This window comes from Ruditapes philippinarum, unplaced genomic scaffold (assembly GCF_026571515.1).
Source record: "Ruditapes philippinarum isolate M1 unplaced genomic scaffold, ASM2657151v2 ctg6110_1_1_1_1, whole genome shotgun sequence".
Taxonomy (NCBI): Eukaryota; Metazoa; Mollusca; class Bivalvia; order Venerida; family Veneridae; genus Ruditapes; species Ruditapes philippinarum.
The window spans coordinates 8,002-152,180 of record NW_026861882.1 but is presented as its reverse complement, the minus strand read 5'-3'; the positions used below and the strand labels follow the sequence as shown (position 1 = coordinate 152,180).

The 144,179-nt window shown below is 31.7% G+C and overlaps 4 protein-coding genes and 1 long non-coding RNA gene across 6 annotated transcripts in view; all 5 read right to left on the bottom strand.

Moving 5' to 3' along the window:
• The window catches only part of LOC132717232 (zinc finger protein 221-like), a 2,287-nt gene extending 1,277 nt beyond the window's left edge, over positions 1-1,010 (bottom strand). Inside the window, exon 1 of the mRNA XM_060700664.1 lies at positions 966-1,010. Coding sequence (XP_060556647.1) covers positions 966-1,010 — 45 coding nt within the window. The remainder of the gene's footprint in view (positions 1-965) is intronic.
• A 13,017-nt stretch (positions 1,011-14,027) lies between these two features.
• On the bottom strand, positions 14,028-16,964 carry LOC132717235 (uncharacterized). Its single transcript, XR_009623931.1, has 3 exons — positions 15,658-16,964; positions 15,129-15,306; positions 14,028-14,777 (listed from the first exon to the last, which is right to left on the bottom strand). It is a non-coding gene; the product is annotated as an uncharacterized LOC132717235 (long non-coding RNA).
• Positions 16,965-17,465: 501 nt separating this feature from the next.
• LOC132717234 (major surface trophozoite antigen 11-like) lies at positions 17,466-22,612 on the bottom strand. Of its 2 annotated transcripts, XR_009623930.1 has the most exons (4): positions 22,455-22,612; positions 20,013-20,067; positions 18,625-19,850; positions 17,466-18,016 (listed from the first exon to the last, which is right to left on the bottom strand). XR_009623930.1 is itself a non-coding variant. In XM_060700666.1 (3 exons), the coding sequence occupies exons 1-3, from the start codon at positions 22,473-22,475 to the stop codon at positions 19,486-19,488; spliced, it is 441 nt and encodes a 146-aa protein (XP_060556649.1). In that variant the 5' UTR covers positions 22,476-22,612; the 3' UTR covers positions 18,416-19,485. The 2 variants fall into 2 exon arrangements, 1 of the variants encoding a protein (XP_060556649.1); XM_060700666.1 differs by lacking the exon at positions 17,466-18,016 and having other exon boundaries at positions 18,416-19,850.
• Positions 22,613-39,139: 16,527 nt separating this feature from the next.
• On the bottom strand, positions 39,140-55,567 carry LOC132717233 (multiple epidermal growth factor-like domains protein 10). Its single transcript, XM_060700665.1, has 8 exons — positions 55,432-55,567; positions 45,547-45,601; positions 43,736-45,397; positions 43,195-43,318; positions 42,205-42,251; positions 40,820-40,885; positions 40,296-40,355; positions 39,140-40,140 (listed from the first exon to the last, which is right to left on the bottom strand). Exons 3-8 carry the CDS (start codon positions 44,964-44,966, stop codon positions 40,091-40,093), a joined length of 1,578 nt encoding a protein of 525 aa, XP_060556648.1. The 5' UTR covers positions 44,967-45,397; positions 45,547-45,601; positions 55,432-55,567; the 3' UTR covers positions 39,140-40,090.
• Positions 55,568-67,948: 12,381 nt separating this feature from the next.
• On the bottom strand, positions 67,949-108,591 carry LOC132717231 (multiple epidermal growth factor-like domains protein 10). The gene is made up of 6 exons (XM_060700663.1): positions 108,392-108,591; positions 71,707-71,761; positions 69,895-71,553; positions 69,353-69,476; positions 68,490-68,536; positions 67,949-68,046 (listed from the first exon to the last, which is right to left on the bottom strand). The coding sequence occupies exons 1-6, from the start codon at positions 108,410-108,412 to the stop codon at positions 67,949-67,951; spliced, it is 2,004 nt and encodes a 667-aa protein (XP_060556646.1). The 5' UTR covers positions 108,413-108,591.
• Between the last annotated feature and the right edge of the window lie 35,588 nt (positions 108,592-144,179).

Sequence of the window (144,179 nt, the reverse complement as noted above, 5' to 3'; positions counted from 1 at the left end):
AGATATTCTACACACTGAACAAATAAAAATATTATTTGAAAGCAAATTATAGTAAAAATGATAACAACAAAAGGGATAAAAGGATTTAGATAAAACATGGCCTTGAGGGCAAAATGCAAGTTTACGGACTGGTTGGTTAGACCTCGAAAGGTATATGGTCATCAGCGCATATACCTTCCTCAGTCTGACCAAGCAGTCCGTAAACTTGCATATTGCCCTCAATGCATGTGTTTTTTGATATATTATACCGAATCCAAATCCTTTCAACCCTTTTGTTTTATTTGTTAAATAAATTCTGAAAAGGTTGATTCTCCTATAGCAACGATTACTTTGTTAACACAGAAAATTGCTGACTTTGTTCGATGTCTGAGTCTTTAAGAGTTTTGAGCAGGAATGAAAATCTCACTCCCTATGAATTATTAGAAGATGTTTCCAGTAATGTACCTCCGAACTCTGCATATTTTGCACATATAGTGTCTATAAGTATACACAATAAGAAATATTTAAGATTGAATGTGGTAAATTCTCTATGTTTACTTCTCGCATTTACTCGAAATTAATAACCAATACTCCTTACACTAAAAGCAATACTCGTGACACCGGCCAGCATTTCCAAAGCAATACTCGGTACACTGACATGTGTATTTATTCTCAAAATGCGCTGTCATATGCGATTCGTTTGCTAATTGAACATTTACAACATTATATTTATCATCGTTATCACATTTCATTCGATTCAAGTTTTTCTTTTAAGGTAGTATAGGCACAAAAACATCGAATTTGACTGATCCGAGCTCATTTATCACGTGAGCAAAGAGACGAATTTTACCTCCTAATTACATTTCAAAACTATTTCTCAACATTTATGGGTTTTCGTGGACTAGAGAAATTGTCGAAGTATTTGTTTTTCTATAAAATTTATATCAAACACATTCAAAATGACTAAATATCGTTGCTGAACTTACCTGTGTTCCCCGTTTAAAGTCGCGAAATATAATGAAAGTCCTCATTATATCGAGCAATATCCGGGGTACGGTATACCGCAGTGGTACTGGTAACCTTTATAATACCCATCCTTACACGATCCACAATTAGAATTCGACGAACACGTGACACATCTACCTGGGCATAAGCTAGAACAATTAAAACTGGTATCGTGATAGCCATCCTTGCACAAAATACACTGACCATTATCACAATTACAATTTTCAGGACAGTAACGATTACTACAATCTTTTCGACCATTGTCGTTATTATATTCCTCCCTGCATGATGTACACGTGGTTCCTGACGTGCATGTTTTACATCCGGGTAAACATTGTGATTTGCAATCTTTAGCTGGGCCGGGGTAATAGCCATGAAAACAGGCAGTACACGTATCTGCATCATAGTCGCATTTTGTACAATTGTGTGTACATCGTACCGTACACCGAGCACCTCTATGACCATCAATACAGCCGAGAGTACAATCTGTTGAAGTCCATAGTCCTGGTCCACATTTTCTATCTATACAGCATGCACACTCTACTTTACATTGCTCATTAACCTCTGTAATGGGAAAAATAAAATTATTTCATTTTATTTACACTACCACCACCTTATTGGCTTCATTTTAAACGTTTTGAATTAGAAAAAAAGATAAATATCACATTATTATCTGTTATTAAGCCTTATGTAAATTTAATTACCTCCTTCTACCTTGTTGTTGCTAAAATCTAACCATAAACACCATACAAACAATATCTGAAATATATGTAATGCAACTAATACTAATACAATTACTATTTTTCTAAGCTTACTTAAACAATGAATATTTATAATATATAACGGTATTATTTGAATTTAAACAAGTGCAGATCTTTTAAACATTTACCAAAATTAAAAAGTTCTGCAAATGATTTTACACAAAATTTGAAGCTAGCCATAATGGTTTTTGATTTGACCCTCTTCAATGCGGACAACATTTAATAATAAAATATGGTAAATAGCTTCAACCTATTCTCAACATTTATAACATTTTTTTTCTTTCAGTTTTAACCTTATTCTATTATGTATTACATAATTTTGAATCTTGTAGCATATTTGAACTTATCTACAACTAGCCGGTAAACGTGTAGGAAGTGAAAACATAATTATGACCTTAGTAGGGTTTGTACCTTCGACTTCTCGGTTGAGAGGCAGTCACCTTAACCACTTAGCACACTGTAGTTTATATGTTTTTAACCTTGGTATTTATTATTGTATTTTGCGAATTAAGTATTTGTAATGAAAGGCTTATAAACTAATGAAAGACCTGTGTAATGAAAATATTAACTTGTAAACGTTATTGTTAAAATTTCTAGATTTTTGATATCAGTTTATCATCGGTACAAATGAATAAATAATTTGAAGAAAAAAAAATAATTAAAAATTGTACATCATCAATTTAATTCAATGAAATGAAAACAACAATTTTGATCAAGAAAAATAACCATCAAATTATTGGTATTATGAACTCTAAACGTGTAGGGATAAATGTGATAGGCGATGTTATAGTATGTACATTTCCACAGGAATTATTCCGGTGACATTGAAAATATAATGACAGCATGGTGCACCCATTTAAGACAAAAAGAAATTATATGGGATCAATAATTACAATAATTATATTTATTGTTGCTATATTACAAAAATGTATAATTAATTTTTATCTGACTTTAGCTGACTTGTTTAAGACCTCTTTTCTAAAAATATCATCCGATCATCTGCATGCATTTGTAGATTTATTCAATTCAATTTTGCCGTTTTAGACTTTCTTTATGGATTCTATCACTCTCTAACTTCTTTGTGAAACAACTTCTCACCCTTTTCTTCCATTTAAAGACATAATGATACTACCAGACTTTCTTTGATAAACGCCATCAATACTTTGATTTAAAATTCTTTCTCTAAGCAAAATTTTGGAACTCTTTCCCATGATAACTCTCAAAAATAAATTTCATATCAAATTAATATTAAATAATGTAACATTTTTTACTATTTGTATCGCCAAAATCTGAAACGACATCTAGTTAGAAGTGAATACAATTTAAATAAGTTTACAACTGAATACACGAATCAAAGTATTGTATGCTGTATGATTTTCTTAAGAAATGTCATGTCATGATGAAAACACGTTTTTTTTCATGTAGATAAGGTTTTTAATTTAGCAAAATTACCTTTTAATTATAGTAATTTTCATGTTTGTCTTTTGTCCTTTTGTTACGGGTGATTGAACTGGTTTTGCAAGTTGAGTGATGGTTGATTGATTTTGGTATGCAAGTTATTTTTAAACGATTTGGTTCTGGAATGTAACATTTCTAAATAACTCAGACGACTCCGTGTTTGACTCTCAAAGTGAAAACATCTATATTAGATTACTGTCAGTTATTTCTTTATAGAAAAACTTGCTTGTATTTAATTAATTTATTTTGAAGAATCTATTCTATCAAGCCTGGTATGTAAATATTCATTTATTTGTGAAATTGTTTTTATTGTAATTTGAATTGTTGTATAATATTTTGTATTATGTATTTTGTGAAATGCATTTGTCTCGTTATATATTTGTTTTGTAATGTGGTGTCTTATTGTTGTTTTATTTTTTTTACATGTTTTATTCTTGATAGATTAAAAATATTAACCTCATTGAGTGTTTATCTTATAAACCCCACCACTACAAATTGGCACGAACCAGGCGAGCTGTTTTCTGGTTTTGGCCACCTGAGATCCAATGGCAATAAAAGGACCAGGAAGATCGCAGAGACCATACCGGTGCAACCAAGGCAGCAAAAGAAGAGATCGTCATTCTTTCATCTCATAGGTATACGTCTCACCCCCATCGATTTTGTTTTTCATCAGAGCTCTTTGCGCCACAACAAACAGACTGAGACTGTACATTTGGATTTACTTGCGCAATTTTTTATTTGTGTGACCTATTTCTCGGACAATTTAATAACAATGTAAATTTTGTTATACTTTAACATATAATAAGTAAATTTGTGGTTTAATTCAGTTTCTTTAATTCTTTCATAAAATGGTACTTGTCATTTCGTTTATTTTATGTAAACACCGATAATTTAAATTTGTCACACAATTTTGCGATCTTTCAAATTTCTTAATGTAATTTCGGATAAGCCGTAAATTTCGGATAGTATAATAATCTTTATTCTATTTCTCTATATTTTATATAGATCTTTCTGGTTATACCGCTACTGTTTATTTGTTATGTGTGTGTGAAAATCTTTGTGTTTATATAATTTTTGTGTGTGTAAATACATGTAAATTCTATTTATCTTACTGAATTGATATACACTGATTTACATTTAGCTATCTGGGTCAACACAATAAAATTAATTGTATAGATACACTTAAATAGATGTTTAAGAAAACTTCAGGGTCTTTCAATTATTTTGTTGACATTGAAATAGATATTATATACTTAAGGATCTCTATTACTGTGTTTATTGTTTACATTGTGTATTAAATTCATATTATAATATACACTCTATTTCTTATCTTTCTATCTGTACTTTACAACTTAACTAACAAATTAACACCCAGAACCAATTCGCGAGAAAGTGTTTTTTATTTAAAGTATGTGCTGTCGTGTGATTTATCGGTTTGTTTTGTTGATGCCGTTGGTTTGATTAGTAAGTTATTTGGTTGGACGGCGTAGCAGTGTCAAGTCATCTGGTGGAATAATTAGTAATTGACTGAGGGAATGAATTGTTGTTTTTTGTGTTTTGTTATTGATAAATAAAATTCCTAAGATTTTTCCCCCAAACATTTTAACTTGAACTGCCAATTTTAAGTTTTTTTATGAAAAAAAAAGAGATATTATTAAAGTCCTGGTGGCGTTGCCGTTGACGTCCGCAAACTTGTATGTGTATCATAACCTGTTTAGTTCTTGGTATATTTTCTTCATACTTGACCACAACAACCCTTGGGACAAGACTTTTCAGTAGACTGCACTTACCTTGACCTATATCCATAAATGACCTTGACCTTCAAGGTCAAAAGTCCAGATTTTGCTTGTTCTTGCTATTATTGGTTTAAACTTTGTAATTTTTCAATGGATTGTCTTCAAACTTGAACATAATAATCTTCAAGGATAGCCTTTTAAAATAACCAGACAGACATGGACCTTTATTTATAAATGACATTGAATTTGAAGGTCAGATTATTGATATTTTCATATTTTTGGCTATTATTGGCTTTAACATTGCTATTTGTGAATGGATTATCTTCCAGCTTGAACATAGTAATTTTCAAGGATAACTTTTTAAAATAACCAGAGAGACATTGACCTTAATCATAAATGACCTTGACTTTGAAGGTCAAATTATTGAAACTTTCATTTTTATGGCTATTTTCGGCTACAACTTTATTATTTTTGAATGGATTGTCTTAAAACTTGAACATAAAAATCTTCAAGGATAACCCTTTAAAATAATTAGACAGACCTCGACCTTGACTCATAAATGACCATGACTTTGAAGATCAAATTATTGAATTTTTCATTTTCTTGGCTGTTACTTCTGAAACTTTGCTTTTATTGGATTGATTGACCTAATATTATAAAAGAATATTCTTAAGGTCAATACCTTCATGTTTATCAAACTCAAATTGAACTTGGCACTTTTAATGACATTGACCTTGTAGGCTAAATTATTGAATTTTAACTGATTTGTGCATTAAATGACCATATATATTTATTGGTATTTATGTATAAATGCGCATATATTTTTTTTCTTTGGTATACCTTTAAGTCATCTAAGTACTGGTCATTGTAATTATTATTCTACATTTTTTGTGAATATATCGTAAGTACTAGTTACAACCAGGAAATATTTAAGAGATAAATACTGATATTTACCAGGAATTATTTAAGAGATATCTGCCCAAATATAACTTGTATATTTATTATGTATGTGTGATTATTATCCTGTTTAAGTATTAAAGTGTATTAGTGCCGGTAAACCACATGAATTTGTAATGTCCTGGTTACACTCCAGTGTACTGACAAGTAAGCACTGGACTGTATAAGTTGGTGTTGATTTTTATTGGACAGTACTGGTTCAAACCATAAATTTGCGAATAAAGGTTCTTAAATATGTAAAGTTAGTACTGGGTAAAAAACAAAGTTACCTTTTAGTATTTGTTTAAAGGTGTATTGAAATAAAATCAATTCTGGTAAGAGCTATCAGGGAAATAAAAGCATTTATACTTGCTTTTCATATTGTGTTTGAATGCATCAATAAATTTGATTATTGAGTGTCATTTAAAATAAACTAATTAGTTTTTCACCATGAGTAAGGTGTATTTCCCTGGTCTATCTTACCCCAGATTTCCGCTTCAGTGTCTTATTCTTTCCATATTAATTCCTTTGTTTTTAATTTTAATTTTCTGTTTATTTTATTTATTGACTTTATTTTCATCTATCCCAGGGTCTATTTATTTCTCCACTTTCATTTTTATTCAAAGATGGCAGATTGAGACGGTGAGAAGAAATATTCTTTTTCTGAGCAAGAGATGATTATTTTTTGTAATCAATGTACCATATCTCTATGTAGGATGGAATACCTGCTAGGACACCCTCACATGGTTATGGTAGAGGTATAAAGCCGAGTTCCTTCAGTTTTTCTCCTTCTGCTCCCCCATCGTCACCTTCCCCAATTTAATCACGTACTCCTAAGATTCCACCATTTTCTGGAGATGACCCTACCCCTAAAGGTGAAATTTCTTATTATGAGTGTCACTATGAAATACAGTTTCTAAAAAAAGATTCATCTTTACTTGACTACCAAGTTCGTCAAGCTGTGAGATCTTTAAGGGGCACAGCTAGACGTTTGGTAGTTTTGTTAGGTGAATCTGTGTCCATAGATGATATTTTACGTAAGTTGTCTGTAAATTATGCTGAACCTTCAAGGCAAGGTGTCACTTTGAAGTAATTCTTCCATTCATCTCAGGGCGTTGATGAATCGGTGGCAGCTTTTGGGTGTGATAAAAAAAATCTGAGTTTAAATTTTGTTTCCTACTTGTGATTTTAATGTTTTTTATGGAACGCCGCTTTTAATGGAATGGCACTACTGTGTCACATTGAAGGCGTGTGCTAGGGGGCGTGGACGGTAAAATATGATAAACAAATTGCACTTTCCAGTACCGTCCATGAACAGGCTCAATCAAACCGAGCCTGAAACATTTTCAGTTTTGTTGTGCTGGACTTTCTTTAGGGATTCTGTTTTTCTCTATTTTATTTTGTTCGACAATTCCTTTTCCTTTTTTTCTTAGGCGATTTCAGTGCTCATAATCCTATGTGGGGCAGTATATCTACAAACAACAATGGTAATATAACTGAGAAATTGATAGATAACTTTCAGCTTTGTTTATTAAACAATCGGTCACATACACATTTACATATAGGTACGTTTTCTTGCATCGACCTTTCGATTGTCCACTCTGCTATATACTTTGACATCCATTTGAAAGTTTTAGATGACCAGTACGGCAGTGAACATTATCCATTGTTACTTACATCAAAATAATCTATACCAGATAAAAGACGTCAAATTTTTAAATTAAGAAAGGAGATGTGAAAACGTTTTCTAGGCTCTGTTCTATTGATCTAACAAAAAATAAATTTAGGGCACACGCATTCTTTTAACTTGGGGACCATACGCCGCTTTTCATGGAATGACACTTATATGTCACATTGAAGGTTCCATGATAACCGCCGTATGAACACATCTGTGGATGTTTCTAAATTCAAAATTTCGCCATTTTAGTGTTTAAATATTGAATTCTGCTTAAGCCGGTGTTTCGGGGCGTGGACGGTCACTTGCATTTTCCATTACCGTCCATGAACAGGCTCAATCAAACCGAGCCTGCAACATTTTATCATTTTGCCGTTTTGGGCTTTCGTTAGGGATTCCGTTTTTCACTATTTCATTTTTTTTTTAAATTTTACCTCTGCTGATATAGCTGAAACGTTCTCTTCAGCATTGCATACGATTGCCTGCAAAGGTATTCCATCAACAAAAAATAATTAAAGTAACAAAGTAAAAATAAACAAACAAAAAAACATGGTTTAACGATGAATGTAAAAAAGCCGTTCGTATACGTAAAGCTTCACTTAAAAAGTTTGAACATCGCCCTACAACACGAAACCTTGAAAATTATAGAATATTTAGAGCCAAAGCTGGAACATCAAATCAATCTAAACGCCCATCATGGCAATCATATGTTTCAAATATTAATTCAAGTACTGCTATTAGATAAGTCTGGGATGCAGTACGAAAAATAAGTCCTAAGTAATAAAGAGTCCACTTAAAGACTGGTGATGACAAATATGCCAAAACAAAAAACGGATATTGCAGAAACTTTGGTCAAAACTTTTGGAAAGAATTCTTCTTCAAACAATTATTCAAATGAATTTCGACAACATAAATGTAAAGCTGAGACAGAGCATATTAATTTCACAAACGATGAAGACTATAATTCCATTTTCTCTATTGATGACTTACTTTATTCAATCAAAACTGCAAAAGATAGTGCTGCATGCCCGGCATGTCTGATAAATTTACGTTCACTTGGATAAAATGCGTTGGTTATTCATATCCCTTAACCTGGAAATGATTCAACTGACCCTACAAATTATCGTTTAATTTAACTAACAATTTGCCTCTGCAAAAAACATTCGAGAGAATGATATAAAAATTATAATAATATAATAATATAATAATAATAATATCCTTTAGATCTTATATGATACCATATTTGCAAATAGTTACGTAAGCCTTCTCAAGATCAAAGAAAATTGATACCATGTGTTGTTTATTTACAAAGGCTTTTCTAATAAAGATTCAAGTCGTACAAGATGATCGTTTGTTCTTCGCTGTTTACGAAAACCGGACTGAAAATTAGTGATGATTCCATTATTTTCTAGATACCAAACTAACCGATTATATATCATTCTCTCGAATGCTAATAAAAGATTCAAGTCGTACAAGATGATCGTTTGTTCTTCGCTGTTTACGAAAACCTGACTGAAAATTAGTGATAATTCCATTTTTTTCTAGATACCAAACTAACCGATTATATACCAAATTTCTTAAGCACTTTTTTCAAGAACTTTGACACGTTCAAAAGTACTGTACAGTATAACCAAATAAATGATACAATATTTAAAATAAAAAAAAATAAAAACATTAATATTGCTCAAGTCAAAAATTCAAATCAAGTGTAGTTTAAAAAAGTTAAAAAGACACATATAAATAATAAAATTCAGGTAAGAACCTAAATAAAAATCAGCCCAAATAAAACCTCTTAATTAAGTGCTCTCTTAAACACTGTTTGAGAGTCACAACTTTTATGTGTTCTAGGTAGGGCATTCCAGAGTTTAGGGGCTGCCGTCATAAAAGCATGATCATCATAAGTCACAGTCCTACCAGGCGGTACAACAAGTGCTAAGCATTCAGGGATCTTAGTTGTCTGGATGGGGTATAAATGTCTAGCATGTTTCGTATGTACGTAGGTGCATGACCATGAAGCGTCTTAAACACATATGTAAGGAGTTTGTACTCGACTCTGATGTGCACAGGAAGCCAATGTAGTTCCTTTAAAACTGGGGTTATATGGCAGTTTCGAGATGTCCTTGTAATAACACGAGCAGCTGTATTTTGAACATCTTGGAGCTTGTTGAGAACGTCCTTTGGAGATTCATATAGCAACGTATTACAGTAATCTAATTTTGATGTCACTAACGAGTTTATCAAGGCTCTGGTTGAATCAACAGTCAAGGATTTCCGAATTTGACCTATTTGTCGTATTTTCATGAAGCATGAACGAGAAACTGAATTCACATGTTGTTCAATGTCTAAATGAGAGTCCAATACGGCGCCAAGGTTTGTAACTGTTGTTGATGGTTTTATTACAGAATCACCGACTCTTACAGTAAGATCTTCAACATCACTTCGTTTTGGTACAAATACGATCACCTCTGTTTTGTCCGCATTGAGTTTCAAAAAGTTATTATTCATCCATAGTATGATGTAATTCAAGCATGCTTCAATCCATCGCAAGGTCTCATTGCGTGAAATGGCTTCCTTTGGTTTAAATGCCATGTACAATTGCGAATCGTCAGCATAGAAATGATGTTGAAGTTAATGCTTCCGACAGATCGCCCCCACAGGTTTGGTGTACATGGCGTAATTCTTCGGACCAAGAACGGACACTTGTGGCACAGAAAATGTCATACGTACAGGTTTTGACAGTTCACCATTGACGCAGACAGTTTAATGACGCTCACAGAGATATGATTTTATCCATTGTAAAGGTTTGCCTACTATTCCGAAGTGTTGTTCGAACCGGCAAAGGAGTGTACTATGGTCGATCATATCAAAAGCAGGAGATAAGTCCAACATAACTAAAACAGTAGCTTCATTCTGATCAAGAGAACGGAAGTGTCATTTTGTACACATAATAGACCAGATTCTGTTGAATGAAACTGCCTATAAGCAGACTGACGCTCTTCATGAAGTTTATGTGCAGATAGGTGTCTTTCAAGTTGGGAATCGACAACTTCCTCGAGAATTTTGGAGACAAACGGTAAACTAGATACAGGCCGGTAGTTTTTCATAACCTCTTGATCCAACCCTGACTTTTTGATCATAGGTCTGACTCAAGAACTTTTAAAAGCGGATGGTACATAGACGCTTTCAAGTGAAGTGTTTATGATTTTTGTGATCAATGGTAATAGTTTATTTAAACCATCTTTCATCAGCCATGTTGGAATGGTGTCAAGTTCACAGGATTTGTTTGGCGAATTGCGAATAATTTTTGAATTTTCCTATTTTAGAGACTACTGAAAAGTTTGAAAATTGCTCTCCATTGAAAGGTGCTTCAGGGACAACATTGTCTGTTTGTTGGTGATACTTGGTCCTGGCTATACCATTACGTATGCCTTCAACCTTATCCACAAAGAAATCACTAAAGTCTTGTGCTAGAACGTTTGCAAGTTTACCAGATTGCAGCACAACATCTGTTTTTGCACCCATCAAATGCCGGGTCACTTTGGTAAGATTTTTTCATATCACGACCACATGACTCTACTTTCGCAGTGTAGAATTTGACTTTGGACATTATTTAGAAGCTTATTTGTAACAGCGTATTGGTTTCTATAAATTAAGTGATCAATTTTCAATCCAGTCAAGCGCCACTATCGCTCTAACTGACGCCATAAATGTTTAGCATCATGTAGTTCTTGGGAATACCACGTATTCATTGGTCTTAGAACAATGCTCTTGGACTTTAAAAGTCACAGTGTTTCGTTGTGGTGGTGGTTTTGATACACTAGCATTAAACACAACAGCGAAGTGATCACGAGACGTGTTTCCATTATTGACTGGGAGTCCAGGATCAGATATTTCTACATTTGATACCGTTGAGTCTGTATCTCTGGTAATGAACTGGACTTAAAGGCAGACTTCCTCTCTTCCTTTCTGTTTTTTCAAACGATAGGCACTTAAAATAAGACTAGGTTCAACTTTTGCTGAGGACAACAAACAAGAACAAGGTGTTCCTCAAGGAAGCATACTTTCTGTTACACTTTTTTTGCCTTAAAATGAACAATGTTGTTAGCGCTCTTACAGCAGGCATAGATTGTTCTCCATATGTGGACGTTTTTCGTATCTGCTATCGACCGAAAAGTATGAGAACAATTGAAAGGCAACTTTAACAAAATTTAGATAAAATTCAAAAGTGGGCAATAGAAAATGGTTTTAAATGTTCAAAGTCAAAAACTCAATGTGTTCATTTTTGTTGATTGCGGAAACACCATAATGACCCTGAACTTTACATATCTGGTTCTAAAATTCCAGTAGTTGATGAAGCTAAGTTTTTAGGAATTATTTTTGATAAAAAAACTTTCTGAGAAATGTAAATTCTAGACGATTGTCTTCTAAATAATTGTATTGTCATGTAGCCGATGATTCTGACGATAAGCAGAATAATGCTGATTGAGTTGATAAGGATGGTGATGTAAATGATAATTATAGTGATAATTCCGAGGTTAAGGAGAAGAAAATTTATTGCTATGCCAACGATAATGATGATTACATGATATTCTTTGAATGATTTTTAACATTTAAAGGGTTTTTTTTAAATACAGAGACATTTCAATTTTCTACAGTTAAATGAGCTGAAAACAAATTCTAAATATAGTACGATGTAATTTAAGAGATTAAATATTCTTAAAATAGAGTGAAATGAAAACTCAACACGGCAAAACTGAAAATGTTGCAGGCTTGGTTTGATTGAGTCTGTTCATTGACGGTACTGGTAAGTGCAAATACGTCCACGCCTCCTAGCACCGGTTTAAGCAGTATTCAACATTAAACGTGACTGGTAAAAATTGGTATTTCCGTACCCCTATCGCCTCGGTCAATATATCATCTGCCGGTGAATATCACATGATATTCAATGTGTAACTATGTGTAACTAGTCAATTATCGTATAATGTTGAATTCAATGCAAACTTATCATTTAATAAAATAATCTATTGATATTAATATATCTACTTACCAAATTTAAACTCCAGTTCATTGTTCAAGATAAAAGAAAAGAATAAGTATTATTTATCCCACAAAAATCCCAACAACGATGTTCGCAAACTTGACATGAATGGAACATTCAATTTTACCTCAATCGTTGAAAAAACTTATTTTCCGAAGCAGGAAGTTTAAAGATCTGTTCAAGTGTGCGTGGTATACATACAATAAGTGGTACAAATCATGACTTATTATCATATCCTAACGGCTGAACAATTTTCTATAGTATTATGTTTAAAACAATGAATAAATAAAGACAGGTTTTATACTTGACGAACTAATATTTATTGAAAAAAATCTTACTTAAAGTGTATAAATACCACATTTAATTTTGAAAAAGAAATACTTATATACTTGTTTATCTCATCACGAGCCAACAGTTAAAACCGTAATAATAGCACCAAAATATTTTGTAATTTGTTATTTCATTAAAAAAATATTCAGATGATATGTCTGGACACCCTATTAACTTAGAGTATACTGTAATTGCATGAAGGTTTTATTAATGTCAATGGCGCGAAATGCAAATATATATATATATATTTATGTAATACATCAATGCAACGTTACCGAATTAAAATTTTTCAAAGCACGCTTTGTTACTCTAGTTATCTTTTAAACATCAACAACAAACAAACAAAAACCAACAACAACAACAAAAACAACAACAACAACATAATACAAAACTTACACTTGCAGCAGTGCAGTGTTCGCACATTTAGCTTGCATTTTTGCTTAAAAGACTTGCAAACAGTTTTGTAATGCAAACGCTTGATGAAAGATATTTGATGATGATGACCACAGCTATGCAAAAAAGCACGAATTGAAATATTTAAATAAAAAAAAAATGTTAGTAATATATGTGACAAGCTCAGCGATTTTTGGCCCAAATGTGATATTTGGGCGAAAATGAGTTATGACTAGTTTGTGGTAGAACAACATCTGCTGAATAGCTGGAAACAATTATTTTTAAAAAAATACTTGATATTTTATGAAATATTCTAATTTGTATGACATCACCATAACAACAAAAAATACATTTTTAACTTTTATTGGTATATACAAATTAGAAATAATTCCATAGTTATACACAATAAAATAAAAAATAATAAAGTGATCATTCATCTTAGTGTAATATATGTAATATCTTGATATAAAAACTATCGTTTGTTTTCAAAAATCGGTTGCCATGGCAACAAAAATATTTAAAAAAAACATCAAATGCAATATTTTTGCATTTAACATGATTAATTCATCACCGAATTAATGCATATATTATATTAAAAGACAACAATATTAAAGACTTTTCAGGAAAAAAAAAGGATTTTTCATTTTTTCCTTTAATAGTTATTGATAATAACTTTAAACATAAGAATTAAATTCTCAGAATGTCAGTAACATGATTAAGGTGAATATCATATCTTAAGTTAGTCAACTTTAAAATGCACATCTATAACATGATAGCATATAAAATATGAATCCAATCCAAAACAAATATTCTTTAATGCACTGATTGCAAAAATGGTGTATTTTGGTTGCCATGGTAACAAAACAATGCAAAAATAACTGAATGATTTAAAATAATTGCATTTTATAAAAAAATATTCCATTTCACAATAACTTTGAACAAAGGTCTTTCAGAAATTTACCAAAAAAAAAAAATAGAAAGAGCTTGCACTAGTTATGTTCCTGACTAAATTTTCAGTTACAGATATTGACAGTGTAATCATATTCTGATCAGTGTATTTTAAATTGTATAATATGAATAACATATTAGTATATTTTTAAATTGAAATAATTTCAATGAATAAAATGACAGAATTTAAAACAATTACAATAGCAGAGTCTTGCAATCACATGGGAAGTCACAAATGACAGCTCACTTATGTCCTTGAATAATAGTCTTGCAACCCCATGTTGAGGGTTTGACCCAAACAGGGTAATAGCAACTATGTCTCCTCATATGCCTTCAGGTTTTGTAAGCAAAAAGTGATTCATATATAAAACTTGCAAAAACTTGTTTCACAATTACGTAAAAATACTGCAGTATTCAGCTTTTTCAGGGATACTTCTAAAGACAATTTTTTTGAGAATGTAATTCACTTTTGGTATACTGTCAAACATAGACAAGTCATTGACTTCTCACATGCCATCCTGAAATAACAAAAACCTGAATAAGTATAAATGAAACAATATAGTGTATATGATGATTTGACTACAATATAGTGTATATGATATTTGACTGAACAGAAATGAACTATAAGTAAATTGTTGTATATTGTTGCACAGCTATTGGTTTCATATAAGGTCTTGTTCATCATGTAAGTTCTTGTGTAATATAATACAGTCTATATATCATGTACAAGTGGCAGTAATAATAATCTTGAACATGTCTAAAATAATCTGAATCTACATTATGTGCATGTATTGTGCTGGGAACACCGCACTCTTTATTTCAAAAGTAAAGAGAATGTGGAATATTGCATAAATATACATGGCGCATACCCAATTGAAGTGTTTTTTATCTTGACCAATACAGTACAGTTGATACAAGTGATTGTCTTTTTTACTCCATAACCCTGGTGCTCAATAGGGCATAGAACTATGTCACACATTGTGCCTCATTTCCAACAATAGTTTAGTATATTAATCTGACAGCAAATAGGTGAACTATCTATGTCTTCTGAAAATTATGTATATATACTTTAAGAGCTTAACATTATTGACAGAGTATTTGCATAAAACAATACAGCATTATTTCTAAATATAAACTTAAAATTAAGTTCATGTTACTGTACAGAGTTATCTAATTTTAAAACAATATTTTTAAGATCTCATCTGACATCATATATAAAATGCTAAATTGCAAATAAGTTACATTACTTTCAACTGCAATTCAGGAAAATTTTATCATTATCATTATTTGATAAAAAGGGTGAGAATGGTCAGGTTATGATGATTATTTACATATGTATACAATGATTATAAATCATAGTAAATCATTGATCTTTAAACCAAGTATCAAAACACTTACCAGTACGTTTCCTTGAAGAAATATGGCTCCAACATGCTGGATAATCATATTATCTACTTCAAAACTCTGATGAACTAAGTTGAAGATCTTAAATGTATGTTCTTATTGTTGGCTGTCAGACCTAAAACAACAACACAAAATATTTCTTCAGCAAAAAGTGCTTGCTCATAAATGTTAAAATATCTGGTAGCAGGGCTTCTGTTAGTTAAAGTTTGGGAGTCATTTACTCATTGATTTTGGCTTCCAAAATGTAATGCTTTTCCTCCTTTACCTACAAAGTGACTTCCAATTACAGACATTTTGCAGTCTTTGACTGCCAATGTTTGGAACTTAATGGAAGCCCTGCTGGTAGAATATGCCATGTGGTATAAGTAATGTGAATATAATATGATTTATTGTAGATAGATCTACTACCAAAGGCAAAGGGCTAATGATAATAAATGCATTTTAGTATTTATCTATGGTGACATCTTCAATCACAGTTCTAGATCTATTTATTGTTTTTCAAAAGCAGCATGCAGTACAGGGATAACATTTCCTTTACTAAATTGATCTTGAATTGTAATAGAAATTCATTTGTCAATTATTACAGTAGATCTACTGTAGCCTTGTCATATATTTCCTTTTTTATAAATATTTTATACAGTATAAATCTACTTGATGTAGATCTATATCAAGCTCATTCATTGTAAACAAATTGCGAAATATATTGTTATGTGTCCAGTTACATTTTTTGTCATAGTGATGTAGAAAAAATACTGTAATTGTGGCAACTTTTGTTTTACTTTTTTTCCTTCATTGCAGCCTGGACTTCAATTTATTTTGTAATGTAATCAATGTCTAATTTAGAAAAAAGTTAACAATAACTTTCTATAAAGACCATGACAAATACAAATCGAGTGCAATAAACAATGTATCCCAAAAAATGTGTCTGTCATGACCTGACCCAGATGCCTGCCATGTTTTTTTATATAAACCAGTTCAAGTGTCATGGTCCCATTTATTTAATTGTTTAAAGTAAAAATACGATGGTTATTCATATTCAACATATCAGAAAAAAATAATGTACAATAACAGCATAAATAATAAAAAATGCACTTACCTTAATATTTATTTAAGGTATTAGCACCCTAATGCATTATCTCCGCTTTGAAGAGTATTTAAATAGGCTAGAATTACTGTTAACTACATTGAAAATAAGGGCCATGGGTTCAATCCCCAGAAGGGTCAACTTTTTTTTTCTTTCTTTTTTTCTTTTAACATTATTTATGTATCTCTCATGTCCCATATGGAAAGAAAAAAGTGTTTAATTTTTGAATTTTTAATTTATATAGGTATTTATTGGCTAAATTATGCTAAAATCTAGTAATAAATATGGTACCTGATATTTTCAAAGTGTAATATAATCAAACTAGACGGTAAAAGTATTTCATATTTTACAAGATCAACCAATATATTTTTTTAAAAATTTAGGGAAAACTTTGAAAACAGGCACTCATTTGGGTAAATTTTAAGAATTTTTTGAAATTAGGCTCCCTAAAGTAGAAAAATGGTCTGACATGTGGTAAAAATGGGTGGGGTAGGGTAACATTTTTATACAGATTTCATAAATTTTTAAGTAGAAACCATAATTTTTTGCTTATGTGGATTGTTAGCTGAATGGTACTATTTGTTTTATTACCAAAAAATTCATGGAAAACATTTTCATTAGAAATGTTGTTGGCAGATTATTTAAAGGTTACTCATTTTTCTAAAAAAGGGCCTCATAACACCCTAGCTTGAGTTCAGAAAAAGTGGCCATAAACTTTATTTCCGTACGGTAAACTTTGTTTAAATTTTGCATACAGGTGTACTTTAAGGTATACATCTGACCTATGATGTCAATTCTTTAGTTCCTGATAGTGCCCATTAGGGTCCTACTACCTTAAACCTGCAAATATATGCAGTAACATGACGTAAAAGGTAGTGTACTCGCTGACCCTACTCCTGACAGTGTATTTATTCTAAATATAGATTTTTGGGAAATGTTTATCGTGGAAGCTGAGAAGGGCTTTTCAAAAGTAATTTTTTTTATTTCTTTCTAGTTTATTTTATTCTTTAAACTTTCAAAGATACTATGTTTTGAAGGGAAACCCTAAAAATTAAGACATGAACACTCGCGTGACTTTGCAAGCGTTTTTCTCACAATTATTAAAAACTTCAATTGGGCCAAAAATCGCTGAGCGCGTCACATATATTTTAAATGAAATGCAAAGAAAAATCAAGAAAGACGTCAATTAAAAGTGTAGAAAACATTGTACAATTCCATGCTTGCTGATAGCGCCAACATTTCCTGAATTGCCACATTCCAGTTCAATGCCTGAAAATATTTGAATAATTCTGTTTAAAATTAAAAATTAAAATCAAATTAGAAATTTAATGATGTGTTGCTTTTGTTGACATTCTTTTAGTTTTTAGTAAAAGGAGGAAGGGGCATTACAAAGAAACACATAGAGTTACATTTCCTTTAGAAATGCATTTCAATTTAAAAATAAAAGAAGTTTTATAATTTTGAAGTGACAACTTCTGACAGTTTTTTTTAGAAAGTAAACTTAAAAAAGAAAGAGTAAGAAAGGGCATAACTTTGAAAAAATCGATTCTATGAAGTTAAAAGTGAAACGTTTTTACATTTTCGGAGAAAATAGACCTTCGCTGAATGATCAATAAAGTCTGAAAATGAAAGCTGAAAAAGGAGCTTGAATTGCGAATAAATTTTGAAAATGGCTTTTGAAAAGTCGTCCTTTCATAACCATAAACATGTATAATACCATCATAACAATTAACACGTATAATACCACGTTTGAAGTGTTTTTATTGTAAGATCTGACATACTTCATATTTTATATAAGATTTTCAATTCTCATATTAATATTTAAGTTCTTTCATGAAATTGCTTTTAATTCAGTTGGATACATGAACAATCTTTACCTTTTCCGATTTCCAGAGAATCACTGTAACCACAAGTATGATGTTAACAATTGCTGACACAGCAGAAAAATGTCCAAGGGATATATCAGCTATATCTACTGACTTTTCTGAGGTACTTGAGTCTAAAAATCATCGATAAACAACACAATTATCTTGGCGGCGTAGAAATAAAAGCGTTCCGCTTTTTATGGAAGACATTAACGTGTCACTTTGAAGGGTCCATGATAATCGCCGTATAAACGCATCTGCGGATGTTTCAAAATTACGTATTTACTATTTCAATTTAAACGTCGAAAACTACTTAAGCCAGTCTTAGGGGACGTGGACGGTAACTTGCACATTCTAATACCGTCCATGAACAGGTTCAATCAAACCAAGCCTGCAACAATTTCAATTTTGTCGTTTTGTGCGTTCTTTAATTTTTTTTATAATTTATCTCTTTTTCTCATATTCGTACTTTAATTCTGTACATAAACACGTATAATTATTTTTACAGTCACTTTAATTGACACTTTCTCGACATAAAGGAACATTGTTGGACTAAGTGTGAGGCGAACCTAACACCGGTTAAAACACTCCAGTGGTGTTATTACTACTGGCCGTTCCAAGGCGGTCACCCTCTGTGTTCGTGTGTGTTTTGCGATTTGATAAATGTTATGAATGTTTGCACGTTCTGTGAAGTCTTATCTTGTTAATTTGACATTAACGGTATATTTCCCTATTACCCCTCTTAATCCTACCACTCCCCCTTATTTCCCCTTATATCCATTTTCCCTTTATATCCCGTATTGGCCCTTTTACTTTTTATCATTTACCTAATACATATCCCTCCCTTCCTTTCACCGCTTTTATGTTTTCTCCCTAGTCCTTACATGATTCGCATTGACTATTATTACATTGATTACTACAATCATTTTGACCAACGGCGTTATCATATCCATCCTTGCATGATGTACACGTGGTTCCTGACGTGCATGTTTTACATCCGGGTAAACATTCTGATGTACAATCTCTAGCAGGGCCGGGGTAATAGCCATCATAACACGAACTACACTCATCTGCACGATAAGGGCATTCTGTACAATTGTATGTACATAGTTCATAACATCGAGCACCTCTATGGCCATTAATACAGCCGAAAGTGCATTCGTCAGGAAAGTTATGCCCAGGTCCACATTTTCTATCTATACAGCATCCACAATCTTCTAAACATTGTTCATTAATCTCTATAATAGAAAGAAAAACAATATTTCAGTAATGTTATCAACACCTTTTCGTGCTTTATGTATGTTTATTTATTTTTTCTTGAATTTTATTACGTTTTCAATTAACAAAGATGAATATCACATTATTATCTTCTATAACTTTACTGCTGTAAATTAAGTTACCTCCTTCTACCTGATTCTTGCTAACATTTAACCATATACACCAAACAAACAATGTCTGAAATATATATAACGCAACTTCAAAAATAATACATGTACGTCTTTTCTAAACTTAGGTAAAATAGAGAGAAATAAACAATTCTAGATGAATGCACATAACGGCAAAATTAAAAATGTTGCATGCTCCATTCGATTTAGCCTATTTATGAATTGTAATTGAACGTGCAATATACTCTCTACACCGCTACACACCGGTTAAGCGGTATTTAACATTTAATTGTGAAATGGTAAATTTTGGAACTTTGAAACATCTGTAGTTGTCGTGGAACGTCCAATGTGAAACGATACATATTCATAATTGATAGCGGTATTGTTTGTTTTTAAACAAGTGTGGCATTGTCACACCATTTTAAAATTACAAATAAAAATTGAAAAGGTTCCATCGTGTATATCCAGTAATGCAGGAATTTACAAATAAAGCAGCAATTGTACAAACGTAGCAAAGAATTGTGCAATTTAGAGGCTAAAAGAGCACCGCGATAAGTAAATGGACAAAAATGTTTTTTAGTACACCAATCTGGAAGAAATGAATTAAGGCATACGGTTGCTGAGTTATTATTCCTTAAACCTCATCAAAAATATTTCCATGCAAATGTTTATTTTTCAATATTATTCGTGAAAATGACGACCTGACTAGCGTATATAGGACGTGTTTTTAGTTTCGTTGATATACATAAATACAATAATGTACATATAACTTCGTGATATTTTATATTTGGTGTACCTGGGGCATTTTCCAATCTACTCGTTTCTTATCACATTTGATTTAGCAAATAACACGTAATTGAGACGATATTTACGTGGTAACGCCGAATTTGTGAATAAAGCACTGAAGCAGTGGCGGTTATCTCATTAAAAGTAGCTAATCTTATTTTACCAGCTTCCTTCTATTGTTATACGACACTTGTAGTTTGACAAATGTCTTAGGTATACAGAATATGAAAAAAATATTTTTTTAAATGTGTTAAATGACGAAATACAAAGGCCACCATTAAAACGGTAATCAGGGTGTCTTTCTCATGAATGATACAAAGAAGCAAACATATTCCTGAAAATAATGGTAATGCTAGTTAAAGTATAATGTCGTAGCAGCCGTATGCGCTTATTCATTTCTTTGAATTTGATTTAGAATAAAATATTTTGGTTCGTTTACTTACTGTGTTATTCGTTTTGGCAATAGCATTGCATATATTCGGGATTACTTTCACGTTATTTGCAAATTCCTGCATTACTGGATATACACGTTAGGTTCAGTAATTGCTTTTATATTGAAAAATTGAAACTATCTATATTGACCCTTGATTTGATAATTCCTCAATGCACACACTATTCTATAATAAAATGGAAAAAGCGTCAATTTTTTGTCATGATAATATTTTCTTTCATTCCTTTTAAACATAATGTTATGTGTTAAACTATTCAGAATTTTGTAACGTATTTGAACTAAAATCCAGTTCGCTTCCTTGAGCTAAACATAACTGTAATAGCAAGACAAATAATAATAGTGCCTCCCGTATGTATGGTTTGTTCCTACGACCCGTGAGTTTACAGGCAGTCGCCTAATCAACTTAGCATCCGTCTTATTTAATTAAGATGTCTTTAAACTTAATGTATAACATTGTATTTTGCTAATTGTGAATTTGAAATAAAGTCTTATATTGATTCTAAATGAAAATAATATGTACGTCAAAAATAAATATACAGTTTAAACAACCGAGAGATGGGCGATGTTGTAAAATGTACATTTCCAGAATTTGCTAGGGAAGATTTATCTAGTACGTTGTAAACGAATTCAGTCTACCACGATGCACCGAAGGAGATAAGAAACTCATGTTTTGTCGTATCTTTTTTCATCTGATATTTATTTAGCAAATAATGAATATTTCACTCTTATAAAAACAGGTGTACCGATCATAAATTAAACATGTGGTACATTTTTACCTGTGTAGAAGTTAGAGATGACGATAATTTAAATAGCAAGCTTTCAGCTAAATACAATATTCAGGTTTTTGTATGCTGTATAAATCTCAAAACGCTAGAACAATTTTGATTCTTTAACAGAAATATGCGAGAGCTCTTTTTGCAAATATGGAAGTGGAAAGTGTTTAATTGTTCAAATGGCGATAAAGTAAAAAAATCTTATTCTGTGCACAATAGCAACTATCGGCTGTTTGGATCAGATTTAAATCAGTATTATGAGATTTTGTGGAGGAAACAATACTAACTTGTCATATCTCTGTCTCTACAAATACCTTCAAACAACTATATCATTTTATGCGCCTATGAAATCATGTCATTTACGGCAGAAAAACGTATGTGGTACTCAATGCTAACTAATCATTTAAAAAATATATGAAAAGTTATTTTCTAATCTTTTCTACGTACCAAATTTAAACTCCACTTCATTTTTCCAAAAAAGAATAAGTAATTTTTATCCCATAATATCCAAACACCGTTACACGTAAACTCCACATGAAAAGAACATTCGATGTAACATCAATGGTTAAAATAAAACTTATCTCAAAGCAGGAAGTTTAGATCTGTTCAAGTGTGCTTGTTATATATACAATAACAGATACAAGAATGTTAACTATCCTCTTTCATTATCATATCTTAACGGTTGAACGATTATTAATCGTATTATATATGTACAGGTCATAATTTGAACGGTAATGATGGAGACTTTGGAGGAAGCAATTTCGCTGAAACCACAGTAATGGTGCGGAATATTTAAACAGTAACTTAAACAATGAAAAATGATACACAGTTGATCTGTTTTATTATATCTTATTTATACATTTAAAACGTTTAAAAGATATTTTGTTCACTCCTATTATCAAATTCTATACAATGATCGTGCATTGATTTATATTGATATGTTATTACCTAATACATTTAACAAAGAACGCTTAACTTTAAATAATAATATCATACAGTTACTGTACATGATAATTACCAACGTCTTTGTTAACCCGATATTTATCAAAGTAAATAAAAAGTACATTGCTTGAACTTATTTTTTGTATGGTTTTTGTAAAGTTCAATAAGAAAAGTTTCAGAAAATTTATAATTAAGTATCAATCTAATATAACTATATAACTGTTACAATATTTAGGTAATGCGCACCCGCTTATCAATTCCCTACCGGTTGAACCGGATGTGACTAGGTTTACCCTTTGTCTTTCCGTCCACAAAACTGGATCCCTTGATAACACAAATGGTACTAAAATAGTAACATGAAACATGATATATGGGTAAATGTTAGTCAGTCTGGATATTATGCACGTCTTCATTTTCTGTATTAAAAATTTGTTGCTATGGAAACAAATAGACTTAAAATATGACAAAAGTTATAACTCCAAACGTAAAAATATGTTTCTGATTATCAACCACATACTTAATGACAAGGTTCACGTCTCTTGCACCAGAATTATTATCCTGCCCCCTTGAACTTATAATTCTTTGCAGAATTTATCAAATTGTTCTTAATGTATCTACTTTGGACTTCTTTTATATCCTTTTTTTTATCATCATCCACACCGTATGTGGCCATGCTCATAATTCTAGCTCCTATATTATTAGAATTATCATCTTTGAACTTAAGGATTTTTATGAAGCTAGAATCAATTTTAAAAAACTTTGTACAATGTATAACTGTTTTATGGGCAATGCTCCGGTTTATCTAACAGAACTGTTACACAAGCCTGTCATAAAAAGACCAAATTTCATATATGTTGATAATATGGATTATTGTTTTTCTGTCCCCTTTAACAAAAGGAAAACATTTAACGACAGAAGTTTTAGTACCGTTGGTCCAACTGTCTGGAATAAATTGCCTCTGTATATAAGAAATTCTTCGACTTTGGACATGTTCAAGAAAAATGTCAAAACCTACTATTTTAGAGATTTTTACGCATTGTTTTAAGATTGTGATTGGGCAGTAAACTGATCGAGATGTGGAAATGTGTTTACAATTTTACTGTAATAACCATTAATTTTTATTTTCATTATTTTTTAAAACTATTCTTTTTTTTAAGTTTTTAATACTTTATATTTTACACGGCTGTTATCTTTAACTTATTTTTTTTGTAGTTCATTTGTCATGCATATGTGTTTTTTTATCTATATGTACATACTTTTATTATCCTTTTGTACAACGCCATTGAATATGTATATAGAAATAGGCGTTTAATTGAATAAAACAGTTTCAGTGTTTATGAAAAAAATGTTATTTGTTTCTGCAACTTCTTTTTATTTCTTAATAAAAATAACTTAATAACTTTTGAATCAATTTATTTGAAAATTGTTATATCTTTTTATTTATATTTTTTTTATTTTTTATCTTAATTTGATCTGAAAGCGTCATTTTTCATGTCATCAGTGTTTTATATAATATTTCCTTTATTTAACAAGCATTATCAGACTTAATACATGTATAGTATTAGCAACAACAGTTACAACACATTGAATTCTAAGCTGGAACAACAAATCGAGGCTATAAAATTGTAAGAGTTGTAAATACGTCATTTAAAAGTTCATTTTAATATTTGTATGAATCCTTTATAGGCTACATATTTTCTGAAGGAAATTTGACATTAAAATGTGTAGGAAATATTCAATAGAGAAGAACCACAATTTAATTCCAAAAGCTATTAGCTATGTTACGTTAAAAATGGAACACCTGTTTATGTGTAATACATAATTGTAATATGTGATAGAAATAAAGTTATTTCTGAAGGATGTAAAGAATTACTTAATTTTTTTTTGAAAGAAAAGTCAGTATTTCTGTGAGAATGAGTATAATTTGCAATTGTTAATAATCTAAGCTTTCGTAAAAAGTATTACATGTAAACGCATTATATGTTACTGTTACCTGGCTTAAATGATGCCACTTTAAGATATATAGTTATACATTATGAACGAGTTCAATAACTTTAAATTGACATTTCCATCAGTTATTGTCCTCAATATTAAAAATAAATTGATTTTAAGCTATGGTGTTAAAGTCAAGTTTTGTTCCCTGTGAAATAAGCTCTAATCAGTTATGAAAATGTCAATCTCGAATGTAAAAAAATAGATATATCAAGGCCTGAAATAAATAAATATGGAAATACTAAATTCCTGTACATACTGCGATCATTAACACATCACAATATATACAGTTTAGTCATAACTTGACGTGAAATAGCAAAGATGTCAGTCATTTAACCATTTTACATGTTATATCATTTAATTAATTCTAAATGAATGAGCATTCCAAGTACAGTTTTTTCTGCATTATTGTCAAACTGAAGTAATTCAATATAGTGGCTTATTAAATGAATAAAGTAGAGAAAATAAGAATCCCTAAAGAGGGTCCAACACGGCAAAACTTACCTTTTTTAAGTAAATCTTACAAAATAATAAAATGATGAATGTCAGTAATTTATATTTTTATCACTGCAAACAGATATGCTGCCATCATTGGATGCCTTGTTATCAAATTATGTACAATTTAAATGAATATCTTTTTTAAAAGGGTATAAAGCTACAGTACAATTTTATTTTTTATTGTGTGATAGCCGAATGTCAAAAAAGTTGCAATATAGCATGTCTCTATTTATTTCATCCAAGCATCTTTGAAGCATTCTATTTAAAATAAAAAATAATTTTCGCAGATGATATATAGTTTTTTAATTCATGCTTTCCAGTATTTTACATGTATTATTTTATACCATTTTAACACAACAATGTAAATCAATTCAATTCCAAAAGTTATAAGTAATGTTACATAAAATATGAAAAATCTGTTTATGAGTAATACAAATGTTATATGTGAAAAAAGTCGAACAAACCTTATTTCTGTAGGATGTAAAGATTTGAAATTCTTTAATAATAAAGTTTTTTAAAAGAAGAGTGATTATTTTCGTAAGAATGACTTTAATTTGCAAATGTTAATGATCTAAGCTTTTGATAAAAGTATTACATGTAAACATAGTATATGTAAAAGTTACCTGGCTTAAAGTATGCCCTGAAAGATATAAAGGAGTGTACTTTCCGACACCTAGAAAAAAGCGTTGCGCTGTGTTGTGAAACGCATTTATACACGAATAAGACCAAGAACCCCATAGAGGTGCACTTTAACTTATTACACACCAAACAACAGAATCGTACAATTTAGGATGAACTTCAAATGGCACACCACCTGACCCTTTGCATTTTGCGATTAAAAATCCAATGTGCGACTAGCATTTTAAGCAACAGCTTTAGCAGTTATTGTTTGATCGAAATGCTCGAGTAATATGACACCTAAATAAGTATACCTATCAACTATGTTTAATACATTTTCATCACATTTAAGGGCAACAGTCATACGTTGAACAGCTTTCGGACGGAATTTCCATAGGGTAAACATTCATATCATTCAACGAACAGCAGCCATTTTAAGACATTTAACAATATCTGTAGATCTTTAGTATTATCAGCTAAAATAACGATATCATCAGCGTATAACATGATACAAATTTTTTTCATTACCAAAATTTATACCCAGATCAAAAGATAATATAAATTTAAAGCAAGGAAGATAATATGCATCCTTGACGCAAACCACATTTAACGTCAAACCAATTTGGTTTTAACGAATTACCTCTAACACATGACACAACAGATATATATATATATATATATATATAATTATGTAACATAGAACAGCAGATAACATCTTATCAAATCGTATTTTTCTATTTATAATAGCGTTCTTAAAATCTAAGTCTCATTGCTAAATGTATATGGTTATAAACATGATCACCATGTAATCTAATTTTATAATACCGATTATGACATACTCTATCAATTCGCATTACTTCTTACAAAGTGTGCTGTTTAGTGCACAAGTTAGTAACACCAGTGACTAAAACTTCTTATCCTAATAGGTGTATTCATATGCTCCGCAAAGACCAAACAAATTATACCTGAAATATCACAATGCCAAAATTATATCATTTATAGTTTTCATTGTGTCTGATGTTCACTCGAATGTGAATGAGACAATATACCACAATAAGGTCATTTTTTAGGAAATAGTGTTACATTACAAGTAGTACATAAAAATGGATATTATTTTTAACAAAATTTAGGTAAATTCAGATATTTAGATAATATACATATAATGACAATGTTTCTTTATAATCTAATGTAATATTTTCAAACACTTGACATTACATGGCAAAGATCAGTCTCTCGGACCTAAAACACAAGCATAAAAGCAGTAAAAATCTTGTTTGTCATACATGCAAGACAAAAACACATTGTGCCCGCCCGCACCAGCTATTATATTTTTACTCTTGCCTAGACAACTCGTGTAAATATCGCATCTGGTGCTACCGCACATAACCTTCCCGAATCCAACAAATAAGACATGCACATATCTTTATGTATTATCATAACAAGAACAGGATAATACGCCTGTTTCAGACAAGTTTTATAAATGCTATTACTAATTGAAATAACTATATAACATAAGAAGTATGCATATTGATATTGCTCTAGAGAATATATTTGATTAACAACCATTTTTGTATGTCCATTTCTTTAATATATATGTTGTACACATCACTTGTATAGAGTAAGACGAACAAATATCCTATATCAGGTTAATGCATCAACATTAATATAGTGCCTGTTTCGGAGGGGTTTAAAAACAGCGCTCTTGATGAGCTGTTAAGTCTACTATTCCAGTTTTGCGTGAAATTATCAGACAATCTTTGCTCAAAATAGTGCAAAAATATTACCTTATCACCTACACCTTGAAAAAGCCACACATCATAAAAACCAAGTGCACATAAAAGATGCCTCAATAATGAACACCAACTTTTCTTGTTAGGATACCTTTCACAGTCATTTAATAAAGTAATATAGATTTTCTTGTTAAACTTATTATCTTTTGTCGGTAAAACTTAACCCAATATTAAACAATCTTTAAATATATCAAAGTTTGAAAATACGCCCAAGTTCACCATCAACATTATCATTTTGTGAAAATCTATTAACACATAGAAGTTGCTTTAAAACTACATATGAACTCTTTCAATTAAACAACCTTTTGCGAACCCCCACACTCCACTACCATAATTTTAGATAGGTGTAATCAGATTATCAAAAAGTTCAAGCCTATGTTTCACTGTAATATAAGTGAACTTATAGAGGAATTTATTCATCATAAAATAGCTTTTGAAGCCTGGCCAGCTGAGGTATTTAATACATCAGAAAAAAAAACTACAGTAGAGAAAACAAGTCTTTCATAATTGAAATTTATTTACAATTTCAATAGAGTTGCCACTGTAATGAAAATTTATGTTAACTGGTAAACGACCACCTTTTCTAAATATCATTTTTTTTGTTTTATCTGTGTTTACAACAAGTTTCCACCTTTCACAATATTCATACAAATATATCCAAATTAGTTTGCAACACAGTTGCTGAGTTAGCAAAAAGGATGATATCATTTGCATACAAAATCAAAAATACTTTTGAAGTGTCAATATTCATACTAATTACTCCTTTTACATAAAATTCTGATTCCAAGTCATTAAGAAACATTAAAAATAAAAAGGTGATAAGCACCCGTCTTGCCTTACTTCAAGAGTACATTGATAGATATTCCTAAATTTATTTAATTTAGAATATTTAATTCTAGATTCAACAGATAAATACAAAAATTTAACTGTATCAAAAATATGTCAACACTTAGCGTTCCATTTTTAACGTAACTTAGCAAAATGAATGAGATATTAAATTATGTAAGAATGCACATCCGTTATATGAACTGTTTGCCTTCAAAAGTGCAAACATCAAAATATTAACATGCAGTCAAATGTTTTAAATGTTTTTTTTTTATTTCAGAAAATATTTACAATAGTGTTAAACACATAAAAAATGTTAGACAGATTTTAAGCACTATGCACTTAATAATGATTTTGTGTTTGATATAATGTCGTCCATTATTTATACTTTAAAATGTTACTCTGTTCTCTGACACTCTTATTGGTGATCTTCCTGTGTGCTTACTGTTTTAAGTCCATCAATGATATCAAGTGTCTGAAAGAATTTCATCATATTCATACTCAGATACTGTTAAAAACGAAAAGAAAAGAAAAAAATATTTCAAAACATAAAACCAACTTAAATGTAGACGAAAGGTTAATAGAAACAGTTTATATATTAATGCTTAATTACTTTGGTGTTAACAATACGATGATCCGAACAAGTAATTCACAATTACCTTGAACTCTTCCAAGATCCTCATAGTCCGGTGACTTTAACACAGTGTCGCTGTTTGATGCTGACATATAAACCTTTCTTTATACTGACATTCTTAACTTTACCGAGTTAATGACTACATAACGAATTATAAAATATGGTTGAAATATAAGTTACGCTTTGAATACATGCTACTAATTGCCTTTTAATCAATAACAAAATCAACAACAACAACAAAAACAACTTACAATACCAGTACATTTATATAGTGTGTATAATTAAAAGACTTGCAAAACAGTTTAACGTTGATATAATGCAACGGCTAGATAAAAGATATTTGATGATGCCATAAGAATCTATTATCTACAAAATGCATGAATTTACATCTTCATTAAATATTCAAATGGAATAAGGGTCAAATGCCTAAATCGGCATATAAACAAATTAAACCAATAATGTTCTTGAAATATACAGTACTCAAAAACTGTTGTATTATATTCATGTTGCCAAGATAATATATTTGATAAAAGTAATTTTAAATGCTTGGAAGTACAAAGCTAATGTTGTGTTTAAATGTTGTATTCTGCTATAGCCGGTGCTAGGGGCTTGGACGGTAACTTGTACTTGCAGTGTGGCGCCTGTAAAAGGTTTTTCCGTACATTTAATGATGTTATATTTTCGTACCTTGAAGCTTCTTTTTTTGAAAACGTTATTCACTAGAACTGTGTAGGTGTGCCGTAAAACGAACCCAACAATGAAGCATTTTTCATAGTTTCATAGCAGTTTGAACTTTCAACAGGATGCGAATTACAATATAAGTTTAAATGTATTCAATCATAGAAATAAATGTCTATCAAGCTTAAAAAAAAACAGAACCGAAGTTTTACTACTTAGTTTAAGCATAACAAACTCATCACCAAATTACATATACAAATACCACATATAATGCATAAGTGACACATGACCTAAACATATATAACTGAAAAATAATGGTTTATGAAACATGATAATGTTTAATGAGAAAAGAAAGTACTTGAAAGGAATTTGAATACATATATGATATGTATTCTGAAGAATTTTGTCTATCTTTACCTAACATTTTCAAATTTAACTACAATACATTTTGTTTTATATTTGAGAAATTCGGTAATGCATTTCAATATAATCAACAAAAAAGTTTGGATGAAAAATAGTGATTGTGACAAGTGAAGGGAGATAACTTATGTAACTTTATATAACAAATACGTTAGCATTTACTTCTTTTGATAATTCGTGATAAATTATAATAATTGATTTCATTTCTGCATGAAATATAAAATAAGTAAGGAAGCTTAGTTAACGGATTTTCGACTGTTTTAATTAAAAAAAAGAATTTGCAACAACAACAACAAAAAAGAAAAAGAAAAGAAAAAAGATTACACCCTCCCATAATTTGACTTTAAAACATGCCCAAAATGTATTGGAGAAGTCTCCCTTTGATTAAAAGTCGTCTGCAATTGTTCAGATCTTCAGAAAAAAATAAAGAAAACAACACTGAGCAATATCTTAAAATACAAATATTATTTTTTATTTTCGAAATTAAGCTTTAATTGTCTTTATAGATATTTATATTAGATTTAAAGTTTATTTCAAAACGACCTGTTTTAATACCTTTGTAGATGTGATATCAAGGAATGGGTGAGGCTACAGAAGAGTGCAGACAGAAATTGATGAGCCCAGTTTCTTACATGGTAATGGTATGTTTTGGACAGGATGTGTGAGCAAGCAAGGCTATTTACAGTTTCGTGTCAGAGATCCTTGAGACGTAGGGGGCCGTAGACATAGGACTGAACAATTTATATTTTTGCTCTTATGGTTCATTACATGAACTTTAATAAACTTGCTAGTTAAATTTTCTCGGAGATTTTTTTTTCTATTTATTTATTTATTTTTTTGAAGCCCAACAGGTAACTTCGTTTATTGTCCCCGTCATGGGTAAAATAGGGTCGGGGATCCATCCGCTATTTCACCTTACAAGTTTACTAACAAACAATATATATATATATATATATATATATATATATATATATATATATATATATATATATATATATATATATATATATATATATATATATATATATATATATATATATACACATATGACAAGGACAAACATAATTATGTAAATTATAAATTATAAGACTTCATGGGCTATGAAATTATGACATGCTACATAATAATGCAACAAGTTTAGTAGATATAATATAGATAATCAAGTACACACAAGTATTGTTTCTTACTTATACAATGTATATGATAAAAATATATATATTAATATATTGATATAAAGTCACATTTATTGAAAAAAAAAAACAACAACAAAAAACAAAAAACAAATAGAAAAAAATCAACGTTGTTCGTATAGAGGCCTGTATGTATGTTTCTTATTTAGGTTGTCTGATTATATTTTAAAAATCTTTTATGTTGTTATAATTTCCTTATCGGTATTCTGATATAAAATATAAGGTTACTCATCATCAAGGGATAATTTCTGAATAAAATTTTGCAACAATTTATTAAAAGAAATCACATCTCCATTTAAAAAAGCTATATATTCTTGATTTTTTAATTTTCTTTTTAAGTATATTAAAAACATATTTATATTCAAGTAATTTTGACAATTTTCTCTAAATTTTGTTTTATAAACATAGTATTTTGCTAATAATGTTACAAAAATCAAAATAGAATGTTTTCCATTATACGAGAACAGTATGCCTTTCATGTCTGAAATATCACATTCGACAAAACACTTATCTCTAAGCCAGTCTTTCAATTCTAAAAGAAACGTATTGGTATACGGGAATTGATAGAATAAATGTTCAATCGTTTCTCTATCAATGTTACAATATGAACATAAATTTTTATCTCTAATATCTATTCGATGTAAAAATGTATTTGTCACAAGAATTTTTTGATAAATCTTATACTGAAAATCTTTCAATTTTATCTCTTTCACAGTATTTAAACTTGTACAATAATCTAAAAAAACTCCTTCTGTGATATAGGTCCTACAGAATTAACCCATTTGTTAGAAACAACTAGATTGTCAGCGTCAATAAGGATATCATAAAATAATCTGCAACTTTTTCGGAGATTTATTAATTCTCTAGTGAATAGCTTATTCAATATAAAAATTTATCGAATGAGTTATAAATGACATTCTATAAGTTTTGCACAAAACATCTGTAAATTATGTTCAGTGCTCATGATATATCTTATGATTATTGATGTGTCCAATGAATATAAATTTCAAGGTTTCGATATATTTTTGCACATTAATAAAGTGTAATCTAATTACATGGTACTTGTAAGTGTAAGGTACACTCACAGAATCACGTCATCATATCTTTCAGTGTTTACTAGATCTTAAAATTAAAAGCTGTGTCAAAACTCCGAATTAACCTGAAAGCAGTTTTATTTCGTCCGTGTATCTTTTTTAAAGATACTTCTTGTTTGTATTCTTCAGTGTACTGTTCTAACTTGTACATCTAGCAAGATGAAAACCTGAACCCTTCAATGAATTGTGTCTGTGGCAAGATAGTCAGCAAATTTTCTTACCAAATTTATTTTTTTAGGCAAGGTAGATAACACTGTTCTGTTGAATCCGTCACGCTTCTGTGTTGAGAAAGATATTTTTAGGCGCAGATCTAAAATAATGGCGCTGCTTCTCGCTTTGGTTTAACCATATTTCATTTAAAATATTTGTACATGTTTAAATAACAGCAACAACACAATAATTATATTTTAGCCGAAAACAGAAGCTTATAGAAACATCTAGCTTTAATATCCTTTACTAAAGTTACAGTACCTTGCTGTCTTGCATTGCTAGATAGTATATCTCCTTAAAACAATAATGGATTATTATTTGAAGCTCGAACCCTTCTAGCATGGCGACAGCCTGAATGATTTGGCCGCATGTATGACACTGTTGCTATACAATCGGAATGGCTAGACAACTTTCCTGGTTTGGCATATATGCACAAGTCTAGCAAAGCATATTTTGCACTGCGAGTTCAGCTATATAGTTATAACTGTTATGATTTTAATGGCAACACCATAAGCCTGCCAAGCAGCCTGTACAGGTTGAATGATGAAACCACTCTGATATCATTGAATGTATCTTAAAACGACAAATTCAGATGGTTCTGATGGGCGTCTTGATTTTCCGTGATATGTTGGATAACACGTTTCCTGTTCTCCTCCATATCTTCATTGTTGAGCTGTACTGTGTTTAGACTTGCAGTATTCACTAAATTCTGCATATAACTCCTGCTAAGGGCTGGTCTATTGATTGATGTTTAATAACAAGTTTACTTTCTCAATCACAACAGATGTTTTCTGGAGTTCCGAATCAATTAGCATGGCGATAACCCTCGCGTTACTTCCAGGCCACTTAGTAAATGTCTCCATCTTGCTTGTAATTAATTTGCAGGATGTACACGGGAATTGTTATCTAGAGCAAAGTCCAAGTTTTTGCTCAGAGAGTAATGTGATGTAAAACTTATCACATTTCTGATTCTTGAATAATATGTTTCATAATTGCAATTTGTTTGTTAAAATTAAGCGATATATTTTCTAGCAGTGTTTCAGAGCTATTGTTTATCTGCAGACATGTCTGTGACCAAAGAACTAGTTAATTAGTTCAATGTAACATTGACCCTTTTTTTTTCCTCTTGAAAATTCAAGTATTAGCGTGTCTCTTTCCCATATTGTTTATCAACATTTTACGAGAATAATGGTTTCATTTGTTAAGTACATGATTATACAAAACATTGTATTATACGAGTATTTAGATGAATGGCTATCCCATGATAATTAACTGTCATTCATTTTTTTCCAATACGTAAATTATGAATTGTGCTGCAAAATCCTGTTTCAATATTCTTAAAAGTAGAACTAACTGGTTGTTTTCTCTTATGAGGTTACTTTAAATTATTAAACATTTTATCCAACAAACTGAGGGTCTTACCTTATATTATTGAGAAATTGTACTAATCAGTGTATTTATAAGCCTGATTATTTGGTTGGTTGGTAACATTTTAATACTTTTAATCATTAGACAAGGATATTTGTACAAAACTCTCTAGGTCTCTTGACAGGGTGAATATACACATAGTTAAATAGTTAATGATTATAGTAACTGGTTCCTCAATCTTCTTTTATTTTATTTTTGAGCAAAGACGTTATATGTACAGTCACTTAATTTGAATGGTGTTTTATTTTTATCTTTACAATTATGCGAAATAATTTTATCCAAATTATGATTTTATAGTTTAAGAATATATTGCTGTCTATTTTTATGGTTTTAAGGAAGAGAAGATGACTAGGGTTTTCACTGTAGAGGAATAGTACCAGAAATTCTTTAAGTCTTTTAGAACAAGATTAGCAATAGTTTTCTATATTAAGTTGTAATATGCATATGAATAGGGAATGAGAAGAGAGGTAACTCTGTAAGTTATATTGGAAATTCTTGCAGAGTTGTCTCCCTTCCATTAGATGTGTTTACAGTTTTATGTAAATTGGCTAACTTGTTATCCAGTTGCTACACTGAGTAAATACATAGTTACTCAGTCTGGTTGACCTGGTGTGCACAAAAGAACATGTGGTTATGAGTGTGATACTGTTTGTGAGCATTTGACCTAGCAATTAATGGAAAAGGTCTGGCTAAATGTTCCGCTACGAATAACCGGAAAGGTCCAATAGAATGGCCGTACATAAATAACTTTTATTTTATAATTGAATTGTTTTATGTTGTAATGTATGGACGAGACTCAAATTAAGAATATATATTTTCAATTGTATACGGTCGAAAGTAGTTAAGTATATATTAAAGCAATGTGCTGTAACATTTCAAAAGGGGCTATAAATATAATGTAATTCTAAAACGCAGCGAGGGTAAAAAATATAATTATGTGCTAATAGAGGGTACTTAAATAACAAATATGATTATGAGATACATAAGTGTTATAAAAATAGACTGTAGATAATGATTAACGAAGGATGTATTTGTGCGTAAAGAAAAATCGCGCTCGTATGTTTTGCTGTTCAAAAACTTTTAATATCATGGAGTACGGATGTATTGCTTGACGAAAATTTAATGAGCCGAAATTTAAAATACATATAATATTATGTAAAATAATATTATAAATAACTTAATTTAAAAACAATGATATGAAAAGAAATTAAGACTTTACACTGACAACACTGCAAGATATTTCAAAATAACGTTAATTTCCCGAAATATTATTATATGTTTGATGAGAAAATAATGTTATGGTTTTTATGACAGTCGAGCAATGCTGTGTGAATTTATTGTACAGCTATTTCATAACTGTCAAATATTACAGACTATTGTATGTTTTAGTAGTAGTAGTAGTGATGCGCTGCTGCTGCTTTAACTGCTTCTGGTACTACTACTACTGCTACTACTACTGCTGCTATAACACTACTGCTACTAATACTACTGCTACAACTGCTACTACTGATACAACTACTACTGCTGCTACTGCTACTGCTACTACTACTTCTACTACTACTGCTGCTACCGCTACTACTACTTGTACTACTACTGCTGCTCCTTCTACTGCTACTGCTACTAATACTGCTACTGTTACTGCTACTACTTCTACTACTACTACTGCTCCTGCTACTACTACCGCTACTACTATTACTACTGCTACTACTACTACTGCTACTACTCCTGCTACTGCTACTGCTTCTACTACTACTACTACTGCTTCTACTGCTACTGCTACTACTACTACTACTACTACTACTACTACTGCTTCTACTGCTACTGCTACTACTACTACTACTACTACTACTACTGCTGCTACTACTACTACTACTACTACTACTACTTCTACTACTACTACTACTACTACTACTACTACTACTACTACTACTACTGCTACTGCTACTACTACTACTACTACTACTACTACTACTGCTGCTACTGCTACTGCTACTGCTACTACTGCTGCTACTACTACTGTTGCTACTGCTACTACTACTACTACTACTGCTGCAACTGCTACTGCTACTGCTACTATTACTACTTCTACTACTACTGCTGTTACTTATTCTACTTTTACTACAGCTGCAGCAGAAGATTTACATGTTAATTTAGATTAAGGAAGATATCACACACATGTATATCACGGACACTCCATAATTGAACATCGTGTATATCGGTATTTGAGAGACCGGTGTGTATACAATGTATAATTGAGAGACAATTGATCAGTGTAGTGTGTGTGTGTGTGCATAAGACGCTTCAAGTTGTTGAAATCCTGTCATGCTGTATATAAAATTAAGAGGAAAACAAAATTTCCTTGAAATTACATCATTAAACATAATGTAAGCAGCACGTCTCAAGATCCATTATTATCTACTTATCTTCATAACAATAAGGAAAATGTTTTATAAACTAAAATATTTTGAAGTGTTTAAAGGAAGTAATTTACATATTGCATACAATTCACATACATAACCAAAATAGGCAAAAATAGCCCCTACTGCATTAGTCACGATGTAGACATTAGGTGATATTATATTTTGTCAATATTTTGCGTTGTAATTTCAAATGTAGTGTGTCAAGTCGTTGTAATAGTTTATGCTAATAAGTGAAAGTATGGGTTTTGAATCTGGAGATAAAACCCATATCACTCAGAGTAGATCACTTATCACTGAAAACTTTGCCGATTTTTTTTGTACCCTACGTATTATTTTATGTTTCCGTAAAGGTCATAAAACTGTATTATGTATCTTATTCTTTAAAGCAAATTTCTTGATTCAATTACAATAACTGCGCTAAAATGATAAATTTTCACAACAATAATAACTATAAGCTGTAATTTCTTTTGTTTTGCGCAGTAGTACGCGTGACGTCATTTTCATTACAAGGGCCCATTTCCCTTGCCTTAATGAAAATACTTAAAATAATAATAATAATAATAATAATATTAATAATATTAATAATAATAATAAAATATCATGTATATATATTGAATGTAAAGGTTAGATATTTTTATTCATTAATCCGACTGACACTCATATTTATTATAGTAATTATAGATAAACTCGTAATGATAAAACAAAATGGAAAATGAGGATATCAACATTTACAACAATTAAAGTATAAATGGTCAATGTTCGACATAAATAAATTTTAAAGTTGTTTTCGAAAGATTGTAAAGTTGAACATTGTTTGATAGTAAAAGGTAATTTATTCCAAACGTCAATACTGGAATAAGAAAAGGAATCCTTTAAATAATTTGTATGAGGTCTACTTTGCAGAACAATATCTTTATGAACGATTGAGCGTAAATTATGTTATTCATTGTGAGAGAAACTAAAAACTTCACTCATATATAAGGTGCCAGATCTTTCTTAAAGATTTATACACCATAATTGCTGTGTGGTATTTCAATCTGAAATTGAATTTCAGCCATTTAATATTATTAAAAAGAGCTAACGTTGGTGAACGTATCGGTCTATCAAGTATAATTTTTGCAGCTCTTTTTTGAATTGAGTTTACTTTATAGATGTATGAGTATGTGTCCTTTCCCTATACCATACAACAATAATCAAGCACAGGAAGGATGTACGCGTTGTAATATATCTTTTTTATTTCGTCAGTAAGCTCAAAAATGATATGTTTGAAGAGGGCAATTATTTTTGTATTTAGTTCTTTGCAAACAGAGTCAATTTGATAATGCCAGTATAATGTATTATCTACATAAATGCCCAATCACTTTTGAACTGTAACATTTTCAAGAGTTGTATCATTTACTTTCAGTAGGAGAGGATTACATTTCTTCACCTTTTTTGAAGAACCAATTACCATGCATATGTTTTTATGGGATGCAAAGACATTTTGATGCACAAAAATTTAATACCTTGAGTGATTGTATTTCTTTTATATATTATTTCTTTGCATTTCGGTATTTTCATTGTATATTTAAACAATTATGTTTTTGTCAACACACTCCTTATGTATGTGATAATATTTGTAAGTTTTTTTGACTTGGTTGCCATTTTAACTTTGTTATATACAAATTTCTAACTTAATTGTAAATACATAAATAAATAAATAAATAAGCATAGATTTTGTCCTTTGTTATCTGATTAAAAACACCGATACATAGTTTGTTTTTATGTAAACTACTTAAAAATATGACTCAATGGAAAAGATAAATGTGATCGCTATAATATTCACGACCACTTAAGCTAATACTTGGTAACACTCGACAGTTCCTCTTTTGCGACACTTGTCGTAATTATGAAACTTGTTTTAAATACACTTGTTAGGATAGAAAGGTCATGAAATTAAGTAGAGTTTTCTTTATTTCATAAATATATCACTTGCACTCTCACCGCTGTAAGTTCGAATCCCACCGGAGACTTTGGAATTTTTCATGTTAGGAAGCTAATCGGCTAGCTTACGAAACCTTGGTGGTTTTACTAAAATGCGGGCCCTTGTCTAAACTTAAGATTCAAGATTCAACATTCAAATATTTTATTTGGTAACGTAATGATGTCGTTTCTTACCACAAAGACACATACAGAAGATGATACAATAAAACTTGTCAACATTACACAATTTTACAGACACTTATAGTAACAGAAATTATTATAAATATTGCCAAATACTCGTGAGAGACAAAAAGGAAGACAGAAAACAAGGAGGATGAACGAATATACCGAATTTTATATATTATTTGACTTACAAATCACTACAAAAATAGCTCAAATGTTACACGAAATTAATAAAATATAACAAGGTCAATTTGCATATTACTTTAATTCAAAACGGTAGATACTATAATAATCTTATTAAGACAACATACTTTCTATACCTTGACATATTTTAAAGGTTCCATATATAAGATTACATTATTCAATTTGCATGTTGCTGTTGGTACTCTTCATTACAATATTACAATGTTTACGAAGTTACCGGATCGAACTCACACATCTTACAATATTCTTTTAACATAGACTGAAGAAAGTTTAACATTCATACAAAATAAAACGAATGATTTCAAAAATATTTATCAAAGTTTAATATAATAATTTAGTTCAATATTTTTCTCAGATTATTTTTATAAACATGCAAAGTTTTTTTTATATATCACATAATGAGAGGGGTCGTGTTCATTAATTCATCAAAATTTATTATATCTGGATTTCTTTTTAAATAAATTTCAGAGATTTATTTTTTTCTATCCGTATTAAGATTTGGGCATTCTAATAGAAAATGCAATTCGTCGCCTATGTTTTGATTGAAGAGGGTGCATTTTCTGTGTTCTAAAGGTATCCTATGCCAATTTCCAGTTTGGACCGGTAGTTTATGATTTCTAGTTCTGAATTTGATCATATATTTAAAATATTTGGTAGGTGTTTCACTAAGGTATTTCTCAATTTCAAGTTTTCTTTATAGACATCTGTTTTATGGAACTGTTCTGCCTTCAAATGTGCGGACATCAAAATATCAACATGCAGTCAAATGTTTTAAATGCTTTTTAAGAAAGTATTTACAATAGTGTTTAACACATACAATATTAGACAGATATTCAGAACTATACAATAAAGAATGCCTTTGTGTTTGATATTATGTCGACTCGTCTATTGTTAATCATTTAAATTGTTACTCTGTTCTCTGTCTGACTCTTTTAAAACAGTTCATTGTTGTTGATGATCATTTACCTCCGCGTGTGCTTACTGTTATACGTCCATCAATGATATCGAGTGTCTTGACGAATTTCTCCATATTCATGCTCAGATACTTGTAAAAACGAAAAGAAAAGAAAAATATTTCAGAATTATGAAACCAACTAAAATGTAGACTAAAAGTTTATATAATATAAACAGTTTATATGTTGATACTAAATTACTAAGGTATTTACAATACGATGACCTGAACAATTAACTCACAATTACCTTGAACTATTCCAAGATCCTCATAGTCAGGTGACTTTAACACAGGATCGCTCTTTGTTGCTGAAAAATAAACCTCTCAATATACTGATATTCTTGTAATATATCAATGCAACTTTACAGTTATTGACTACATAAAGGATTAAAAATAAATGTGATTGAAATATACAAGGTACGCTTTGGATACATGCTGCTGATTATTTTAACAAAAACAACAAGACCAACAACAAAAACAACTTAAAATGCCCGTACATTTATCTTGCGTGCGATTAAAGGACTTGCACAACATTTTTACTTCAGAACAATCAGGTATGCGATGAAGCATGAATGTACATCTTCATTGAAATATTCAAAATGCCAAATACTAAATATTATCAAGGTAAACCCTTAAACATATTCAAGGTATGTTATGATACTATAGATACGAAAGAAATTGTTAGTAATTACATATACGATTATTTTAGATAAAATGCACAGAAAGATCTAAGAAGCCAATTGAAAGTCTAGAAAACAGCAACAAGAAATACCTTGTTCAATTCCATGCTTGCTTGCACTGCCGGGATGTGCTGAATTTCCACATTCCATTTCAATGCCTGAAAATATTTGAACAATTATGTTACTATTTTATCTAAATTATAACGACTGAAAATATTTGAATAATTATGATACTATTTATCTAAATTATTACGCTTTAAACTCAGTGGTAGGAACATATTATTCCCTGCGGTCTGGAGACCGCAGGGTATTGGTACGCGTTTAACTTTTGAGGCATGGATGAGCACGTGACCTGTTTTCGGTACATGGAGGAGCATGTGATCTGTTAACCGTATATGATTGGTTAATTGACCTTTTTGAAAATCTAGCTAAATACCGTTTGCCGGTACGATACGGATTTACCTGTACGGAATTAGTAAGACCAATATTTCTAATTTTCTATAATTATTTTACCGTTTAAGGTGGAAAAACTTGAATGATAAGATATACTATGCTCAAATTTGATTTTTATAAATATTAATAATTGCTAAACAGTCTCTTTGCATGCATAAAATTAACATGTTTTGAATTCATTTAAAGTAGATATGTTATTTTTTGAACTCTACACAGTATAGGTGGTCACAATATGGTTATATAGTGTCATTAAAAAAAGCTGGCAGTTTTTTTAAAGAAAAGGCCAACTTTACTTGACCCATAATAGGGAATGCAGCTTTCCACACATAGTTTATTCATTATTTTATTCAAATTAAACATATTCAGGAAGTATTTCAAGGATTTCAATACCTTTCTAAGAAAATAATATTTTACCCAAAGATGAGCATAGTATATCTTCAATATCTATCTCAAATTTTACAAACAATAAATTGTTTATACTGAAAATCTACAAAATTAAAATATTTGTAGTGGCATCAGCTATAATAAATGGAGATATTTTCTGCGTAAACTTGTGTGTTTTCTTTATTTATTTTTTGCTCGGAATTATTCATAAAATGGTAGGCCTATTTAATCATTTTCTTAAAAAGAAATAATTGTTTTATGTTCGACCTTCTCCGGTCTTCAACGGTCACCAGTTTCCAAAGACGTTCTTCAATAGTGATCGTTTATTCAACTATATCCCTGATACAAACGTTTATTTATCCCCCCAAATAATGTTGAAAATAGTTAAATGAAATATCTTTATATCATTAAAATGTTCACCGCAGGAAACCATTTTACTTGTGATTCAGATTGGAAGTCATTTAATTAAGAACTGACCGTGCAAATGGAGATGCGGACTCTAAAATAATTGACATTAGTGCAAGAACTTGTTTCGCAATCGATTTTAAATAGATATGATAAAAATTGATATGAAGAACATAAAATTCTTAATGAAAAAAAATCATCCATCAGTAAAAAATAAGAACTAGTATATATTTACCTGAGTTTTCATAAACAGGTCCTTTTGCCTTGTAAGTATCATTGACCCTGTTATAAAAATGAAATATTGGACTTATTTGTTTAAGATCATTTGACTTGTCATTTATAAATACAACATTTATTCAGTACTCAAAAACTGTTGTAAAAGATTTATGTTGACAAGAAAATGGATACAAGTGATTCTAAATACGCGGAAGTAAAAAGCTGATAAAAATATAATGATGTGTTGCCTTTTAACATCGTATTTTGAAAGAACCATAAACAGGCTTTTTAGGATGATCTCACTCCTACAAATGTATTTTAAATTTGATAGTACTCTTAAGTTAAAATTGTTCAAGTTAAATCTTTAATTGTTTAAGAGAAATGTAACTTAGCAAAAAAGTTAATCAAGAAATTCAGAGATAAAAAGTTGGGGAGGGGGTATTACTAAGAAAAAACAATAGAATTACATGTCCTTTAGAAATGCATTCCAATTTAAAAATGCAACAAGTTTGACAGTTTTTCAAAAAGTGACCTTAGAAAAAAAAACAGTAAAAAGTACATAACTTTGGAAATATCAATTTTGGGATTATCTGCCCTGTCACATGTAAAACAAGTCTGAAGTTTTAAAGTGTCTGCGAAAATAGTGCTTCGCAAAAAAGGTTAATCAGGGATAAAATCAGGGCTAAAAAGTTGAAAAAGAGACATAACTTTGCAAAAAGAATAGAAATGACTTTTGAAATTGTGTTCATTCATCATGTTCATGACAAAAAAATGTATACCAAGTTCGAACTAGTTACTAGGTTTAACAGTTTCCGACGGCGAAATTAACGAGAGGGTCATGACAATAGTTACACTTCTTTCTTCATTTTTTTGAAAAGTTGAACTCAAAAGGCGGAAAGTTTTTAGAATTTTGACATAATTCATATATTGTACAGTATTTTTGCAACTTTCATGTTCTTTAAGTTCTATCTTGGACTTTAATTCAGTTGAATGTATTAACAATCTTTACCTTTTCCGATATTTCCGGAGAATCAACGTAACCACAAATATGATGTTAACAACTACTGACACAGCAAAAAATGTTCCAAATGAAATAGCAGCTGTATTTACTGACTGCTCTGAGGAACTTGAGTCTAAAAAAAACAGCGATAAACAACACAATTATCTTACCTTAGAAATAAAAGAGTGCTACATGGGTATACTTTAAGACATATTAAAAAAGTAAGTACATAAGTATATCACTATAAATTCATCAATACATAAAATTTAATCAAATGTCTTGCTTTTAATTGGCTTTCACATATTGTATTTTTATTCTGTACATAAACACGGGTATAATTGTTGTCGCAGGCACTTAAATTATTTTTATCATTAAAATCATAATCGTTAACATTATTTTTATCATCATTTGCAGCGGAAACAGCAACATCATCATCATTCCAAATATACAGAGGAGACATAATATGACATTACCACATAGCATAGCTAAAAATGAAAAGCATATATATCACGAATGGTGAAAAAAACGAGCTGTTTTGAATAAATCTTGCCTGATGTCAGAGGGCAAATGTGGTCATTCTTTACTTTCATTTTGCATCCTTTTGTACATTTGCCGTTGTCTTGCTCACAAAGTGTATCGCTGCAATAAACAGAACATTTCTCAGAACACTGTAAACCATGGAAACCATCTACGCATCCATATAGACACTTTCCATTACTTTGCTGACATATACTTCCATTCGCTGTTGTCTGAGTCTTGCATGTAGAGGCACATGCACAATTGCAACTTTCACCATAAAAGTTACTTTTACAACCGTCACAAAGACCTGATTCGATATGACAGGATTTTAGACAGTTCCGTGGACATTGTTTGTCACATTGGTCATTGAAGTATCCATACTTGCATTGTTTACACCTAGTATCTGACAAACATGTGATACATTTGTTATTATTTATACAACATCTGTCGCCAGAATAATTGTTTAAACAGCCATCAGAGCACGTTCCTGTATCTCTGTCACATACACCGTTCAAACAATTAGACGGACATCTCTCAGAGCAAAGTGAACCATAGAAACCAGGACGACATCTATCACATTTCTCTCCATCAAAGTTGACACGACAGCTTATACATTTACCGGAGTCTTTTAAGCAGCCTTTCTCGTCACAGTTATTTGGACAGTCGCGTTGGCATGTATCACCATATTTGCCAGGAATGCACTGATAGCATTGTTCTTCTATAAAGTTATCAAAACATCCATATGAGCATTCACCATTGCTTTTCTCACATTGCTGATTTTTACAGCCGACAGAACAAGATATGTTACAGTATTGTCCATACCAGCCTATTAAACAGACGTCACATTTATCACCAACGATCGTGTCTATAGCGCATCCGTCTGTACAATATCCGTAATCTTTTTCACATACGTTACCTTTACACCCTGCAGGACATTGTTGATCGCAAAAATGTCCATATTTCCCGTTTTTGCATTTATCACATCTTACTCCAGCAAAATTAGGAGAACAATCACAGTTACCAGTTAGTATATTGCAAGTGTTTGACATACAACCACCTGAACAACTGTTGTCGCATGTCGTTCCATAAAGACCACTTTTACAAAGCGAGCAACTGTTATAGGACGAACAGCGTGCACAGTTATCTCGACATTTGTATGTACAGTCGTTCAACAAAGGAGGGTTATTGTTGTCGTTCTGGTAACCTTTATAAAACCCATCCTTACATGGTCCACAATTATATTCGATGTACACGTGACACATTTACCTGGACATAAACTATTACATTTCATTACTGGTATCGTAATATCCGTCCCTGCATGATGCACATTGACCATTATCGCAATTGCAATTTTCAGGACAGTTACGAATACTGCAATCATTTTGACCAACGGCGTTGTCATATCCCTCCTTGCATGATATACACGTGGTTCCTGATGTGCATGCTCGACATCCGGGTAAACATTGTGATGTGCAGTCTCTAGCTGAGCCGGGGTAATATCCATCATAACATTTATTACACGTATCTATATTATCACGGCATTGTGTACAATTGTGTGTACATTTCTCCTCACAGCGAGCACCTCTATAACCATCAATACAGCCTCGAGTACATTCGTTATTAAACCATGGTCCTGGTCCACATTGTCTATCTATGCAGCATGCACAATCTACAATACATTGTTTATCTACCCCTATAATGGAAAAAAAGAATATTTCAGTAATTCTACCAACACTTTTTTGTGCTTCATGTATGTTTATTTCTTTTAACGTGAATTATGATTTCAATTAACAAAGATAAATATCACATAAATATCTGTAGTACCAATGTAAATTTAGTTACCTCCTTCTACCTGGTTGTTGCTATTATTTAACCATATACACAATACAAGCAATATCTGAAATATATAATGTAATTTCACTTATAATACATGTGCAATACTTATTTTCTTTGCTTGGTTAAACCATACATATTCATAATTAATTATAAAAGTATTATTTGAATTGAAACTAGTGTGCTTTTGTCACAATCTTTTAAACATTTACCAAAATTCAATATGTCTGTAAATGCTTTTACATAGAAGATTAGAAACTACCTATATTGACTTTTGATTTGACAACTCTTTCATACAGACTATTCAATAATACAATAGGGTAGATAGCTTCAATTTTTTCTCTAAACAATCTTTTCTTTCAGTTTGAATTTTATGTAAAGTATTAAATTATTTAGTTTCTTGTAGCTTATTTGAACTGATCTACAGGTCGCTTCATAGAACTAACCAGTAATGATGGAGGATGTGAAAACATAATTATGATCCAAGTGGAGTTTGTACCTACGACCCCTGGGTTGAGGGGCAATCACATTAACCACTGATCATCCATCGCACGCTTCTGTCTAGATGTCTTTAACCTTAGTTTTTATCATTTTATTATCGAACTGTTTATTTGTAATAAAGGCTTATAAACTATTGAAAGATTAGTTCATTGAACATATAATCTTGTTATGAAACATGTGTCTAGGGATACTCATTTACATAATTAATAATTTGTTGAAATTTCTAGAATTTTGATATTAGTATATCGTTTTTACAAATGAACAAAAAACTTTAAGTAAAACATAATTAAAAATTGTACATCGTCAATTTGAATCAATGAAATAAAAGCAACAATTCTGATCAAGGATAATATGTAAGATAAAATATTGAATAAATAAAGGCATATTAATAAAATAACTAACAGAGTATTGATTTTATGAGCTCTAAATTTGAAGGGATAACATGTAGGTACGTCAAATATTAACCAAAGGATAGACGATGTTAATTAATGTACATTTCCAAAGGAATTTCCTAGGGAAATTTGATCCTGTGACATTGTAAATTAAATGACAGCATGACGCAAAAAAGAAGAAAGTACATGCCTACCGGATCATTAAATGCATAAATGTTTATTTTAACTACATAAAATGTAAAATCATTTTGTTCTGACTTAAGCTGACTTGTTTAAGACCTCTTTTCTAAAAATATCATCCTCTATGCATTTGTAGGTTTATACACATCTGCGGATAATTCTAAATTCAAAATTATACCATTACACGTTTAAATGTTGAATACTGCTTAAGCCGGTGCTTGCGGGCATGGACTGTATATTGCTCTTTCAAGTACTGTTCATGAACAGGCTCAATCAAACCGAGCCTGCAACATTATTTTGCCGTTTTGAACTTTCTTTAAGGATTCTATTTCTCTCTAATTTATTCGTAAAACAGCCTTTCACTTCTTCTTCCATTTAAGACAGTATCATACTTCCAGACCTTCCTTGATAAACGTCATCAATACTTTCATTTGAAATTCTTTCTCTAAGCAAAATCTTTGAACATTTTCCCATGGCATGAAAACTCTCCAAAAAAATCTTTTCATAATAAATCAGCAAATAATGTTACATATTTCACTATTTGCATTGCTAAAATCTGTAACGACATCTAGTTAAAAGTGAAGAGAACTTAAATACGTTTACAGTTCAATTCACAATTCAGGGTATTGTATTGTTCAAATGGCGGGGCAGTAAGAATTTCTTAGCAACATATCGGCTATTTCCGTCAGTCTTCGGATAAGCTCTAATTAATAATAATCAGCTAGGTGTGTCGAGGTTTAATGGGGTCATACTAAATACTGCATAGTCCGACATAGACCGACAAAGAGCAATAAATACTGCAAAGTGGCTGGTTCTATTAATGTGGATGTTCGTGCCTATAATAACGCAGAGAGGGGCAACTGAGGTCCACCAGCTAAGCTGGAAAGTCGCAATGTGACCTTACTGTGTTGGTGTGACGTAAAATTCAAGAAACATCTATTTGTATCAGACTGCTAATACGAGATTTATACACGGCAGAGTAGGGCCGGAAGTTGATAATCTGCCCACAAAAAGAATAATGACCCCGAGGGCTTCAGCCCGAGGGTATTATTCATTTCACGGTCGATTATCACTTTCTGTATTAATGTCTTTAATACACTTGGAAGATATAATAGTAACATTTTTCTGAAATAAAAACTACTTTGAAATTTCTTTCGTTGAAATTCCTGTCTGCATTTCTACTGTACAGTACAGAACAGTAACTTTTACAGAGTTGTTTACTTTTGTATGTTCAAAGTACACGACTGTAGAATCTAGAAGCAAGTTTTTTTTCAGTTTTTTTTCGGAATGAATTTGTCGTATTTTTTTAAATTTCAAAAGTAATAAAACTGTGTGTGTACGAAATACGCTTCAGCTATCATAATAAAATCAAGCGATTCATGCTTAAAACCTACTTTCACTTTTACACTTAACTGACGTAAAATGTGACATTGTTTCAGTTTGTGCACGTGCACGTGTTCAGTGGGTTGATAACTAGTTCTCGGCCCCGGGCCGCAAACTCATAATAGTTCACGTGACACTCATAATCAGTTGAAATCACAGGCGATTTTGTTACTATATACAGTGTCAAGTGTACTAATATTGTATACCGGTATATTGCTGTAAGTACTAGCATTCTGCAATCTGAATGACAACTTGATTATTTTTACAGAAGTCACATATATGATCTTTAAAGGCACATTCAATATGTTCGCTGAGTTCAAATCAGTCGTACTGTATAAAATCTATATAGGAATTCCTGATGGGGTAAATTACTACTTGATGTCTCACAAATAAGACTTAGTTGCGTTAATATATCGAGGGGTGAAAGCGAAAAGGTTCTAACTCACTGTTTTTTACAAAATTCACTTTTTTTATATATTTGTAACATAAAAACCCATATACATCTTATGTCAAAATATATAAGATTTAGTTTACTTATAAAAGGGTGAAATGAAAAATTGTCGAAAGGTTCTAAGTGATATTAACCTTTTTTTAAAAAGCGAAAAGGTTCTAACTGCAAATGGCAGTTAGAACCTTTTCGCATTCATTGAGTATAAAATGTACAAGATTAAATAAAAACAACTCAAACTGCATTAAAATAAGTGAAATCAAAGCAATTTGAAAGCTAAACCTTTTATTGTATATTATTAAATAATATCACATAAGAAATTCATTAGTTTCAGAGTAGATTTTGGAAGAAAACTTAAGTACTTAAAACTGTTTCGCAGTTAACTCCACTCATGAAATTATCGATTTTTTAAAAGGGAAACAGTTCTAAGTGTACATGGCCAGTAATGATCATGCACTATCTTAAAGGGTTTTAAGTGCCTGTGAAAAATTGTGTGATGATATTAAAGGTAGGGCTATAGATGACGGTAAGAAATCTGATAATGTTACTGAAAGTGGTGCTTAAGCTGGTTGTAATTAATCCAGGGACATAATTGAAGAAAATTTAAGCTTTAAGCTGTGGTCTCACACCCTGGCAGAGCCCTGGTAGACGTCCGAGGATGATCCAGGAACAACCGGGATACATTCATAACTTTGCCTGCAACGTCCGGGATGATCCGGAACATTCGGCATTCGACCCCGGATGGAATGAAATATTTAATATCACCGGGGTGATCAGGGAAGGTGGGAAGGTGAATGAAAGTGGAGCTATGTGTGCCTCTGAGATATTAGGTAACGTGAATGAAAGTGGAGCTATGTATGCCTCTGAGATATTAAGTAACGCGAATGAAAGTGGAGCTATGTGTGCCTCTGAAATATTAAGTAACGTGAATGAAAGTGGAGCTATGTATGCCTCTGAGATATTAAGTAACTTGAATGAAAGTTGAGCTATGTGTGCATCTGAGATATTAAGTAACGTGAATGAAAGTGGAGCTATGTGTGCCTCTGAGATATTAAGTAACGCGAATGAAAGTGGAGCTATGTGTGCCTCTGAGATATTAAATAAGGTGAATGTGAGTGGAGCTATGTGTGCCTCTGAGATATTAAGTAACGTGAATAAAAGTGGAGCTATGTGTGCCTCTGAGATATTAAATAAGGTGAATGAAAGTGGAGCTATGTGTGCCTCTGAGATATTAAGTAACGTGAATAAAAGTGGAGCTGTGTGTACCTCTGAAATATTAAGTAACGTGAATAAAAGTGGAGCTATTTGTGCCTCTGAGATATTAAGTAACGTGAATGAAAGTGGAGCTATGTGTGCCTCTGAGATATTAAGTAACGTGAATGAAAGTGGAGCTATGTGTGCCTCTGAGATATTAAAAAATGTTAATGTAGGTGGAGCTATGTGTGCCTCTGAGATATTAAGTAGCGTGAATGAAAGTGGAGCTATGTGTGCCTCTGGGATATTAAGTAACGTGAATGAAAGTGGAGCTATGTGTGCCTCTGAGATGTTAAGCAACGTGAATGAAAGTGTAGCTATGTGTGCTCTGAGATATTAAGTAACGTGAATGAAAGTGGAGCTATGTGTGCCTCTGAGATATTAAGTAAGGTGAATGAAAATGGAGCTATGTGTGCCTCTGAAATATTAAGTAACGTGAATGAAAGTGGAGCTATGTGTGCCTCTGAGATATTAAATAACATGAATGAAAGTAGAGCTATGTGTGCCTCTGAAATATTAAGTAACGTGAATGAAAGTGGAGCTATGTGTGCCTCTGAAATATTAAGTAACGTGAATGAAAGTGGAGCTATGTGTGCCTTCTGAGATATTAAAAAATGTTAATGAAGGTGGAGCTATGGGTGACTTTGATGTATAAACAATGTAAAAGAAAGTATAGTTATGGGTCACACTTATGCTAATGAATGTGGCCTTTGGGGCTTGGCCTTGAGACATATCATCTCTTCTTTGTATTGTTGCTACATGGAGGTGTCTCAAGTGTGTTACCCATATAATAAAAAAAACATGTGCAAGTAATATGTCATGCAGAATTTGTAAAATATATTTTCAGTTCAAATATATTCTGGGACTGTTTGTGAAACTGTTTATTGCAAAGATATTATTGCACTTTGAATGAAGTTTCAGACAAGTCCAACAAGTTTTTCAGAGAATATTGTTCACTATTATATGATTTAGAAATAGCTGTAATCTCATTGGTTCAAACAGTGGTAATCAAAATCATATTCACTGGCTGAATCGGATTTTCCCTATCTAAATTAGAATCAGACTCATATCCTAAATAAACCTCAACATGGGTATGCCAGATACGTTGCGTCATTTGAGCGCATTTTATTTATGAACAGCATTAAAGTGTCATTTTGGCGCATTTTAGAATGAAACTATGGGCTAAGGATGACCTCATTAAGCCGCTTATAATATTTAAATTGTTTAAAAATAAATGCATAATTTATTGTTAGAAAATAGTTGTGGATGAAATGACATTAATTTCCATGAATAAATATCTTATTGAAGGTAACCATTTTAAATATGAAAGAATATGAATGTAACTGTTTTATTTTGAATATTAAAGAATATGACAGAAAATGCAAGAAAACAAGAGCTGTCACAGGAGACAGCGAAGCTCGACCCATCAAATACTGGATGCAGTAAGGAAGACGAAACTATGAAAGAAAACTCAATTATGATATAAATATATTTTTGTATCAGTATCAAGAAAGCAGTCAAATGTTCTATATTTTACACAACATAATGATCTTGTCAATAAACTTAATGTTACTTTAATGGAAAGACAGCAATTTGAAATCTGAAGTCAATTCTTTCAAAAACAAAAATGATAAAAGCAAAAAGAATTTAAAGTAAATTATAAGTTCAAAGTGGAAACAACTCTTGAAATAAGAAGCTAGAGTTATGAACCTTGTCATGCATGATGTGACTAATGACAAAGAACAATAATTTATCTTAAGTCTAGAGTAGACACCATTTATAACAACAAAGATAATACTACAAAAATCAATTTACAAATGAATTTCAAAAATTAAATGGGGATAATTCTGGGAATACAGGAGCTTGCATTTTATAACTCTTATCCATATGAGAAGAAGTTATAGTAAAAAAAACATTTGTTAACATAAATTCAAAGCTCAAGGGGGAATAATACTTGAAGTAGTAACGCCAGAGTTATGTACCATGTCACACAACTTGTAATGATCAAGAAATAATATCGATCTTAGCGGTGTTTATTGGCTATTTAACACCGGTTTGGAGTTTTGATGCATAGGAATTGACCACGAAGGCCGAAGAACATATATTTGAAGTTTGAAGTTGATACCTTAAGTATTTTACTGCACCAAAACTTTAAAACTGAAATCTGGACGCGGATGCCAGTGCAAGGACAGCTCTCCATATACTTTGTATAGTTCAGCTAAAAATGATTATCAAATTAATTGGCATTTGTTTTTTGTTTTTCAGGTGTAATTAATGCCCATCATGTTCTTTCAAAGTTGTGTACACTATCAATTATGACCTTTATTTATGTTTCTAATTTAAACACAGCCAAACTTAAAATTTCATGAACTTGAAAGTGGAGTAAGAGAATATCTCACACCTAAAATATGAAATCAATATAAAAAGTAAATGCTAAACAGTCCTATCTGGCAATTTATACTCCATCTCTTACTGAATAATTAGAAATGCCAAAATGTTGCTCTATCTTAAATTAAATAAGAAAAAAGACATGCTTTTGTCTATCAAAATGTCACTTGGAACCTTTTCGCTTTTAACATAAAAATCAAAATATGAGAAATTTTAAGTGCGAAACAGTTCTAAGTTATATTTGATTAAATATCTTGTTTGCCAAGTCTTTCGTAGAATTTTTATTATCATTGACATGTTTCTTTAACTTTTTTATGTGTAAAATCAAAGTGTTGTGGAATTTTGCTCTTTTACAAACATTTGAGACAGTTTTTTGCTTATCCTGTAAAATTTTGGAAAATGCACTTAGAACCTTTTCACTTTCACCCCTCGATATGTTTGTCAAAAAATTATGTGATTTAATATTTTTAAACAAAGTTGAACTTCATCAAGGTACATATGTATTCTATTCATCAATGCCGCAAGTATTTGATAACTTCAAATGAAGCCAAAGATATATTTAGTAGTCATCATGTATTGTGATTTCAATCACAGACACTGGGCTTGTAGGCCTTAGCCTTTTCCGCCCCTGAATATTAAACAATTTGTGTATAAGAGCTAGTGTTAAATGCTTAACTGTTTGCACATATTAGTTTAACACCTTCTTGTGTCTAACACGGTTACATGTTTGAACAGAATTTCATATCGTTTATATCAGTCAATATTTAACACACGCTTCATTTTTTTTCTGAAATACCAAGCTTCGAAATGTAAACATGGATTTCAAGCATTTATGTTATTGCATGCCATTCTTTTCTGGTGTTAATCAGTAGAGGTACATATTCTTTTAATAAATAAAAACATGCATATGTTAGTACTATCCAATCTACCTTTCTTTCAAACAACATTTTCCACAACGTGTCGTTTTGGAAATCATAACGAATTAGCTAGCTCACAGGAAAACACAAAACTTGGTAGTAACCAGTGCCGAATGAAAACATACGGCATCAACATCTCTCACACGTGCCAATGATCTATATTGTCGAGAGCGGATTCAAGGTAATCAAAATAAAATATATTCCGATTTTTATTTACAGGAAGTGCTTAAATATCCTTTATATGTAACTATGCTGAGCGCTAAGCAACTGCGATATTTACGTGATTATTAGATTGCCTGGATGAAATTCATGTGATGAGAAAAAGATGCGCTTGTTTTATTTTGTATAGAATTTTGGCCGGAACTCGGCATGAAATGAATGCCGTATCCTTACACATTACAGGAAAGAGTACGTTGTTATATTTATGAAATTATGATACTTTAGGGAGTTTTTGTTAACGTTGTCAATATAGCGGAAAACAATTTTATGTTTAAGACCGGTAGTAGTATGCTACATTATTCTGACATAAATTTAACAGGGGTGTGTACAAGAGCGGAACAAGTAGGGAAGTCTCTCACATAACTCCAAGTGTCTATGATTTAAATGATATTTTATAATTAATGATATTAACATTGAGTAAATTGCATGCTGTTGAACTTAAATCTTCTAGTTCATACAACAAGATGCTTCAATATTTTTTTTACATTTTTAATTGGTCAGAACGAAAATACAAGCGTTTTTCATGTAAGATTTATTTGTTATTTTACTCAATCAAAGATTTCGACAGCAGTAAAAATAATTAATTATATATTTGTTATATACATTTATTTTAAAGAACCTGAATATTGAATCTTGAAAAATATTTGAAGAATACTATTCCGCTGATTATGAAAACATTATTATAAAAAATAAACTTATATTTCATATCATTATCTTAAAGTGACATTATGCCCATCCAAATGTATAAATAAGTGTACATGTGGAAGTCAAAATAAGTTTTCATTTTGCCATTATTCCTTTCGGTATAAACAATTATTTCACATTTACAAGGGATCCAAACAATTTTGTTGGTAAGTATCTATTAGAATTTACCAGTAACGTTCAGTTCATTAAACGTGGGGCCAGTCTTTTTATATTTTAGGCAGATTTTAATTTTATCCAAAACATTTTCCAATATGAACTGTTTGTCAATCAACATTTTAAAAGTCAATATTTTGAAATATATAATCAGTTAAGTTCAACTTGAAAATAAGAGCATAATGTTAACTATTATTAAATATTGTCAAATTCCAGTAAATGGATAAGTAGCACTAAGAAGGAAGACAACAAGTAAATACGGAAGCATACAGGGGACATTCGATTTTTGTCCTATCTCGTGGCGTTAGATATGACTCAGAAAAAAACAAAATATTCAATATTCAAAGTGAGCATCAATAAGTTGTAAATCATTCTTACATTCCAAGTTTATCTTAAAAATATGGATCATATAATGTCTAACTTGATTTGTTACTAAGTAAATATTGCAGTACAGATCCTTAGTACAAAGTTTCAGAGCCATTATGTTTGACCGTGGTTGATATAATGTCTAACTTGATTTGTTACTAAGTAAATATTGCAGTACAGATCCTTAGTACAAAGTTTCAGAGCCATTATGTTTGACCGTGGTTGAATAATTCAAAATAACTGAACCATTCATGAGTATGTTAATCAGAAAATGGCAACGTTTATAATTATATTATTTGTAAATTAAAACACATTTAAAAAAATCTATGTTAAGAGAAAACTCTTCAATATTTTTTTTGGAATTATAGTGTAAACATACTATGTTATTTTATGCACTTCATAAGTCTTTATTAATTTAAATGAATTTGATTTGTGAAAATTCTGATCAATATAAAATATAAGAGTGATATAACATAAACAGAAGCTCGGATATACAGTAGTTGCCTTAATCAACAGGCAAATCTGGTTTTACACACCTGTAAGATCGTTGACATTTATCATGGTGAAGGTTCGAGTCCATTACAAGACCAACATTTTACATCTCAACAACATATCACCTCCCTTGGATCAGATTTTCATTTACGTTAAAGTTGCACTTATTATTGACATAATGATAACAGAACTATTCTAAAGGGTTTAAATTATATATTTAATTGGTAGGATAGCTAATAAGAAATTGATAAATAAAAGATTTGATTTGTGATATAGATGGAATAGACTTTAAACTAATTAAAATATTTGAGATTTTGTGTAGGAAATAATACTAACTTGTCACAGTACAGTCTCTACAAATACATTAAATTGAATTGTAATGATTTATGTACCGTATGAAAATATGTCATTTACGGCAGAAAAAAAGTATGTCGAATGCAAACGAATCATTTAAAAGGATATATGAAAAGTTAAATTTTTCAATGTACCTACGTACCAAATTTGAACTCCACTTCATTGTTCCAAAATAAAGATATAGGTATTATTTATCCCAAAAATTGCTAACGGAACATTCAATATAACCTCAATCGTTGAAAAAACAACAACTTATTTTCCCAAGTAGGAAGTTTAAAAATCCGTTCAAGTGTGCGTGTTATATATAAAATAAGAGGTACAAATCATGTCTTATTATCATATCTTAACGATTGAACGATTATATCTAGTATTATGTTACACTGACTAAAATACTTGATGAACTAACATTTATTGAAATGCATCTTACTTAAAGTCTATAAAATCTAGTTTTAATTTTGTAAAAAATATATAAATACTTATATGTGTTTTCTCATCAACAACGAATGGCACATGCAAGAAATAGTTAACACTCTATATATCATAGCACCAAAATATTTTGTTATTTGTTATTTTATCAAAAAATATTCAGATGATATGGCTTGACACGCTTTAAACCTAGAGTATACTGTAATGTCATGAAAGTTTTATAATGTCACTGGCGCGCAATGCAAAAAAGTATGGATATACGGAAGTGTACGGAATTCCGTATACATGTATGATTAATATGGGGGTAATGCGGAAATGTTCGGGATCGTTTATGAATCCGTATTTGACTTATATACGGGAACTTGTTAGTACTGTGTCAATACTGAGATTTATAATCAGTCCGTATATTAATAAAAACGAAATTCAATATTCTTGCAATTGCTGATTTTGTTAAGATTAAGATTAATTCCTGAATAATCCATTTCCTATAAGAGGAAATAAATAATATCATCTATCAATTCTTGTTATCATGTTGTATTTCCTGGATTTATTTACGTGTAAATTGCATACTTATAATATATGGTCCGTGTAAAACATAGATCTTTTACAGCGTCAGTCGCATGCACAGAACAAAATGACAATATGCATTCAAATATCTCTTTATTTATATAAAGATATGCAACGCAATACGGTATTCTAGCTTAGGTAATTTTGGTTCGCTTTTTGCCTATTCATTTCTACTGATTTCTAGTAATTCGAATGTAATAGAGTTGGAAGGGTTTTAAAGTAATGATTTATATCGTCAATTCAGACATCGCAAAGCTAAAAGAAATAGCGATGATATTGTTGTTTATCTCAGGAATTATGTAAATCATTTAAATAGTAAAAATATACATAACACGACTATTTGGTTTACGTTTCATAATTATTTCTTTAATAATACTTTTGACATTTTTTAAGCTGCATTTTATTTATGGGAGAATACTCACCAATTGCAAATTTGATAGACATATATTTATTCAACTGTTTGCAAAATGATAATTTTAGAACATTTTAAGTCAAAAGGCACGGTAATAATCTTAGGTGATTGTAATGCAAAGGCATCGTGAAAACATGACTACATATTATAATCAATTTGTGCCAGACATCGACTCCGATGATTTTTATGTTGATAACACTTGCCAAGATTTTCAATAGATAAGGGGAGTAACTGATATGGTAATAGAATAAAAGACATGAGCAAAGTTACTTCCCTTAAAATGGCAAACGGTCGCTTTGGAAAGATGTTTTTACATTTTTATGATTACAATGGTGATAGCTTGATAGAATATTAATTATTGTGTGAAAAAGATTTTGAAATGAAAAACAATTTTCATGTCTGTAATTTTAAATAATGTAGCGACAATGATGCTTTAAACATTGACATTTTGTGAGACCCAGTAAACGCAAATAGATCCAAAATATTTAATTATGAGTAAATCAATTATAGCGACATTGATACAGAATTATATCTTTCTGTAATAATAGCAAAATTGCCTGTTTTAAATGATATATTAATAAAATGTGATGAAAATAATGTAAACTATGGTGGCTGATTAATGCCATTCATGTTTTCGTTCCGCGATCCTGCCAAGCGAAAACTTGAAAATTAAAAAGTTTAAAAATCGGGGGCGTGAAGCGAAACCATGTGTATTAGCTGAGCGCGTGCAAAAAGTGGATATTTAATTGTAATACAGAGGGGAGGGAACGCGAACTTTTTATTATCATTAGACGCTAATAAGCATGCTGACTTTCGCGCCTCCGCCAAATCATTTTTAAAAAGCTTTTCCCTCCGCGCCCTCACTATGAAGCGGGCTTACGCTCCGCACCTCCGTCGTTTTATTTCTTAAATCTCGCCCTGGCATAGCGACATTTTACTTATTTGATTTCGCCCCGGGTCTCCGCCAAATATTATTGATTTTGCTGCTCGCCACGCCATTTTATTTATCAAATCTCCCTCCGAGCCCCCACTAGGCGACGTTTTATCTTTTATTTATCGCCATGTTTCCCCGCGTATAAGCGTGTTTTCGCCCCGCGATCCCGGCAAGCAAGCGAAACGTAAAAAAATAACCTAATTTGAACGGCAATGCGCGGAGTGAAAACACGCTCCGCGCTGCCATTTTATTTTTTTATTTCGACTTTTTGCTGGGCGAGGTCGCGGGTCGATAACACGCTTAATAGTGGAGGCGCGGGCGAAGTTTTAAAAACTCGTCACGCACCCCGCTCATGAGCGTGGTTTTCGCTCCGCGCCCCGCTGTTTTATTTGTGAAATCTCCCTACGGGCCACAAAGGGTCGAATATTTATTAATTAAACTTTGCACCGACCCGCCATTTAAACTTGTTAATTCTCGACGTTTCGCTTGGCGTGGACGCGGGCGAGAATACCAATGGCACAAATCGGACACAATAGGTAACGTTAAAAGTACTTTATTCAGTAAAAATCTAAAACATGTAAGCCTATAGGAACAATATCCAAATGAAGTATTTATACGTTGTTATATAAATAACACATAGGTTTGTGAGCAACGGAAAAACAATTTAAATCAATATGAAATCAATAATATGAAAATAAATTAAGAATTAACATTAACAACACTTCAATATATTTCAAAATGACGTTTGTTATTTCCTTCCCACAAAACCTTTTTTTCAAAATTATTATATCATGTTTTATGAGAAAATTATGTTAAGGTTCTTATGACATTCGAACATAGGGTATGAATATATTGTTCAATGTACACTTATATCATAATTGTCAAATGTTTACTGATGTATATTAAAAATGTCAATTTGCATTGGTTTTTCTAGTTAAAGTTAAAAACGGATTAATGTAATGTATCACTGAAAGATTGCATATTGATATTCCTTGTTACTATTCTACATGCATTTTTATTTACCAAATGACAAACATAATAAAGCACCAGGGAAGTTTTTGTAAACTTTTAAAACTATATTGATCACCAAAAGTTATTTATTGTTTTGTTAAATATTATTAGTCATTCAAAGTGAATGTGCCTATGAATGTATTTTAAAACGTGACTTTGAACATTTGAAAAACATTATAATTTATAAAAGAATGAAATATATTGTTACATTTTCAGATGGTAAAATAGGCGGGCGCTGTTTAATTGACTGCGTATGCTGTAAAAATGTGGATGTAATGGTTTATTTCCTGGAGGAAATTGTAATGATGGGCGTATTGATATATATGGAAGCGATCGCACTACATGTACTCGTAAATGTCCGAAATATGACAGTGATGCCGATATCTGCAAGTCGTGTTATGACTGTTTTTACCTTGACGGTACCAAAGACTTTTCAGAGGAGTGTCCTTCTGAATGTTTATTCTGTACATCGTTTCAATTTGAACTTATTTCTTAAAAAAAAAAACTTACAATGAACATTCCTCTACAGCCTACAGGTTTTGTAAATGTCCGGAAAAACTGTAAATGTAATCAACATGTACATATATGTGTTAAATGTCAGTCGGGTTATTTAGGTCCTAGCACTACATGTCTTTAACTATAAAATATGTCTATCAACAGAACTCTGCCAGTCATGTGAAGCCGAATATTACAATGACAACAAGTTTAATAGTTCTCAAAATGCTGTGAAGAATAATAGTGTTCATCAATGCCCAGCTGAATGAACAAGTTACTTGTCTTTCAATAATTTTAAATACTCAACGTAACATCGTATAGTTGTTTACGGGCATTGTATAATAAAACTGGTTTGTCACAGTTCGTGAGTAAGAGTTCATGTTTGGCGGGTATTGATTGATGGAATCAGTTCTAGCGAGATTTTCTAGGTGGCAATTTCAAATTCAAGAATGTTATAAGACGTGTAGTACCTTTGGTCATATTGATTTTCTTTTTTATCATGTTCTTGGGCGGCTGTCATTCCTAAGACGGATTTACGATCAATTTTGTGCAAAGTACATTTTTCATAAATTTGTTCGGAACATGCTTGTAAATGTTACCTCATAATTTTGCATAACGTCAAGATAATGTGATCTGTCAATCAATTCATTTTATATATTGAAAGACATAATAATACAGATTATTATTTTCATATCCGTGTATTAGATATATACTGTTCAGTAGGATGTGTATTCCTCCATTGTCTAAGTTTTGGTTTATATGAATGTGAAACATATGTAACATATTTAGTCGTGCACATACAATAAATAAGCATTTCTCTCGCCAACGCATAACAGAGTTGTTATTTCTTTGTTTTTTGTAGAAAGATGGTTCGGACTTGTACATCATGTATGCCGGATATATTTGGTTCAACATGTTCTATAAACTGTTAATACGATGCTTGTAATCGACATGGTGGATTTTGTTGTCACGGTTGTAATGAACAAAACCCATGACAAAAACAATATAGTGCTTTTGAGAACAGCTTGAATCCAGACCAGCCTGCACATCCGGACAGTCTGATCAGGATTCATGATGTTCGCTATCAGTTTCTCTACTCGTAATAGGGTTTTTAAGCGAACAGCATGGATACTGATCAGACTGCACGGATGCGCAGACTGGTCTAGATCCATGATGGCCGCAAACGCACTATGTTGGTTTTGTCATGGCGCGGATCCGTGACATGACATTTCCAACATATTGGTCAAATGACGTAATGGTAGAAACGTTATGCCACTTTTTTTCTAATTATACGACAGGCGCTTCAAAACTGTCAATTGTCAACTGTCAAATCAAAACTGTGCAGTTTTATACAGTGTGCACATCAGTTGAATGTGAGCAACAAATATTTGTACTGCACTAAAATATCACAATCGTTCACCCCGATGACAACCGTTTCCCATAGTTTAAAGATATAGGTAGAAATGACCCACTTTTACAGCATAAATTTTAAGTACAAACAGCGAAGATAAACTTGTTCTGGTAACCTTGAACCTCTGACAAAACACTCTCTGAATCGTATATTAAGTACCAAGATAAAACATTTTAAGGAACTTTGAGTTTGGCAAATCTAATTTTATCTATTCAAACGGACAAAAAAAAAAAAAAAAAAAAAAAAAAAACAAAAAAACGTTCAAGGCTTTACTTACTTGAACTTATTTAAACAATAATTACATGTATTCTTAAATTGTTATTTTATTTCAAGGGATGATATTTTTCCAAGTATTTCTCTTTATCATAGCATGTCATGGATGATGTGTATATAAATTGGAATAAACTAAATAGAACCAAGAAGATATCACACATATGTATAAAACAAGGGTATATAATTGACTAACAATTGTTAAAGGAAATGAATGTGTGCGTAAAACGCTTGAAGCTCTTGAAATTCCGTCATGCTTTATATAAAAGTTAGGGAAAAACAAAATTTCCTTGAAATTACATCATTAAACATAATGTAAGTAGCATGCCTCAAGATCCATACTTATTTTTATAACAAGTACGAAGTATATTTTGAGGGTAAAATATTGTGAGGTGTTTGAAGGAAGTAAATTACACATTGCATACAATCCACATGAATTACCAAACAAATGTCAAAATAGGCAAAATTGTCACTACTGCATTAGTCACCCATTAGACATATGGTGATATTTTTTGTCAATATTTTGCGTTGTTATTTTAAATGTACTCTGTCAATTCGTTGTAATAGTTTATGCTGATAAGAGAAAGTATGTTTTTTTTTGTGGCCTACGTATTATTTTATGATAAAACTGTATTGTGAATCTTATTCTTAAAAACATATTTCTTGATTTAAAGACAATAATTGCGCTAAAATGATAAATTTTCACAGCAATGATAACTATAAGCTGTAACTTTTTTTGTTTTGCGCAGTAGTACGCGTGTGTCATTTTCATTACAAGGGCCTGTTTCCCATACCTTAATGAAACTATTTATCATGCTTCAAATATTGTTGTTGTTAATGTTATTATGTGAATATGCTATACATGTATATGATCACACAACGACGTGAGAAAACATCATTATATTAGGGTGTTTTTTGTTCATATAATTCATTTCTTGAGCCTGACGATTTTCCGCAATCTTTTTATTCAAATAATATGTTCAATTTTATTGAAGCATATGCCGTTGGGGGATAGTTTGCAGTTACAACTACCGTCCATGAACAGTCTGAATCAAACCGAGCAAGCATAATTTTCAATTTTGATGTTTTAAATGTTCTTTAGTGATTTTTTTCTATGTTGACATTCAATAGTTGATGAAAACATAATGCACCTTGCGTGATTGTATTTCTTTTATAATTTTGTATTTCGGTATTTTCATTGTATATTTGACAATTATTTTTGTCAACATACTTCTTATGTATGTGATAATGTGTGTAAGTTTTTCTGACTTATCTGCCATTTTAACTTTAATTTTGTTTTATACAAATTTCTAACTTAATTGTAAATAAATAAATAAATAAAGTAGCATACATTTGTCCTTTGTTATCTGATTATGAAACATCGATACATAGTTTGTTTCTATGTAAACTACTTACAAATATGACTCAATGGAAAAGATAAATGTGATCGCTATAATATTCCTGACCACTTATGCTAATACTTGGTAACACTCGACAGTTATTCTTTTGCGACACTTGTCGTAATTATGAAACTTGTTTTATATACACTTGTTAGGATAGAAAAGTCATGAAATTAAGCTTTTTTATTTTTTAAGAAAAAAGCATCATTATACATTAAATTGAGTTATTTGTTTCTAATCTAAACTTACAATGAAGCATGAAAGATGTTTATTATAGATATTCGGCAATTTTACGAGTCGTAGTTATGGTAACACAATATTGTTTAACATTGATACACTTGCACTCTTACCGATATAAGTTCGAATCCCACCGGAGACTTTGGAATTTTTCATGTTAGGAAGCTAACCGGCTAGCTTACGAAACGTCGGTGGTTTTACTAAAATGCGCGCTCTTGTCTAAACTTAAGATTCAAGATTCAACATTCAAATATTTTATTTGGTAACGTAATGATATCGTTTCTTACTACACAGACACATACATAAGGTGATACGATAAAACTTGTCAACATTACACAACTTTACAGACAATAATAGTAACAGAACATATTATAAATATTGCCAAATACTTGTAAGAGACAAAAAGGAAGACAGAAAACAAGGAGGTTGAACTCATAGTGAATTTGTATATTATTTGACTTACTAAATCACTACAAAAATAACTCAAATGTTACACGAAATTGATAAAATATAACAAGGTCAATTTGCATATTACTTTAATTCAAAACGGTAGATACCGTAACAGGCGTATTACGACATCAAACTAAGCATATCTTGACACATTTTAAAGGCTTTATATATATAAATTTACATTTTTCAATTTACATGTTGCTGTTGGTACTCTTCATGACAATACCGTCTTATTTCTATTCTAAGTTAGTGAGCAGACAATCTTAAGCCCCAGTCACATTAAAGTTTACGACCAGTAAAGACCAGTTCACGATCACCAATGACCACTGGTCGCGAACAATATTTAAAACGTCTTACGACGGTCATCGGTGATCTTCGGTAGTCGCAGGTTATCTTATTTAGGTCCCACGACCAATTTCAGTCGTTGAGAGGTTTTTGAACTTGCAAAACAACCTCCCTGCGATCAAACAGGTCGCTAGTGATCTTATAAGGTCTTAGGCAGTCGCACGATCGTCGCTCGAAAGTGCGACAATCTTACGACAGTCTTTTCAAATTGCCACTAGTCACTGATAATCTTGAGTAACCTTGAGTTATCGTGCGATGGACGTAGGACAAGTTATAGATGATCGCATGACAGGTCACGGTAAGTCGTAAGTAATCCCACACAATCTTGAGACCATCGTACGTTTGCTTATTACCTGTCGTACGATTGTCAATGATGACAGGTCTTACGATAGTCGCAGACGCAAATTTATCTGTGCAAAAAGAGTTTTGGTCGCAGACAATCGCTGATGATCGTAAGTTTTACAAGTCGCCGGTGGTCGCAAATTATCTTATGATCTAGTGTGACTGGGGTTTTAATTAACTTTGCAAAAGCAATTCTAAATTTCATTGTAATTCCATCAAGATACAGTGAGTAATTAAATGAAGTCTTTAAAAGTCTACATGTGCCTAGACTGGGGCTAGTTATTACATTATGATACCATGACTGGTCAATACGATTTTGTTTAAATAATAAATATACATTTGCAAGGTTATCAATATACCACGCATATAATAAACCTGCATGATCTTATAATGATTTTACATTAGACAACCAGTTACTTTTGTCTCTATTGATATCATTTAACATTTATGTATATTAATACACTTGTAACTATATATAGTAACAAAATCGCCTAGTATGTTTTCAACTGATTATGACTGTCACGTGACCTATTATGAGTTTGCGACCCGGGGCCGAGCGCACAAACTGAAACAATGACGACACACTTTAACTGAAAAAGTGAAAGAAGGTTAAGCATGAATCGCTTGATTTTATTATGAGAGCTGAAGCATATTTCGTACACATACAGATTTATTACTATTGAAGTTTAAAGAAATAATACAACAAATTCATGCCGAAAAAAAAATAAAATAAAACTTGCTTCTAGATTCTGCAGTACAGTAGTGTACTTTGAACATACAAAAAGTAAACAACTCTGTAGAAGTTACGGTACTGTACACTAGAAGTTACTGTACTTTAGAGTAGAAATGCAAAAAGGAATTTCAACGAAAGAAATTTCAAGGTATTTATTTTTAGAAAAATGATACTATTAGATCTAACAAGTGTATTTAAGACATTAATACACGTGTTAGTTGTGCCAGAAGGTGATTATCTGTCCTGAAATGAATAATGCCCTCGGGCTGAAGCCCTCGGGACCATTATTCATTTTCCGGGCCGATTATCACCTTCCGGCCCTACTTTGCCGTGTATTAATCTCTTATAAGCTACTGACAAAAACACGTTTACTTTAAACAATATTTGAACAGAATTTGATAATCCGCGTACACATCTGTTAACATTTAAAGGGTGCATTTTCAGCTCACCATAAATATACATACTGCTTGTTGACTGCTTAACACATAACATGGACTTACACAATTTTAGATGTGCTCGTTCGATTTGTTCACTTTTACCAAATCCTCATTTTTGTCACAGGCATACTTCAAAATACATGCAACAAAAGCATCAAACAATTGCAAAGAATAACTTTCTTAACAAAGGTTTCAGATTGAAGAATAAAACAATTAATGCCTTGAGGTCTTTCATTACTAAATACTCTTGATTCAAATTAAAAATACCAGTATAGTTAAATACAGTACCTAAATTGAACTTGTCGAGTATTTCTAAGGGAATATTATTTTATTTCCAATGCCCTCATTATTACTAATCGGACCCTTATTCCTAAAACCCATAACCTTACTTTTACCTTCATTTACTTTTAATCCCCATACTGTACAGTAATTATGCAATGTATCTAAACTATTTTATAAGTATTCAGATGATTGACTTAAAATAACAATATAATCAGCAAATTACAGAATAAATGTAATAACTGCTAACGTTAAATCAGAATAAAAATTAATATAATTTAATAAAGCACGTAAGAGCAGCTGATGTCTTCCTCCACTTGTAAAGCTGGACAGTCGCCATTTGTAATAAATAATTCAAAGTAAATAAGTTAGTTATTTATAGATCAGATTAAAAAAAAAACATTAACAGTTCAACTTGATATATTTTTATACAAAAAAAAAAAAAAAAACAAAACAAAAAAAAAAAAAACAAATAAAACACATGCACAGTTGTACAAAACTTAAATAAAAGAGTATCAAATTATGATTTCAAGATTTTTCAAGATTTATTATTCACTCCATACACAATACATGTAAATGAGGTAAATAACAAATTACAAATGTTTACGAAGTTAACAGCATGTACAGCTCGAATTCGCTATTCCTTTAATATTCTGTTTACATCAAATAGGGGTGTCGATAATTCTTATACAAAATCATATTATTTATCGCCTAAATCTTTAATCACCAAAATAATTACTCATTTTTAACCGTTCAGCCTAATAGTTGTGTGTTGGCTTCCTCAGTGTAAAGACCCTGGTTCGATTCCTGGAAAAGGCATTTTTTCTTCTCTTATATTTTTTGTTTTTTTTTATATTTTTTTCAAAGATCTGGATTTTAGTTCCTCGTGAATTTAGTTCATACAATACTACCGGTATTTGAGAACATTTAGTTTTACAAACATTCGCTTCCGACATGTTCAGTTAGAGGCAACCCGCACAGTCGTGATTAGAGTGATAAATGAGGATTGGAAGATATTTAAATATATAAATATACAATTGAGCCGAAATTGTAAAAAAGGCAAATTGAATTCAGAGTTTTAAATAGCATTAAATTGACAATACTATTCAATCTGTTCAATGACTGTTAAAATCAAATTCATTCAATTTTGCTAAACCGTTGTAAGTTTAACTTTAAATTGTACAAAATTATAAATCACAGGTTTATAAGAGAATATGAAAATGTTTTTTGAAAGTAAAAACCATACAAACACAAAAAAAATATTGCACAATTGCAGATTTGAACTCGGAAAAAAAATCTAAACTTTCTCCTCATAATCTGAACTCTCTAACCACTACGCTACTCAGTTTTACGTATCCATATCCACTTTTATTCTTCTATATTGCAATAAAAATGCAAAGTGTAATAACTGAATAACTTGCACAACCCATTATATCATAATGGTATGACCGATTAATGTAAACGTTATCGTGTTCGACTTATAACTCACACATCTTACAATATTCTTTTAACATAAACAGGAGAAAGTTTAACATTCATACAAAATAAAACGAATGATTTCAAAAATATCTATCAAAGTTTATAAAATAATTTAGTTCAATATTTTTCTAAGATCATTTTTATAAACATGCGCAGTTTTTTTTATATATCACATAATTAGAGGGCTCAGGTTCATTGATTCACCAACATTATTATTTTTGGATTTCTATAAAAATTAATTTCAGAGATATATTTTTATTCTATCCGTATTAAGATTTGGGCATTCTAATAGAAAATGCAATTCGTCGCCTATGTTTTGATTGCAGAGAGTTCTAAAGGTAGCATATGCCAATTTCCAGTTTCGACCGGTAGTTTATGATTTCTAGTTCTGCATTTGATTATATATTTAAAATATTTGGTAGGTGATTCACTAAGGTATTTCTCAATTTCAAATTTTCTGTATGTAAATATGGACATCCGTTTTATGGATTTGTTCTGCCCTCAAATGTGCGTACATCAAAATATCACCATGCAGTCAAATGTTTTAAATGCTTTTTAAGAAAGTATTTACAATAGTGTTTAACACATAAAATATTAGACAGATAATCATAACCTTACAATAAAGAATGATATTGTGTTTGATATAATGTCGTCTATTGTTTATAAATTAAATTGTTACTCTGTTCTCAGTCTGACTCTTTCAATACACTTAATTGTTGTTGATGACCATTTATCTTGGCGTGTGCTTACTGTGATAAGTCCATCAATGATATCAAGTGTCTGGACGAATTTCTCCATATTCATGCTCAGATACTGTAAAAAACGAAGAGAAAGGAAAAATATTTTAAAATCATTTAATGTACCAACTAGAATGTAGACGAAACGTTTATATAAACAGTTTATATTTTGATACTTAATAAATTATAAATGATCTGAACAATTAATTCACAAATACCTTGAACTCTTCCAAGATCCTCATAGTCATGTGGCTTTAACACTGGGTCGCTGTTTGATGCTGAAAACATTGACCTTTCTATATACTGATATTCTTGTAATATATCAACGCAACTTAACAGAGTTATTGACTACATAACGGATTATAAAATGTGATTGAAATATACAAGTTACGCTTTGGATACATGATTATTTTCCAACAACAACAAAAACAACAAATAACAACTAACAATGCCCGTATATTTATCTCGCATGCGATTAAAAGATTTGCACAACATTTTAACTTCAGAACAATCAGTTATGCAAAAAAGCACTTCTTCATTGAAATATTCAAAATGCCAAATATTAAATATTATCAAGGTAAACCCTTAAAAATATTCAAGGTATGTTATGATATTATAGGTACGAAAGAAATTGTTAGTAATTACATATACGAGTATTTTAAATGAAATGCACAGAAAGATCTGAAGAAGCCAATTAAAAGTCTAGAAAAAACCAACAAAAAATACCTTGTATTATTCCATGCTTGCTTGCACTGCCAGCATTTGCTGAATTTCCACATTCCATTTCAATGCCTGAAAAAATTTGAATAATTATGCTACTATTTATCTAAGTAATTGCGCCTGAAAATATTTGAATAATTACGATACTATTTTATCTAAATTATTACGCTTGAAACTCAATGGTAAGAACATATGATTCAGATTGAAAGTCATTTAATTAAGAACTGACCGTGTAAATGGAGATATAAGGGGAGAGGTGGTCTAGTGGTTAAGGTGTATGCCTCTTAATCCAGGGATCATGTGTTCGAGCCCTACTCGGGTTACAACCCGTTTTTATATGACGCCATGACTGGTTGGTTCCAGGAAACGGACTCTAAAATGATCGATATTAGTGCAAGAACTTGTTTCGCAATCGAGCTTAAATAAATATGTTAAAAATTAATATGAAGAACATAAGATTTTTGATGAAAAAAAATCATCTAAAAGTTAAAAATAACATTTATATATATATTTACCAGAGTTTTCATAAACAGGTCCTTTTGTTTTGTAAGTATCATTGACCCTGTAATGTAAATGAAATGTTGGCCATATTTCTTTTAGATCATTTGACTTGTCATTTATAAATATGCAGTACTCAAAAACTGTTGTGATATATTCATCGTACATCGTATTTTGAAAGTACCATAAACATGCTTTCAGGATTATCTCACTCCTACAAATATCTTTGATTGTTTTAGAGAAATGTAACTTAGCAAAAAGTTAATCAAGAAATTAAGATAAAAAGGAAGAGGGGGGTTATAACTGTGAAAAATAATAGAGTTACATGTCCTTTAGAAATGCATTCCAATTTAAAACTGCAACAAGTGTGACAGTTTTTCAGAAAACGACCTTAGAAAAAAACAGTAAAAGTGCATATCTTTGGAAATGTCAATTCCGGATTATCTCCCCTGCCACATGTATAATAAGACTGAAGTTGTATAGTGTCTGCGAAAATAGACCTTCGCAGAACGGTTAATCAGGGCTAAAATCAGGGCTTAAAAGTTGAAAAAGAGGCATAACTTTGCACAAAAAAATTAGAAATGACTTTTGAAATTGTGTTCATTCATGACAATAAATATGTTTACAAAGTTTGGAGCAAAAACTAGGTTTTACAGTTTTCGAGAAAAAAGGTTAACCAATGCCAACACCGACACGGCGAAGCTAACGAGAGGGTCATGACAATAGATCCTTTCTTCTTCTTTTTGGAAAATGGAACTCAGAATTTTTTAGAATTTTGACATATTTCATATATTGTACACTTAGTCTATTTTTGCAACTTTCATGTTCTTTAAGATCTATCTTGGACAAAAATTCAGTTTAATATATTAACAATCTTTACCTTTTCCGATATTTCCGGAGAATAAACGTAATCATAAATACGATGTTAACAACTACTGACACAGCAAGAAATGTTCCAAGTGATATAGCAGCTGTATTTACTGACTGCTCTGAGGAACCTAAGTCTAAAGAAACATCGGTAAACAACACAATTATCTTACCTTAGAACTAGAAGAGTGCTACATGGGTATATTTTAAGACATATTAAAAAGAGAGTACAGTATGTATCACTATAAATTAATTAAGACATAAAATGTAATCAAATGTCTTGCTTTTAATTGGCTTTCACATATTGTTTTTTTTATTATATACATAAACATGTGTATAATTTTTGTAGCAGATACTTTTATAATTCTTATTATTAAAATCATCATCATTATCCTTATTTTCATCATCATTAGCAGCGGCAACAGCTTAATCATCATCATTAAAAATTTACAGATAAGACATAATTATATAACATTAACACATAGCATAGCTAAAAATGAAAAGCATATATAACAAATATATGATGAAAAAAGAGCTGCTTCGAATTAATCTTACCGGATGTCAGAGGGCAAATTTTGTCATTCTTTACTTTCGATTTGCAACCTTTTGTACATTTGCCATCGTCTTGCTCACAGAGTGTATCGTTGCAATAAACAGAACATTCCTCAGAACACTGTAAACCATGGAAACCATCTTCGCATCCATATAGACACTTTCCATTACTTTGCTGACATATACTCCCGCCTGTTGTTTGAGTCATGCATGTAGAGGCACATGACAAATTGCAACTATCACCATAAAAGTTTCCTTTGCAACCATCACAAAGACCGGTTTCAATATGACAAGACATTAGACAGTTATGATGACATTGTTTGTTACATTTGTCATTGAAGTATCCAGACTTACATTGTTTACACCTTGTATCTGACCAACATGTGATACAGTTGTTATTATTTATACAACATCTGTCACCTGAATAATTGTCTAAACAGCCATCAGAGCATGTGCCTGTATCTCTATCACATACACCGTTCAAACAATTAATCGGGCATCTCTCAGAGCAAAGTGTATCATAAAAACCATGACGACATTTATCACAATTTTTCCCATCAAAGTTGACACGACAGCTTATACAATTGCCAGAGTCTTTTAAGCAGCCTTTCTCGTCACAGTTATTTGGACAGCCTTTGTTGCATGATGCTCCATATTTTCCAGGTATGCATTCATTGCATTGTCCTCCTACAAAGTTATTAAGACATCCATAGGAGCAATCACCATCATTTTTCTCACATTGCTGATTTTTACAGCCAACAGAACAAGACATGTTACAGTAGTGTCCATACCAGCCGGTTGAACAAACGCTACATTTATCCCCAACGATCGTGTCTATAGTACATCCGTCTGTACAATCTCCGGAATTTTTATCACACACATTACTTTTACACCCTGGAGGACATTGTTGATCGCACAAATTTCCAAAACGCCCGGTTGTGCATTTGTCACATCTTTTCCCAACAAAATTAAGAGAACAATGACAGTAACCAGTTAGTATATCGCAAGTGTTTGATATACAACCAACTGAACAACTGTTGTCGCATGTCGATCCATAAAGACCAGTTTTACAAAGCAAGCAACTGTTATATGACGAACATTGTAGACAGTTATCTCGACATTTGTATGTACAGTCGTTTCTCAAAGGGGGGTTATTGTTGTCGTACTGGTTACCTTTATAATAACCATCCTTACACGATCCACAATAAGTAATCGATGTACATGTGACACAGTTATCTGGACATAAACTATTACATTTATTACTGGTATCGTAATATCCGTCCTTACATGATGTGCATTGACCGTTATCACAATTACAATTTTCAGGACAGTAACGATTGCTACAATCATTCCGACCATTGTCATTATTATATCCCTCCTTGCATGATGTACACGTGATTCCTGATGTGCATGTTTTACATCCGGGTAAACATTGTGATGTGCAATCTCTAGCAACGCCGGGATAATAGCCACCATAGCACGCAGTACACTCATCTCTATAATTAGGGCATTGTGTACAATTGTATGTACATAGCTCATAACATCGAGCAGATCTATGACCATCAATACAGCCTAATGTACATTCGTTAGGAAACCATTCCCCTGGTCCACATTTTCTATCTATACAGCATGCACACCCTACTTGACAATTTTCATCAATCACTGTAAGGAGAAAAAAAATCATTTCATTAAAACTACCACCACCTTTTCGTGCTTCATGTTTTTTCTTTTAACCTAAATAATGTTACGTTTTCAATTAACAGAGAAAAATATCACATTCGTATCTGTTATATAGACGGATGTAAATTTAGTTACCTCCTTCTACCTGGTTGTTGCTAACATTTAACCATATACACCATACAAGCAATATCTGAAATATATGTAATACAATTACACAAATGAAACAAGTACATGGTCATGGACTTCTTTTCTAAGCTTAGTTAAACCATACATATTCATAATCATTAACGGTATTATTTAAATTGAATCAAGTGTGGTTTTGTCACACTCCCCCACTCTTAATTATTTACCAAATTAAAAAGGTTCTGTCAATGCTTTTTGATTGAAAATTTAAAGGTACGTAACTATATTGACTTTTGATTTGACAACTCATTCATACACACTATTAAATAATGTATTATGGTAGATAGCTTTTAATATTGCTACTTTTATCTTTACTATTAACAATATTTTCTTTCAGTCAAATTTTTATTGTTTGTATTAAATTATTTAGATTTTGTAGCGTACTTTAAATAACTAATGTACAGTTCGCTTCCAGAACTAACCAGTAATGGTGTAGGATGTGAAATAATAATAATGACCCAAGTAGGGTTTGTACATTCGACTCATGGCTTGCAAGGCAGTCACCGTAACCACCAAGCAGCCATCTCAATAACGCTGTAGTTGGATGTCTTTAAAGTTTATGTTTATTTCATTGTATTATCGAATTGTGAATTTGTAATAAAGGCTTATCAACTAGAAATATCTGTTCATTGAAAATATAATCTTGTACTGGGGATACTAATTTACGTAACTTGTTATTTGTTGAAATTTCTAGAGTTTTGATATCAGTTTATTATATACTTATAAATGAAATATTGATGAAATAAAATGCGTATTTTCAATTTACGTATTTTCACTGTAAAAATTTATTTTTCACTGCAGTGAAACATATTTTCCGTATTTTCACTGGTGTCTTGCCGGACTACTATCTTTTAAATTCTGCCAGTACACAAAATTTAAGGGAAAGTCTTTCAAATTTTAATTTCAAAAAGGAGACAAATGTATATAATAAACAGAAAATTCAAGTTTTTTCTATAAATACACAATTTATTTTCATCTTGTGGCATAAAAATTACCATATTTCACTCGTGGCTAACGCCACTCATGAAATATTTATTTTCATACCACTTAATGAAAATAAATCATGTATTTATAGAAAAAAATTGAATATCCTCTATTTATCATATTTATAAATGAAGAAATAACTTAAAGAAAAAATAATTGAAAATTGTATATCATAAATTTGAATTAATGAAATGAAAACCACAAGTCGGATCTACGATAATATGTATGAAAAAATGAGTAAAAACACAAAAGGCCGGGTTGAATTTGTATACAAAATACCACGAGCCCGTAATAGTACGACCCCCCCCAAAAAAAAAGAAGAAGAAAAAACAACAACAAAAAACAACAAACAAACAAAAAACACTGACCATATATGACGGTAAACTGGAAGTGGATGAGCAACATACCTGATTTCGTATCCCAAGGTATGGGGCCACATGTAAATGCTGTATACCAAATATCAAGAGGCTGTATTAAGTAGTTGCTGAGAAAACTGTTAAGAAAATCTCCCACCATTGACCATTAATGTTGAAAATTAAACTAAACGGTTAACGGGAAGTGGAAGAGCGACAAACTTGAATCGAATCCCATGGTATGTGACCACGTGTCAATACTGTACGCCATATATTAAGAGGCTGTGATAACTAGTTGCTGAGAAAACTGTTACAAAAATTTCCTACCCTTGACCATTAATGTCGAAAATTTAACCAAGTGAGTAAACAAAATGTGGACGAATCGAATTCCACGGTATGGGACTGCATGTCAATACTGTATGCAATATATGAGAAAAATATTTCCGTCCGTCCGCCGCCCGACATTCACAATACTATAAATCTGGTTTGCACCTGTGCAGCCCGGCCAAACATTTTGAATAAATCAAGGCATGTTAATAAAATAACTATCAAATTATTGATTTTATGAACTCTTAATGTGAATGGATAAATGTGATAGGCGATGTTATACAATGTACATTTCCAGAGGAATTTTCAAGGGAAGTTCTATTCAGTGGCATTGTTAATAACATGAGAGTATGCCGAACCCATACAAGATAACGGAATGATATGCCAAAGGGATCATTATCAAGTATAATACTACCAGACCTACCTCGATAAACGTCATCAATACATTGATTTGAAATTATTTCTCTAAACAAAATCTTTAAACATTTTCCCATGATAACTCTCTAAAACAAAATTATTTTCATATTATATAGCAAATAATGTCACATATTTCACTATTTGCATCGCCAAAATCTGTAACTACATTTACTTAGAAGTGAAGGGAATTTGAATAAGTTTACAGCTAAATACACGAATAAGGACATTGTATGCTGTGTAATTCTCGAAGAAATGTTAAATCTGAAAGCAATTTTTCTTCTTTAAAAAGAAACATGCGAGAGGCTTTTTCGCAGCTGTTGAAGATTTGCTTGTTAAAATGACGGAACATAAACGATTTCTGAGCAACATATCGGCTATTTCTGCTAGTATCCGGATAAGCTCTAAGAATAATCGGCTAGGTGTACCGAGGTTTAATGGGGTCATACTTTATACTGCAAAATAGAGAGAAATAAGAATCCCTAAAGAAATCCAACACAACATAATTGAAAATGTTGCATGTTCGGTTTGATTGAGCCTGTTCATGGACGGTTTTGTCAAGTGCAAACTACCGTCCACGCCCGCTAGCACCGGCTTAAGCAGAATTCAACATTTAAACATGATATGGTAAGATTTTGAATTTAGAAACATACGCAGATGTGTTCATACGGCGGTAATCATGGAACCTTCAATATGACACTTCCGTGCCATTCCATGAAAAGCGGCATATGTTCCCCAAGTAAGCGTGTGCCCTAAACGAGAAAACAATGGGCGGAACTAAATAAAATAGAATTTTGAAAGGAGATCAGAGGTTATGAAGCCTGCATATCACAGATTAGCTTAAGGTCTTCAGCGTACCCGTTTATATACTATGACATGACGTGATCGCTGAAGATAACCCCGTAGGGAAAGTCCACCAATAATCGTGCCAGGAATCTGACACGCTCGTATTTATTCATCGAACATGCCATGAAGTAAAGTGAAGCATACCTTGATAAAACTATATGTAATCTGTTGATAAGCTAAGAATGGACAAATAAAAATCTATTCTATATCAAAAGACAAAGTTAAAAAGCAGGCAACATATCCTAAGATTGATTCAACATTATTCAAGTAGGAATAACGGAACCACCGATATAGACTGACAAAGAGCAATAAATACTGCAATTATCGAATATAGAACAACAAAGACAGCTTGAACTTAAACATTTTTAAGGACATAATATGTAATCTCTGGTTTTGTATTAACGGTTCAAAGGTCCTTGTATTGAATGTATTTATCCGACTGTTACAATGTATATTCTTGCTAGTGGAATTATATTGCAATCAACATTGAGTAAATGTTTATATATATTTTCAGTAAATTTGGGATTGTCCCGATTTATCTGCTGAATCTTGACGAAATATAATTTTTAAATGTCTTAAGTGTCCGGATTTTCATCTGGCTGGGGGGGGGGGATCGTCAGATGAGTTGCGTACTCATAAAATGATGTTATTTTGAAATTTCTGTGTCAAGATAATAGTGACGGGTGTAATTACATATATTTCTATGGAAATTGTTACAGCATCAAACTGCCAGAATGGGATACATGCAATTTAGTAAATTTCTGTTCATGTGGAACACCATTAAAAGCTCATTTTTGTATTTCATCCGTAAAGGTCAGTTTGAAAAAAACCCATTTACTAATAGGCTGCATAAAAAGGAATAATTTTACTTTTTTTATAAATAATAATCAAAGGAAATATATTCTGAATGTTAAATATTGTGGAAAAAGACTGGTCTCTTATATTACATTTCTATTACATCGATCGTTTGTAGCCATAAAAGATCGTGAACCATAGTAACTAGATAGGCCAGTTTGAAAACACCTCATTGACTAAATTGCTGCATTCAACGAAAAAAATACCAATAACTTTTACCAATAATTATCAAAGAAAATACATTAGGTATGTTAAAATCGAAAACGAAAATTGTGAAGTTTTGAAGAAATCTAGCAAAACGAATAAAAAGTCAAAATGGTACCCTTATAAACTTAAATCTACAAATAAACGTGTAGCTACAGTAGTTATGATGCAGTCTCTTATGTCTGAGACGTGTTCACTCATGTATACAAAAAAATAAATAAAAAAGGAGTTAATAACCATTTAGCCACGGTGGTCCCTCAAATCTTAAGTAAAATAAAAGCTAAACGATATGACATGCATTCAAACATACATTTTCCCCGCCAAATACAATGTCTTATCAAAGCAATAAATAGTGATTGTGCAATTAAAATTCGGTGGAAATGTCAAAACAATACATTTCAGTCTATCAAGTATATGTAACTAATGTAAGCGACATGTGTTGCAAAAGGGTAGTATAAAATACTTTAAAATATAATGATTAAAGCAGGTAAATTTTATTTATAGCGGAGATTTTTCTACCTACTCTAGAATCTTTAAAAACACTGCCTTTTCATTGAAATGCTAACTTAATCCATGTTTAACCCAACGAAAATACGACTGAGTTCGGTTGTTTGGCAAATGAGTGGTCTCTTAACCTGCAACCATTTTCTATTACATCGCTTGTTGCTATTAAAAGTCGTGACCAAAAGTAACCTCAATCAAATAATACCAATTTAGATATTTTAGACATGCCAGGAAATCCTTTCCTATCTGAAAGATAGATATAAATAGATGGATGGATAGATAGATGGATTTAAATTTTAAATTTTGAATTCAGTGCTTCACTGCATTATACTAAATTTGTATGCAAGTGGATGGTTACTATTCCTTAGATGACTTACATAATGATAATATGGACAAAATACCAATACCGATACCAGTTGCTTTACATGAATTAAAATATTGCGACATTTAACGTCAAATGAAATACCTGCGACATGTATCGTAACACTTACGATATTTATCGGCACAAGATGTTGCTACGGTTGGGGGAAATCGTTTGATATTTAGCGTCAAGTGCGACATTTAGCGGCCTTTCGTTATATAACGGCGTCACAGTGTGCAATCATCCTGTTGTTGACACAAAACAGCCCAACACCCAGTGGTACAAGGATCGATATGGACAAAAAGGGCATAGAAAAGTCTTATAGTTTAAAATCCTGCAGTTTCAAGAAAATAAACCTAGACTGATAGGCATCTTAGATGGAACTGGCAATTTTACAATTATCAATATCAATGTTTGTAATGGAATAGACCAAATCAAGAACTCTATACAGAATCTGTCAAGAAAAACATAAAAAAGTGCAAAGCAATAAAATGACAAAAATAAACATAAAACAAATACTACATTCAATTCAACACAACAATACAATATAACACTATTTAGACACTTTCTAAAACATTAAATTAAGACTATTAGCACAAAAACAGCTCAATGTCCAAAACCATTCTTTGTAGCAAGAAGAGGGGCTTATTAAAAAGAAAATGCTTTCCCCGCGCATTTTGCGGAACAATTGCCTTCCATAGAAAATTCAAGGAGTACCAGACTAAACGGAGGGGTAAAAGTGCTTGTCTTAAGACGTATTTTTTTCAGGAAAAAGAGCTTTAGTAGCTAGGTTAATGATAAAAAATGGTATATATGATGATTGTTGGAAGTATGTTGATTGCAATGGTAATATGACTGGAATGATTGTGATGATAACAAATGCATGTTGCGCCCGTTCCTTAAAACAGATGGCAAATGTTTAAAAATGTGTAAAAAAAGTCTGGCACATATTTCACACCGAGGCATTTGTTACCAGAGTGGGACAGTAATTATATAATGCATCTCAGAAGTTTCTGAGAAATGTAAAAATATCTGTGGCCATAGCAAAATATTAATTTCTGAAATGCAGGAGTGTGTCAAAATACAGCACCTTTAACTTCATTAAGGGTGAGAACAAGTATTCTCAGAATCCCTGGTTTGAGTATTAGCCAAGTCGCAAATATTCTCTTCCTACATGATAATTGAAGGGATTATTGATGTCAACGTTATTCTGCTGCATCAACCTGATGATATTTGGTCTTAATTATAGTAAAATATTAAGCTGAACATAAGTATTGGTGTGCAGCTAAACTTTTTGGGTGAATCGTCTGTTATTCCTTTATAGTAATTTTTTAGTAAATCTTAAAAAATTTAAAACAAAAGTTTTTTGTACTATTTTTGATTGGTTGTTTTAAATTTTGGGTTTGGGTTGTTTGTGGTTTTTTATTTGTTTTTTCTCATAACGACGATTGTCGTTTTGATTTTTGGGAAATAGTTTTCAGCGTAGTGTTTCTGTTGAAAAAGAAAAAAAATGCTGAAGAAAACTAGGAGGGTTAAAGGGTTTTATGAAAATTCCCATTGATGATTGTAGGGTAAGGAAATTTATTTTTTGGGCTATGCTTTTGATAATGTTTGTTTGATAATTTTGCTTTTAAAATACGGGAAAATTTCAATTACTGCGTAATTTTAAAGTGTTTCTTGAAAAAAAAATTCCTAAATGTAGTAAAACTTTAAATGATGTTGTGCTAAAGTGTTTGGGTTTTTGGGATTTTACTTTTATCTGTAAAAAATCTATATAGGGGGAAAATTATTTTGATGCGGTTTAAAATTAAACTCTCGACGTCTGCGAAATATAACACTATTGCTTGATGAATATATGAGTGTCAAACAGTTTAAAGTGTTTGATATTTCGTAAAACCCACTAAAAATTTTCCCCCCAAGTACCATTTTATTGTTTAACATCCAAATGCTCCCTGAAAAGTATTTGATTATTTAAAAAAAGGACTATAATTTAGTAATTTGACCAGTATTGTGATTTAAATCACCAGACACATTTGGGCTTGTAGACACAGGCCTGCTCCGCTCCTGTCTTATAAAAACTTACAAAAAACAATATTTTGTACGATACCTCTGTTTTAAATTTGGGCTTAACGTTTTTGTTCATATTTGTATTGACCCGGGTCTAGTATCGAACATAATAAACAAGTTTTTAAAAAAAATCATATTGTGTTAAAAACAGGGTCAAATTTTTAACACCCGCTTAATTTTCCCTGAAGATACCAATTTTCAAAAATTTTAAGCAAAACACCCCCTTTTTTTAATGTAAAACTTTTGTTTTTGGCCAGGGTTTTTCCCCTTTCGGGATGTTTATAAAGTAAAAGGTTATACATTTTTAAGGGGAACTACATGATTTTAGTATTTCCCAAATTTCGTCCCTTTTTTTTAAAAAAAACCCATTTTCCAAACCAGCGTTAATAAATTTTTTAAAAAATTCAAAACGAATCACACAAACCCCCATGATCTAATTTCGAGAGCGGATTCAAGGAAATTTGAAATAAATATGTCCCGGTTTTTTTTTTTGGTTGCCGTAAAAATTTTTAAAGGAATGTTTAAAATTTTCCTTTTTGTAACTTTAAAACTGAGGCAAAGGCAACTTTGATATTTAGTGGTTATTTGATTGGCGGGGGATAAAAATTATGTGATGAAAAAAAGTTTGCGTTTTGTTTTATTTTGTATTTAGAATTTTGGCGGACCTCGGCATGAAATGAAATGCCGTATCCTTACATCACAGGAAACGGTACGTTGTTTCTTTATGGAATTATGATACTTTAGGGACAGTTTTTTTGATAACGTTGTCAAAATAGCGGAAAACAAGTTTTATGTTTAAGACCGGTAATAATATGCAAAATTATTTTGGCATAAATTTATCCGCGGTGTATACAAGTTCGAAACAAGTCGGGAAAGTCACTCACATAACTCCAAGTGTCTGTCGTCTCAATGATATTATATAATTAAAAAATAACTAACATTGAGTAAATTGCATGATGTTTGAAATTAAAAATCTTCTATCTCACATAGCAATATGCTGCAATTATTTGTTAATCTTTAATTGGTCATAACAAAAATGCAAAAGTTTTTCATGTAAGATTTATTTGTTATTTTACTCAATCAAAGATTTCGACAGCAGTAAAAATAATTAATTATATATCTGTTATATACATGTATTGTAAACCAACTGAACATTGAATCTTTAAAAATATTTGAAGAATACTATTCCGCTGATTATAAAAATACTATTATCAAAAAGATACTTATAGTATATATCATTATCTTAATGTGACATTATGCCCATCCAAGTGTTTAAATAAGTGAACAGGTGAAAGTCAAAATAAGTTTTCATATTGCCATAATTCTATTCAATATAAACGATTATTTCACATTAACAATGGATGCAAACATTGTTTTTCGTAAATATCCATGAGAATTTACCTGTAACGTTCAGTTTCTTTAAAAAGAGTGGGAAAAGTTTTTTTTTTTTGGGTTTTTTAATTCTACCCAAAAACAAAATTTCCAATTATAAAACTGTTGGTTTAAAATTTTAACATATTTTTTTAATTATTAAAAGGGCTCATTTTAAAAATATGACCCATAATGTCACTTTCATATAATTAAATAATGGGTCAAAATTTCTTTAAAAGGTTTTAAGTCGCAATAAGGAGGAAGACAACAAGTGAATACGGAAGCACACAGTGGAAATGCCGAATTTTTTTATTGTCCTATATCGTGGCTATGAGATATAAAAAAACACAAAAAAACCGTGTACATGTACTTGTATTCAAAGTGAGTATCCATGAAAGTTGTCAATCGTTCTTATGTTTCCGTGTTACATGTATAATCTTAATTATGTGGATCATATAATATCTAAATTTGTTTGTTAGTAAGAAAATAGTTGAATACAAATCCTCAATTATTCAGCTGCCAGAGACATTGTGTTTGACCGTGGCTGAATGATTCAAAACGTAAGAATTTTAAAATGGTAAAGTTTATATTTACATTATTGGTAAATTACAAAACATTTAAAGATCTATGTCAAGAGAAAACTGGTCAAATGATTTTAAAAATTCTTTGTAAAATTACCAAGTTATTTTATGCATTCATATGTCTTTATTAGTTTAAACGAATTTTGATTTGCCAAAAATCTGAGTTGTCTTACTTAAATATATTTAATATTTAACAGACACAACTTCGTAGTGAAATATTTTGCTATGTGACAACAGAATAAATGACAATATTTTGCACATATATAATTGTTTTAAGAGTAAAAGATCAAGATAAATTATGAGAATGACATATCATGTAACTTTGGTAGACAGTGCTTGCCTTAATCATATATGGGACTTCGAACACATCTGTAAGATCGTTGACATTTATCATCGTGAAGGTTGGATCGAGTCAATCACATTATCGCATTACCTCCCTTGGATCAAATTTCCATTTACGTTTAATTCACAGTATATAACGATTTGTACCCCAACCGGATCTTGTGAGAAGATCTCAGTTTCGTAAAATCAGGCGGGATGACCCATAAAACTTTTTAAGACGGCTTGCATGTAATCTGTGAAGTAATGTTAACATTTAAATCTTAATTAGGAAATAGTTTATGTATGCTTATATATGCATCCATAACTGCTTCGTTAAATATATGCGCAAAACCGCTGTGCTATTCGCTACAAATTTTGTTTTTGTCAACACACGCCAAGCCAATTACACAATCAGTTTTATGCCTACAATAGTTTTATTTCACTATAACTCATATCTGAATCTTAACTTTATTGTCTTTACCTCATGTTACCGGACAGACACTTGTGTAGATATCTCTGAATATTGATTAAACATAGTAAATAATAGAGACGAACTTTCTGATAACTGTACCCGTCTTGCTAAAACAATTTTAATGATCTGTACGTTCACTGACAGACTGAACCATAACTTTTGATGATTTTTATTGTGTTTGGTCTATGTTCCAAATTTTATCGTGCAGAACATGAAGTTATTGTGCCACAAGATCATGACACATCTTTTAGTTCTATGTAAGTAACTAATGCTGCACATGAATGGAGCTTCTTCATGTTTTCACTGTCTACGGAAATACAAGCATGAAGTAGCTGATGATAACAAAGCTATTCTTCATTTACCAGTAAATGGAATAATATAAAAAACTAAGCTATATCATAAGTACTATAAACGTTTCTACTATTAGGTCAACGGCATTGTTGATAGTTTTGACGTGATCGTTATATTACGTCACGTGCCAATCCTTCTCGAAAGTTATCACAGGAATTTTTGGCAGAAAACTTATTTCAACATGTTGAAGAACTTTACACCTACCTTTGATTTCATTATGCTTTTTAAACACGGTTTTTATATTCACAAATATGCCTTGACTTTCTATTTCTGACATGTACGACTGGGATTACTCTTAATAAATTATTTTAAGAAATTTCCTGCATATTGTTGTTAAATGTCTTAATGTTTTCACTCTTACAAGTTTATTTTCACTGATTTGTAAATAATTTAAAGTCCTTCCAGTGTATACATAAGGTAACGTGTTAGTTTTATTTTCAAACAACTTAAAAAGTTTATCATTGGCTAAAGTTATCTGAAGTCTACATATACATATAAATCCAGTTCATTTCTATAAATTGCCATAAACATGTATTTCAGATGGATTTCGATGTATCATTTGTAGATGTATTGAGAGTATTGACAGTAGCTTAGTGTAAACAGTCAAAGCACGCCCATGAAACGCAAAATGAATGTGGGATCTGTGGAACCAAATTTTGATCATAAACGTTTTCTCCGTTACAATACTCAAAAGTCAGGGTACAGATAAAATTTGTAAACTCACAAGTAGGGTTCACAATAACCAGCAAGTAACGTTCAGTTTAAAGGAATTGACCTCCCTGTTAAAACTTTTAATTTAATGTTCAAAATACAGCAGTATTTCTTGCAGATGACTAAATAATCGTTTGTTATTGATAACTTTAGTAGTGTAGTTCGATATCAAAATTCAAATGTTTAACCAAATCAACCTTGAAATAAGACGGATTTTTGTTTGTGTTCAGTGTTGATCACCTGGCAGCAGTTCGTGAGTTTCGATTATTTTATAGCCTTATTGCTTACATTTATATTTTGCATAACATAAACGTTTAATTAAGTTTCTCTTCTATGATATAAATATAGATTTACTAACCTAACGTCCACGGTATCAACATAAATACCAATATGATAAACAAGTAAAGCGGCAGAAAATGGCTGACACTGACATCTTCTCACAAGACCTGGTTGAGGTTCAAATCGTTTATATGCTGTGAAATTTGCACTTTTTATTGATATTATGATATACAGGATTTAAAGTATATATAACTTGTGTTTATGTGGTAGGATAGCTAATAACCAATTATAGGATAAAGGACTTGTGATTATTAAATATTAAATGTAGATTACACTAAAATACTGTTTATTTTTATATGCATTTATACAATCTAATATGATAAAATGCATTTTTTTCATTTAAAAAATGTAAATAAATAAATGGGATGATTACTCGTATAAGAGATACAGCTGGAGAGACAGTGATTATTTGATAAACAAAAATAATTAATAAGGGGAAAATGCAACCTCATAATCTGAAGTAATACGCTTATAGCGTTTAGTTTAACTAAACGGAATATCCTTTTTACAAGAAATAGGGTGCCATGATGAAAATACTATGTTCTGATGACTGTAAGTATCTTTTATGAACATTTGAATGCAGGGTACCATTATTATATTTTACAATGCTAACATGAACAAATGTAATTGTTTCTTTATATAAACAGTTTGTAAATTTAATAAAGTCTTTTCAAAATATCGCGGCACGAGAGTTCCGTACGACGGAGCATATCAGCTAAAAAAATTTCTGACATCTAATTTAAAACCATATGGAAACATGACAAACCGTTACCATGAATTCTTATATTAAGTGTGCACATAGGTGGAATGCACTTGAAATAAGCTAAAATATTTGAGATTTTGTGGAGAAAATACCTTATCATAATTCAGTGTCTACATTTACCTTCAAACAATTGTTATATGTGTTATGCGCCCTATGAAAACATGTCATTTACGGCATTTAAGAAGTATGTTGAATTCAATACAAACAACATTTTAAAAAAGGATACTGTATATGAAAAGATTTAAATCAATTGTTTTAAATGTATCTGCATACCAGATTTTTTAAACTCCCGTCATTGTTCCAATAAAGGGAATAAGGAATTATTTATTCGCTCTAAACAATTCCAAACGGAACATTCAATATAACCTCAATTGTTTGACAAATAAAAACTTATTTTCCCAAGCAGGAAGTTTAAAGATCTGTTCAAGTGTGCGTGTTTTTCTATATACAATAAGTGAGACAAATCATGTCTTATTATCGTATCATTACGGTTTGAACGATTATCTATAGTATAATGTTTAAAACACTGAATAAGATAGGCAGATTATATACTTGATGCACTAAAATTTATTGAAATACATCTTACTTAAAATCTATAAAATCTACTCATAATTTGAAAACAAAAATACTTATATGTGTTTTCTCATCAACAACGAATGGCACATGCAAGAAATAGTTAACATCCTATATATCATAGCACCAAAATATTTTGTTATTTTGTTATTTTATCAAAAAATATTCAGATAATATGGCTTGACACGCTTTAAACTAGAGTATCATACTGTAATGTCATGAAAGTTTTATTAATGTCACTTCACTGGCGCGAAATGCAAAAAGTATGGACATACGGAAGTGTACGGAATTCCGTATACATGTATGATTATTGTGTGGGTAAATGCGGAAATGTTCGGGATCGTTTATGAATCTGTATTTAACTTATTTACGGGAACTTGTTAGTACCATGTCAATACTGAGATTTATAATCACTCCGTATATTGATAAAACGAAAATCAATATTCTTACAACTGCAGATTCTGTTTATAGAAATAGAGAATTAATATTAATTCCTGAATAACACATTTCCTATAAGAGGAAATAAATAATATCATCTATCATGTCTTGTTATCGTGTTATATTTCCTGGATTTATTTACATGTCAATTGATAAACTTCACGATCATTGGAGTCAATTACAATTCCACCTCTGAAGTTGAAGATGCAATTAAATGTCTAAAAATTGGAAAAGCTTCAGGACCTGATGGTGTTGATAACAGACTTCTAGAGGAGTCCGTTGAACACGTAAAACTACCTCTTTGTGAATTATTTAATTCGAGTTTACAAAATTGTTATGTTCCATCATCTTGGAAAATTGCTAATGTATGTGCAGTTTATAAAAAAGGAGATCGTTCACTTGTGTCAAATTACAGGCCTGTATCCTTGTTATCAACAATAGAAAAGGTTTTTGAACGAATCATATTTAAGCATGTATTTAATTTCCTTAATCGTTCAAAGGTGTTTACTCCATTTCAATCGGGTTTTTATTCCAGGCGATTCTACAGTAAATCAGCTTGTCTTTTTGTATGATACTTTTACTAAAGCTTTAGATGAAGGCCTTGAAGTAAAAGTTGTATTTTTTGATATAAGTAAAGCTTTTGATAAGGTGTGGCATAAGGGGCTTCTTTCTAAACTTCATCATGCAGGAATAAGAGGAAATCGTTTTAAATGGTTTTTTAGTTACCTCACTGATAGCAGCGTGTGGTTTTACCTGGAAGTACTTCAGATCTTACCAATATGGAGGCTGGAGTCCCTCAGGGATCTATCTTAGGACCACTCTTGTTCCTTATCTTTATAAATGATATTGTTACAGATATTAACTCAAAAATTAATCTTTTTGCAGATGATACAAGTTTGTATATGATTGTTAAGTCTCCAGTAGAAACAGCAACTCAAATGCAATTGGATATTGAAAAGATATCAAACTGGGCTAACAATTGGCTTGTGCAATTCAATCCTAATAAATCTGAGTCAATGGTAATTTCTAAAAAGATGAATAAACCACACCATCCTCCATTGTCTATGTCTAATGTAAGCATCCCTGTGGTTGAATCTCACAAACATCTGGGCTGTTTTCTTTCAGATGATGCTTCCTGGCATGAACATATTTCTTACATTAAAAACAAGGCTTGGTCACGAATAAATGTTATGAGACGTCTTAAGTATTTGCTTGATCGTAGACCATTGGAGGTTATATATTTTGCTTTTAGTCGACCAGTTTTCGAATATTCTGATGTAGTTTGGGACAACTGTTCAAACCATGAAAAGGAAGAACTCAAAAAGATACAGCATGATGCTGCAAGACTTGTAAGTGGATACACTAAACTTGTTTCCATATCGGAGCTCTATCACGAAATATGCTGGGAAAGTCTTGCTGAGCGCCGTCGTAAACATAAATTAATTTTATTCTTTAAGATGGTAAATGGGATTTCTCCTGAATATCTGTGTAATCTTGTTCCTAATACAGTAGGTGAAACAAGTCAGTATAATCTTCGTAACTCAACAAATCGCCAAATTATACCTACAAGAACTTCTCTATACGCTAATTATTTTGTTCCTTCAACATTAAAAGAATGGAATGAGTTACCACTCAATGTAAGAAATGCAAACTCATTAAACAACTTTAAGTCTCTCCTAAATCAGGGAAGTAGAAAAAGCAATCCTTTATTCTATTACGGTGACAGGAAATATCAAATACTTCACACGCGACTTCGGAGAAATTGCAGCTCTCTCAATCAACATTTATTTTTAAAGAATATTGTTCAATCGCCCCTTTGTCAGTGTGGTGAAATTGAGTCAACCTACCACTATTTTTATGAATGTCAAAGATTTGATAACATAAGATGTATTCTGTTAAATACAGTATCAAATATTATAGCTCCTTCATTAGAGATCATCTTGTTCGGAACGGAATCCAAATCAATTGAAGCAAATAAGATTATATTTTCTGCGGTTCATAAATATATCAAACTAAGTAAGAGGTTCGAAACATGATTTATTAATACATCTTGTACTCATTATCACAGTCGTTTTTTTTACCATTAAATTTGTATTCTCCAGAACCAGCCAAAGCAAGTCAGTTCTTAATGTGCTAGGATAACGTTATAATTACAACTAATTCCCCCAATTTATTATATATGTCTGAATATGTATGTATCCTTAAGTTTTTTTTCTCTAACATATGTATATCTAATATATGTATATGAATTCATACACATTGTCTCAGTAGATTGATGCCATCACTTTGTTGTTAATTCAAAATTGAGTCGGAGAAGAACTATATAAGATTTTATATCTTTCGATCTAATCCATTTCATCATTGTATATATTGAATGATTGTATATTATGTACTGTGTATGATTATGAATAAAATATGTTTAAACTAAACTTCACGATATAAACCCATCTCTTGATGTGTCACCATCTCTTTCTCTGTCAAACCGCCATAATCAGACAGTTCTTCTTCGATGCCGAATTGGACACACTTAAATTACTCACTCTTATCTCCTCACGAATGACAATGCCCCTTTCTGTGTAGCTTGTAATGAAAACTTTACTGTCAAGCATTTTCTTCTTGAATTGTCATGATTTTTCACAGGCCCGTAAAAGATTTTATTGTGTAAATTCACTCAAAGAACTCTTTAATACAATTCCATCAAAAAACATAATTGATTATTTGAAAGAGATAAACTTGTATTCTAGGATCTAATTGGCTCATTTTCACTGTCATTTACAAAGTTTAACATAACATTTTAAGCCTATAATAGCATTCGGCACGATTTGGCCAGTTATGTGTTGACGTGCCGTAAAAATCCAAACAAACAAACAAACATGTCAAATGCATACTGGTCAGTGAACGTGAGAAACATTGATCTTTTACAGCGTCCGCCGCATGTACAGAACAAAATGACAATATGCATTTTAATGTAGAGATATGCAACGCAATACGGTAGTCTAGCTTAAGTAATTTTGGTTCGCTTTTTTGCCTATTCATTTCTACTTATTTCTAGTAATTGGAATGAAATAGAGTTGGATTTTCAAGTAATAATTTATATCGTAAATTCAGACATTGCAAAGCTTAAAGAAAAAGCGCTGATATTGTTGTTATCTCAGGAATAATGTTTAGTTTAATAATATTTTATTGTATAAATATACACACAAAATACAATTTCATTATTTTACAGACATAATCAGGTGTACATAAAAAAGGGTTGGGTCAAAAGTTCTAATAACATTATCGTGGGCCCTTCCCTGAGGTTAGTCAGAAATAGGTTTATATTACTTGAATAAAGTTGTGTGATATCAAATAATTATCAATTTAATTTTGAAGTAATTTTCAGGAACTAATTTTAACAAATGTTTCATATGTAAATATAAATAAATCAAATGAACAATTAATAGAGATAAAAATATATAAAAAATTAGAAATATAGATAAGCACTATAATAAAATCATGATTATTATAATAAAATTATGATTCTAAGAATCCCTGTTCTGCTAGTCAATAGTTCTAACCCTTTTTGAGACACATGTGGCTAATCTATTTCACAGCATTGTAGTAACTATACAGTACAGCTTACAGTAAAAAACAATAATGTGATTGGAAAATAAAAGTTATTCAAAATATAATTTTGTTGTGTCTTAAATGATTCTTAAAAGATAGTGATTGGCCATCTTAAACGATATTACAATGGTTACAATGAACATACGCCATAAAATTGTAAAGGATTAGGCTCAGCCGATCTTTTATTTAACCTGTTAACAATTTATTGGTACGAAAATTACAGTGAACGAAAACTTGATACACAGACGTGGATCTGCAAGCTTAATTTCTTTATCATAAGTCAAAACCATCCTAAAAACTATAACACAATATCTGTGTTTATATATTCGTAGGTGAAATTTTTCTATAAGTAGATCTAAGACCAAGAAAAAATTAAATGCAAACAAAAACGATGATCACCTCACCTGTCAATCAGATAACAACTTCACGGTCGCTTTTGGTTTTAATTACACTTTTTAGAACTTTTCATCGCTTTGAATCACTACCGGAGTATATCCTTGATTGAATTAAATCACAGTTTCTTTCCACTTTTCGCTTTTTCCTTGTCCAATCTCAAAATTTATTCCTACGTGACACACCTTTCGTATTGTCCGCCATTATTTTGGTTTGGTAAATCATATCACGTGACTCAGATCCGAACATTTACGGATATAATCGAAGGGCTTCCCGCCAAAATATAAATCTTATTTGACTAACCCAGTCAAATAAGAAAATGCATTTTTTAGAATGGTCAGAAATGTTACGGAGAGCATTTCTAAGTTGGAAAACTTTGTCAATACTAGTTAAATAATGCATTTGATAACAATAAGGCGTTAATTTGACAATCTGTTTTGATGAATTTGACCAGGAATATAACTTTAAATTAAGTTATTTAATTATCTTAAATGTATAAAGTATAAGTTTCAAAAGTCAATAATGTTCCATTTAAAGTTATTTATGGCTTTTGAATTAAGTGATCTAAGTATCAAATGTTAAGAAAAAGGAATAAATAATAGAATGAAATAATAAATTTTTTGCATTAGTTACAAAAACTGCAAAATAATAATAATAATAATAAATAAATACGAAGATATTCACCGCACAAAACCCTTACTGTTTCAGCAGTAGAATGATTAGATATTATTCAATTAAATCTCTTGCTTGATTTAACAAAAGTCTGTATTTCTTTAAAAAGAATTTCATTTCCGGATTCAGATCGCCCTTCTATTTTTATACACTATGAGGATGAAAAGATCTTGTATTTAAAAACAATGTTCGTTTTTGTTCACTGTATAATTTGCATTAAGAAATAGTGTTCTGAATTTTCAATGTGTGCTCCACATATACAAAACAATGTGATTGTAATATAGATCCGAATTAAGGTTACTTCAGTTGTTTCTTAAACGAGTATAATGTACAGTAGAGAATTGTTCACCTTTAATGAAAAATGAAGGGACCGATGGGGATTAAAATATTTTTTTATTGTTTGCTTAAAAGGAATGGAGGATTCTGATTCACGTATATTAATTGAAAGTTTATTCCATAGTTGTAGTGCTGAAGGTAAAATGGATTTCGAATAAATTCCTGTTCTTCTGACAATTGATGCGTAGTCTAAATTGTTTCTTAAAGAATATGGGTTTCCATGTGCATATTGTACAGATGGGGGAAATAATTGCATTAAATAAAGTTGTAGAAATTGTTTTTGCCTTTGTACATCAAAAGAAATGTTTGAATATGTCTCCTATCTGAAAGCGAAATCCAGCCTATTTCTGTTAATAATTTTTGTATAGTAACGGATCTTGTCAATCCTGTAACAACACGGGCAGCTTCATATTGATTTTTTTCTAATGCTTCTTTCTCGTATTGCGAACAACAGGAATAATGTTAAATCATTTAAAAAGTAAAAATATACATAACAGGATTATCTGGTTTAAGTTTCACAATTATTTCTTTAATAAAACTTCTGACATTTATTATCTGCATTTTATTTATGGGGAGAATACTCACCAATTGCAAATTTGATAGATATATATTTATTCAACTGTTTGCAAAATGATAATTTTAGAACATTTTAGTCAGAAGACATGGTAATAATCTCAGGTGATTGTAATGCAAAGGCATCATGAAAACTTGACTACATATTACAATCAATTTGTGCCAGACATCGACTCCGATGATTTTTATGTTGATACACACTTGCCAAGATTTTCAATAGATAAGGGGAGTAACTGATATGGTAATAAAATAAAAGACATGAGCAAAGTTACTTCCCTTAAAATGGCAAACGGTCGCTTTGGAAATATGTTTTTTATTATAATGGTGATAGCTTGCTACAATATTAATTATTGTGTAAAAAAAATTTGAAATGAAAAACAATTTTCATGTCTGTAATTTTAATGAATTTAGCGACAATGATGCTTTAAACACAAATAGATCCAAAGTATTTAAGTATGAGTATATCAATTATAGCGACATTGATACAGGACTATATCGTTCTGTAATAATAGCGAAATAGCCTGTTTTAAATGATATATTTATAAAATGTGATGAAAATAATGTAAACTATGGTGGCTGATTTATGCCATTCATGTTTTCGTTCTGCGATCCTGCCAAGCGAAAACTTGAAAATTAAAAAGTTTAAAAAGCGGGGGCGTGAAGCGAAACCATGGGTATTAGCTGAGCGCGTGCAAAAAGTTGGATATTTAATTGTAATACAGAGGGGCGGGGACGCGATCTTTTTATTATCATTAGACGCTAATAAGCTAATAAGCTGACTTTCGCGCCTCCGCAAAATCATTTTTAAAAAGCTTTTCCCCCCGCGCCCTCACTTAAGAACAAAACCCATGACAAAACCAACATAGTGCTTTTGAGAACAGCGTGTATCCAGACCAGCCTGCACATCCGGACAGTCTGATTAGGATCCATGATGTTCGCTATCAGTTTCTCTTCTCGTAATGGCGTTTGTAAGCAAACAACATGGAGACTGATCAGACTGCGCGGATGCGCAGGCTGGTCTAGATCCATGCTGGCCGCAAACATACTATGTTGGTTTTGTCATGGCGCGGCTCCGTGACATGACATTTCCAACATTTTGGTCAAATGACGTAATCGTAGAAACGTTTGCCAATTTTTTCTCTAATTATACGACAGGCGCTTCAAAACTGTCAATTGTCAACTGTCCTGTCCAATCAAGACTTTGCAGTTTTTAGACACTGCGCACATCAGTTGAAACTGAGCAAAAAATATTTGTTACTGCACTAAAATATCACAATTGTTCACCAAATGATGACCGTTTCCCATTGTTTAAAGATAAGGGTAGGAAAGACTCACTTTAACAGCATAAATTTGATGTACAAACTGCGACGATAAACTTGTTCTGGTAACCTTGAACCTCTGACAAAACACTCTTTGAATCGTATATTAAGTACCAAGACAAAACATTTTAAGGAAACTTTGAGTTGGCAAATCTCATTTCATCTATTTAACGGACAGAAAAAAACGTTCAGGGCTTACTTACTTGAACTAATTAAACAATAATTACATGTATTCTTTTAATTGTTATTTTATTTCAAGTGATGATATTTTTTCAAGTATTTCTTTTTATTATAGCATGTCATGGATGATATGTATAAAAATTTACTTAAAATAGAGAAAAGTTAAAACATTAGTTATACTTTTACATCCTGAGAAAATTGGACCTTTTGATTATCTGTTGTATAAACATAATTTCCTTACTAGGCAGGGAAACTTAACACATTACTATGATATAGACTAACTTAGAACTCAAAAGATTTAAGTTAATCTATGTCATTCATTCACTGGTAAAATTGAATGGCAAATGGCCCATCAGAATGTTGCTGGGGTTCTAACCGGTAGGGGACTTATGAATTGCTTGCAATTCTATGATAATTGCTTGTTTTTCTATCAGTTACGAACTACTGAGTATTTGTTACTTTTAATATAAATTAATAAACTAAATAGAACCAGGAAGATATCACTCATATGTATATCACGGACACTTCAATTGACTGACAATTGTTAAGGGTAGTGAATGTGTGCGTTAAACGCTTGAAGCTCTTGAAATTCTGTCCTGCTTTATATAAAAGTTAGGGGAAAACAAAATTTCCTTGAAATTACAACATTAAACATAAAGTAAGTAGCATACTTCAAGATCCATACTTATTTCCATAATAATAAGGAACATATATTTGAAAGTAAAATATTGTGAGGTGTTTGAAGGAAGTAAATTATACATTGCATACAATCCACATAAATTGCCATACAAATGTCAAAATAGGCAAAATTGTCACTACTGCATTAGCCACCCATTAGACATATGGTGATATTTTACTTTGTCAATATTTTGCGTTGTTATTTAAAATGTAAATGTCAATTCTTGTAATAGTTTATGCTGATAAGGGAAAGTATTTTTTTTGTGGCCTACGTATTATTTTATGATTCTGTAAATGTCATAAATCTGTATTGTGAATCTTATTCTTAAAAGCACATTTCTTGATTTAAAGACAATAACTGCGCTAAAAGGATAAATTTTCACAGCAATGATAACTATAAGCTGTAATTTCCTTTGTTTTGCGCAGTAGAACGCGTGTGTCATTTTCATTAAAGGGCCTGTTTCCCATACCTTAATGGAAATACTTATCATGCTTCAAATATTGTTGTTGTTAATGTTTATACGTGAATATGCTATATATGTATATGATCATACACCGACGTGAGAAAACATCATTGTATAAGTGTGTTTTTGTACATATCAATTTCTTGAGCCTGGCGATTTTCCGCAATCTTTTTATTCAAATTAAAATGTTGAATTTTATTGAAGCATATGCCGTTGGGGGGATAGTTTGCAGTTACAACTACCTTCCATGAACAGTCTGAATCAAACAAGCAACATTTTCAATTTTGATGTTTTGAATGTTCTTAAAGGAGTTTTTCTCTATTCTTTGTTGGAATTCATAGTTAATGAAAACATGATGACCAAAGTTTTAATACCTTGCGTGATTATATTTCTTTAATTTTATGATTTTGTATTTCGGTTATTTCATTGTATATATAAACACTTATTTTTTGTCAACATACTCCTTATGATATTTTATATGTTGAATAATAAGTTTAGAAAAGAGCGTGCATTTGCGTAAAACGACCGACGTTACGTAAGCTAGTCAGTTAGCTTCCTAACATGAAAAATTCCAAAGTGCCCGGTGGCAATTTAACTTACAGAGGTGAGGGTGTAAGTGTATAAATGTTAAACAATACCGACAACATCTTATGATACCATAACTACGACTCGTATAATTGCTGAATATCTAGTGTAAATACCTTTCAATGTTCATTGTAAGTTTAGATTAGAAACAAATAACTTCCTAAAAACAGTTTTACATGTTGTTTATTTCACTCAATTTAATGTATATGTTTCTTTTCCTTATAAAAATTTAAAAAAAAACTTTGCTAAATTTCATGACTTCCCTATCCTTAAAAGAGTATTTAAAACAAGTTTCATAAATACGACAAGTGTCGCAAAAGAGTAACTGTCGAGTGTTGTCAAGTATTAGCTTATATGGTCATGAGTATTTAATCGATCTCATTTATCTTTTCCATTGATCATTATCAGATAAAAAAGGACAAAAATTATGCCACGTTATTTATGATGCATTAATGAATTTATTTATCTACAATTAAGTTGAAAATTGTATATATCAAAGTTAAAGAGAAAATGGCAATTTAAGTCAGAAAAACTTGCACAAATTAATATACTGTAGCAAGTGAAATGAGTGCAGCAAGTCCAATAGTGCAGCATGTCCAATTCTGCAGCAAATCTTATACAGTGCAGCACGACCAAGGAGCGCAGCAAGTCTAAGAAGCGTAGCTACCTAGTTCAATAATGCAGTAAGACCAATAGTGCAGCAAGTCCAATACTAAGGAGCACAGCAAGTCCAAGGTGTGCAGCAATTCTTAACCAATAATCACAAGTACCACTCGAAATATCAATTAAAATCTCATAAGTGGAACCAAAACTTTACAACAATATTAAACCAGAATTTGATAATCCGTACATATCTATATACAAATAAAAGGTTCCTTTCCAGCTCACTATAAATAGACATGCTGCTTGTTGTATGCTTAACACATTGACTTACAAAATTTTAGATGTGCTCGTTCGAATTCTTTACTTTTACCAAATCCCCATTTTTTTCACAGGCATACTTTAAAATACATAAAATTGAACAAATAATTTAATGCCTTTAGAGATTTCCCTGCTAAATATTCTTGATTCAAAGTAAGAAGTAAAACTACCAGTATAGTTAAAGACAGTACCTTAATAATTGAAATTGTCAACTAAAGAATATCCTTAAATGTCCAATGCTCGTTATTTCAAATCAGACCCATCATCCTACTATAACCATAACCGTACTTTTAACATTTGTATACTTTTACTCCTAATAAAGTCCAGTAATTATGCAATTCATTTTAGCTTTCGTAAGTCTTCAGGTGATTTACTTAAAATAGCAATACTATCAGCAATTAACAGAATAAATGTAATATCATCGTTAAACCAGAATTACGGAAGGGCAGCTGATGTCTCTCCCACTAGTAAAGCTGGACAGTTGCCATATGAAAAAAAATAAATACACAAGTGAGTCATTTGTAGATCAGACTTTCCAAAAAATACACTAACAGTTCAACTTGACATTTTGTTTATCTTATTACAAAAAATCACATGCACCGTTGTACAAAACGAATGTCAAAACTTATAAAACTTAGCAAAATGAATGAGGTATTTAATTATGTAAGTATGCACATCCGTTATATGGAACTGTTATGTCTTTAAAAGAGCGGATATCAAAATATCAACATGCAGTCAAATGTTTTAAATGCTTTTAAAAAAGTATTTACAATAGTGTTAAACACATAAAAATATAAACAGATATACAGCACTATACAATTAGGAAATAGTTTGTGTTTGATATAATGTCGTCCATTGTTTATAATTTAAATTGTTACTCTGTTCTCAGTCCGACTCTTTTAATACAGTTCATTGTTGTTGATGACCATTTATCTTCGCACGTGCTTACTGTGATAAGTCCATCAATGATATCAAGTGTCTGGACGAATTTCTCCATATTCATGCTCAGAAACTGTAAAGAATGAAACGAAAAGAAAGATATATTTAAATCATTTAATGAAACCAACTAAAATGTAGACGAAAAGTTTATATAAACAATTTATATATTCACACTAAATAACTTAGGTTTACAATACGATGATCTAAACATTAATTCACAAATTCACAAATACCTTGAACTCTTTCGAGATCCTCATAGTCAGGCGACTTTAACACAGTGTTGCTCTTTGTTGCTGAAAAATAAACCTTTCCATATACTGGTATTCTTGAAATATATCAACGCAACTTAACTGAGTTATTGACAACATAACGGATTATAAAATGTGATTGAAATATACAAGTTACGCTTTGGATACATAATTATTTTTCAACAACAACAACAAAAATAACAACTTACAATGCCCGCACATTTATCTCACATGCGATTAAATGATTTGCACACCATTTTAACTTCAGAACAATCAGTTATGCAAAAAAGCACGAATGTACATCTTCATTGAAATATTCAAAATGCCAAATATTAAATATTACCAAGGTAAACCCTTAAAAATATTCAAGATATGTTATGGTATTATAGGTACGAAATAAATTGTTAGTAATTAAATATACGAGTATCTTAAATAAAATGCACAGAAAGATCTGAAGAAGCCAATTAAAAGTCTAGAAAAAAAACCCAACAAGAAATACCTTGTATTATTCCATGCTTGCTTGCACTGCCAGCATTTGCTGAATTTCCACATTCCATTTCAATGCCTGAAAATATTTGAAAAATTATGCTACCATTTATCTAAGTTATTACGACTGAAAATATTTGAGTAATTACGATACTATTTTATCTAAATTATTACGCTTGAAACTCAATGGTAAGAACATATGATTCAGATTGAAAGTCATTTAATTAAGAACTGACCGTGTAAATGGAGATATAAGGGGAGCGGTGGTCTATTGGTTAAGGTGTATGCCTCTAAATCCAGGGATCATGTGTTCGAGCCCTACTCGGGTTACAACCCGTTTTTTATATGACACCATGACTGGTTGGTTCAGGGAAACGGACTCAAAAATGATTGATATTAGTGCAAGAACTTGTTTCGCAATCGAGCTTAAATAAATATGTTAAAAATTAATATGAAGAACATAAGATTCTTGATGAAAAATAATCATCTAAAAGTTAAAAATAACATTTATATATATATTTACCAGAGTTTTCATAAACAGGTCCTTTTGTTTTGTAAGTATCATTGACCCTGTAATGTACATGAAATGTTGGCCATATTTCTTTTAGATCATTTAACTTGTCATTAATATATATGCAGTACTCAAAAACTGTTGTAATATATTCATGTTGACAAGAAAATATGATGGATAAAAGTGATTCTAAATACGCGGAAGAAACAAAAAGCTAAAGAAAAATATAATGATGTGTTGCTTTTTTAACATCGTATTTAAAAGTACCATAAACAGGCTTTCGGGATTATCTCACTCCTACAAATGTTTTTTAAATTTGATAGTACTCTTAAGTTTAATTGAAAATCTTTGATTGTTTTAGAGAAATGTAACTTAGCAAAATGTTAATCAAGAAATTCAAAGATAAATAGGAAGGGGGGGGGAGTTGAGGGGTGGTATAACTCAGAAAAATAATAGAGTTACATGTCCTTTTGAAATGCATTCCAATTTAAAATTGCAACAAGTTTGACAGTTTTTCAGGAAGTGACCTTAGAAAAAAAACAGTAAAAAGTACATAACTTTGAAAATATCAATTCTGGGATTATCTGCCCTGTCACATGTAAAACAAGTCTGAAGTTTTATAGTGTCTGCGAAAATAGTTCTTCGCAAAAAAGGTTAATCAGGGATAAAATCAGGGCTAAAAAGTTGAAAAAGAGACATAACTTTGCAAAAAAAAAAAGAAAAAAGAAATGACTTTTGAAATTGTGTTCATTCATCATGTTCATGACAAAAAAATGTATACCAAGTTCGAACTAGTTACTAGGTTCAACAGTTTCCGACGGCGAAATTAACGAGAGGGTCATGGCAATAGTTTCACTTCTTTCTTCATTTTGTTTTTTGAAAAGTGGAACTCAGAAGGCGAAAAGTTTTTAGAATTTTGACATAATTCATATATTGTATAGTATTTTTACAGTATAAGTTCTATCTTGGACTTTAATTCAGTTGAATATATTAACAATCTTTACCTTTTACGATATTTCCGGAGAATCAACGTAACCACAAATATGATGTTAACAACTAATGACACAGCAAAAAATGTTCCAAATGATATAGCAGCTGTATTTACTGACTGCTCTGAGGAACTTGAGTCTAAAAAAACAGCGATAAACAACAACAATTATCTTACCTTAGAAATAAAAGAGTGCTACATGGGTATACTTTAAGACATATTAAAAAAGTAAGTACATAAGTATATCACTATAAATTCATCAATAACATAAAATTTAATCAAAATGTCTTGCTTTTAATTGGCTTTCAACATATTGTATTTTTATTCTATACATAAAAACACGGGTATAATTGTTGTCGCAGGCACTTAAAAAAAATTATTTTTATCATTAAAATTCATAATCGTTAACATTATTTTTATCATCATTTGCAGCGGAAACAAGCAACATCATCATCATTCCAAATATACAGAGGAGACATAATATGACATTACCACATAGCATAGCTAAAAATGAAAAGCATATATATCACGAATGGTGAAAAAAACGAGCTGTTTTGAATAAATCTTGCCTGATGTCAGAGGACAAATGGGGTCATTCTTTACTTTCATTTTGCATCCTTTTGTACATTTGCCGTTGTCTTGCTCACAAAGTGTATCGCTGCAATAAACGGAACATTTCTCAGAACACTGTAAACCATGGAAACCATCTACGCATCCATATAGACACTTTCCATTAATTTGCTGACATAAATTTCCAGCTGTGGTTGTTTGAGTCTTGCATGTAGAGGCACATGCACAATTACAACTATCACCATAAAAGTTATTTTTACAACCGCCACAAACACCTGTTTCGATATGACAGGACTTTAGACAGTTCTGCGGACATTGTTTGTCACAGTGGTCATTGAAGTATCCAGGCTTACATTGTTTACACTCAGTATCTGACAAACATGTAAAACAGTTGTTATTATTTATACAACATCTGTCGCCAGAATAATTGTTTAAACAGCCATCAGAGCACGTTCCTGTATCTCTGTCACATACACCGTTCAAACAGTTAGACGGACATCTCTCAGAGCAAAGTGAACCATAGAAACCAGGACGACATCTATCACATTTTTTCCCATTAAAGTTGACACGACAGCTAAAACAAATACCAGTGTCTTTTGTGCAGACTGACTCGGCACAGTTATTTGGACAGTCACGTTGGCATGTATCACCATATTTGCAGGAATGCACTGATAGCATTGTTTTTCTATAAAGTTTCATCAAACATCCATATGAGCATTCACCATTGCTTTTCTCACATTGCTGATTTTTACAGCCGACAGAACAATTCATGTTACAGTAAAGTCCATACCAGCCTGTTGCACAAATTTCACATTTAACACCAACGATCGTGTCTATAGAACATCCGTCTGTGCAATCTCCGGAATCTTTATTACACACGTTACCTTTACACCCTGTAGGACATTGTTGATCGCACAAATTTCCATATATCCCGGTTTTGCATTTGTCACATCTTTCCCCAGCAAAATTACGGAAACAAGCACAGTTTCCAGTCAGTTTATCGCAAGTGTTTGATATACAACCAACTGAACAACTGTTGGCGCATGTCGATCCATAAAGACCGCTTTTACAAAGCGAGCAACTATTATAGGACGAACAGCGTACACAGTTATCTCGACATTTGTATGTACAGTCGTTTAACAAAGGGGGGTTATTGTTGCCGTACTGGTAACCTTTAAAATAACCATCCTTACACGATCCACAATAAGTATTCGATGTACACGTGACACAGTTACCTGGACATAAACTATTACATATTTTACTGGTATCATAATATCCATCCTTACACGACACACACTGACCATTATCACAGTTACAATTTTCAGGACAGTAACGATAACGACAATCATTGTAACCATTGGCGTTATAATATTCCTCCTTGCATGATGTACACGTGGTTCCTGACGTGCATGTTTTACATCCGGATAAACATTTTGATGTGCAGTCTCTAGCAGGGCCCGGATAATAGCCATCATAGCACGCAGTACACGTATCTGCATCACTATAATTATCGCATTGTGTACAATTGTGTGTACATTTGTCATAACATCGAGCACCTCTATGACCATCAATACAGCCTAAAGAACATTCGTCAGGAAAATATTGCCCGTTTTCACATTTTCTATCTATACAGCATGTACAATTTACTTTACATTGTTCATCTGTCTCTGTAATGGGAAAAATATTTTGTTTCATTTACACTACCACAACCTAATTTGCTTCATTTTAAACTTGAATTATGTAATTAACAAAGATGAATACAAGTTAAATGTTGATGCTGCACATCAAAGACGCCGCGTTAATGATGTAAACAGTCAATCAGCACTGAAATCGTTTTGTATTACAGTTGAATATCCGAAGCACAAATCTTTTTTCTCCATGGTCTTGGTATGTGCTCGTTGTTTAATAATTAAGTTGCATTTTTTTGTGAAAAAGTAGAACCTAATGCATAAATTCATAAAGTAATGCCATTCTGTAATTATGATATGTTTGTCTGTTGCGACAAAGATTGAAACGTCTGGTAGAAGCAAAATAAATTGGATAACAAGTAAAATTGAAATGATTGGTATACTTAAATTAAATTTAAGACAATATGTGCCGAGAAAATTATCCCATTTAAAATATTGGTACGAATTGCATAATGTTTCGAAATAATTTGAGGACGAAACTGTTCTGCATGATTCTCCACTTACTGGCCGTAGCGTAACCAGTGCGCAGAGTTTGGCGTACTTTATTAACGGTTGAGGGAGAACCGTCTCTCTGATAGTGGACATGGTTTAGGCTTTGTAACTTGTAATTTAATGATTCGACAAGTGATATTGATCAAGTTGTCCTGGTTCCCTTCCGCCCCGTCAATGACGACTAAATGCTAACATACGTAGCATCACATTAAATTTGGTGACAATTTAAGGCGGAACCGAACTTCAACAGAGGCGGAGCAATTGAAGTGAGTGACACTGCCTCAGTCGTTAACTCTCTCAACGGTTAAGTTTTAGAACTATCGACTATAGACTGGCTCATTATTTATTATGTAGATAAAATTAGATAATGATAAAAAGAATATGACTTTCAATCATGGCACTATCACTTCAGTTAAACGTTTATTCGAATCCCTTGACATGTTGTACATCAGAAAAGCTATTTTTATTAAGAAATTTGAAAACAGTGTGATATTGTTAAAACAATAGATAAATCACAACATTAAGTCTAAAATTGTCTGTATGGACAAATGCATCTCTACAAGACTCCGCGTACACGCGGCGTCTACTCACATTATTATCTGTAATAAAGACTAATGTAAATTTAGTTACCTCCTTCTACTTGGTTGTTGCTAACATTTAACCAAATACTCCATACGAACAATATCTGAAATATGTATAATGCCACTTCACAAATAATACATGTACTTCTTTTCAAACAATAAATATTTATAATTAATCACGGTATTATTCGAATTCAAATAAGTGTGTTTTTGTCACAATCTTTTAAACATTTACCAAAATTAAAATAGGTTCTGTAAATCCTTTTTACATTGCACATTTGAAATAACCTATATTGACATTTGATTTGGTTTGGTTTTTGTTCCCAAAAGAATATTTAATGTTCATACAAATAAACAACAAACAATATATTATAACATAACGTAAAAGGATAAATATGAAAGATGGGTCACCTTTGACGAAATATGTGTGTTTTGATTTGATAATTCCTTATACCCACAACATTTAAATATGGTAGATAGCTTCAACTTATTCTCAAAATAACACTTTTTCCTTCAGTTTAAACTGTTACTTATTTGAACTAATCTCAACTTTCAACTTTCTAGAACAAACCAGTACCGGTGAAACATAAGAAAACATTATCGCGACATTAGAAGTGTTTGTACCTACGACTCGTGGGTTGGGAGGCAATCACCTCAGTCAACTATTAATCACTTGTCTTACGCTGTAGTAAGATGTCTTAAAACTTTATGTTTTATCAAGGCATTATGCAAAAAGTGAAATTTGAAGTACAGGCTTATAAAAATAATGGAAGATCTGTTCATTGAAGATACATCTATAAATTTCTAAAAGAATACTAATAAACACATATTGAATGATTCCAAATTTCTTGGTAAAATACAAATTAAACATTATATGAAAAAAATATTTTCAGCATTAAGATTATTTGGGTTATTTTATTGGAATTATCTGTCGGCAAGGGTATTTGTTAGTAGTATGATATTGTTCTACTTGACGGATCTCTAAAATTCCCAACGCTTTCTTATGACTACATAAGGCTTGGAAAAATCGTTTATTTCTATTAATTTCAGAACCTACAAACTTAGAATGGGATTGTCCCATCTTCCTCCCATGACACAGGTCGTACGTAGAGACGACCCTGTTATGGGAGATATGGTATGCACATAACACATGCACCGATATTACATTTAGTAAATAAACAACAGATCCCCTAATTTTAGGTTATAAATGAAATATATACTCGCCCATATGGTTTCTTTCCGATGGCGAGGGTAAACAAACGCAAACACACGCAAATTTATTTCTCTCACTTGTTTTTAACAGCTGTATACGCTATATGCTTAAACGTTTATGAGTAAGAAAGTAAAATGCCAAGAGGTCGCAAAAGAGCAGAACCCACAAGTCGACCAGGAGTTCGGACACGTCAGTCGTGGGACCAGGGTCCTTCCAGCAATATCCGTGGTGAGAAGAGGGGTGTTGACGTTCTTGTTGATTGTTGATCCCCGGGTGAATCAGTCAGACGCTCGTAAGTCGTCGATTATCGATTTTGAACATATCATTCAAGCTTGTAATATTTTGCCTGCTAATTCAAACAGTAATTCTAAAATTGTTTAGTGTGGCGGCGTGACTTTACCTCCTAGAACTTTTTCTTTACATTTAGATAATCGCAGTAATAATTAACCTTCTGTTGTTATAAATGACTTGCCTGTTTTGGCCGGAATAAGACTGGCTGATGACGATTTATCAGCTCATGTGCCCGCGACCCTTAAACAGAAAACTTGTAAGGGGAAATATATCAATTTGGCTTCACTATAAAATGAGTCTGTTGAATTGTCCGTGTGTTGCAAGTGGTCGGTGTTTCGTCTAGGTAGCGATGACCACCTCGAATCCGCACAGAGGGAGTGAAAAAACAAAATAACTAGCATTGAAAAATAAAACAATGCTCTTATCATTTCTTTACATTGTCCAAATGTTTGGCCTTAATAATGAAATTTGTGATGCATTGTCTCGTTGTCAGCTAATCCATTTCAGAGAAATGGCACCGGAAGCAGACCTGCATTCTCAACCAGTAACATAATTCCTCTTGAACATTTGTAATCTAGAGCTCAATCATTATTACAATCCTGCTTAGCACCGAATACCATTCTACGTATAACACAGCGCTGAATATTTTATGAAATTTCGATCTGCTTATCAATGGCCAATACCAAGCCAACATGTTGTTCTGTTTATTGCTAAGGGAAAATCAGCAGCTACAATTTCTACTTACATTTGCAAAAGAAAATTTCACGTTTCTTGCCTGCAATTCAAAGAAGGCTTTCTATACAAATTATATCATTAAACAATATACAATGTGGACCTGTGACGAAGTTTGTAGAGCACTTTCGTTTTTATAAGATAACATTTATGTCAGGTTTGGTAATACAGTTTTCAAACAGATTATAGGCATTCCAATGGGAACTTATTGTGCATCCCTGGTTTTATGCTTAGTCTTTCCCCTACTTCATATCAGGAAATTATACATGCACTTACCAACAGTTCCCGCTACCTAGATGATATCCTTAACATATAAAGTCCTTATTGCGATCAATTGGTTTCTAAAGTATATCCCAGTGAACTAAAATTGAATAAAACTAACTCTTCAGACGTTATTACATCTTTCTTGGATTGAAACATTTCTATCATTACACTCTATAGTAACTAAAATCTACGATGAAAGAGATGATTTTGATTTTATATTGTTACCTATCCTCATTTAGTGGGAGATGTACCTCATGCTTTATCATATTGGGTGTATATTTCTCAATTAATTAGATTTGCTAGGGCGTGCAGTCGTGTTGATGATTTTAATTAACGCAATTTATTTATTACTAACAAACTTCTTATTATAAATTGAGTAAATATTTTACTAAGTTTAACCATCGTAATCCAGATTTAGTTTTAAAATTTAATTGTAATTTAATAACTCTTTTACAACTAGGTATTAGCAAACCTAATTTCTATGGAGATGTGGTTTACAAACTTTGTAGGACCATGGGTCATAGTAACTTTTCTGCCGTCTTCACTAAAATTATCAAACAGTTTATTAAAAGAGGTTATGGCCCAATTATTTTAGAGCATACCGTCAGCTTGGTGTTTAACCCTTTTACAGTTGGACGTTACGCTTTCCTCTTTTAATTACATCTGACGGACTAAGTGGCGCTGTGGGAGACTCTATGATGGACAGTTCTTAAAGCCCTTTGGGACTGAATTGCCTTAATGTTCGTCTTCTGCTTGCTTCGTCGGGCCCTTGTGGGTGATTTTCTTGTTGCTCTGCCTTCCTTTAAGGCATTGACTACTTTGGTTACGGTAATTAGGCTGTACCCTTTTCTACATATTCACACAATCTTTTATGTGTTTTTTTCCGTCTAATGTAACCATGGCCATTGTTAGAATTTCACTTGGCGGGGATTAATTTTATTTACAATTTCGTGTCATTCAGGAACATATTGGGGCTAAGAGTGTGGTTTGGAGCGCCTTAAACCGGTTTAAACTCCCCAGTGGTTAAAACACCTTTGACTGTTCCTATACTGTACCCCTCTGGGTACCTTCACGTGTCTTTCATGTCTGTATTGTTACTTTCTTTTAGTGTTTACATGTTTTGTGATGTCTGCTTTGTTGGATTTTCGTTGACGGTAGGTATTTCCTCATCCCTCCCCATTTTTTACCCCCTCCTCTTTTCGCCCTTGTCCCTTTGGTTCCCATATGGGCCCGTTTTAGTTTATATATTTTCACACATTACACGACCTTTCGCCGCCCTTGTGTCCGCTCCGTGTTTTTGTAGGGTGTCTTCTGGGTGCCCTACTTTGGTATGTCGGAGGCTACGTCCTGTGAACATTGCCTTATTCTTGTTATTTTACTTACGTTGTGTGTTTGAACTATCTTCACAAACTTCAAGGATTTTTATGATATATATATATGACGTTTTTGTCGTGTCTAAATTGTTAGAAGGTTGTCTCAGATGTAAGATTTCTCGTGATAATCGTGCTCCTGTTTCAGGCACTGTTTAAATTGGCATATTTTGGGTTATTTCGGGTCAGTGAGCTTGTAACTCCTTTTAAAACGCAAATTCATATAGTTATTTATTGTCAGATTTGTCAATAGTAGACAATATATATGTCACAATTCGACTTCATTATTTTAAGGCCAATCAAACCGGAAAATAACTTAAATTAAAAGAGATCCGATGAACAAAATTTCCGTCTGTCTTATTCATGCTTTGCAACATTTCTTAGCTATGTGGCCTACAGTGCAAAGCCCTTTTTTCATACACCGTGATGGTGTAACAGTAACAAGGGATCAATTTTCGGCTGTTTTGAATAAGTGCATTCAAGCAGCGAGCTTTTCATCAAAAGTTCTTTATAAAACTATCAGTTTAGCTACTGACTTAGCTAGTCAATGCCTTTCATCTGAGTCAATCATAAGATTGGGCAGCTGGTCTACCCAGTGTCATAGCCGGTATATTCGAAATCGAGAAATCGTTCAAACAATACATGTACTTACAAGTTTACCGCAAATCTATATGTCTTATGGTTAATTAACTACGGTTAATTATTTCTTTATTTAGATATTTGGATCCTTGTAGATCCTATTCTAAACTGGGCAGGTATTCGCGCACAAGAAAACAGGAAATAGAATGTTTGCGTCCCAAGCAGAACCATTGACTGGCTAGCGGTCAGGGGTCTGAGATGGACTTCCTTACATCACGAGATTGAAACGAAGGTTCTCTATTCCTACTTCAATTAAAATAATACATTTGGGGGAAAATGATTTAATTAATATTTCAAACTTACAAATGAAGAATGTCATGCGCAACGAATTATACTGAAGAGAGGCCTTCCCAACAACAATTATTATATAGATTGATATGTTACCAAGACGGGTGTGGAGATTCGTCCCAAGTGCATATAAAGCCTTGGAAAATAAAAGGTAAATATTAAATAGAAAAAGCCATCAGCTCGTTAGTAGTTTAGGAAATTTTGACTTAGTTAAACCTGAATTTGATTCGAAAACTGCCTTTTTTGCCAAGATGGAATTCATTTAAATGAAATGGGATTGGAGTCTTATTTCGATGGCTTGCGGGATGCAATCTTAAGAAAGTTGTAATTGGTCTTAAAATAATTTGGGGAATAAATTAAGAAATTTATTGGCGGTAAAATTCTGTCGACCGGAAGACGAGCCGATGTGGCTAATTCAGTCTTGTATTAAGTTATCTTTTTTGAAGTTGGATCCGGCTGTGTCTCCTTTTCCGGGCTGGGTTAACCGCTAGGGGATTGGGTATGCCGTTGAACGTTACAATATTTTAAATAGGTACTGCGGAGAGATATCATAAGTTCATCAGTCGTTGTTTTAACTGGACAGTAATATATTTCGCACTAGTACTTTGGTGATTCCTATATATAGCCTTGTTCTTCTCGCTTTGCTTTGCCTTGCCTGCGATTATACTGCCTTGCCTTCCCTTTAAGGGCACCGGGTCACTGTTTTCGTCTACCTCCTGGGTCAACCGGTGGTGGGTGTGAATGGTCATGCGACGTTCTTTGGACCGACGCTACGGCAGTTGTATTTTTATGATTCTCTTACTACGCAGTTCCTATGGGGTAAAAAACTTATGTTAGCTAGCAAGGTTAAATAAAAGTAGTTTGTCTCCATTTAAAATGGTATGTTAAAGAGTCATTGGCTTGAGTTGTAATCATGGTTGATTTATGTGTCTGGTTTTGGTTACATGTTACACGTTTACTCCTCTTTCTGTCGCGGAATTTATATTTATAGCGGTTCAAACTTTGTCGTTTTCATAACAGCTTGTATGTTATACTACGAAAATGAAAGTAAAATATATAAGTAAATAAACACATGTGTTGATTGTATGATTTGGTTCTCTTTATTTCGAGTAATAAAATGAATTTATGTTAAGAGAAAAAAAATGTTTAAATGATTTTCGAATTCTACTGTAAAATTGTTATGTTATTTTATGTACAACGAATTTAATTTGTCAAACATCTGAGTTGTCTTTGTTTAATATATTTATTATTTAACAGACACAACTTCGTAGTTAAATATTTACTATGTGACAAAAGAATAAAAAACAATATTTGGCACATATAACATAGTTTTAAGAGTTTTAAGAGTAAAAGATGAAGATGAATTATGAGAATGTGATATCATAAATGGAAGCTCGGGTATACAGTAGTTGCCTTAACACCAAGGCAAATCTGTTCCTAACACCTTTAAATACTGGATATTAAATATCGGTCACACCTATAAGCTCGTTGACATTTATCATGGTGAAGGTTCGAGTCCATCACAACACCAAGGTGTTACAACTAAACAACAGATCACCTCCCTTGAATCAGATTTTCATCTACGTTTAATTGGCACTTATTATTGATATTATAATTATATAATTATTCTAAAGAATTTAAAGTATATATTACTTGTATTTCATTTGTAGGATAGCTAATAACAAATTAATAGATAAAAGAATGTGATAATTATATATTAAAATAAGATTAAACTAAGATAAAGTTTACTTTTTATATGGATTTCTACAATTTAATATGATACAATACGAAATTTTTAATTGTAAATAAATAAATGGTTACATGTATAACAAATGCAGCAAGGGATACAGTGGCTATTTGATAAACAATAATTGTAAATAAGGGATAATTGCAAACTCATAATTTAAAGAAATACGCTTAAAGCGTTTAACTTAACTGAACGTAATATCCTTTTTTTGCAAGAAATAGGACGACATGGTAGGAATTTTATACACCAATGAATGGTATCATTTTTCATGAATGCAGGGTACCATTATCACATTTTACAATGTAATCATCCACATATGTATTTTTCTTGATATAAACAATCTGTAAATTTATTATATTATTTATTATTATATCATTATATTTATTTATCGCGAAACGAGAGTTCCGTGCGACGGAACCTTTCGGATGAAGCTGTACTGGTTAATTTTCCTGTAATAAAATCTTGAAATCTAATAAAAGATCCATGCAGAGAACATTGCGGTAACACAGATTACGACTTACCATGCATTCTGATTTGAAAAGTATTAGGTAACTGTGCACAGAGCTGGAGTAGACTTGAAATAAGATAAGCTAAAGTTATAAAACAATTGTCAAGAAAACAATACTTGTTTTAGTCCAGTCTCTATAAATACCTTTTAACAATTGTAATGTTTTTTATGCGCCCTACGAAAACATGTATACCGCCTCCGTGGTCGAGGGGTTAGAGTCGATGACTTCTAATCCATTTACCTCTCTGCCGTGGGTTCGATCCCCGGGAGATGCTTTGGTAGTTTAGCGCGGAGGAAGGGAGTCTAGTACTGGTGTAACTCTCCAGGAACGATGGTTAGGAAACTACCCGCCTAAAGGACTGAAATACTGTTGGAAAAAGGCGTAAAATGAAACAAACAAACAAACAAACAAACGAAAACATGTAATTTGCGGTAGAAAAAAGTATGCGGAATTCAATGCGAAGTTATGTTTTAAAACGATATAAATGTTAAAATTATTCTTTTAAATGTATCTACGTACCAAATTTAAACTCCACTTCATTGTTCCAAATAAAGGAATATGTAATGTTTATCCCCAAAATCCCAACATCGATGTATGTAAACCCGAATGAATTAAACATTCAATGTTACCTCAATTGTTGAAAAAAAATATTATTTTCCAAATCAGGAAGTTTAAAAATCTGTTCAAGTGTGAGAGTTATATATACACTAACAGGTACAAGAAGCTCTACCACAATAGCTTATTTATATATCTTAATTTTATCTGGTATTATGTTTCTCACTGAATAAGATATGCACTATTTATACTTGATGAACTAATATTTATTGAAATACATTTGAATTGAAGTGTATGAAAGCCAGTTTTAATTTTTTGAAAAAAAAAATGTTTATCTCATTAAGAGCGAATGGCACATACAAGAAATATTTAAAACACTGTATATAACAGCAAAAAATATTATATTTGTTATGCTATTCGACAGCAGCTGAGTCTTTGAGAAAAAAAACATTCATGATTTACTGCAGAATGGCACGATTAATTTTTGCGAGAAATAAAATTGCAAAGCAAATAAAAACATTCACATGCAGATGCTAAACATTTTGGTTCCAGTTTTCTTTTTTCAATTTATTGCAAAGACATTGCTTATTTCCATTTTTGTCCATTCGACGAATAATTTTCCTTATCCCCGTTAACAAATAACGGACTGCTCATCTTGTTGATTTCCTATAATGAGGTAGCTTTTGCAGTAACCAGACTGAACAGCGCAGAAAATGATGACGTATAGAAATCATCTCAAAACACGTTGTCCATCTATTAAAAGGTACATGTATACTGTTTTGCATTGGACAAAACTGTAGCAGCACAGGGACCGTATATGGTTATGGTATATTCCAAACCTTGCGAATAAAAAATAGAGCAACGAAGTTACTGATTCCCCTTTAACACTATTCTAACAATAGACTTTACCCGATCACCACTGCGTATCATCATACATTTGTTTACACGCATAAACACACACACACAATTTTAGAAAAAAAATATTATGTATAAGTCGAAAACGATAACGTTTACATTATTCGGTCGTAGCATAATGACATACTGGGTTGTGCAAGTTATTCAGTTTTTACATTTTGCACTTTTCTTGCAATATAGAAAATAAAAATTGGAATGGAAATGTAAGTCTTAGTAGGGTAGCGGTTAGAGAGTTCAGATTATGAAGAGTTCATGATAAGAAATTCATTTATTTGTCGAGTTCAAATCTGCAAGAGTACATTATTTTTTGGTGTCTGTAGTATGGTTTTTACTTTCAAAAACATGTTCATATTCTCTTTTATAAACCTTTGATTTATTCAATATTTTGAACAATTTAAAGTTAAACTTTTTACGGTTTAGAACAATTGAATGTTGTTGAATTAAATGGTCATTGAATAGTATTGTCATTTTTTTATATTTAAAAGTCTGACTTCAATTTGCTACATTTTTGACAATTTCGGCTCATTTGTATATTTATATATTTAATTTTCTTCGATTCCTCATGTATCCCTCTATACACGGCTGTGTTGTTTCTAACTTAACATGCTGCGAATGTGTGTAAAACTAAGAAAAATGCCCTTTTCAGGAATCGAATCTTACGAAGCCAACATTCAACCACTACGCTATTGCGCTGAACAGATAAAATATGAGACATTGTTTATGTGATTAAATAGAAGGCAACTATGGACGAAAGTTGATGTACATGTAGTACATCAATTTGTGTTCTTCTATGAAAGTTACACACAGGGAAACAAGTGGAAATCGAATTTGAAATAATGTTAGAAGGAATGGGACAACTAAACGTAGGAGTGACAGGCCAGGAATGGAACTTTTTTTCTTTCATACTATTCCCGTAATATAAAATGACACCGGAAAAATGCACTCGCTTTGGAACAACATTATAAGTTATTTAAGAAATAAGTACACCATAATTTGCCGATGAATTAAGGGGCCTAGTATATATTTGGTAATTTAGTATTTGAACAGAACTTAAAAATACTATCACATTTTGCTACTTGTATACTTATCATTTCACTTACATCACATCACATCAATATTTGACTTATCCCTTTTCTTTCGCAGCCATTTTACGCTTGCGTAAAACCTCGCTTGTTAAAAAATGGCTCGACACCCTTTAAACTTAAGAGTATACTGTAATGGCATTAACGTTGTATTAATGCCAGTGGCGCGCAATGCAAACCATATATTGATATACGGGAATTCCGGATACATATTAGTCCGTATATGACGTATATACTGGAACTTGTAAGTACCAGGTCTATAAGGAGCTTTATTACATTACTAAAGAAACGAAATTCAATATTCTTGCAAATGTGGATTTTTTAATATAGAAATAGACAATTAATATTAATTCCTGAATAACTTTTTCCTATATGAGGAAAGAAATAATCTGGTCTATCATTTTTCAAACATTTGTTAGGATAACATGAACTTGTAAAGGTTGAAATCAATGTAATATTTCCTGGATTTTTTTCACACACCAATTACATGCTAATCATATCACAGAAAAAAATGGGGTTAGAAAGGGTAGAAGTACAATTGATCCTATATTGTTATTAACAAATATTATTGATACTAGAAAAAAGTCCAAAAATCTACTTTTTGTGCATTTATTGATTTAAAAAAAACCTATTATTTTATAAATAGGACTATTTTATGGGACAAATTAATGAATTTGGAAATTGGTATTAATGGAAAAATGATGAATGCTATGACATCTCTATATAGTCAGGTTACATCTAGTGTTAGGGTTAACGGTTTGTAAACTGATTGGTTTGATGTTAAATGTGGTTTAAGACAGGGCTGCTCCTTATCAACTTTGATATGTAATTTATTAGTAAATGATCTGGCAGTATCTATAAAAGCAGCCGGTAAGGGTATTTATATTGATAATGAAAAACTATGCATCCTTTTATATGCAGATGATATTGTACTTATAGCTGAAAACGCAGAAGATTTACAGTTCATGTTAGATATGTTAAATAATTGGTGTAACAAGAATACTATGATTGTACATCCTATGAAGAGTAATATCATTCATTTTAGACCTGTTTCTGTTCCCAAAACTTCATACAGTTTCACATGTGGGGACCACAGTCTGAAAGTCGTTGTCACTTATACATACCTAGGTCTGTTACTGACCGAGATGCTTAATATTAATATCTTGGTGAAATCTGTTGCTCAGAGTGCTGGTAGAGCCCTTGGTCTCCTTATAGCGAAGTCCATGTCATATGGTGGCATGCCATATAAGGCATTCACAAAACTTAACGATAGTACAGTATGGCCTGTTATTGCATATGGGGCATCTGTTTGGGGAACAAGATCCTATTCTTGCATTAATGCAGTGCAGAGGCGAGCAATGAGATTATTTATGGGATTGGGTAAATATATCCCTATTAATGCCATTTATGGTGAAGTTGGTTGGCAACCCTCTCATATGAAATTTTGGAGATCTGTGTCTCAACATTGGCATAGAGTGAAGACAATGGATAGTGATAGAATTAATTTCAAGATTTTTTTTATTTTGTGACAGTAAGAGTAATAATAGTTGCAAAAAATTGGCAATTTCTGTATAAGAAACATCAATTGTCAAACAATTTATTGAATATGTCAATCAATTGTATAAACATGTCTATCAAACATTTTTGTGATAAGATAATTACGTGTACCATGTATACTTTCATTCATGATTGGACAACACATACAAAATGTACGGATCCCTCTGGTACAGGCAGAAATAAACTTAGGACCTATACATAGTTTAAATCTGTTTATGAAACTGAAAGTATTGAATGTACAACTTTGCCTAGTAAATACAAGTCTGCGTTGGCTAAATTTAGATGTGGAGTTGCCTACCTCCGTTTAGAAATCGGAAGATACGAAAATATCCCAGAAGAACAGCGTCTATGTCCGATTCGTGAACTTGCAGTGGCAAAAGATGTTCATGTTTTATTTCATTACCCATTGATTCAGAAATAATATAATAATAATAATAATTGAGATTGATGCCTCATTTAACATTTTATGTGATCAGGATAAATTAAACTTTGTACTCTCAAATGACCATATGTTAAAAGTAAGTTCTAAAATGTCCGTTTTGATTTTAAAAGCCAGAAACAACCATTTATACAAATAGGTTAACAGACTACATTTCAGGATTAGTCATATATCCTTTTTTATCATAAGTATTATTAGCGTTACTAGTGTAAAGCAAAGTTATATTCTCATTCTATGTGGAAAATGGGGTATATATACAGATAATGACAGTTTGTTTTACTGACAATTCAAATACTTATAATATTGTTTTTAAATAAGTGTTTGTCTTTAAAATTTATAAACAAGAGTGCCTGTCATGTCTGTATCTCACCTCCTGCCTGGAGTGAACTGTTAATATATTTTTAAATACATAAATAAGTAATTTTATCCCTATGTTTTGATAATCACTACTGACCAGTTCATCCATGGTCTAACCATGAATGATAAATGATTTTGTAAAACCATTTTGTTATATTGTGTGATAGTGCTTTTATTACAAAATTTAGTATTTTACAGTTTAATTTCTTATGGCAGTTTTTAAGACGAGGTCAGTAGAGGCTATTAAACTTTTAAAATGTAAAAAAGTCTATTATAATTTTGCAATTAAATGTCTCAAATGACTTTTTAAATAATGACAATATGCAATTATGTCATCCTATTGCAATTGATTTATATGATGTAAATGTTGAGAATGTGAAAACGTAAATACGGGAGGTAAATTTACAGTACATGTTATACATTTCTATAATATGGACTGTGGATTTATTCCTCTTAGTATAAGCTATAACAAGTCTCTTGTCATTCTTTCGAGAATGGCTATATACAATTTCAATGTTTTAAATGTTTTATATGTATATATGTGTAAAGATGAGACTACAATAACGAAAAGGAATTCTATAACACTGGCCATAGCTTTTGCAGAAGCGGTTGGTCCATCGCAGCGGCGGCAGAGTATTCATCGCAGAAGCGTTGGATAAAGATTGGGCGTTTGCTGTTATAGGTAAGTTTATGACTGAATTTACTTTATGTTTTTAAGTTTTACGGGAAACACATAGTGAGACTAGAGCCCACATATGTACTCTTCAAACTTATTATATGCACACCATTACAATATTTTGTCATTGATGCAAACTATTCTGTACTTTGACGTGGGGGCGCCACATTTTAAGAATTGAGGTTAAAACACGTACAAATGGTGCAAAACGACCACTAATTACAACGGCATAGCATGATATCAATAATACTTACACAAAACAACAATATTTTGGAATATTTTGAAATTGTAATTGCCTGTTTATAAAATAAAACACATAAATGATTAAACCACAGACGGCTATATTACGTGGAGGAAAGTAATAGATAGAAAATTTTCCTCAAATAACACTTCAGCTGTAAAGATAAAATTGATATAAATTAGGTTTCTGAGTATAACTGAGTGACATTCAAAACGGAGAGTGTTATTCGCATTCAAGGAACATGTTCTGCTAATCTTTACGAGTATTCTATGATAATACCGCTCAAAGGAATTTTCAATGTAAGGAATATGAAAACGGAACTCGGACATCTATTTGTATTTACACACAAAATAAACCCGTCTGATGTCAAAGTTAAAAACGGTTTTACTCAATTGGAAAGTGCATAATGTCAAGTTTAACCATCAAAATAGACATTACAGATATCGAGCCCACCGCACTGCGTTGCAATCGATTCCACTGTCGGCTGCGTTGTAATCATTTTTTTTGTTAATTCTTTTATGAAAAGACAATGACAATTTCCGAAAGCTCCAAAATATGGTTACTTTGTCTAAGTGTCATCCATTCGATGTAATGTCGGTATATCTAGTAGTCGTTTTGCACCATTTGTAAGTGTTTTATCCACAACTCGGTACAAGTGGCGTCTCCTCGTCAAACTGTACAGAATTGTTTGGATAAATGGCAATTATTTACATGGTGTGCGTGTAATAAGTTGGAAGAGTACATATGTGGACTCCAGTCTCACTAGGTGTGTCCCGTAAAACATTAACACATAAAGCAAAATTCTGTTATAAACTTACTTACAACAGTTAACGGCCATTTCTGTGCTGTGACGAAAACTTCACCGCCACTGGGATTGGTCCATCGTTCTTCAAAAGCTATGGTCAGTGCGCATATGGTCTGTGAACGTGTAAAACATCGCATGTACAGAACAAAATGACAATATACATTAAAATATATCTTTATTTATATAGAGATATGCAACGCAATACGGTGTTCTAGCTCAAGTATTATTGGTTTTATATAACTGTAACAAAATTAGACCAAGAGTAACTAAACAGTCCTTATCTTGCAAGTTGAAAATTTAGGCCTACTTGAGATTTTTTTTTCATTCTTTAAGCAAGTGCTGTTATCTACCAGTCATAAACATAAAATAAGCTGCGTTTATTAAGTAAATAAAAGACAACCCCATTTATATGGTTATGATCTGTGAAATATGATCCTTCTGTATCCAGAATATTCTTAGCATGGTTTTTGACAGTGTGCATTTACAAAATAACGATGATATCCTAAGTATGTCCACCATTTCTGTTCTGTTCCTCTGAATAAAATTGTTAAATAAGCCTTGGTTGTAGCTTTAATCGTCTGCATTTTCTAATTTGATACATTATTATTCCCATTGCAATTACTTCCGATGAAATTTAATAGACCACTATATTGAATTACTACAATTTGAATATAATTCAGAATAATATTTGGAATGCTCTTTTCTATGATTGTGAAATTGTCAAAAACTTTTGGAGAATATTACAAAATTATGTCAAAGATAAATGTAATATTACTTGTGATGATTGGAATGTTACTGACATTCTTTGTGGTAATACAAAATATGACAAAGTTCAATAAATGGTTTGATTTTAAATGGAAAACATTTACATTTACTATTGTAGAGTTAAACAAATAAGGCCTTCTATTGTTAATTTTGAAACTCAAATATATGCCAGATATACAGTTGAAAAAATACATAGCTAAAACAGAATAAACATATGAATTGTTTCAAGAAATCATTGCAGAAATACCAAAAAAAACCTAGCAAATTTTAGAATAGATGTTTGTGTATTCTTGTACATTAATGAAGGTTTTTAAAGTCATGTATTATTTATTCTACAACTTTGCACTTCACTGCTGCCGGCACCGGACCACCACCAAAAATCCTAAAATTCCCTATTACTTGAAAATTTCAATTTTGAATCTGAGATAAAGATCCTTCTAGTAGATTTCACCGAACCCTTTTTATTTTCTCCATTTTTTATATCCCTTTTCTTTAAAAAGCATATTTATCCCCATAGGTACAAATTTAAATATGGTATTTAAATTAAGCATTCATTACTACAATTACTTTAAGCTATAGAGTAAACTCTAAATATTATTAAAGGGGGAGGAAAGGAATGGTTTTCTCCTTTCCTCTTCTCAAAATCATTGTACAATTATGAAAATCCTCGATTGATATAGAATTCTCTTTACTGCATCAGAATAAAGCCAATAATTGATTATAGTTTATGTACAAATGATATGGTTAATACAGGTTCAATTGAAATCAATGTATTTGGTACTGTTAATATGGTTTCATATGAAAATTACTGTATTTGTGCTTGATTGATATGGCTTCATTTGAAACTATTGTATTCGAACTGATTAATACTAGTTCTCATTCAAAAACAGTTGTATTTTGTACTGATTAATATTGCTTTTCATCCAAAACTACTTTTTTGCACTGATTAATATTGCTTCATTTAAAATCATTATGATGTTTGTACTGATTAATGTGGCTTCAATTTAAAAGTATAGTATTTGTACTGATTAATGTGGTACTGTACTGATTAATAATAATTTCGGGTGAAACTATTATATTGGTACTGATTAATATTGCTTATTTCGAGACTGTTTTGTTGGTTTATTGGACTGATTAATAGGGCTTCACTTGAAACTTGTGTATTTGAAAACTAATTATATAGTTTTCATAGGAGACTATTATACTTGTAACTGATTAATATGGCTTTCATTTGAGAATATTTGTTTTTATACTGATAAATATAGCTTCATTTTGAAACTAGTTATTTGTACTGATTAATCTGACTTCATCTGAAACTAGTGTATTTGTACTAATTAATATGGCTCCATTTAAAACTTTTGTATGTGTACTGATTAATTTGGCTTTTAATTGAGATTATTGAATTTGTATTGACTATTTGTATCTTTGATGCATGATTACAGTCAAACCTGTGACCAGGGTCTTACAGAGGAGAAATATAACATTTCCTCTATAGACAAGAAGAGGTCTTTATCAAGAGAATCCTCTATCTGTTAAGCACTGTAGGGTTAGTTAGGGTGGCTTTTGTCATGAAAATGAATAATTAGTTAGATGGTTTGGACACAGTTTTGACTGTTTATTGATTGCCAATACATTATATTCACCAAAAATATTTCTGTTACATGTTTTGTACAATATGGGAAATAAAATGTTAATTACAAAAAAAAAAAATATTTGGAATGCTCATTCATTTAGAAGTAATTAAATGATATAACAGTAAAATGGTAAAATGACTGTCATGTTTGCTATTTTGTTATAATCAAGTTATGACTAAACTGTATATATTGTGATGTGTTAATGATCGCAGCATGTACAGGAATTTAGTATTTCCATATTTATTTGTTTTATATACATTTATTGTTCTGTCTACGTTCTTGTATATTATTTCGGAGAAAATAAACGTTCATACAGTGCTAAAAAGTATACATACCCAAGTACTTACAATGCTAAAAAATATAAAATACCCAAGTACTTGCGGCGTATTAAGCCTTCATCAGGGGTGTATTACATGTATAATGCACACAAGAATCTCTATACTTGTGTACTGTATAGTATCAAACATTGAATTGAAATACAGTCGCTGGAAAGGTGATAAAATTGCATCGATTATGAATAGACCGTTATTGAATGGTCATTGTGTTAAACTTTACAAAAGAAAATATAGCCTGCGGACAATATGCCATAAACTCGATCAAATTATATATATATTTTAACATAAAAAAATTTAAAATGAAAAAATAAAACTATACGTATAAGGGCGTGTTGTGTTTTTATGACTAAAAGTATTATGTTAGAAAATGCAAGTTACAATCTGTGGGATTTTATATGAAGTGGACATTTTCGAAAGTGTTTGACAATAATAGGGATGCTCTCAGCCACAGCGAAAAAGAGCCCTCCCCGGCACCGCCTGATTACTAAAGGGAGGTTTAAAACAGTTTGTCAAAAATGGGCGAGAATTCGTGTTAAAATTAGTCTCCTTTATTGATTCCTGATGGCTCTAGTGTAGATACGGCGAATCCAGTATGTCTCGCGTGATTTCCGTGTTACATCTGACTACTTTGTGTTATAATCAATACAACAGAGGGACACGTCTTTAAAACTATGTCCCTCAAGGTGAAAATGTTCAGCAACCGGGGATCTGTTCAATTTTCGTGTCAGAGCAGTGTTAGTTCATGCGTTTATTTAATGGAAGTTTAGTTCCATTGACATATTGTGTGTTGCTCACTTTGTTTGTTTGTTTGATTGTGGTTTTACGTCACACCGACACAGTATAAGCCATTTGGCGAAGTTCCAGCTTTACTGGTGGAGCATGACCTCAGGTGCCCCTTCATGCATTTTTTCAGGCACGAACGGGCACCTGAGTAGCATCACCGACGTTCCGTAAGCTAGTTTGATGGCTTCCTCACATGAAAGAATCCAAAGTCCCTGTCGGTATTCGAACCCACAGCAGTGAGGGGCAAGTGGTTTGAAGTCAACGACCTTAACCACTCGGCCATGGACGCCCCTATGCTCACTTTGCAAGAAATAAGGTAAATGACGTTTGCTGTTTTACAATTCATTGTCTTTGAGAGATGTTTTGGCCCATGTTTTTGAGGAGAATGTATTTGTAAGGTGCATGACAGCACAGGTTTGCCATCTTGGTGTGCCACATTTTCCAGACTGACCTTCTTTATATGTCATTATTGGTCTCAGTTGGGCTCGAAAAAGTATTCCAGTTTTTATGAGGACTTTAGGTCTCCTATATGCAAGGGTTGGTTTAGTTAATCCTGATTAATTTGTGAAAGTACTTTAGCACTGTATGAACGTTTATTTTCTCCAAATATATCACCTGTACCTCTGTTGTATTGAACAAAACACACAGTGGTCAGATGATACACGCAAATCACGTGAGACATACTGGATTCGCCGACTTAATACGCTTGAGTCATCAGGCTTCAATAAAGGAGACTAACTTTAACATAAATCTTCGCCCATATCTGACAAATTGCTCTAAAACTCCTTTTAAAAATCAGGCGGTGCAATTTCTTACATAACATAACATTATATTAACATCTGCCGGTAAATCATTCATTGTAATATCATTGAAAAAAACACACACATTTTCTTAGTTTTTAAAAGAATTTACAACGGAATTTGAAAACGTTTATTCACAAGAAACCATCTACCTGGCTATATGTTTTTATTATATTAAGTGGAGTATTTCATTGCATCATGACGGGCTAAAAACAACTGCGTTAAGCGGAAAATAAGTGATACAGTTAAACACTTTGCTTATGTTATTCTTGATGCAAAAAATATTTGAATGGATGCGGATTTTATTGTTAACTTTAAACTTAGTTTTATTTATTGTTTTTCAAAACATATTATTTTCAAGTTTAATTGATAAAGGTACGGCAAAATGAATTATATGTTAATTTTTATGCCATGATTATAAAATGTATATTAAATTGCTATACAAAATGCTTACATTATGTTTGATGTTTTCCCTTATCTCACTTAATCATTCATTGTGATATCATCTACACACTTTCATATTTTACCTAAACAAATTGGGATTATTTTGATTTAAAAATAGCTTTATTATAAGGTTCAAAAAAATCAGGCGGTGCAATTTCTTACATTATACTTTTAGTAAATAAACACAAAACGCCTTTATACATGATTTTTAATTTTTGTTAAAAGTTTAAAATTCCCTAAGATTCAATATTATATCTACGTTACACCTCATTGTCCGCGGGCTATATTATTCTTTTGTTTAGAATTTACGTTAAAGTTTTTGTAATACCTCAAATATTTTCAAAGTCCATTGACATATGGCTTTGAAACTTTGCACACTTGTTCACCATCATGACCCCATCCTGTAGACAGGAGGAAGTATCTCTATCAAGCATTTTGACAGAATTATGCCCCTTTTTCGACTTAGAATTTACTTTTAAAGTTTTTGTAATACCTCAAATATTTTCACAGTTCATTGACATAAGGCTTTGAAACATGTTGAAATTTTATACTCTTCTTTGAGAGCATAATAGGACTCTCTCCAATGCCTATAACTGTAATAGGGATTTCAAGAAAAAATTTGCCTTTTTCTTTACTGAGAAAACTTTACCTTTTAATCAAGGCTTTTTGTACTATCAAGCACTAAGAATAAATAGTCGAGCGTTGCTGTCCTACCGACAGCTCTTGTTATAAATTGTTTTTCTTTACTGCTAAAAATAATATTTGATGTAATCAGTTTAAAAAAAAAACACTTCTAGAACAGGTGTTAATTTTATTCTAACATGTATGATTGTTCAATTGATAGAAAGTATTTGTTCACTTTACTTAAGTTTATTTTCAAATTTGATTTTTCTTTTTCTAAGATGAATACTTAAGTACATATTTTCTAAGGTAATGTCTTAAGAACATACACATACTTATTTAGTCTTTAATAGATATAAACTTTACTTAAACATTATTGATTGCTGATACAGAATGTTAACATTGTCAATCATAGTGACCATATGCCATGTATTTTGTAAATGTATATTGTACAACGATGTACCATATGTTGTGTACAAGTTGAAAATAAAATCATTCTTCTTCTTCTTATTCTATAACCACAATGACCATTCAATAACGGTCTTTTCATAATCCATGCAATTTTATCACCTTTTTAGCGACTGTGTTTCAGTTCAATTTTTAATACTATATACAGTGCACATGTATAGATATTTTGTGCTGTATTGTGTGCATGTTATACATGTAATACACGAATGATAAAGGTAAAATACGCCGAAAGTACTTGGGTATTTATACTTAAAGTTGAAGTTCAAAAGAAAAATAGTCAAAGAAAAATTCGAGGCGCTAAACTTACGAATTCTATCACTTATGATGTGTGGTAATAATGAACATATATTTGAAATTTGAAGTAATACATGAGGAAAATTACACAGCTATAGAATGAATAAGGATAATTCAAAGTTTAAGGGGTAAATTTGTCTGGCAATATGGGCGCAAGATTTATAAACCTTGTCATATTATTATGATCTGGGAGTTTGTTGTTTGAAGTAAATGAAGAAGTTTGAGAACAAATATCAAAGAGGACATAATTCTGAAAATAGTGAAGCTAGATAATTGATTATTGGAATTTTATTTGAAACATTGTGTACATTTTTCATTGTTTCACGGCATCGCTTTATACTGTTTTATACTTCATGAACATATTACATGAAGCTTCACTTTGAAAACGGTATTCACTAGAATTGTGTTGGTGTGCCGTAAACTCAACCAAATAATGAAGCATTTTTCTCAGTTTCATAGCAGTTTTAACTTTTGACAGGAGGCTTTGCAATTAAAACGCATTTTTTTCACAATATGCTCAGGCGGTAAAGGGTTAAGAAACCCTTTTTTAAGCATATACTTACCTCATTTTGAGGTTTAATATTCTTATGTAAACAATAAAAGATTTCGTCGCGCTATGGCCAGTTATGTGTCTATGTGCCGTTAAAACCCAAGCAAACAAGCAACAAATAATCGTATATTAAAATGAATTAATAAATTAATGTAATGGTGTTTGTTTATGAGAACATCTGCCATGATTGTGCTATCATTGTGATTGGGCGTCCGTGGCCGAGTGGTTAAGGTCGTTGACTTCAAACTACTTGCCCCTCACCGCTGTGGGTTCGAATCCCGACAGGGACTTTGGATTCTTTCATGTGAGGAAGCTATCCAGCTAGCTAACGGAACGTCGGTGGTTCTACTCAGGTGCCCGTTCGTGCCTGAAATAATGCACGGAAGGGCACCGAGGTCTTCCTCCAGCAGCAAAGCTGGAACGTCGCGATATGACCTATACTGTGTCGATGTGACGTAAAACCAAAAACAAACAAACAAAATTCATTGTAATATCATTGACAAAAAACAACAACAAAAAACACACACACACACACACACGCACACACACACACACACACACACACACACACACACACACACACACACACACACACACACACAGTTTCATACTTTTTAAAAGCATTTACCAGAGAAATGAATGGTTGGAATCTAATTTGAAATGGAAGCGTACGTTTTCGCTTGTTTCCGTCATCATTTATTCTGTCCGATTCCACATTTATATACATTAAGCTTCATTTGAAAACGTTATTCACTAGAAACTATTCCACCTGGCTATATGTTTTTATTTTATGTGAAGTATTTCATTACATTATGACAGGATAAAATCAACTGCGTTTGGCGGAAAATAAATGAATGATACAGTTAAACACTTTGCTTATGTTATTCTGGATGCAAAAAGCATATGATTGGATACGGATTTTATTGTTTATTAAATTTATTTATATTTATTGTTTTCCAAAACATACTATTCACAAGTTCAATTGTGAGTAAGACTCACCTAGGTAGAGTAAGACTCATTGCAGTCTGAAAGTTAATATCAATCTTTATTAAATAACTATACGTTATAATTCCTTTAAAAAAAAGCACCTGCCACGTTCAATAACACGATGTCTGGCTTAAAACAGTGCCAATATCTATATCACTTTTTCGGCCCCGGGCCGAAAAGTGATATAGATATAAAGCCCGCATTTGAAGTAATTTGATTGGCTAATAAAGCAGGGCCAAAAATGATGTAGATTTCTGCAAGAAACTGGGAAATGGCAGCCATTTGGCTTTAACTCGGTCTACATGTATGCGTACACGCCAGACGAACAGTTGTTCTTTTTTATAATTAAAATATGTTAGAATTAAAATAAGAAGAAATTTTACTCTATTAATTTATGGTACAACCCTGGCATAAAAGTTGGAAATTCTTGTGTTCATCTAACTAGATGGATTAATGGAGGAGTTCTATTCTTAGGTTATTTAATCAGTCAGACAGGTGATTTTTATGCATTCAATGAATTTAATGAAATATATAACATAAGAAGCAACTTTCTAGAATATAGGGGGATTATTAGAGCACTGAATGAGTTTTTAGAAAGAATTCATGCCAGAGATCTACCTAAGGAATATAAGTATAATGTACATATTCCTCAAACACTAGGCAAAATTCTTCATGATAAAAAAGGTTGCCAACAGATTTATAAAACTATGATTGAAACCGGACAATATCCTAACTCTCTTTTGAAATGGAAAAATGATTTAACAGAGGCTGTAGAAACAGAGTTTCAATTTAATTCAATATATGAATTACCATATAAATTTACAAAGGATTCAAAATTAATCTGGTTCCAGTTTAGACTGAACCACAGAATACTTGCCACAAATTATTTGTTGAAAAAAATGAACATTGTAAATAACGATATATGCACTTTTTGTAAATCTGAGAGTGAAACTCTTATTCATCTTTTCTATGATTGTGAAATTGTCAAAAACTTTTGGAGAATATTACAAAATTATGTCAAATATAAATGTAATATTACTTGTGATGATTGGAATGTTACTGACATTCTTTTTGGTAATACAAAATATGACAAAGTCATAAATGGTTTGATTTTAAATGGAAAACATTACATTTACTATTGTAGAGTTAAACAAATAAGGCCTTCTATTGCTAATTTTAAAACTCAAATATATGCCAGATATACAGTTGAAAAATACATAGCTAAACAGAATCAAACATATGAATTGTTTCAGAAATCATGGCAGAAATACAAAAACCTAGCAAATTTAGAATAGTGTTCGTGTATTCTGTGTATTAATGGAGTTTAAGTCATGTATTATTATTCTACAACTTTGCACTTCACTGCTGCGGCACCGGGAGACACCACCAAAAAATCTAAAATTCCCTATTACTTGAAATTTCAGATTTGAATCTGAGATAAAAATCCTTCTAGTAGATTTCACCGAACCCTTTTTTTGGACTGATTTATAGGGCTTCACTTGAAACTTGTGTATTTGAACTAATTATATAGTTTTTATAGGAGACTATTATACTTGTACGGATTAATATGGCTTCATTTGAGAATATTTGTTTTTATATTGATTAATATAGCTTCATTTTGAAACTAGTGTATTTGTACTGATTAATCTGACTTCATCTGAACCTAGTGTATTTGTACTGATTAATATGGCTCCATTTAAAAGTATTGTATGTCTACTGATTAATTTGGCTTTAATTGAGATTATTGAATTTGTATTGACTATGTACTTTGATGCATGATTACAGTCAAACCTGTGACCAGGGTCTTACAGAAGAGAAATATAACATTTCCTCTATAGACAAGAAGAGGTCTTTATCAAGAGAATCCTCTATCTGTTAAGCACTGTAGAGTTAGTTAGGGTGGTTTTTGTCATGAAAATGAAGAATTAGTTAGGTGGTTTGGACACAGTTTTGACTGTTTATTGATTGCCAATACATTATATTGACCAAAAAATATTTCTGTTACTTGTTTTGTACAATATGGGAAATAAAATGTTAATTACAAAAAACAAAAAAAAATAAGAAGAAATATCCGAGGATTAAATGTGAAATAGTATAAGTACATGTAGTTATTTAATAAAATTGTCAATAAATAAGTGATTTGATATTGGCCCCGTTATTTGTCTTCGGGTCAGTCGTATTGGCCCTCGGCTCTCGGGCCTTGGGCCAATACGACTTCCCTCGGATAAATAACAGGGCCAATATCAAATCACTTATTTATTAACATATATTATTTTGGTTCCGTGGACAATTAAACAGATTAGCTCACATATTTTTAATACATTTTGACCTTTTGACGTTTTTTTGTTAAAATAGGAGTGTATCGCGTATGTGTAGGAATACGTTTTTAGATGTGCTGCACGTTGAGTGTGAGATAAGCCCATGTGAGATAAGATTTTCCAACACCGCTATTTTTAGTAACTTTTTCGTATTTTTCTATCTGGTTAAAGAGAACACACATTTCCATATTTCTTTAAAGAATTTACAAGAGAAATTAATTGTTGGAATATAATTTGAAATGGAAGCGTCACCATTTATTCTGTCTAATTACACATGAACATACATTTACCTTCATTTTGAAAACGCTATTCACTTTAACTGTGATGATTTGTCGTAAAACCATTCCACCTGGCTATATATTTTATTATAAGTGAAGTATTTCATTGCATCATGACAGGCTAAAATCAACTGCCTTTGACGGAAATAAGTACTAAACTCAAACACTTTGTTTGTGTTATTCTGGATGCAAAAATCATATAAATGGATGCGAATTTTACTGTTTATTAAATCTATTTTTGTTAATTGTTTTTCAAAACATATTATTCACAAGTACAATTGATAAAGGTATGGCAAAATTGTATTACATGAACAGAACAGAACAGAACAAGGAATAATAAGGAATTGAACTTACGTTCCTCTTACATACATGCAACACATATTAATATAGGTCAATATACTGCATAACCATATAGTTACTAGTATATAGTCATAATTTTACGTATTATACAATTTACAAAAGTTAATGTTAAAGTACAGAAAAAACAATCAATACTACAAGACATAATAAAAACTATAATCTACATAGGTAGAGGATGAGCCATTAATCTTATACGTTAGTACTATCATTGCGATGTTTTGATGCATGAAATAAATAGGAGGTCAAATTATTTAACGCAGATTTTTTCTTTGATTTTAACAAGTCGCAAAATTTCCACATGCTCGGTTTTTTCCAATTATATTTTGGAATATGCTGTTTTCTTAAGTCACTATATTTTTTACACACCAATTCAATTCAATTCGTTTATTTGTATATATGGCCTCCGGCCCAAACACAATTTATACAACATCACATATATAATACATACATTGCATGTGGTTATGATCAGACTGTACAATATGATATTTAAAATACTAATTAATTATGTTTGTACATATAACACTATTCAGACATACTGATAAATTCTTCTCTCTCTTTAAAAGAATAATAGATGTACATTGATACATTTCGTATTATATCTTCATTTTCACTTGACATTAAATCATAAAATGTTTGTATATTTGGATAACGAAAATAATAATCTTGCAAATATTTTGAACGAAGATTAGCATACAAAGGACAAACAATCATGAAATGAAATTCGTTTTCAATAGTAGTTTCACAATAAATGCAAACACGATATTCTTTGCCTATGTTAAAATGCCCTCCTTTTTCAATCATAAGGTTGTGTGATGAACAACGGAAATTTGCAAGACATTTTCTAAATTTATCAACATCTATAACTTTAATATATTTTTCAGCCCAACAACACTGCTTAAAATTTATATAATGACACAATTTACTTGTTTCAGCACATCTAGCAGACCAACATGGCATTGTCTGATCTTTCAATTTCTGAACATATTGAATAAAAAACATTTTGGGGTTTACAACATTTCGAGCTTCCCACACATAGCCAAAACCATTTTCATAAAAATTTTGTCTTACATCACTAGCCCAATTGTGGTATCCTAAATTATCATCACTAGCCCAATTGTTGTATCCTAAATTATCTAAGTATACAAGCATTTCATAGCAGAGTCTAGTATATCTATGTCTAGGTAGATCTCATAATCTTATCCAAAATTTAATGCATCGTTTAGATGCATACACGCTCATAGGAAATCTTCCTGTATCACCAAGTACGGCATCATTACAAGCTAATTTATTTACATTTAGAAATCTTTTACATTCATATACCTGCAACGACTCTATACAGTTTGGTCTGTTTAGGCCCCATATTTCCGACCCATATAACATTACAGATGCGACCTTAGAGTCAAACATTGCAAAAAAAGTTTTATATGGCAAAAATGACACATGCTGAAAAGAATTTAAAATATACAGAAGTACCTTGTTAGACATGACTTCGGCCATTTTATATAAAGACAATCTGTTTGAGAAATATATACCAACATATGTAAACCCATTAACAATTTCTAATTGACTACCGTTATATTATACGTCCAGTTTTCTCTTCTAGCTATTTGACCACCATTTTTAAACACTAAATAAATATTTTAGTTTTTGTAATATTAACGGGTAGTTTACTTTGTGTACAAAACTGGTTAAATATATTTAATTGCATTTGTAGCCCAACAACTGTATCTGACATTAAAGCAATATCATCAGCAAATAGCAATATAAAAATTTCAATAGTATCAGGAAATAACTGAATTCCTCATATATTCTCATTTTGTAACAGTGACTGTAATTCATTTATGAACATTGCAAATAACACCGGACTTAAACGACATCCCTGACGGAGTCCAACTGGGCAAGAAAATAGATCAGTTACCCCCTCATTTGATCTAACACATGCTTTAACTGACGAATAAATTTGATGCACTGCCTGAAATAAGTGACCTTTTATTCCATTTCTTTTTAAAATTTCAAACAATAAACTTCTATCTACTGAGTCAAAAGCTTTTTTGGAAATCTACAAAAGCTACATATACTGATTTTCCTTTCATATTTAAATATTCATTAACAATAGAATATTAAACAAAACCAGTACATAATGGTATTCATCTTCTATGGCCATGCTTGATTCCCATATTTGACAAAGTCTTTCATTCCTGTCTAATCTATTTCTACCATAGCGTCCGGTTTCTATTCTAAGATAATGTGCCGATATTCTTGTTAAATACTCTTCGTAACCGAATTCAGTTTTAATATGTCTATTTAATGACCACAATACACTGTTATTGCTTATATTCTCCGACCATTCTTGTTTATAACTCTCAGTCAGTCTTTGTTTAAACTCCATAAGAAAATTTTTGGATTGTACTGAAAACGGATTTTCCAAAACATAACCGAAACCGTATGAATATAGAAGATCTGTTATTTTACTAGTGTTGTGCGGCCGAAAAGTGATAAAATTCTTTTACAAAAAAAAAATGAATAAATATGCATGATGATTTTTTTAGCTCACCTGTCACACATTGACAGGTGAGCTTTTGTGATCGCTTTTCGTCCGGCGTCCGTCCGTCGTCCGTCCGTAAACTTTTACTTTAAATGACATCTCCTCATAAACCACTAAGCCAATTTCATCCAAACTTCATAGAAATGTTCCTTTGGTGTTCACCTTTAAAAATTGTTCATGGAATTTAATTCCATGCAGAACTCTGGTTACCATGGCAACCGAAAGAAAACACTTTAAATATCTTCTTTAAAAAACCCAAAGAGCTAGACTTAGATATTTGGCATGAAACATCTTCTAGTGAATGTCTACCAAGTTTGTTCAAATAAAAGCCCATGGGTCAAAATTGGCCCCGCCCCGGGGGACATTGATTTTCCTTATATGTGTATAGCAAAAAATTAAAAAATCTTCTTTTAAAAAACCCAAATAGCTAGAGTTTAGATATTAAGTATGAAACATCTTCTAGTAAGTGTCTACAAAGTTTGTTCAAATAAAAGCCCTGGGGTCAAAATTGGCCCCGCCCCGAGGGTCATTGATTTTCCTTTTATGTGTATGGCAAAATCTTAAAAAAATCTTCTTTGAAAAAACCCAAATAGCTAGAGTTTAGATATTAAGCATGAAACATCTTCTAGTGAGTGTCTACAAAGTTTGTTCAAATAAAAGCACTGGGGTCAAAACTGGCCCCGCACCAGAGGTGTCATTGTTTTTAACTATATGTGTATAGTAAAAACTTAAAAAATCTTCTTTTAAAAAACCCAATGAGCTAGAGGTAAGATGTTTAACATGAAACATCTTCTTGTGGGTGTCTACCAGGAATGTTCAAATAAAAGCCTTTGGGTTAAAATTGGCCCTGCCGGGGGGGGGGGGCGGCAGTGCAAAGGTCATTGTTTTGCATTATATGTGTGTAGTAAAACTTAACATCATGAAACATCTTCTAATGGGTGTCTTCCAAGTTTGTTCAAATAAAAGCCCTGGGGTTTAAACTGGCCCCGCTCAGGGGGCCTATACACAGGTGAGCGACCTCAGGGCCATCATGGCCCTCTTGTTTTAAACACACATATTTATAAATATAATCATTTTTTTAAAGGTCATAATTTTAAAACAATGTGTGAAATTTTAAATATGTTAAGTTACATGTACTATATGTTTTAACAATAGATGTCAAATTTATAATTATGTAACCGAAAGAATAAATGTGGCTTAAATGATAACCGCCGTGAGAACACATCTGCGGATGTTTCTAAATTCAAAATTTTACTATTGCATGTTTAAATGTTGAATTCTGCTTAAGCCGGTGCTAGGGGGCGTGGACGGTAACTTGCACTTTCCAGTACCGTCCATGAACAGGCTCAATCAAACCGAGCCTGCAACATTTTCAATTTTGCCGTGTTGGACTTTCTTTAGGGATTCTGTATTTATCTATTTTATGATCACATCCGTGTTATTTGTGCCGTGTGGCGGCTGTAAAAAGTCTCCCCGTACATTTAATCAATGATGTTATATTTTCGATCCTTGAAGATCGTTCAGCACGACATTATTGTTATGCTTGTGGTATTTTAATTTTAGTTTCAACTTGTTGAATCACCCTTAGGATATGCTGCCTGCTTTTTAAATTTGTCTTTTGACGTCTTATCTGTGATGCGCAGGCTTCATAACCTCTGATCCCCTTTCAAAATTCCATTTTATTTAGTTCCGCCCATTGTTTTCTCGTTTAGGGCACAAGCTTTTTATTACTTGGGGACCAGACGCCGCTTTTCATGGAATGGCACGGAAGTGTCACATTGAAGGTTCCATGATAACCGCCGTATGAACACATCTGCGGATGTTTCTAAATTCAAAATTTTACTATTGCATGTTTAAATGTTGAATTCTGCTTAAGCCGGTGCTAGGGGGCGTGGACGGTAACTTGCACTTTCCAGTACCGTCCATGAACAGGCTCAATCAAACCGAGCCTGCAACATTTTCAATTTTGCCGTGTTGGACTTTCTTTAGGGATTCTGTATTTATCTATTTTCCTCCTTGTCCAATAAATGGTGCTAAAAGTTTTATTATATTTAGGTAATAATTTCAATTTAGCCGTTTGTACTTAATAAGTTGTTAAACCTTATTACTGATAAAATGTCCAGGGGATGATTGTTGTTATAAATTATATGTTGCTATGTTACATTATTTTGTATTGAAACCTGATTGGTTATTTTGTTATTTAAGAAACAAAGATGTTAAAATTTTATTGGTCAGTTTAAAACGAAACCATTACACGAACATAGCGGTTAATTAATAACGGATACCTTCCTAGTTCGCCGTAAATGCAATGCTAGCATTGCTTAAACTTGTCTTCACATTTAAAACCCTTTTACAAAACTTTAAATGAATGCGCTCTAATTCTTTAGATTTTGTTACTCCCCATACCTCGCATGAGTAGTTCAAAATGGAAGCAACAAACGCATCAAATAGCTGGCAATACGTACGTGGTTTTAAATCGAATTGTTTAATATTGTTCAATAAGAAGTTCAAAGCTTTAAGACCTTACCAACTAGAACGGTTTGATTTGAATTGAAACTTCCAGACGAGCTAAATACGACTCCTAAGTAATTTAAATTTGAAACAATTTCCAAGTTAACGCCATTGTACAATGTAGTTCCTTTTTTCGTTTCTTCTGGGTCTTCCTGCCTTTTTGAAGATGATAACTGTAGTCTCTCCGTGTTAACTTCAATACCCCATAATTTACAGTACTCACTCAATAAATTTAAATTTCTTTGTAGATCATCCGGACTTTCGCCTAAAATCGCCGTGTCGTCTGCATACATAAGAAGCATTAATGATACTTCTTTCAACTTTATTCCATTTTGATTTTCTTGTAAATATATTTCAATGTCTTCAAAAAAACAGAGCATAGAATAATGGCGAAGTTATGTCCCCTTGTTTTAATCCTATAACAATATTGATAAAGTCAGAGTTTTTTTCACAATGTTTGATTTTACTCCTCACTTCAGTATACATAGATCTAAGCATACGCTTTCAAGAAATCCCTAAATTATACAGCTTATACCATCAAGCATTTCTATTGATAGCTTCACATCTACCATAGCCACATATAGTCTTTTTCCATTATTCAACATATTTTCCATTAAAGTAAGAAGAGCAAAAATAACGTCTGTCGTAGAAAATCCAGCGCGAAATCCAAACTGCACATCCGTATTAATATTAATACAATACTCGGCATCATTTAACAATCAACATCAATATAATCTTTCTTACACCCGACTCTAGAGTTAAAGTCTCCAGCGATGATAGTTGTACCTAATGCTTGAAGATCGAAAATATCAGCATTCCAGAATTTCGAATAAATTGCATTTAATGTTATTGTAAGCTGGTGACTTAATTCCCCATATATACACGCCACATAAATAAACATCATTTTGTAATGAGATTTACATTTATATGTTATTTTGTATTCTATATTTAATTGATTCATTGGGTTCCCTGTATATTTCTGGAACTTTTAATAGCCGAGTTGGCATAAAAAGTGTTTTTAAAGAATTTGATTAAAGAAATTACTATATAGATACCGACAATTATGTTCCCGATACACCTATAGCTCGGGCCTCTTTAAATAAGTCATTTCACAGTGGATTAATGCTCATTGATCTTTGTAAAGCACGGGTTTACGCAAAGTTAACGGCAGATTATGTGATGACTACAAATTGGTAATTTCACTTATGGGACATCTATTATAGATTAGTAGTTGACAAAAGAATGCATCTTTAAAAAAACCTGTAATTTTGAAAAGAATGGAGTGATCATGCACCCATTATATTTTCTTTTTCATGCCAAAAGCAATAAAACGTATCTCTTAAAGAAGATAAAGTACGGATTAAATGGAATGCCGAGTGTAGAGATGAGTTTCGCTCAGGTATAATCTCCAGGTTACCGGATTTAAATCGAACTAATTGTATTGATATTAAGCAAAATTCGTCAATAAATGATACAGTTAATAGTTTTGAAGCATTGTTAGAGATGTATCCGATCCTATATTTTCGAAACTGATCAAATGTAACATAAATGTAACTTTTCGTGATACGCCCTTGGGGAAAAAAGATTGGTTTGATATTGAATGTCAAAATGCAAGAACTTGTTATTTGGATTCTTTGCAAGTATTTAATAGTGTTAAATCTCAGCAAACTATGGAATTTTTTCTTCATGTTAAAAGGAATATAAGGCTATTCTCCGTAGACAGAAAGTAAAGATTGAAATAAAAAAAATAAATGAGATTGAGAAATTAAAATGCTGTAAACCAAAACAGTTTTGAAAGTATTTTTAATAAAAAATGTTAAAAGGAGAAAATAATATTTCTTAAGATGGGTTTTTAAATATTTTTCAAACTACGAAACCGACTTGTTTCATGAAAATGATGAAGCTGATTTTTTTGCTCCGTACATAACTTTGACGATATTGACTGCACATTTGCAGATTTAGATTGTATAATTACAGTTGAGGAAGTATTTAAAGTTGTTACACAACTTAAAAGGGATAAAGCCAATGGGTAGTGACTTATTGATGAACGAACATTTTATGGAGAGTATAGATATTATTGCTGGTCATTTGTGTGATATATTTAACACGGTATTAAATTCCGGTATTTATCCGGAAAAATGGTACGAACGTTTGAATATACCATTGTTTAAAAAGGGCAACAGGGAAGATGTTAATGATTACTGTGGTATAACCTTAGTAATCAAAAATATTCACTGGCATACTTAATTTCGTTAGGGCATCTGTCATTGCGATGTCATTGACAAAAACACATACACTTTCATTTTTGTTTAAAGAATTTACAAGAGAAATGAAATGTTGGAATCTAATTTGAAATGAAAGCGTACATTTTCGCCTGTTTCACGTCATCATTTATTCTGTCTAATTCCACATGAACATATATTAAACTTCATTTTAACATCGTTATTTACTAGAACTGTGTTGGTGTGTCGTAAAACCTTTCCAACTGGCTATATATTTTATTAAAAGTGAAGTATTTCATTGCATAATGACAGGCTAAAATCAACTGTGTTTGACGTAAATAAGTAATAAAGTAAAACGCTTTTTATGTTATTCTGGATGCAAAAATCGTACAAAATAACACCATTTCATTCTTTTCTAAACAAATGAACCAGATAAATTAATTATTAGAATTTAATTTGAAATTGAATTATACATTTTTTCATTGTTTCACGGCACTGTTTTATACCGTCTTTTATTTCATGAACGTTATTCACTAGAACTGTGTTGGTGTGCCGTAAAACAATTCCTACTGGCTATATATTTTATTATGGATGTTAAAAGAATGCCTAGATGAACTAACACCAGCGATAACCAGTTTTATAAACGTGTCCTTGGATGCTGCTTATGTACCAAAAATGTTCAAACACTCACGAATAAGACCACTAATAAAGAAACCAAATCTAGATCCTAACGAACTGAAAAACTATAGGCCTGTGTCTAACTTGCCATTCCTGTCTAAAATCTTGGAAAAGGTCGTTGACGTACGAATTGAGAGCCATCTGAAGACAAATAATCTACACGAGGTCAACCAATCTGCTTATCGCAAGTTCAATTCGCCCGAGACTGCATTGTTAAAAGTTCAAAATGACATTCTACGGTCTTTGGATAATAACAATGTGACTATTCTCGTGATGCTTGATTTGTCTGCTGCTTTTGATACAATTGATCACGGAACGCTCCTTCGCCGCCTTGAACAACACTTTGGAATTAAAGGCAAGCCACTCGCATGGATGACGTCATACCTGACCGACCGATACCAGACTGTATGCATAAACAACAAACTATCACAGCCAGTCCACATGGAGTACAGTGTACCTCAAGGGTCTGTCCTGGGACCCAAGAGCTATGTGATGTATACGAAACCTGTCGGAGAAATCTGCCGTTAACATGATCTAAACAACCATTTCTTCGCAGATGACTCACAACTCTATCTATCCTTCAAACCAGTGACTAATATTTCAATTCAGGAGAATATAAATCGTATTGAAAGATGTCTTGAAGATATTGTAAGTTGGATGAATGCCAACATGCTGAAGCTAAACGGCGACAAAACAGAGTTGATCATCTTCTCATCTGAACATAACGCACAACCTGTTTCAGATGTTACAGTAACAGTCGACGGTTCGAAAATTAGCCAATCATCTAGTGTGCGCAATCTTGGTGCATTTCTTGACTCGAACATGAGGATGGAACAACATGTAAATATTGTCTGTAGGAACTGCTATGCACAATTAAGACAAATCGGTCACACCAGACCCTATCTTACTGTTAAAGCAACCAAATCTCTTGTAAATTCACTTGTTACTTCTAGGTTAGACTACTGTAATGCACTGTTATATGGAGTCTCTAAGCAGTCAATGACCAAGTTACAACATGTTCAAAATACAGCAGCTAGAATTGTGACCAAAACACTCAAATATGACCACATAACACCTATCTTACGTGAACTTCACTGGCTTCCGGTAGAGTGTCGGGTCGAATATAAAATTTTGACTTATACATATAAATCCCTCATCGATCAATCACCAGCCTATATAAAAGGCATGATAGACGTGTACATCCCAGTCAGAAATCTGAGGTCCCAGAATAACTCAATGACATTAGTTTTGCCTAAATCTCGGACAGTACGATATGTTGACAGGTGCTTCCAGACAGCCGCAGCGAAATTATGGAAAGCGTTACCACCTGACATTAGAGACTGTAATACCTTGCCATGTTTTAAGAGAGCTCTCAAAACACATTATTTCATAAAGTTCTATGGACGTTAGTTCATAAATCATCATACATGTACTACATTTGCTATATTATCAGTGTTAATTTTAATTGAGCCTTGATTTTAAACTAAATGTGTCTGTAGTTCTTACCATCCTTTACTGGTTTTAGATTATCATTATTGTTTAATAGGTTTACTTAATTAATGTTGTACATTATGTCTTATATATGTGTGTATATGTATATGATTATGTTTTATCGGATTTATGTAAAGCACTCTTGAACATTTATTATTTATGAAAAGAGTGCTATAGAAATGTGATATATAATGATAATAATAATAATAAGTGAAGTATTTTATTGCATCATGACAGGCTAAAATCAACTGCATTTGATAAAAATAAGTAATAAAGAAAAACACTCTGTTTATGTTATTCTGGATGCAAAATCATATGAATGGATACGGATTTTTTTGTTTATTATTATTTTTTTTCAAGACATATTATTTACAAGTTCAATCGATAAAGGTTTGTCAAAAAAGAATTATATGTTAGTTTGTATACCATGATAATTAAATATAATTGGTATCTTACATTTATTCAAGTTTTGTAGCACCAAGAACTTCTTTCTGTAAAACATTTCAACTTAGTTAAGGTATTTATATTATATATCATCTTCTTCCATTTCTAGAATGAATAACAGGAACTTGAATTTATTCAAATTTAGTAGCACCCAGAACTTTCTCTGTAAAAAAATTAAATTCGTTGCACAGAAACAACAAACAATTGTATTATATTGAAATGAATCAATCAATATATTTAATGCTGTTTTGTTTTGCTTGTTTGTTTCATTTTGCGCCTTTTTCCAACAGCATTTCAGTCATATAGGCGGGCAGTTTCCTAACCATCGTTCCTTGAGAGTTACACCAGTACGAGACTACCTTCCTCCGTGCTAAACTACCAAAGCATCTCCCGGGGATCGAACCCACGCCAGAGAGGTAACTGGATTAAAATACATCGACTCTAACCCCTCGACCACGGAATATGGATATTGTTTATCAAATTTATTTTTTATTTTTTGTTTTTCAAAACATATTATTCACACGTTAACTTGCTTGCCATTATTAATGAAATGTATATTAAATAGCTGTACAAAATATTTACATAATGTTAAGCCTCAATGAATCATTCATTGTGATATCATCGACAAAATAACACATTTTCATACTTTTTCTAAACAAATTAACCAGACAAATTCATTATTAGTAATGATTTCGAAATTGAAGTGTACATTTTTCATTGTTTCACGTCATCGTTTTATATTGTCTTTTATTTCATGAACATACATTAGGCTTTAATCAATGATGTTATATTTTCGATCCTTGAAGATCGTTCAGCACGACATTATTGTTGTGTATACATGTTATGTGGTACTGTGAAGCTGAATTGGCTATGATATGTACCAAAGAGGTAAATATGACTCCCTTTATCACATCTCAATCTACTAGTACCTGAAATATACCTATCTGAACATATTCTACAACAGGGAATATTTCACAATAGACTATCTAAAGAGTATTGAAACCAAATAAAAGAACATAAATCAAATATTAAATACGTAAGATACGCTAGAAAAAGGACAGTTATTTCGAATTAGATTTGGAAAAAAACTCTGGATTTTTGTGCATGATCAAAACAAACGCATCGATCAAAAGTTTCATATATTGACCAGCGTGTTGATAACCTTTAATTTGCCCTTGACCAACGACATAGTAAAATTATCGAAATGCATAAAGATGACGCTTAAACCAAGGACGATCTTTTATAAATGAAATTTTAAAGTATGCGTAATAACCTGATATTTGCCAATATCACAGAGCTTAAGAATGAAACTCACGAGTAGACGGAATCATTGTTGCGTACATATATCGTAAGTTAGCTTAAAAATCGCTCATGAGTTGGTCTCTAATTTGAACATTGAACGTGCGTATTGTATTGGTAATTACAACAGAAATAGTTTGAAACCCGCACCGCGCAGAATTGCCGCAATATTTGCATTCTTTACGGAAAGAGAGATCATACGGCGCCAACGTATTAATCTAAATGAAACTGATTTTTTTTCATGCATGAGCAATTTTCGCCGGAAGGTACGCTCTCATCCAAACACTTCTAAGAAGCAGGAGCGGGAATCCAAAATTACAAATGATACGCTTTACGTAGATGAATATCCAGTTCGTGACGGTAAGCTTCCAGAATGTACGACATGTGATGCGAAGAAGTAGCATTGCGTTGATGCTGGACTGCGTGTTCTATCGTGAAACATCAATTGATTATATAGAAATAAACTTGAAGTCAGTGATTGTATCAATAAAATCATTTCAAATTATGATATAGCTTACCTGTTTGAGTTTTTTGGGGTAATAAAATTTTCAGACTTAAAATTTAATGGTTATTAAAAATGTTTAAAATTTTTTATCTTTTAAATTTTTCAGAAATCCGTCGGTAAAAGGGGTGCTTTGGAGGGGGTTGTAGTATTTATTTCACAAGAGGGCCAGGGATGACCCAAGATCGCCACCTACCTAAACCTTTTTGAAACCTTCCCCGAGAATTCCCCCAAACAGGCAACCTGCCCGAGTTTCATAAAGTTAAAGGTCAAAAATGTGCCCCAATTTAGTGGTTAAAAAAGGGTTTTCCAAAAATTTGACCAGGTTTCAGCATCGTAAATTTGGGAAAAAAAATGCAGTGGACGTTTTTAGTAAAATTTTCACAAGAGGGCCACGAGGGCCCAAGGTGGGCTCACCTTTGCCCAAATCGAACTCTTCCAAAGAAAAAATTCCTAAACCAATTTTTTAATGACATTTTTGAGTAAAAAATGGCCCAAACTAGTGTGTTTAACAGGGTTTTTTTCCAAAATTTTGACAGTGTAAACCTAGTTTTTAACCCCCATTGACCCATTCAAATTTTGACCTAGAAATCATTAAAAAAAAACTTTAAAGAAAAAGTTTCCGGGAATATTTAGAAAAAAAAGGTCCTTTGAGAGTGTTAACAAAAAATTTTTTTTAAAATTTTAAGCCCCGTGACCTAGTTTTTCATTAGAGATGACCCATGTTCAAAACCAATCCGAGAATTTTAATAGACATTATATTGGGAACCAAAGATTCCCCTGATTTTTTGAGGCAAAAGTGCCCTTTAAGGGTTAACAATTTTTTTCCCTTTAATTTTGGAGGGTGTGGTTTTTTTTTGACCCCCGTGACCCATTTTTTGAACTTAAACCTAAAATTTATCAAAACAAATTTTAGCCCAAAATTTCCATGATATTTTTAAGGTTAAAATCGTAGCCTTTTTAGATGTGAAAAAGGTTTTTTTCTTTTTTTCTTCGGGTGACCAAATTTCCCATCTGAAATGACAAATTTTCAAAACTTACCTGAGCAAAACCTATTACATAAAGACAGGCATCTTGACCAAGTTTAAAAAGACAATTGATTTCACATGTTCAATTCATTAAGGTAGGGAAACATTTTTTTGTTTGTTTTAAAATTTTTACGTTTTTTTTCCAAACAAAATTTCCCGCCCAAAAAGGGGGAAATATTTTCCCTTACCATCTTTTCCTGGAGGGGTTTTAAAACATTCTGACTAAACCTTCTTCCGTGAAACAATCAAAAAATTAATGTTTTTTTTTTATGAAACATCTCCCAAATTGTGATAACACTTTACAATTTCAAAAATTAAAAAAAAAAACCGGGAAGAAATGAATTTTTTGAAAATTAAATTGAACGAAAGCGTACTTTTTTGCTTATTCAAGGGTCATCATTTTTTTTCTGCCCTTTTTTTCCAAAATAAAATGTACATAAAAATTAAAAGACCCCTGTAAACAATTTGTTAAATAAATTTTTTTACAGATATAAATCCCTAAAGTTTAAGATTTCCCAAAATTTTAATTCCAATTAAAATTTTTTTATAAAAGTTATTTCTAAATTTTAACTTTTTCTTTTAAAATAAAGGGGGGCCCAATTAGATTTTTTATTTTCTAAAAAATTTTCAAAAGGTCAAAGTTCCAAAAAAAAAATGAATGCATAAAATTTATTGATTAAATAAAATGTGGACAAATTTTTGCAGTACCCCTTTTTAAATGAACAATTTATTTTCGTATGGGAAATTATAGTTTTAAATGGTGTTTATTAGGGGGTTTTCCCCTGTCCCTTTTAATTAAATATGGGGGGGATCCCTTTAAATTATTTTCCCTTTTAAGGTGCACGTTTTTCGTGGGTAGTGGGGTATGTAAAAGGGGGGTTTTTGGGCGGTTTTTTTTTTCACTTGACGTTTGCTTTTTGGTGGTATTAAAAACCCTTTTAAATAGGAAATTTATAAAGCGATGAAAAAATCGGTATCTCAGCCACTGGAAATCGCACAAAAAACAAAAAATTTTTGAGAACTGAAAAATTATTTTGTTTAAAAAATTTAAACGACTTAAAGGAGATTTCAGACGGGTAAAAAGAGTGGATTGCAGAAGCTAACAAGAAAAAAGATTAGAAAAGATTCATTGTTACTTTAAAAGGGTTTTTATCTAACAAATAAACAGTATCAATTCAATTGTGAACTTGATGATTTATGCTCGACACTATTGATAAGGCTATTTCGCTAAAGAAATGGCAAGCAAAGCTCATGAGTATATTTCTGAAAGCCAAACATCTTATTAAACGTAGAAATAAACTGATCAGAATTGGGCTGACAATTCTCCTTCCGGTTGGGCCACCAATTCAAGAGTATGAACAAATTGGATGTGGCTAGCGATTCTGATGACGATAAAAGAATTCGTAAAGCTGAAAGACCGGGCAAAAGCTCGTAAATCGAAAAGGGCCAAATTGTCTACTAATTCTAAACCAAAAACGGTTCTCAGTTTAATTTTCGTAGCTGTTAAAGCCGAACACCAATGAATCAAGAATTTGCCATGGCTGGCGGATCATACAACAACAACTTCCCTCAACAGTCGTTTGCTTCAAGTGTGGACAGTTGGGACACATCGCATCTGGATGAAACACCGGGTCAAAAACCGGCCCCATATAAAAAGCCCATGGGTACCCCCCCCAAGGTCAGGGCCCCTTTGAAGTGAAAAGGGCGGGAAAGGGTCAAGAAAAATTTAAAAATGAATTACAAAAACCTTTTTGGGGAATATGAATAAATTTGGGTTTTTGTGTTTTGGCATTTCTGTTTTTTAAACTTTTTTTGGGTTAAATCAGGGAAAAAATTTTTGTGAATATGAAAGTAATAAAAAAAATTTTGATTTTTCGGGTTAAAGGTCGAAAAAAAAATGTTTTAAAATTTGGGGAAAACTTCGATAAAAACCTAACGATGATATTTTTTTGAAATAAAGACGGCATATGTTTATTCCATTTTTATCTCCGCCACCAAAGTTTTTTCATGAGAAACAATAAGTCCCGCTTTAGAAAGAATAGTGATTTTGTAGGCAAAGCAATTGAAAATGATTTGTTAAAAAATAACAATGTGTTTATGAGGCTGCCTTTTTTACCTCATGTAAATCAACCCGTTGTCCGTCGGCTAAAACGAATTCTTCCAAGGGAAAAAAAGCGTTTGATACTTGAATTTAAGTAGTTTTGAATATCATTTAAGAAAGAATCGTCTTTAATTTTGAAGATTACAAGGTTGCCAAGGAAATTACTTTTTCCCTAGTGGTTTTATGTATAAAATTTGACCTTTCAAGTGGTTATCATCTATTTCAATCAAACCAATAGCATCATTCTTACCTTGGTTTTTAATGGTTTTTTTCATGGAAAAGTGTTCGTTACTTTTTTTCTCCTATTCCCTTTGGGTTTGTGGGCCGCTCCATTCACTTTAAAAAATTTGGGGTTGAAAACGCCCCTTATTTTTGGCGACTAAAAGGGTTAAAAAATTTGTTTCTTTTCCCCTGGTTTTTGATGGGGGGGGTATAAAACAAAGCCCTTTTAAAAAATGCATTGGGTTGAAGGCTGAATTTTGGTGAGATTTTTTACCAGTTATTTAAAGGGGGTTTTAATTTAACAAGGAAAAACAATTTTTGCCCCTTTGTTAAAGGGATTAGAGTGGTTAGGCTTCTTTTGGGCCCTTCCAAAAATTTTGGACTTTGAAAAATACCCGATCCCCCGGTATTGAAAAACTTTAAAAAACTTTTTTAAAAAGGAAAAATGAAGATTTCCCTTTTCCCGGGAAGGGTTATGTTTAAGGAATTTGGCAAAAACGGGTCTGGTAAAAATTGTTTTCAAAAATCCCCTTGTTTAAAAAAAAACTTTTGCTTAAATTACAAACGAAATTCTTTTTTCAATTAATAAAAAGAAGGGTTTTTCCTGGGAATACGGAAATTGAATATTTCAAAAAATGTTTAATTTAACTGTTCATTTTGGGGGAAAAATCAATTGTCAAACCCATTCAGCAAAAAAGCTTTTTCCAAATTTTTTCCCCCTTCGGGTTTGAAAATCTGAGTTTCCTAAGTTGGGGGGAGCAGTTTTTTTTAGTAAAAAGGTGACAAAGGGTTATAGTCATCGAGCGGGAAGAGTTTGACAAAAAAGATTTTCCTTTTAAAAGCAATATTACCCCTTTCTTTAGGGTTAAAATAGTTTTTTTATTTAACCCCGGCAGGGAAACAATTTTTTTGGAAACAAACCAGAAGTAAAATTGTGTCAGAATTAAAAAAAAGGGGAAATTTTTGAAATCAACAGGCCCAAAAAGTTTATTTTTACATATTTTTGGGGCTGTGTGCAAAAAAATTTTTTTTAAAAATATTCCCCGGGATGGGAGAGGGATAAAGAAAAAAAGAGGAAAAGAAGGTACCGGGTTAGAGATTAATGGGCAATTAGGGAAAAGTTTTCTTTAGTTTCATAGATAAATTTATACGGTCAAACACAGTACGATTTGCTAAATGACTAAAACCCAAACTCCCTCTTTTAAATTTCTTTTATTTCACCCCTTCAGGGAGAATTGGGATGCTTTTACGGGGAAAATTTGGGGGGTGGGAAAAAAATTTAAAAGGGTTTTCCAGTTTATTTGATCCCAAAAGGGTTTTAAACCAAATTATTTTTATTCTAAAGCTAATGGTAAAAATAGGGGCCCCTTACTGGCCTTGAGCCCTTTTTTCCCCGACTTTTTTTTGGGGAAAATAAAATCTTTAAAAATTTTGTTTTGTAAAATATTTTTGGTTTAATAAACCTTTTAAGAATATAATTTTTTCAAGGAGAAACAAAAAAATTTTTTTGGGAAAAAACCCCAACAGGAAAGGTATGTTCCCAGAATAGAATTTTTAGTTTTGGGGCTCGAAAATTTTTATGTTTAATGATTGTTAAAGGGGGTCAATTTTTGTGAAAAGCAAGGGGGTAATTTTAAAAAGCAAAAAATTGAATTTTTGGTTTTTTTCATTGTTTTCTTTTTAAAGGCATTTAACCAGTCGCTTTGGGTAGTTTGTACAAAAAAATTGGTGGGTTTTTGGCCTAAAAAACCGGATTTTTCCAAAATTAAAGACCTGTGATTTTAAGCAAAGAAAAAACCACATATGTAGTTAAAAAATTCTTTTGAAAAATTTTCAAATGGTGAAGAAATTACATCTTTTTTCCCCTCCCTTTAACCTGAAAACGGTAGCACGTTATGTGTTTCCCTTGTTTTAATGACAGTTCGAGAATGAGTGTTGTGGGAAAATTCAAAATTAAATACATTGGCGTTTTATGCTATTATGTGCTCCACGAGTTAGCTTCTTTAGAAAATCCATGTAAAGACAATTGGTTAAAATTATGTTTGGAAGGTTGTGTCAGGAAAGATACGTCGACCAGTGCAGAAAAACAACCTATTTTCCTGATATTTTTGAAAAGATTATTAAAAGTATACTTTTGCCTTCTGAGGAATTGTTCTCTGGGGAAGATTTGAAGAAGTAGTTTTACCGTGTGTTTTTTGTGTTACGCTGGTTTTTTACGAATAAGTGAAGCCTTAGGAATTAAAACGGCTCTGATGTTAAATTTTTTGGATCTCTTATTGTTTTTATACATAGAAAAGTCTAAAACTGACGTTTATCCGAGATGGTCAGAATGTTATTCATTGCTAAAACAGGAAGCCCCCCGCCCCAAGGCCCGCGCGCCAAACATTGTCCTGTACTCTTTTTACAAAGATATTTACACGCCTGCGCAGGATTTCTGAATGAACTGACTGAACACCTTTTTTAGCCATTCTTTCTTGGAAAGAAATTTCTTGAATATATTGAAAACCCACCAAATTTTTAAATTTTTATCTATAATACTAGAACAAGATTTTTAAAGCATGTTACAAAGAAAGGATTAGAATTTTTCGTTCAAAAATAGGGCTTTACATTTTTTTCAAAATCTGGTCCCGGAATTAAAGTTAAATTAAAAAAACTAGGAAAGACTGTGGAAAAGACTGGTCGGGGGAAAAGTAACTGGCCCAAAGAGGCAGTAAAAAGTTTCTTTGAAAGGCCCCGTTTGCCCTTGTTCATTTTAAATCTTTTTTATAATTGACCTGTTTTTAAATCAATAGCCATTGTGTTTGAAGCTATTACATTATATTGTGAACTTTGAATTTATAAACATCAAATTGGTGTTTTGAATTTATTTCATCAAATAGTAGATTTGAAATTTATTTACTTTATATACCAGTGTTTATGTTATAAGCCTAATATGAATCATTTGTAATATAGTAAAAGTTTGCTTAAGGAAGATTATATTCTTTTCATTCTCTTTGAATATCTTTTATATCGAATGCTTGCCTATGAATCGAAGTGTTCCCCCTCATTGGGGCGGAAGTGTTGCCCTCGTTGGGTGGAAGTGTTGCTCCTCGTTGGGTCGGAAGTGTTGCCCCTCGTTGGGCGGAAATGTTGCCCCTTCGTTGGCGGAAGTGTTAGCCCCCTCTGTGGGCGGAAGTGTTCCCCCTTGTTGGGCGGAAGTGTTGCCTCTCGTTGGGCGGAGGTGTTGCCCCTTGTTGGGCGGAAGTGTTGCCCCTCGTTGGGCGGAAGTGGTTGCCCTGTTAGGGTTTTATATAACTGTGTTTATATAGTTTTACATTTTTCGCCTGAAACTAAACGGAAACACATTTTAATATTTTAATTCTTTAATTATTTATAAAAAATATTTATACTATTTAATGATTTTTTGGATTATATTATAAACTATCAGTTTTTTGCGAAAAGTGTAATTAGATTTTCAGAAAGCAGATGGAACTGACTTGATCAACGTCTCGCATTGTGTGTCTCTGGTGTATTCAGTTTATACAGGCCTAGCTTAAGAGAGTGGAAATACTCCTGAACGGAAATGTTTCTGGTATATGTGTATCTGGGTAACATCATTCTTTTACTGATAATTTTTTTTAAAGAGATTCAATAATTTTTATTTTTCCGGAACGTAATACCCTCTTTGTTTTACTCGATATGTACTACCAAAATATTAAGCGTTATTCCTATGTATTTGTTATTGTTTCTTGCTATAGTAGATTAGAGAATAATTGATTTACTTCTCGACATAAGAGAGAGTAAATGAAATTATTCTCTCGTATCGGATATAAGCTTGAATGAGTGTTTATGTATGGTTTCTGTAACCTTAAGTTTAAATATGGAGTAATACCTTAAATATTTCTTTTAACTGGTGCACGTGTATTTCGTGGGTTAGTGGGGTATATATATAGTGTTTTCGCGGTTTTTCTTCACTCGACGCTTGCATTTGGTGGTACTTAAATAACCTGTTTAAATACGC

What these genes read in the sequence shown, in the direction of transcription:
- LOC132717231 (XM_060700663.1), bottom strand. Translation starts at nt 108,412, where the DNA reads ATGAAGTGGAGTTTAAATTTG. An exon ending in TGAAGTGGAGTTTAAATTTG is followed by an intron (nt 71,762 to 108,391) that starts GTACGTAGATAC and finishes CATATATTTCAG; the next exon opens with ATATTGCTTGTATGGTGTAT. An exon ending in CAACAACCAGGTAGAAGGAG is followed by an intron (nt 71,554 to 71,706) that starts GTAACTAAATTT and finishes TTCTCCTTACAG; the next exon opens with TGATTGATGAAAATTGTCAA.
- LOC132717234 (XM_060700666.1), bottom strand. Translation starts at nt 22,475, where the DNA reads ATGAAGTGGAGTTTAAATTTG. An exon ending in TGAAGTGGAGTTTAAATTTG is followed by an intron (nt 20,068 to 22,454) that starts GTACGTAGAAAA and finishes TATATATTTCAG; the next exon opens with ACATTGTTTGTTTGGTGTAT. An exon ending in CAAGAATCAGGTAGAAGGAG is followed by an intron (nt 19,851 to 20,012) that starts GTAACTTAATTT and finishes TTTCTATTATAG; the next exon opens with AGATTAATGAACAATGTTTA.
- LOC132717233 (XM_060700665.1), bottom strand. Translation starts at nt 44,966, where the DNA reads ATGTGTCACGTGTACATCGAATATAATTGTGGACCATGTAAGGATGGG. An exon ending in CATTTGCCCTCTGACATCAG is followed by an intron (nt 43,319 to 43,735) that starts GCAAGATTTATT and finishes TGTTTTTTTTAG; the next exon opens with ACTCAAGTTCCTCAGAGCAG. An exon ending in CTCCGGAAATATCGGAAAAG is followed by an intron (nt 42,252 to 43,194) that starts GTAAAGATTGTT and finishes TTTTTATAACAG; the next exon opens with GGTCAATGATACTTACAAGG.